Source organism: Ornithodoros turicata, chromosome 1, assembly GCF_037126465.1.
Source record: "Ornithodoros turicata isolate Travis chromosome 1, ASM3712646v1, whole genome shotgun sequence".
Classification (NCBI taxonomy): Eukaryota; Metazoa; Arthropoda; class Arachnida; order Ixodida; family Argasidae; genus Ornithodoros; species Ornithodoros turicata.
In genome coordinates, this window is record NC_088201.1 from 168,056,010 (window position 1) to 168,197,371 (window position 141,362).

The 141,362-nt window shown below is 50.7% G+C and overlaps 7 protein-coding genes, 2 long non-coding RNA genes, 4 other non-coding genes and 2 pseudogenes across 13 annotated transcripts; 8 read left to right on the top strand and 7 right to left on the bottom strand.

The window, feature by feature from the left end:
- The first annotated feature begins 24,674 nt into the window (after positions 1–24,674).
- LOC135372772 (uncharacterized) lies at positions 24,675–25,445 on the top strand. The gene is made up of 2 exons (XR_010416111.1): positions 24,675–24,792; positions 25,265–25,445. It is a non-coding gene; the product is annotated as an uncharacterized LOC135372772 (long non-coding RNA).
- Positions 25,446–39,669: 14,224 nt separating this feature from the next.
- LOC135378763 (uncharacterized) lies at positions 39,670–67,931 on the top strand (annotated as a pseudogene).
- LOC135378760 (histone H2A-like) lies at positions 41,969–42,356 on the bottom strand. The gene has a single exon (XM_064611854.1). The coding sequence runs from the start codon at positions 42,341–42,343 to the stop codon at positions 41,969–41,971; it is 375 nt and encodes a 124-aa protein (XP_064467924.1). The 5' UTR covers positions 42,344–42,356.
- LOC135378764 (histone H2B-like) lies at positions 54,036–55,650 on the top strand. The gene is made up of 2 exons (XM_064611857.1): positions 54,036–54,209; positions 55,414–55,650. Exons 1-2 carry the CDS (start codon positions 54,072–54,074, stop codon positions 55,648–55,650), a joined length of 375 nt encoding a protein of 124 aa, XP_064467927.1. The 5' UTR covers positions 54,036–54,071.
- LOC135379213 (5S ribosomal RNA) lies at positions 56,204–56,322 on the bottom strand. Its single transcript, XR_010418717.1, has one exon. It is a non-coding gene; the product is annotated as a 5S ribosomal RNA (ribosomal RNA).
- On the bottom strand, positions 66,407–66,525 carry LOC135379888 (5S ribosomal RNA). The gene has a single exon (XR_010419339.1). It is a non-coding gene; the product is annotated as a 5S ribosomal RNA (ribosomal RNA).
- Positions 67,932–69,470: 1,539 nt separating the features above from the next.
- On the bottom strand, positions 69,471–75,466 carry LOC135389235 (uncharacterized). Its single transcript, XM_064619303.1, has 7 exons — positions 75,325–75,466; positions 74,810–75,081; positions 74,387–74,767; positions 73,674–74,344; positions 70,234–73,591; positions 70,062–70,173; positions 69,471–69,760 (listed from the first exon to the last, which is right to left on the bottom strand). The coding sequence occupies exons 1-7, from the start codon at positions 75,464–75,466 to the stop codon at positions 69,471–69,473; spliced, it is 5,226 nt and encodes a 1,741-aa protein (XP_064475373.1).
- A 1-nt stretch (position 75,467) lies between these two features.
- LOC135378761 (histone H2B-like) lies at positions 75,468–75,923 on the top strand. The gene has a single exon (XM_064611855.1). It carries the CDS (start codon positions 75,468–75,470, stop codon positions 75,840–75,842), a length of 375 nt encoding a protein of 124 aa, XP_064467925.1. The 3' UTR covers positions 75,843–75,923.
- Positions 75,924–76,382: 459 nt separating this feature from the next.
- On the bottom strand, positions 76,383–76,501 carry LOC135379742 (5S ribosomal RNA). The gene has a single exon (XR_010419200.1). It is a non-coding gene; the product is annotated as a 5S ribosomal RNA (ribosomal RNA).
- Positions 76,502–82,959: 6,458 nt separating this feature from the next.
- LOC135378765 (histone H4-like) lies at positions 82,960–83,791 on the top strand. Its single transcript, XM_064611858.1, has 2 exons — positions 82,960–82,991; positions 83,342–83,791. Exons 1-2 carry the CDS (start codon positions 82,960–82,962, stop codon positions 83,619–83,621), a joined length of 312 nt encoding a protein of 103 aa, XP_064467928.1. The 3' UTR covers positions 83,622–83,791.
- A 347-nt stretch (positions 83,792–84,138) lies between these two features.
- On the top strand, positions 84,139–84,777 carry LOC135378758 (histone H3-like). Its single transcript, XM_064611853.1, has one exon. The coding sequence runs from the start codon at positions 84,358–84,360 to the stop codon at positions 84,766–84,768; it is 411 nt and encodes a 136-aa protein (XP_064467923.1). The 5' UTR covers positions 84,139–84,357; the 3' UTR covers positions 84,769–84,777.
- Positions 84,778–85,590: 813 nt separating this feature from the next.
- LOC135378759 (histone H2A-like) lies at positions 85,591–85,964 on the bottom strand (annotated as a pseudogene).
- Positions 85,965–88,133: 2,169 nt separating this feature from the next.
- LOC135378762 (histone H2B-like) lies at positions 88,134–95,540 on the top strand. Its single transcript, XM_064611856.1, has 2 exons — positions 88,134–88,196; positions 95,136–95,540. The coding sequence occupies exons 1-2, from the start codon at positions 88,134–88,136 to the stop codon at positions 95,457–95,459; spliced, it is 387 nt and encodes a 128-aa protein (XP_064467926.1). The 3' UTR covers positions 95,460–95,540.
- A 488-nt stretch (positions 95,541–96,028) lies between these two features.
- LOC135379859 (5S ribosomal RNA) lies at positions 96,029–96,147 on the bottom strand. The gene has a single exon (XR_010419311.1). It is a non-coding gene; the product is annotated as a 5S ribosomal RNA (ribosomal RNA).
- Positions 96,148–134,064: 37,917 nt separating this feature from the next.
- On the top strand, positions 134,065–136,182 carry LOC135378757 (uncharacterized). The gene is made up of 3 exons (XR_010418567.1): positions 134,065–134,628; positions 134,741–134,959; positions 135,456–136,182. It is a non-coding gene; the product is annotated as an uncharacterized LOC135378757 (long non-coding RNA).
- Positions 136,183–141,362: the final 5,180 nt, after the last annotated feature.

Sequence of the window (141,362 nt, forward strand, 5' to 3'; positions counted from 1 at the left end):
CCAGGCAATGTGACTGGTTCAGTGTTTTGTATATACTGATATTTGTTTTCATCGTCTTTGTGTTGCTGACATGCTTGCATCGTCCTATTCCCCCATGTAGCGCTCTTATGAGCCTTTGGGGTACTTTAAATAAATAAATAAATAAGTGGAAACCATGATTAACACCCGTTGACATGGTTTTCATTTCTTATTTATTTATTTATAGGTCGGCGCAATCGTGATCGCAATGCCTTATCAAAGCATGATGATCGCCATCATGAGTGCGATCACGAAGCACTGGCAAGGCTGCCGCGATCATGATCGAGGAATGGAACCTATGGAATTCTCATGGAGCCCGGCAGTATCCCATTACAGCCGACAACCTCGCGTTTTTAGCGAAAACTATAGGTGACACCCGTAGACATGGGAATAGTCCCCCAATATTGTAATACAGGTAGAGCGTCACACAGTATCCCGTTTCAGTGCAAAGCCCTCATTTTTAATGAAAAGCATAGGTAATAGACAAAAACATGGGAATAGTTCCACAATATCATAATCCAGATAGAGTGTCACAGTACCTCATCAGACTGAAAACCCCAAATTTTTAATGAAAAGCATTGGTAGTACCTGTAGACATGGGAATAGTCTCGCAGTAACATAATCCAGATAGACAGTCCCATCGCTTCCCATTACAGCTTCCCTTTACAGTTTTCATGAAAACAATGGGCAATACCTGTAGACATGGGAATACTACCACAATATCGGAATTCAGAAAGACGCGTCACACTTCACCCATACAGACCAAAACCTCCCATTTCAATTAAAATCATGGGTAATGCCCGTGGACGACGGAATACTCCCACAATATAGTCATCCATATAGACAATCCCACAGTATCCCATCACAATGCAAAAACCCGCATTTTTAGCGAAGCCACGTGTTATATTTCCCATATATATGGGAATTATACCTACGATATCAGAATCCAGAAAGACACTTCCACAGTAGGGTGCTAACCCACTCCCATTAGAGTGCAAAAACCAGCATTTTAATGAAAACCATGCATAATACCCGTAGGCGTGTGAATGGTCCCATAATATGGCAATCCAGATAGTCTCCCTGTATCCCATTACTGATTTTAATCCCGCATTCTAGCACGAAAATCCCCCATTAAAAATATGGTAACGCCCGCAGACACGGGAATAGTACCACAACATCGTAAACAACATAGGCAGTCCCACAGCATCCTATTAGTGTGAACACCCGCATTTTGAATGAAAGCTATGGGTAGTACCCGTAAAAATGGGAAGAGACCCGCAATATTGTAATACATGTAGAGTGTCCCACAGTCTAAAAGCCCGAGTTTTAATGTGTACTACCATAGATATGAGAATGGTCCGAGAATATCGTAATCCATATAGACAGCCCCACGATATCATATTACAGTGCAAGAGCTGCATTTTTAATGAAAACGATGGGTAATACCCGTAGGCCACGGGATACCCCCACAATATTAAATTCCTGATAGACAGTCCCACAGTGTCTCATTACAGTCGCAACGGAAACCATGGGTAAAACTCGTGTACGTGGGAATAGTCCCGAAATACTCAAAAAGTCAGGTGACCCATATACGGTCATGGTCAAGTGATTTTCATATCGAAGAGGATTAAATTGCGTGACAAATGATTAAATGATGTGAAATGAGGATTATACATAACTAGAGGAGGCTTAATTCTGATGGCAAAAGCAAGAAGTGTCATGGTATAAGACCTAAATGTTTGGCATTATTTATTATTAATAGGAATTATTTGTCGTGGTACAGTGGCGAAAGGTTATGGCACCGGGACTTATAACGGCGGCAAAACATGTAGATAAAACTATACTAAAGGAACCACAGGAGAGGAAAGATGGAACATAACAGCATGGAACTGAATAAAACGAGGACAGCCTAACCCAATCTAACCTAACTTAACCTAACATCAGGGCTAGGAGACCAGACCGTCCGTTATAGACTTACATGACAGGAGTCACAAAATGGACACAGGACCGTAACCTATCCCAACCCAACCCAACCCAACCTAGCCAGAGGGCTAGAAGATCCTGTTGGTTATAAACTTGCATAATAGATATACCGAAATGAACCACCTAACCTAACCTAACCTAACCCAATCCAGCCTAACGTATCGTAACTTAAGGTCTAGAAGTACATGCCGACTATGCACTTGCCTGATAGCCAAATGAGAAAGGAAACACGGGGATGGAACCTAACCCCACCCACACTAACCTAGCCAAGAGGCTGAAAGAATGTTACAGACTTCCATGACTGATATACCGAAACAAAACACCTAACTTAACCTAACGTAACCCAAGCAAAGCCAACCTAAGCTGACGTCACCTAAGAGCTAGAAGAGCATGCTGGAGTTATCGACTTGCTTGATAGACTAATCCGAAAGAAAACAAGGAAACACAATCTAACATCACCTAAGGTCTCCAATTTTCCGTGTCCGTGCTATTTATCATCGTTTCATAATGTTTAAACGTGATGCCGGCACATTTAACCCTCGTTCTGTAACGTTAAACCCTGGCGCTGCCAATTTTAATACTAATTGAGTCAAATTTAATTCTGAATTTCTGGGTTCTCTCTCCGTGTCCTCTTTCCACTACAATGGCATAATGTTAGACTAACTGTATGATTTATGGTGTTTTATGAACTAGTGCTTTGTTTACAGCTGGAAAAGTTTTCTTTATTGCTAGGACTCCTGTGTGCATCACAATACGAGAGAGTGAAATACTAACTGCGTGATTCCTGACCTGTTATAATTAGCGCAAGGAGATGTTGAGCATGTTGGTTAGTATATGTACATCATTATATAGAACAGGACAGGAACCGTCTCTTCTGTTCGTGGCAGGAAATGTTCTCTCTGTCTCTGTGTCTCCTGTCCTGTGAGCACTTGTAAGTACTTCGTTTTACCGCAAAAATGCTACCTACACTGTTATTCGGAAAGGTGTTCTAATGGAGCGAAAAAGTGAGATTTCCCATTGCTACTCTTTTCACGTCAGATTTACACCTCACAAAAAGAGAAAACATGGTCATTTACCCTTTCGTTTGACAGGAAGGCGTATAAGAGGTGTTAGAATCTCGCAGAGAAGCGGTAACGCGTGCATCTTACTCCTTCTCACCAGTGACGGGCAGTGGTTTAACTACAAATTAAACTACTTTCTATGTAGTTACAAGTTAATTGCAACTACTCAGCGGGGAGTAATTATTAGAAGCCTGTAGTTAAACTACATTTTTCGTAGTTAACTACCGTTGTTTAACTACGAAACTGCCGTCTGCGATTTGGACACGGCCGAGACCGAAGACGAGGGCCAAGCCGCGATCCGAGCCACGGTGATCCAAGCCAAACTAGGCTAAACCATCTTGTGTCTTGCACGCTCATTGCCGTGTCTCTTCGCGCCTTGTTTCATTGTTAACGTTGTCGAGATGGACTCTTTCGTTACTGAAAACTGAAAGGATGTCAATGTGAGAGCAGGAAGCAAAAACTTCACTGCAACCTGCAGGTTCTGCACTCATTGCATCATATCTGGGAACGTCAAAGGCGGAAGGATCCTAGTCAAATAACTTTATGGTTATGCCAAGAAGGCATCAGTTTATCTAGTCTACAGTAACTCTTAGATCGACCCAGCATAGGTTTCTAGTCAAAATACACTAATGCCATAATGTCGCTTTCAAGCGACAGACGAACTTGAGTAACCTACTAGTATCGTCAAAGATTCACCATCAAGTTGTGCTTCATGTGGCAAAACACGATGCCAGACCTGTAAATTTATTGTTTCGTGTACACAGATTGATATCTACAAAACAACATCACTTGTAAAATAAAACACTCTCTTAAGTGTAATTCATATAATGTGTGCTACATAATCTTCTGCACCAAATGTCACGTTCAGTATGTCGGAGAAACGTCTAATTCCATGCGGGAACGGTTTTACGTACACAAGGGAGACATTGTTCATCAGCGACCAACCCCTTGCATTTTAACCTTCCTAGCACGACTTTAACACCCACTTAAAGATCGTCATCTTAGAATCGGGCTTTCATGACAACAACAAACACAAAAAACCGAGAGTCATTCTTAATTGCTAAATTCCAGTCCCTGACTCCCCATGGTCTCAATGTTTTTTCTGGCCCACTTTATCATCTTGTTTCCCCGATTTTCCCGAAGGTTCGAAAACATTGCCCGTCTGCTAAACATAAACACTCTTGACCTGTTTTTCACCTACTGCAGGAGACCACGTGTGTATCGGTCATTTGACCCCTGAAGCAATCCCCTTTGGTATTGTATAATGCATCCTCCCTTTTTTTTACCAACTCCTGGGCCCTCTGTCTTTAAACTGTGGTACATATACCTTGTGAACAGACATGTTACAATTTCTCCAGATTTTATTTTTCTTTGCTTATTACTTTCTTTTTCTTTTACCCATTTGAAGAATGTACCACTTTTGCAAAACTCCCTATAACCGATATCCTTTTCTCAGCTTCTCTACGTTAGAATGCGGGCTAAACACGAGTGCTGCTATTGTTTATCTTTTCTCAAACCCCAGCAGTGTAATATTTCTTCCAGCGGTCTTCTTTACGATGTTCGCTCACCTGAGATTTCTCAACGGTTTTTGTCTCCGGTAACGCTCCTATTGTACATCGCTTTCTTTTGTATTTTCTTTTTCGCGCCCTCAGTCCTCTCTAACACGAATTTGTATTTCCTTCTCACCACCTTCTTTGTCCCCTTTCTCTGAGGTACATTAGTATAAATATCTCTACCAAGTGTCCAATGTATTGCACTTTATGAAGGACGGACTCCGTCCGAAAGCTTGTTTTTCAGTAAACTTTAAATGTTTCAATCTCTTTAAATACTTATTTTAATCTCTCACAGTAGAATACTTGGCTTCCAGGTCATCGTCCGGTATGAGGCTCTCGATTTGGGCGTTGAGTTGCTTGAGTTCATCGTTGCTTGCGATGAGACGATCAAGTCTGTTGAGGGTAGTCACGGTGACGTCAGGCTCTTGAAACAGGGAAGAGGGAACACACCTCGTCGATAAGGTTTAGTGTTCTTTATCCGTCGAACGGATCGTTTCGTCTTCGGTCGATCCATGGCGTAGGAACTTCACGAGCGTAATCCCGGGTTTCAGCACCAGAAAATTAGCCAGTGACAACTTCACGGTGTCATCTATATATTGTGTAACGAGTGGGATATCGCAAGATATCCTTCCACAGATACATAAGGTGACTTAAAACGGCAGATTGCGCCGGTTGGTACATGCTACTCCGGTGGTTTTTAGTTCCCTACCTATGCTGTCCTCACTTGTTCCATTAACGAATAGGAAACTCCAAGAAAAATGCGACAAGAAACACGAAACGAATTATGTTCATGTGAGTTTTCTATTGTATATTAAATTCCGTTGTCACGTAAAAAGGTTTGTGAGTTAGACCGGACGGTGTGTTAATGAAAAACAGAGAACACCAGAACAACGTAATGAGCAATGTAGAAAGCACCTTGTGGGCCCATGTAAAACAGTGTGGGTGCACTCCGGTTTTTAGTAAGACTGAGGTAAAAGGTCTCTTTAAGATAATATCAGAAAGAGAATAGTTTGAGGCCTTCTTGATAAAGGCAGCAACAGATATTCCTTGTGTGATATATCGCACCTTGTGGCCCCGGAAGCTCCCTTCTTGCCCAGTTTACCTTCTTACCCAGAATCCCAGGAGGGCTCGACACGCACTAGACACAATATCAGCAGCACGTCCAGACTAAACCCATCGCGTGCTTGTCTTAGCTCTCCCGCAGATTATCATTTACTGCTATAGGATTTCAACTATTTATCAAGATGTGCCCCAGGATCTTTTTTTTTTCACCGTGTGCTTAATTGATTATCTAATCATGCTATATTCCATGTATATGTTAATGTGCCTGTCGTCGTAGTTCTAAGTTGCATGCTATTGACGTATTAACTTTTAAATATTGCTAGCTAGACAACGATTACTCTTGTTTAACTGCAGTCTGTGTTGTACATTGATATAACAGAACTCCAGCGTCCAGTGCGGCTTTAGTGATTACGTAAGACTGGGGTAAACGAAGGGGAGTGGGAGACGAGAGAGGGTAGGAGATGAGGGCTGCGAGGGATGGGAGGAGGAGGCAAAAATACATGCCAGAGAGAGTGCTGCCGCGTGGCGTGTACCGAGCCATCCTATGACGTCGTGCTTCATGTTATGTTACGTCATGCCTGTCTTCTAACGTAGTGTCTAAACTGAGGCCTCGAATTTGCTACTTTCGAGGCTTCTATAAAAGACACAATAGAAGAGTGTACTGGTGAGTTCGTAGTACGTACACTCTTAGAAATAGGTCTTCTATCGTGCCGTCCAGAGCTGCCGTGTCTTCTAGATTCACGCTCAAGGCCGAAGTTTTAGACGACCGCTGCCCACATGACCCGGGAGAAAAGAAAATACCATAAAAATTGTCTTGCTTTTTTTTGGCGCGTACGCCGTGTAGAAGATACGTTTATCACGTGACCAGGAATCGGACATCGTGACGTCTATTTCGTGTGCTCTAAATTTTTGTTGTATCGCGGCCGTGGTCTCTATGCGCTCGGAGCAGGGTTGTACACGTTACTCGAAAAAGTAATTGATTACAGTTACTTTTACTTCTGCGAGAAAGTAATTCTTTACCGTTACAAATTACTGCATGACAAATGTAATACGTTACTGATTAAAAATGTAACGCGTTTCTTTTCCCCTTACTTTTAAATTGTGGGCCATACCAAAGCGTACAAGCCTGCAGTGAATGCAACCATGCAGCTCCTATTGCAAATTCTAATATGAGACACCAATATACATGACAAGTGAAATTCACAAATACATTTGAAAGCAACATACAAAACACATACACGCGTTTATTGCAGATTTATATACAGATTTACATATATATGTACACAATACCTTTATCGAACGACTTAGGTTCATACATATGTACGTATACGCGTGCCTAATACGTGGACCAATACGTTCTGGCTAGTCTATGACTCACATCACATATTTACACAATTACATGCTGTAAGCAGTAGGTCGCGGTTGTAAGAGATTATCATGTTACTGTGGCGTGTATGGAACACGTGTGGACTAGAGACGGCTGTCACAGTGACCTCTGCGTAATTGCTTCAGTCGAGCTCGTGGTGGAACAGAAGAACAGATTGGCTTGCTGAAAAGGGTTGCCATTGTTGACAGAAGTTAAAAAAGTAATCGATTACTCAGTAATCGATTACAGAAAATTGTAATCAGATTACTTCGAAAATTACTTGCTCACGAAATTAATTGATTACGTTAAAAAATTACTGAAAAAAGTAATTGATTACTAGTACTAGTAACGCGTTACGTACAACTCTGGCTCGGAGTGATCACCTGACCGGCGTCGAGGAGTCACGTCAACTATGCGACGGGGCCAGACATGCAGGTGGCGGGGCACTGGTCACACCTCTTCTTCGATGCCTTGCCGCCAGCGTTTCCTCGCTTTGCTGATTCTGGGATTCTTTGACAGGTAAGACACCTCCGTTTATCAAATTTTATTGAGATAACTATGCTAGCAGCAGTACTATTGTAGTGACTACCTGTTACTTCCCCACGCTTCTAACGAGCATTTGGAAGGTGCAAGTGCGAATCCAAGTGTTATGGCGGTCGTGACAGAACGTCAACGAAAGTTATGTGGTGATGCTTGAGAAGTTGAGGAGTGAAGGTATTCGAGAGACGCTAATGGTTTATCTTGTGTATCCGGTTTGTAGCTCTGTTAGAATTGCCTCTAAACATGGACTTCACGAGCGCTAACGTTTGTGTATGGTGCAGGATGTTTTTGTCATTCGGGGGCTCGTTTCGACCGTGGTTTGAGTAACCATTCTCTGTCTCAGCTAGCCGCAGTGGGTATGGACGTCACTAACGAAGACTTCACTGGTGTTCACTGACTTCACTGCCTGCGCCGGGAGAGAGGGGAAGCAGGAGCACGCGGGAAAGGGGAAACGACCGGGAAAGGAGGAAACTGTGAAGCATAAAACAGACGCCATTTTTGTGGCCTCTACGAGGGAAACCACGTGACGCGACATCATTACCCGGCTTTGGCGTGGTCTCTACGTAGCAGATGGGTCAAAGTCGCCATGTTGCCATGTATTTCGGCCCATTTCCCCCGTAAAACAACGGGGATCGCCATCTTGTGGGATCGTCGTTGCCAACATCGCAAAATCTGCCCCCTAGATTTGTACCGAAATAGAAATTATCTGCAAACAATGTGCACCGAGCATGCTATTTCTCATAATAGCCACTTCAATCCGTATCTAATCCAGCGTGAGTTATGCCTGCCGTCGCTCCTCAATGGGTGTGTGGATGTGTTCACGGTATTTCCAATCATTGCGGACGTACGATCCTGCGCGTTCTGTCCAGTTGTGTCTGTGGACTGTGATGTTCGCTAAATATTGTGATGCTCGCCATCCAGCTGAGGCTGCTTTGGATGATGTAGAAGAAGGTGCCCAGCGTAATTCTACGACGACATTGTGCCAGGAAGTGACTGACATTTGTACATTTATACCTTTCGTCCTGCGTATGTTGGGTAAAACACTTCTTCGTTAGTGCGCAGATTGTGCATTTGTGATTGCCAATGAACGGCAGTGCTTGAAGTAGGCAGCTTCGTTTTCGCTTTCCCAAGGGAAGAATGTTTTCTGTCACAAGTGCTTCGCGAAACAATTTTCTCCTGCAACGACCCTGAAAGCTATGTTGCAAAGGTTTGCCAGTGAAAATTGTTTCAAACGCTATTCGTAACTACAAATATTTTTGCGAAATGAGTTGTGGAATAATAACACACAGTGTATGATAGTGGTAGACAGGATTTATTCGCAAATATATATTTAGTAATCCCTTATATTTGATAAGGCAAGTTGCATAATCACTTCGAATCCCTCGCAAGTACTCCATGAATCAATTTCAACCTCCATGTAACTTTTCTCTTAAAAGTCCGGTTTGGAAGTGGAACGGCTTTCATGCACCTCTTTTTGTAACCGTTGAGACGTTTTGTAATCGTCTCGTTCACGTCATCCCCTTCCACACTCAAAGAAAGCGGCTTAAGGGCGGTGTGTGTTCAGCTGTACCTTTCTCACCGTCCAGTCTGCTGACATTCATACTTACATGTAGCATATACCTTTCAGTTCTCTACATATGCAAGCATATTGACGTAACATGAAAAAGGATTGGTTGGTGATTCATATGAATTAACAGAAAGCCTGATTGACTAGATATAACATGAAAAAAGTAGTAGTGTATCAGCTCAACTGGCCCACAACTCACACAGTGGCCTGGACGCCATTAATGAGCAATTAGAGCTAATTGGGACCCCCCACAGTAATTAGGACCCACCAGGGAGTCATTACACTAATTGGGGCGCATCTAGGACGTGTCCAGACCACTGTGTGAGTTGTGGGCTGGTTGAGCTGATAAAAAATAAAAAAATAGGTAGAAAATAAAATGAAAAGATAGAGATAGAGTGGAGAGAAACAATTTATTCGAAAATCAACGATGCCGCGGCGAAGAAGCCGCTCCGCAACACCCGAGTGACCAGCGCCCGCCATGTTGGTAGTTTGCACCCAGCAGTTGCAGAGATCGACGACAGGTGGCCACGTAGTTGCAAGGCATCACACCAGATGCGGCCACCATCATAGCTCTAGACGAGAAAGACAGAACAAGATACTAGTGGCAGGTAAAAATGACAGCACTGCTAAGCAAGTCTAGGCATGCGAGAGAAAAGGTCTAACCGCTACTGCTAAACAGAAAACAGTACACATCGGGGAAAAAGGCTTACGGGGACGATCGCTTAGGCCTAACCACAACACTACGCAGCTAACACAAGGCGGGAACCACACATCGCTAAACATGCGAGAAAAGGCTTAACACGAGCGCGGTCACCGCTAAACACGGCAAACATACGAGGAAAGTGGCTTACGGGGGCGATCGCTTAGGCCTAACCTCAACACTACGCAGCTAACACAAGGCGGGAACCACACATCGCTAAACATGCGTCAACAGGCTTGGACACCGCAAAACAAGTCTAAACATGCGAGAAAAGGCTTAGCACGAGCGCGGTCACCGCTAAACACGGCAAACATACGAGAAAAGGAGCGCGTCAAATCACTCACCTTTTCCCCCGCGGCAACTTCCAGGCAGAAACTGAGCGAGCGCGGAGAACACACACGTCTGCTCTCTACGAGAGGCAGCCAGAAAATGAGCGAGCGCGCGGAGCGCACGTCCGTCTTCCGCGACGGTCCGAGAGAAACTGAGTGAGGCGACGCGCGCGCGCCCTCTGCTCCACCCGTCCGCGCATGCGCGCGCGCGCGCTCCTAGCGCCCCCTGCGCCGGCCGCGGGTGTTTTCGGTTTCGGCTCTCTGCTGCGCGCGCTCCTAGCGGCGACGGGTGGCTTTTCAGTTTCGCTTTCATTCTCCGTTCTTTGCGCGCGTGCGTTTATCTCTATAAAGGCAGCGCGCACCGCGCTCGCGTCATCATTCTGACCGATACGTGGAAAACGCCATGTGTGGTTTATTCTCCTGCGTTTCTCGTCGTCGCAAGGAAAAGACAAAAAACGAAGAACTTCGCGAATTTATACGCGGCATCGTGGAGGAAGCCTTTCAAGTCCACCGTCTGGAATGGTTGCAAGCACGTCAAGAAATGTGTCAGGACAAGATGAAGACGCTCGACCGCATCTTAGCGGCGGACAGACTGGCGAAAAAGAAGTCCAACTTTAGCCTGGACAATCTGTATTGGGAACGCAGTTCCGATGTAGAGGACGACGACGAGGATGTGTAAATAAAAGCGATGCATTTCTCTTCGAGTCTCAGTCTCTTCTTTTTCTTCGTGCAACGTGTACGCACGCAACATGTCTTCCCCCGAACCTTTTCGTTTCCGTCATCCCTTTCGCTGTATCTTAAGCGGCCCCTCCATGTGCGGCAAATCTACTTTCGTTGCTAACGTGTTGAGAAACCTGAACGACGTGGTAGACAAGCCTCCAGCATAAATATTCTACGTGCAGAAATATGCTTCGCCGAGCATGCAGGACGAATTCGAGGACTCCGTAAAATTTACCAAGGAGCTACCGCGAGAGTGGGACACGTCGCGCGCTACGCTGATCGTCGTCGACGATCACATGACCGACGCCGGTTCCTTGAAGGAGGTGACCGATCTTTTCATTCGGGGTTCTCACCACGCCAACGCCTCGATCTTCTTACTCGTTCAAAACATCTTTTTCGACAGTAGCCATTTTAGAACAATATCCTACAACGCCAGTTACGTCGTCCTGTGGCGCACCGTGCGCAGCGTGCACCAGATGGAACGTTTCGGTCAACAGCTATTTGGCAGAAAAAGATTGGAGTATTTTCTGGACGCATATAAACAAGCGATGTCGTCGCCCCACGCATATTTACTCGTGGATCTTCACAACTACACGCACGAGGATCACAGGTTGCGTAGCAATATCTTTCCGGGAGAACGTCAATATATCTACGCTCCGAAATGAATCTCCGCCCTCACCTCACTTTACTCAAAGTACTCTCCACTCTACCCCCTCCACGCCGTCGCGACGTCTTGAGACGTTCGTCCTCGTCCGACATGAAACACCTGTCCGAAATTTGCCTCAATGTATTGAACGGAAAGGTGGCTCTAGCTCCAGATACGTTCGCGCGTTTGAAGAAGCACAAACGCTTTTTACGACGGCTCGCCTACAAAAAGATTCACAAGAATCCGCAACGTTTGAAGCGCTATCTGTCTCAGCAGCGAGGACAGGGCGTTCTTTCGTCGGTGGTTCCTCTCCTGCTTTCCGCCGTGTTGAACCTTTTCGCCAATGGCCAAGAGAATTGAAGTGACCCCCTCCATCGGAAACATTCTTTCCTCGAAGGAGAGTGACGACGTCAAAGTGAAACTCATACTGCAAGCACTGTATCGCATACTCAAGCAGTACGGATTTGACCCCTACGACAATAAAAACAAGGCGTCCGACGCTACAAATGACTTTGACTATTCGCTCCTCTCTCCAGAGGTGGACGAAGAGGAAGCGGAAAGGGTCGTCTCGGAATTAAAGAAGGTTCTTTCCTGGGATCGCGAGGGTTGTGTCTCCGTGTCGGGCAAGCCCATCAGACACTCCTCCGTTTACGAACTCGTCAATTATTTGTTGCAACGTAAGACGGGAAAGAAACCTTCCTGGTTCCTCAAAGTCTCGAAACTATTGCGTCTGATTTCTCTACCCAAATCTCGCGAGCCTCAACAGCAGCAGCAGCAGCAGGCCTCCATTGCGTGGACGACTTATGGAGGGATATGAGAAACCAGAGGGTGGTTTGGGGGGTGTGGAATGCTATAGAAAAGCGCATCACTTGAGCAAAAAGAAGGCTCTCGCCATTCTCAGAAAGCTGGATACCTACACGCTCCACCATCCGGTCAGAAGAAAGTTTAATAGGAGACACATCATCGCGCTCAAGATCAACGACGTGTGGCAAATGGACCTCGCCGATTTTTCAAAATACAAGAGATTCAACGGTGGCTACCGCTACATTCTCGTGGCAATCGATTCCCTCTCCCGCTTTCTGCGCACCCTCCCGCTAAAGACGAAGCGCCCCGCCGAAATGAAAAGGGCCATGATAAGACTTTTTCGGGGAGGTAACGTACCTACACGCATCTTTTGCGACAGAGGCGGGGAATTCTACAACAAGACCGTCAAGGAGTATCTCTCACGAAAGAAGGTTCACATGTATTCTACCTTCTCTCCAGTAATCAAAGCATCGCAGGCAGAGCGCGTCATACACACTTTACGCGACAGAATATTCCGTTATTTTAGAGTAACGGGAAAATACCACTTCCTTTCCGCGCTTCCCAAGATCGTGCGCGACTACAACACCACCAAACACAGGACTTTGGGCATCAGTCCGTCCGAAGTCACGCCCGAAAACGAATTGGAGCTGTTCAATAAGATAAATGGGAAGCCCGTCGTACCCTCCGTGAAAAAGAAGCTCAAACTGGGGGATAAAGTGAGGGTCCTACTTCACAGAAAAGGTTTTCATAAGAGCTCGGAAGGGAGTTGGTCGCCTCAGATTTTCACCGTCTCCCGCCTGAGACACCTCTCCTCCCGTCGTACACCTGGAAGATTACCGGGGTAAGGAAGTGGACGGATCTTTCTACCCGGAGGAGGTACTTGTCGTAACCCGAGACGCCAATCAGCCTTGGCCAGTAACGAAAGTGCTGAGAAAGAAGCAACTGAACGGTCAGAGCTTCTCCTTGGTTCGCTGGTTCGGTTACGACAAAGAACACGACAGTTGGGTTCCGAGCAGCGACGTGGTCAAGATTGGGAAATGATGTCAGACATCTACGTCCATCTGCTCTCGAACGCCAGCATGGATAAGTTTCCCTCGAATAAACTCAACGCCTTCACGGTAGCTTTCGATAGTCCGCTTCAGCTCTCGAATCGGTATAAAGTCGGTCTGATGGATCTCAGCATAAGTAACGATTTTTTAAATATCGGGTACGAAAGGCAAGATGCGAAAATCGAGGTTTCTTTCGAGGATACGGTGGAAGCCGGCAGAACTTTTCGTGTCACCTCGGATCTCGAGAGGGATTTGGGAAAAGCCCTTTCGGAATTCGACGTTTCTTTCGCGTACAATAAATCGCGATACGACTTCGTCTTACCCGTGGACGTGAAAGCCGTGGAATTGGACCCTCGGCTCGCGCAAGCGCTCGACGCCTCGCTAGCGTCCCGCGAAGCAGGTCGTGCGGTGAAACCCCCCAAATTGAGCGAACGCGAAGCCACCTCCATCTTATTGGAGCACGCCGCACCCGTCGCTTTCGGCGACGTCACTCTGAATTCGGAAACGACGTCCCTACGGAACACACTCAACAAGTATTTCCAGACGCACAAGCTGGACGCCTCGCTAGAATTCGCGGATAACGTGTACTCTCTGAAAACACCGAAAGGGTTGCACGTACCGGAACCCTTTGTCAAGCTGCTACATCTCACAGCCGTCGAGGGACACGAAGAAACGCTACGCGTCTCTCTCCCCATAGCGCGTCAATTTTCTTTGACGATCAAGACGAAAATTCCTCGATCTTTGCAAGTACATCTGCCTCCCGGCTATTATGCGACGCCGCAAGCACTTCTAAATGCGATTAATCAGCGCGTAGGCGAACGCGCGCGCTTCAGCTTCGACGGAACCGAACAGAAATGTAAAATTCGGCTTTCCGAGGGCACCTCCACCCTAAGACTTTCCAAGTACCTGGCCGTGCTTTTGGGCTTCGAATCGCGTACCGTGTTCACGGGGGATGAGGATGCTACGAGCTCCGTCGAGGTACTCCTGGAACCCCCGTTTCACAACATAATCGTGTACACGGATATCGTGGAACCCACGTACGTGGGGAGCGGGAAAAAACCTATATTAAAAATACTACCCTTTTATTACGAGAAAGACAAGCACGTCGTCACCTACACGTTAGATAACATCCAGTATTTTAACCTGTCTCAATTCGAAATTCCTTCAGTGACGATCGTTCTCGCGGACGAAACGGGAAGACGTTTGCCGTTGCGGTCCAAAGGCAGAACCAATCTAACGTTGCATTTCAAATATGTACCGTAATTCCCCCAAAATAATTCCCGTGTACACGGGACCCCTTTTCCAACGAGGGGGCGGTGTGTTGAGCAACATATCCAAGTTTATCGTTCCCATCTGGCAGCAAATAAAACCGATCGCCAAGAGAACGTTGAAGCGCTTGGCGCGGAATTTGGCCGATGGCGAAGGAATATCGCGCGCAGTAAAAAAGACGGCCATAGCAACAGGGAGAGACGTGCTGGATTCCATGGAGGGCTCTGGAAACAACAATGGGAAGAAACGCCGCAAACGACAACAAAAGGCGCCGACACACGACGCACCTGCAGATATCTTTGGTGCGCCGTGAAGGTCACACATCCGCTGCGCGCGCTCCGTCATGACGTCAACGAAAGGAAAAATACAGACGCCGATCTGTCTAACGAGTGATGTGATGATATTCGAACCCCCTTCCATTCAATACGGCGTGGAAGATACTTCGTACCAACTTTTTTATCCGGTCAACGGAGTAAATAATTCCGTGATCGAGTTTTGTATTCAAAATTTGCAAAGGGCACACTTGGATCTCTACGGCAGTTTCGTGTCTTTGACCGTGCGCATTGTTCGCGACGACGGGGAAGAAATGGACGAGAAAGATGTCGTTTTCCCAATAAACCACCTGTTGAGCGGCATGTTTAAGACGGTCACCGTTTATGCGAACAACAAACTCGTCAGTTCCAACGAGTTGTACGCCTACAGGAGTATTTTGGACGTCGTGCTTCATTCCACGCCCATGGCTCAAGAAACAGTGCACGCGGCTGGACTTTATGTCGAGGACGACGAACATTTAAAGGACGATTACGACGTCTCGTCTCGCGGTCCGAAACAACGTTACGAAGCGACGAAGGGTGGCAAATACTTTAACCTGGTTGGTCAGATCAATACCGACCTGTTTCAACAGCCGCGCCTGATGGTACCTGCCGTCGAAATTCGCGTCGTTTTCCTATTAAACAACGACGAATTTAAACTCGTATCGGTCCCCAAAGACAAGAAAACGTACAATTACGAGGTGGACATTAAAGAAATGACGTTACACTTGAAAAAGGTGACGCTGGCACCTTCCCTGTTTTTTGAATACGAGCGGCGGCTTCAGACCACGCCGGCCATCTACGTGTTACGCGGATTGGAAACCAAGGTGCGGAGCTTGAGTGCCGGGAGCTTGGACGCTCACTTTGAAAACGTTTACCCCGAAAGGGTGCCTTCCAAATTATGCGTCGCCCTGCTCGCCACGTCCGACTTTCTCGGCGACATCCAATCGAACCCCTACAAATTCCGTCATTACGACCTGTCTCATTCGATGCTCTCCGTGGACGGTCAGCAAGTGCGAGCCGAGTACGACTTTCAGAACGACCTCGTCAAAATTCCCTACTTTAACTTCTTGCAAGAACTGGGAGAGAAACATTTCAAGTATAGCTACGAGCGATTTAAAACGAACGGGTTCCTTCTCTACTTTAACTTGGACGTGGACAAGTGTTCTTCTCCTTCGCATTTGAACGAGTGGCGAAAAGGAAACGTTCGCCTGCAATTACGCTTCGCTAAAGCCCTTCCACACGCGGTCACCGTCCTCTTGATTTCCGAGTGTCCCAAGCTCATGTACGTCGACAAGGACCGTACGGTCACCTTCCCATAAGAAAAGATGTACGAGAGCGACATCTTGGAACTCGTGTCCCTGAACCCCCTCGCTTCCTCCATGCTGAGAGGCATTTGCGCTTCCGACGAAGCCTTCGTTTTACGCAAGGCCGGTTATTTAATCATCAATACGGAAGAGCGAAGAAGGCGCGGGCAGCACTGGGTGCTCTACCTGAAAAACTACGACGGGTCTGCCGTGTTTTTCGACAGCTACGGACTTCCCCCCATCGAAGCAAACCTTCGAAGGACTTTACCTGTAGTGGACGAGTATAACGACAAGTGTATTCAATCGCCTTTTTCGCCTTACTGCGGGCTTTTTTGTATCTACGTAGCCACGCGCATGTCGAAACGCTACAGCTTGAAAAGTTGTGTATCCATGTTTTCCTGTAACCTCGAAGAGAATGACGAAACAATAAAACGTCTCCTCGTGAGCGAACTCGTTTCGTAAAAAATAGACTTTATTTTTTCACGACATACACAAGACCCTTGCGAGACGATCTTCCAACGTGCTGACCCGACGCTCACCGTCGTCGCCGGTCTGCACCGTGACGTCGAGGGATGTGTGGAGAAGCCAGTAGCGACGGACGATAGGTCGGTTGAAACCCGCGTTGATGAGACACGGGTCGACTGTCTCTCCTCGTCTATACTTCTCCAGCAGCTCGAGCTTGTAATCTACGAAACGCTTCATTTTCTTTGCAATCTTCCCACTGACGGTGAACAGACGTAAGGGTATCGTCTTGAGAATCGAGCGAAAGTCTCCCTCGCAGCTATCGCCGTGAATATAATCGCGTAATCGCAGCAAGTCCCGATACATTCGCGTTTGCACAAAGGTGGCAAACCTCTGCTCGGGCGTCATCATGACTGAGACGGAATGAGAGTAGACAACCTTTTTTTTTATTTCTCGTTACACACGAATTAGGCTCCAGCTTTGGTTTCGTAGCCGGGAAGGCAGCCCAAATACGGACGAAGGCTCGAGTCTAACCAATGGCTGGGGTTTCTCGACCAGAGTCCACCGCAGCGACAGGTAGTCAGTTGATCGCCGATTCGCAAAAAGAAGGTCTTTGGAGGAGGCTTGAAGGTTAGGACCAGGGGTAGATCTCCCGTCAGTAGCCATTCGTAATCTGCAACGAAAGGAGTGTGAGAAACGCGTGTTTTTTTTTTTAACTCAAACACACACGTACAATCTTCTTCAGTCACAGAGTGACACTGATGGTCCATCTTCTCCATCTTCCTTCAATAGTCGAAGTCCTTCGCAACGTACGTCGAACGGTACCGTCCGACAGCCGAGAAACGGACGAATCAATCGGTCCGTCCAATGCTTTTGCTCTGAAAAAAATGTGAACGATTATAGAACGTATTAAAAAATAACGAGGAAGCGTACCTTTGGACCACAATCCACCGCAATTGGTGCAGAAGAAGCGGGCGCTGCCAATCTCCCGAAATATGTGAGGCGGGAAAAAACCGACTTCACGCGCAGCAAAAGTGTTGTACACTGGAAACGAAACTCTTCAAACATTTCGACGATGATGATGACGTCATGGGTATTACTTACGAGGATCTACCAAGCTGATCATAATGGAATGACGATCGACCATTCGCTTCGACATTTATAGTAAAGCTTTGCCTCTCACTCTCTATGACGTAATTGAACGTGTTTGGCCATGTTAAGACGTGTTTGAACATGTTTGAACATGTTCGGACACGGGCGGCGAACCGTCGAAGTCGCCCCTGGACACACTCGTTCCTCTCTCTTCCTCTTTATGACGTCACTGAACGTGTCTGAACATGTTTGGACGTGTTTGAACATGTTGTGACGTCACTGAACATGTCTGAACATGTTTGGACGTGTTTGAATATGTTGTGACGTGTGTAGACACGAACCCCGCAATACGAAAAACGTCACGCAGTACAAATTAGATTGGTGGTTAGTGTGCGCCCAGTGTAGAAGGATCCTGGGTTCGAATCCCACTCTGGGACGACTTGTACATGACGACAAGAAGACCCAGAGTGTTAGCTAGAAATTAGTGTAATGTTTTATTCAACGCCGATGACATCATTGTCATATGCGACATCGCAAAAAGGCGCGAAAGACGGAAGGCGGGGTGGTCAAAGTACAGACGACACCGTCGCAATGCGAGGAGGAGGAGAGCGGTGTAGCGACTATAAAAGGTGCGCTAGTTCTACGACGATTGATCGACAGCCCACGAGGGGCATTCATCCACGACGTGAGACGTTTCGTGGACCAAAATGTAAGTTGACCGTCTCTGCTGTGAGAGTGTATTCTATGCATGACATTGTTTTTCAGGAACCAATAGCCGCTGTCACCGCATGACACTGAACACAGGGTCTCATCCCATCCTCTCTCATCATCATAATCATCAATCTCAAGCGTTCCTCAACTGAAGGGAAAAGTGAGCATTGTTTCGTGAGAGGAAATCTCGTACTGATTTTGTTTGACCGCAGTGCCGCGCTGTCTCGTATGTCAGTACGACCCCATCGATGCCATGCTCGTGGCCGTAGAAAGAGAGCACGAAGCTAGAATAGAGAATCTCGGTAATAGTCCAGTCGTCCTTTCAGATGACGACGACGACGACGACAGAGTCAGTAGTCCGCCTTTCGTAATACCTGAAACGGACGACGACGAACCCCTAGATGGACATGACAATGCAGACGAATTGCTCATGTGGGAAGGGGATCAGTCGTATGCAGATTTCATTCCTCTGTCTGGTAGGGTTCGAGATGAATCACCAGATGCAAGCCCAGAATTTCGAAACGAAGCTGAGCCTGTCCAGGGTCGTAGAATCGTTGAATTGAGAGAACACGTCGTAGAGAATCATCCCTCCGTCACGGAGAGACGATTCCTTCCTTTCTTTGTCACAGATGAGGCATTTGACGGAACGGCTACTAGGTACACGCTTCTCTGTTCCCCGCACGACGACAACGTCGACGATTTGCGACTCTATCTACCGAGCATAGCTCCAGTAATCACGCGCGTCCTCGAAGCATATCCCATGCCTTTCAAATTTTGTCTGTGCTCGAAAGCGCTCATGGTTAAGGACGGAGCCGACGGGTTGACTTCTCATCTCCTTCACGTGAACCTTCACATGAGAGTGGTTCATAACCGTCAAGAAATCGAAGACGCGATAAATGCTGCTATCGCAGAATCCTCGCAACGCGTAGAAAACTATGCGAGAGAAGGGTCTGGTTTCACCTCGAACGACGTCCAATGTGTCGACTTAAAACTAACGCGTTTGAAACTGAAGCGGATTGGGTGCACGATCGAGCTTCCCGAAATGTTGAAGAAAAAAACAAAGACTCTCACAAACGTCAAACTTCCACCGAATCATGAAAACGAGTGTTTCAAGTATAGCGTGCTGGCACTCTTGCATCCGTTGAGGAACAACCCAAACGATTATGCCAGATACCGCAAATACATGAATCCTTCGAATCCGGAGACGCGTGTAACATACTGGCCACCCTGCTTCCCAGTCACTTACGAAGACATTGCCCTGTGGGAGAGAAAAAACAAAATCTCCGTGTGCATCTACGTGTTCGACGAGCAGACGAGTTCGATATCTACCGGACGGGTTCCCTGCACGCTCTATCAGGACAAAGTCCACCTGCTCGAGGTTAGGGAGCATTTCTATGGGATCCGAAAATTTAGCACTTTCATGGGGCGAGGTGACTATTTTTATTGCGAGACATGCACGAGCGGTTATAGGACGAGAGGGGCGTTGGAGCAGCACGAACATTTGTGTCGAGACGTAAACGAAGTAATTCTCGAAATGCCAAAAGTGGGGGAGAGCGTTTCCTTCACCAAGATACAGTACATGCATCCCTATCCCTATTTTGCGGTGTTGGACACGGAAAGCATACTGGAAAAGGACGCGCTCGTTAAGGACGCCTCGAGTGTGCACAGGATGAGCTCGTATAGCATTGTGCTAGTGAGAAGTTGTGATGGGAAAATAGTGGACGTAGATGGCTATTTGGGACCCAACGCGGCAGAAAAATGCTTGCTCTCGCTCAAGCGATTTAGCGAACAAATCGATAGGCTGAACCGTCTTCCCTCACCGTTGGTCATGAGTATGGAAGACCACTTTCGGCACGCGAGCGCTACGCACTGCGAATTTTGTGGAATCGAATTTAACCGACATACGCGGAAGGTGTCGCATCACGACCACACCCGTTTCGTAGACCCAGGTTCCTCGAATTTTGTCGCGACGCTGTGTGATACGTGTAACCTTACGTGTCGTAACACCAAAGAACTCGTCGTGTGCGTGCACAACCTGCATTACGATTTGAGCTCCCTTCTCCGCCACATGCACGTTCTAAATCTGGGCGAACCGTGGATCTTAGCTTCGAGCTCGGAAAAGATAAGAGGGTTCAATATTGGTGATCTCTATTTCCGCGATACCACGCAGTTTTTCAACCTCTCGTTGTCTAACCTGGTAGAAACGCTCCTCTCCAGCGGTGGCGAGAGTGCGTTTCATTGCACCCGTCAAATGTTTGGTGACCGTTTCCGACGGCTTCTCAAGAAGGGAATTTACCCGTACACCTTCGTCGACAGTTTCGAAGCGTACAATTTGCCCGCACTACCGCCAAAGGAAGCTTTCAAAAGTGACCTGAACGATGAAGAGATCACGGACGAGGACTATCAGTACGCCCTCGAGATTTTCGAATTGTTCAAATGCAAGGACCTAGGAGATTACACGCGTCTCTACGTCACGCTCGACACCTGTCAGCTGTGCGACATCATGCTGTATTTCAGAAAGATTGCGCTAGAGACGGATGGGATAGATATCTTACGCACCGTGTCCCTCGCCAGTTACGCGTGGAGTAGCGCTTTGAAGCTCACCAATGTCAAACTCGAGCTCATAAGCGACCAAGAGATGTACGAAACGATCGAGAAGGGAATCAGGGGAGGCATTTGTAACAGCTTCCACAGATACTGTCGGGCTAATCACGAGGGGTGCGACGATTACGATCCCCAGCAAGAAAAGACTTTTATCCAGTACCTCGACGTGAACAGTTTGTACCCCTACGCGATGACTTTTCATCTCCCAACAGGGGGCTTTGAGTGGGTCGATCCTTCGAGGTGGAGCGAGATCGATTTTCTCAACATTCCTCACGATTCGGAAGTGGGTTACGTCTACGTAGTAGACTTGTCGTATCCAGAAGAACTGCACGCGCTCACCAGGGATTTTCCCCTGGCACCCGAACACAGGTGCGTGGACGAGAACGAACTCTCCCCCTACCAACGCCACCTGAAAGATGCGTTGTCGCTGAACGCCCCTCCCACCAAGAAACTCTTGCTGACGTGCTACGACAAAGAACGTTACGTCGTTCATTATGCATTGCTCGCTCTGTACGTGAGGTTGGGCATGAAAATAAAACTTGTTCACAGCATCCTCTCGTTCCGCCAAGACAACTTTTTGCGAACCTTCGTGCAGAGGAACGTCGCGTTGAGGAGTGCCGCGTCCACGAAATTCGAGCGACTTCTGTACAAAACCATGTCGAATAGTACGTTCGGTAAGACGATACAAAATGTGAGACGCATGAAAAGGTACGCTATAGCCTACGACAAAGAAAGCGCGCTCAGAAAAGCTAGCTCCGTCGACTGTCAGCATTTTCTCATTCTGAGTGACAAGTGCATCTTGTACGAGATGAAGCAGCGCCGCATCAAATGCACGCACCCCCTTTACGTGGGCTTCGCCATTCTAGAAATATCCAAAGTCCGAATGTACAGCTTCATCTACGAGTCGCTCTTTTCTCGCTTGTCATGTCCAGTGCAATTGATCTATAGCGACACGGACAGCATATTTTTTCTCTCACGTGTGAAAGCCTGGAAGAGCACCTGGTGAAGATTGAGAGTGAGTTAGATCTGTCTTCCTATCCGCCAGACCACCCGCTTTTCAACGACGAGCACGCGAACCAGATGGGGTTCTTCAAAGACGAGACGGGAGGTGGAGTTATTCAGGAAGTCGTAGCCAGAGTTCGAGGTAACTCGTTACAAGTAACTCGTTACTGTAACTAAGTTCCTTTTTTTGGTAACTTGTAACTTAACTCGGTACTTTTGCGCCGTGGTAACTTTCAGAGGAACTCGTTCCTTTTTCAGGTAACTTTGCCAAAGTAACTTAAGTTAAGTTCCAAGTTACTTTTAACACGCTTTTCACTCACGTCCACATATTTTCTTGCTGTCTCTCCGGTTCCCTCATGGCATTTTTTGCCATAAAACGTGACATTGAATCAATCAATGGCAGTATTTGTTCAGGAAGTAAGAACCGCTGCCATTGAAATGAAGCTGAACCATTGTGCGCCCACAGGGAGTAAGATGCAAAGCGTTCGAATAGACCTCTACCAGAGAAACGTCATTGGTAGGCACACTGAAACCGAAACAAATCCGAAGGAGAGGGCTGGTTTCCACGAACGGGCACTTGTTCGCTGCCTTCCATTGAAAGAAAAGCAGGACCGAGGGTCGCGTCCCTTTAAGGGACCATATCGTAATCCCCTCAAGACCGTGGCTTTCAGGGGCGACCTTGTTCACCTCTAGCGTCGAGCGTAGTTCAATTCTACCAAATTTGTGGCGCCGTCGAACACTATGACGTTATTTGTTTACAAACAGGGAGATGCCTATTGTTGGACATAAACGAAAACGATCTAAGCGTGTTGCACTCCTCCGCAGGCAACTCAAAGTCTAACACAAATGCTCACGCACGTTGCCCCTGCGTACTGTTATTTTGTGTCCGAAGTAACTTGGAAGTAACTCGTTCTTTTTGTTAAGTAACTCAGTAACTACGAGTTACATTTCAGGCTGAGGAACTTCGTTATTAACTTAGTTACATTTTGCACACGGTAACTTAACTTGTAACGAGTTCTTTTTGACGGGTAACTTCTCAATCTATGGTCGTAGCCATCCGAGCGAAAATGTACAGCATTCTCTTGGCTGGGTCACACAAACAGATCGCGAGAGCGAAAGGAGTTAAGAAGGACGTGGTGAGGAAACATTTATTGCACGAAGTGTACCGAGATTCTCTGTTCAATGAAAAGGCGGTCTCTCAGAAGCAGTGCACCATCCACAGTATAAAGCAAACGATGTACACCATTTCGAGACTCAAGAAGAGCTTGGTCCCCTACGACGACAAGCGCTATCTCGTGGATGCCGTACACTCCTTCCCTTATGGAAGCTGCGAATACGGTAAGCTTTCCCTATGTTTTGACGCGTATAGGATTACGATAGTGCTCTCTCTCTTTGTGCAGCAACGGAAAACCCGGAAGAGAGCCCGAGAGCGTCGTCGTCAGGCATCGAGTAACCGCGGAACAAAGAGCTGCACGCGCATGTAATCGAGAATAAAAGTTCTAGTCGAGACATGCTTCTCTCTCTCTCTCTCTCTCCCTCAGACAGGAGAAGCACGGGTCATCGTGGCAGTGTGGTAGCGGAATGGGTGTACGAAAAGAATGACCATTCCGTCATCGTGCTGGCGCAGTGACCCGCGCAATGACGGCGCTGCGATGAAGATTCCCCTTTTCTGGCACGTCTGATCATCTCGTTCTGTTCGTGAGATCAGACAAGGGAGGGAGGGTGCAGGCATCTATTGACCAAGTCCTTTGTATGTATTCAATAAAGATGTTTCAGTGAAAGAACACACAGAGTCTCGTCAAAGTTATTCGGACTGTTTAATGCGTTGCATGTCAATAACCAATCGGTATTTCAATAAATCAATGACAAAATTGGCGATGTAGACTGCTTGCAAATGTCGCTGCTTCCGCAGGGCGTGCTTAATATGAGCGATGGCACGAGCGAGAAGGTCCACGATGTCTGCAGCGATGTAGTTGAATTCTGCGTTGGCCAAGCTCACAAATTCGCACATTAGTCCCAGGGGTCCGTCTGGAACCGTTATGCAGACGTTCTTGTAACGGGCGTAGATCCGACGCACCATCTCCTGCAGTGGCCCCGGCGAGATCTCTCCTATATTGCCAAAGCCTACCATGTCTATCACGTAGCGAAAAGCAGTGATGACGAGCTCGTTGCGGGGACTTTCGCCGTTGAAACATGCCTTCTCCACTTCTTCCCAAGAAGCGTGGGTGCGGGAACAATTTTGTAAAGAGTGGTAGCTGAACATCTTCACGTAGTGATGACGCGAGCGCGGTGCGCGCTGCCTTTATAGAGATAAACGCGCGCGCGCAAAGAACGGAGAATGAAAGCGAAACTGAAAAGCCACCCGTCGCCGCTAGGAGCGCGCGCAGCAGAGAGCCGAAACCGAAAACACCCGCGGCCGGCGCAGGGGGCGCTAGGAGCGCGCGCGCGCGCATGCGCGGACGGGTGGAGCAGAGGGCGCGCGCGCGTCGCCTCACTCAGTTTCTCTCGGACCGTCGCGGAAGACGGACGTGCGCTCCGCGCGCTCGCTCATTTTCTGGCTGCCTCTCGTAGAGAGCAGACGTGTGTGTTCTCCGCGCTCGCTCAGTTTCTGCCTGGAAGTTGCCGCGGGGGAAAAGGTGAGTGATTTGACGCGCTCCTTTTCTCGTATGTTTGCCGTGTTTAGCGGTGACCGCGCTCGTGCTAAGCCTTTTCTCGCATGTTTAGACTTGTTTTGCGGTGTCCAAGCCTGTTGACGCATGTTTAGCGATGTGTGGTTCCCGCCTTGTGTTAGCTGCGTAGTGTTGAGGTTAGGCCTAAGCGATCGCCCCCGTACGCCTCTTTCCTCGTATGTTTGCCGTGTTTAGCGGTGACCGCGCTCGTGTTAAGCCTTTTCTCGCATGTTTAGCGATGTGTGGTTCCCGCCTTGTGTTAGCTGCGTAGTGTTGTGGTTAGGCCTAAGCGATCGTCCCCGTAAGCCTTTTTCCCCGATGTGTACTGTTTTCTGTTTAGCAGTAGCGGTTAGACCTTTTCTCTCGCATGCCTAGACTTGCTTAGCAGTGCTGTCATTTTTACCTGCCGCTAGTATCTTGTTCTGTCTTTCTCGTCTAGAGCTATGATGGTGGCGGCATCTGGTGTGATGCCTTGCAACTACGTGGCCACCTGTCGTCGATCTCTGCAACTGCTGGGTGCAAACTACCAACATGGCGGGCGCTGGTCACTCGGGTGTTGCGGAGCGGCTTCTTCGCCGCGGCATCGTTGATTTTCGAATAAATTGTTTCTCTCCACTCTATCTCTATCTTTTCATTTTATTTTCTACCTATTTTTTTTATCAGCTCAACTAGCCCACAACTCACACAGTGGTCTGGACACGTCCTAGATGCGCCCCAATTAGTGTAATGACTCCCTGGTGGGTCCTAATTACTGTGGGGGGTCCCAATTAGCTCTAATTGCTCATTAATGGCGTCCAGGCCACTGTGTGAGTTGTGGGCCAGTTGAGCTGATACACTACTACTGAAAAACAGTTAAAACTTGGCCTGGTTGGTGACCACGGGAAGAAATTTGCAGATTGCCATATTCGTATAGTTTACTCTGTACCACTAAAGTGTGATAAGGTATATATCGGGCAATCATCACGGTGCATAAACAGAGCGAGTGTTTTGGCTGCTTGATACAGCACTGGGAGTTTTTAATTGTTTTTAAATGAAAGGTTCATGAACACTCGTTTAAAGGGACATTCAACTAATACCTCTTATAGATAGGGTGCGTTGAGGGACCACTCATTGACATGAGTGAGGTGTCAGGCAGAATTCCAAAAAACAAAAAATTTGTTCAGGTGTAAAAAACAAGGTAGCCTTCTCTTTCGAGAGGCGCATGAGATAAAAAAAGCAGGTAGTGACTGCGTCAGTAACCCCTGTATTTATCTTTCCCAAAACATATCAGCATTCACGTCGACCACTTAATCATAACGGTTGTGTGTGCAAGAGATGGTGGTATAAACAGGAAGTCCTACACAAGAGGGAATAAAGGGGAGAGGAGGGTTCTTATGTATTGAAGGCCTCGTTTCACAAAATAAAAAATATTTTTTGGCAGTTCAGTGTGGTGTCATCTTTATTGTGTTCCGTTCTCGTCTTTTCCTGCACTGAGGGTTTTATCGTTTTTAACCATATTAGACGTAAAATGTGAAATAGTGATTACGTTCACAAAGCATATGCACAAATGAAGTTTGCTTTGCTGTAGATAACTGATTATAGATTTCTTAACGAAATTTTTTTGCTTCACTTTCACATGAGTCGAGGCATGCATACAATTAATGCATTTAAATACAATTAATACAATGCATACAATACATACATACAATATACAACATACAATACATACAAATGCATACAATTAATGCAATTAAATCTCTGCAGCGGTAAAGGATGAGTAAATGGTTTATATTACACGTTACTAATATCTGCAAAATTCATATTCACCCACCCATATGCTTGTTACTTCTTCCACACAAACGATTCATGCTTGATAGAAGTGAAATGTGGAACACCGTCATTGCGTACACAAAATGTGTGCACACCTAGTGCCATTACTTTTCTGGACGTAACTATTTATTGTTTTGAAGTAAAATGTGTTTATGTATGGACGTATACAACACATCTGGCCTGAACATTGTCATGTACCATGATCGTTACCTGTGTCTGAATGGCACGTCGTTCCGAGGAACTCTGAAATCACGTGCACTGTGCCTTCAGTCAAATATCTCACTTGTGCACTTCCAAAGCGTTGTTTCTATGCGAAGATCCAAAATGCACAGGTGACAAGTGGTTGCAAAGCAACATATGCGCTTTGCCTGTATGTATGCTCATCACAGTGAAGAAGATTTTCTCCAAGAAGGAGGGATAAGCTGTATTGAGACTGCTTTCCGTAAGCAGAAGTATGCTGTTCCCACAGTGGTCAACCATCATACCAATATACGCTTAATGTAGGCTACTCGTTTTGCTGCAGGAAGAGGGCAGGCTATACTCACCACTGTGCTGTGAGAAATCCTCACTGCTCTACCTTAGAAATGACTGCTTGAGCAATCACGATAGAGGAAAACAGGAAGCATCAAGCCATTGATCTATAACACTTTGGTATATGTTTTCTGTTTTTATTTTCTTGTTATGCCTTCCCTTCTGGTCCATGGTGGCTTTACATCAGGATTATGCCATCGAGGTGTGGTCCACATTTCGTGATTTTTTAGACGTCTGAATTTATCAATTAGGTTTTACCCTTCGCAGTATTGTAAGGCGGAGTCTTTAACGTTCCATCCTCCCGCTCCTTTGCAATATATCAAAAACATTTCAGAAAGAGTTTGGCTCAATATGTAGTTCCAGATGTGACTGCATATGATAGACATGTAGCACGCCAAAACCCGCAACCAGGAAACCGAAACTGTCACTCTAGCCTGTGCATGCATTACAATGCGAGCGTTACAACAATCGTTAAGAATGTCAAAGACAACATGTCCGTCCAACTCCAACAACATGGGTTAGTTATTACTAATTTTTACCCGTTTACTGCATCATTTTTCAATAAATTCGTTTGTTTAAGCAAATACGACAAAAACAAAACAGCGGCGTTTTGTGCCGCCGTAACGGGCGAACTTCGGGTTTCCGCGTCTGGCAAGTGCGCTCACAAGATGGCAGTCTCCGCTGTTTGACGCTGATTTAACGGCAGCTTGACCCACCTGCTACGTAGAAGCCCCCAAATTACCGAATTTCGGCTGTCTGTAGAAGACACGGTAGAAGATCCATTTCTAAGAGTGATAAAACAGCTATGTACAAGTATCCGGCGATAGAGATTCATAACAGAAAGAAGACGGTTGCGAGCGTCGAAATTTTAATGAGACGAGACTTACGTGCACTACTTCTGCACTCAGTTCTGCACAAAAGTCTTCTCATTAAAATTTAGATGCTCTCAGTCGTCTTCTTTCGGTTATACTGGTGAGTAACAGCTTCATATTATTCTATTTGAAACTAACATTACGATGACAATGCTGTAATCGCGATTCTGTAGAAGTGGTCCTTGTATTACATAAGTTAACCTCAAACTGGCCCACTACAATTACGAGCAGCTCATTATTTGATGCAATTGCAAACTTTTACGGAACATACCGATGCAGGATTCAAGCGCTCATGCGCGCAAATAAAGAGAAACCTCTGATGAAATACCATAATAAATTCTGTAGAAAAAAGATAAACGAATTGCAGGACTCCAGCAGGTGAGGAAACAACGCAATAAGCACTTGAAAGGTAGGCAAGTAAGCACCTTGGGATGGTGACAGAAAATTCAAACGCTCACAACACTTGAGTTTTGTAGAGTGTCGGTGAGAAGGATGTAGATTTTTAAAGGGGAACCAATTCAGGCGGAGGTCATACAGCTCTACTAAAAACAGGGACCCAATTTACACCATCCAGCTTATCAGATAACTCGAAGCCATTCAGGTCATCTGACTGCAGCAAGCGTTCACACTGTTCACAGGGGTTATGCAACTCCGCAAAGGATGGGGGTCACTCTACTTTTTTTTATATGTCTCAGGAAAAGAAGTTATCTGTGACCCCCTTTTTCATTTTGAGTAAATAACACTTAAACAGTAAATAACACAGCCTGATTACCGGCATGTTGGTAAATACTTGAGCGTAAAATGATTTTATTCTCAAGTGTGTGAAAGGCCTGCATTCTGAAAGCAGAGCTTCACCGCATAGCACGCTCCTATAGCCAACCATAATCCCGAATGGCAACGTTCTCTTCCTTGATTTCATGAAAACGGGGGCGTCCGCCATTTTTGGGGCAATGCCAAAACTGGCGCACGCCCTCCGTTTTCATGAAATCAAGGAAGAGAACGATGTCACTCGGGAGGAGAGTTGGCTTGGGGTGGGCTATGCGGTGAAGCTTGTAGAGCACGATGGTCTTCCTCTGACTGATGGTATGCCACGGAGAGGCACAGTCCCGACTGATGGTATGCCACGGAGAGGCACAGTCCCGACTGATGGTATGCCACGGAGAGGCACAGTCCCGACTGATGGTATGCCACGGAGAGGCGATGACGATGGCCTATCTCCATAGCCGCGCAGGTGGAACTGAAGCGGGTGCTCCAAGCGCGTGTCTATCCTCGTCGTTGTCCACCGGCCGCCACATCACTCCCTCCCCCCTCAGACGCGGAGCGGCGATAAAGCAGAACCACGACTTCACTAGAGGAGGGCAACGAGGGCGACCGTGATGACGTGCACGGTTGAGTGGGTGCATGGTACGGCACACGTTGGCGACATGTCACATCCTCGTTGTGCAGGATAGGAGCGGAAGAAGACTGTTGGCACGTGGCGTGATATAAGAGATCTGCAGCGAAGTTGTGGAGGGCGCTGTGGAATTCGATGCCTGGGGTGCCGAAGCTCTGAGGGTCCCAGGCTAGGTGAGTGAGGAGAGGTTGTGAGAGCCGTGGTGAGACGCCGGCTGAAATGTGCCGAGGCGTGGGCTGCCGCGCCCGGCAGGTGAGTGTGTCGCGGCCGGCAGCAGGGCGAAATGTTGCAGGGCAGATCTGGTACGTGAATGTGACGCTCGGAATGCAGTGCACTCGCCTGTGTGTCGATGGCTGTCCGTAGCAATATGGCCATTAACCTGCCAAGTGCAGGCTAGCCCTAGCACCATCGTCTGCTATCTTGAGCAGGTGTGCGGATGTTACTGCCCGATGATAGTGGCCGTTGTGAAATTTGGGATGGTAGAACGCGTGTTGACTGATGGTAACGCGTGATGTGTCTAAGTGTTACATAATCTGGGCCACATTCTTTCCCATTAATTGCACTACTAACTCTGGACTACACCTACAGTGTAAGAAAAGTGCTTGACCCATGATGAAGTCGAGCTCACGACGCATTGCCCTAACGGCCCTCTTCAGCCAAGCTGTATTACCTCGGGCGTGGGGTAGAGTATCGGCTGTTGTGATGAAACAGCCTTCCAGGTCAACCAGTCCACACAGACGATTTGCAAGGGGGCGTCACTAGACTGAGCTCTAGGTCATGCCGCCTTGCAAGTAATAAGGACGCCTTATTCATAAGTGCGCGCCATCTATGTGCGGAGACGGAGACTGCATTTACGCGCCATATTTGAGTATAGCTGCCGGCGGTTTCGGTTTACGCCACATCGCCTATCGCCAAAAACGCGGCATCCGGGGAGGTTGACCGGCAACTCCCCATTAGTGCTCGTGCCACTGTGCACCCAAAAGGGCGAAACTGGCCCGAATACCGATAAGGTAAATCCTGAGTTCGCTATTGTTGCCTCGAAGATAATTAAAAGGCACGTGAGACGTTCACGGTCAGAACATCCTTAGATTGAGGTTGTTTGGCGCGTCACAGGACGGCAGCTTCTTTCAGAAGTAGGTCTATACTAAACGGGAGCTGCAGAGGAGTTCATTCAAGTGCAGGAGTGTTGAATTTCCAGTGGAAGCATGCTGCCAGACCAGCATTTAGAAGATTATTTGGAAAATGAGCTTTGTGCACTAGCTGTCTCTCTTAGTGGTGCATCTCTGTTTGGGACATTGTTACTGTAATTGCTTTTAAAAAGGAGCTGACCAAGCGTATAACCAAGTACGACACAGCAGAATTCAGAGCAAAACCAATGTGCTCCTTCTGGTGTGCCGTTGCCTTTTCATCATAAAGAAAAGGTATCACATGCGAGGCAATCGTCAAATCATCACAGAAAGTCTGGTTTTCTGTGTCTCCAAGGAAGGGGCTCTTCCTCTTTCTTTGTGTGAACAGTCAGCCCCACATAACTTTCGTCTCAAAAAGTATGTATCCGTTCACCTTTTGTTGGGGGGGGGATATATTTATTAGACGAAAATGAAAGAAAGAAAAAGAAAAAAAGGGAGGAAAGGTCAGCCAAACGGGACGTCGGCTTGCTGTTCCAGAAATAAATAAATAAATAAAAAGAAAAGGAATTAGAAGATAAAGGATACACTAACAAATGATGGAAGAAGGATGAGGTAGATTAAAGACAAAGATAAAAGATCACTAACAAACGGTGAAAGAATGATGAGATGGATCACAGAAGATGACTTTAAAAGGAAAGCGTTGAGGGTGAGAGTGGGGCACAGGAGAATGAGATTGCACGACTGAGTTCACAGGCTGCCTTTTGTTGGGTTTCTGGTACCAAACAGCTGCATGTGCGAGTATGAAAGTACATCCGATATTTTACTGAAAGTACACGAAATTGTGTCTAGTCACAGGTGCTCAAATGCTTTCTTATTCAATTACTGAACAGGACCAGCAACTAAGCAGAGAGTTCTGTAGTAAGATCATGCATCGCCACTCCATGCTGCACAAACACCCATATAGGGACCTGCTACGTAACTGCGTAACACGCCGCATGAAAACACTGCTGTAACTTCGGGCGAGTAGTTCAGTACTCACATGTACAAAAGCTACAGAGCGCAAATGTGCGCAATTCGACGTGAGACTCAGTCACGAAGTTGCAGCTACGCCGAGCGTGCTTATCCGATGCTGTTTACCCGCTGTAGAGGACGATAACGAAGTTGTCCGAAAGAAACGTTAGTATAACGTTAGGTTCGTGAGCTCGGCTGTGCATGCTTCCAGCTCGCTTGCCAACCTAAAAAGCTTGAATCGCAACTCTCCCGACTCTCCAGCTGGTCCCGTTACAGGAAATCGCATATAGCACGACCGCCCGAATACTCAAACATGGCGGTGCCGCCAGCTGCCGCCTCGAGATGGCAGCACTTATGAATAAGGCGTATTGTGCCAGCGCGGTGTAATGACTCGTTCAATTGACCAGCGATCCAGAAGTTATCCAGCAAGTTATTAGAAAGCCGCCGCTATCTCTTTTTTTCGAGTTGAGTTTGATTATAGAAAACAAAATTGGACGTAACTATTTTGACATACAGACACATAACTTATGATATATTTATTTCACTTTGCCGCTAACGCAGGAAATGTGTTCGTGCACGTCATTGTGCGCAACAATTTCGTCAGTATCACCAGCTGATACCACAGACGTCGCCATCTTTGAAATAGGAGTCAGGCACATCGCAGACGCGTCTTGAAAGTTCTCTTATCTCTCTGTATTTTCGACACTGGTCGCGGAAACACATCTGAAAAAAAAAAGAAAAAAAAAGAAACAGGAATCATATCAGGAAGAATGTATTGGGGGCGTTGTTCACTATGCAAGGAAATTGGGATGTGATCACTTCTGAATTAGAAATGTATGAATCTTATGGAAATGACCTTTCTTTTTTTTTTCTTTTTTGGTACCGCGTTAGCACCGCGGAGTAACTGTGGATATCAGCGGCGTACAGACGTGGACAGATGGAGAGAGGACAGCAGGAAGAAGTGGGGGACAGGGGGGTTAGTATGCGTCCTGGGCCGACTTCAGGGGAAACTGTGCTGACATTCGTCGACAATATCGGATTTCAAGAATTTTCGGCAAGTAGTTCGGCAACATACGAACATAATCTGCTCAGTGACGCGACATGTCTTTCTTCCTACTGGTAGGGAGACTGCTATGTAAACGTCACAAAGCTGTTGCTGTAAGGCCTATTCACACTACAGGAGGAGGTGGTTTTCGCGATAGTGATGCAGCCACCGTTCCATTAACGTACAGGATGAACAGGTCGCTATTAGCTGGCGTGCCCCCGTAAATGTATATAGAACATCCATCATATGTGCATAGCCACAGTGATGCACCTTACTTATCATGTGTATCACCTTACTTGAGGGTATAGTATCATGTGTATTTTCTCATCGCGATAAGTAGTCCTCACAATGAATTGTAAAACAGTGTTGACAGACGTTCAATAAATTTCCTCAGAGAAGGAACCTTTGTCGCCCCACTGGAAATAGTGTTCAACAGCCTCCTTAAGCTATCACCCAGAAATCACACAGTCCACGGAGGTGCTTCTTCAAATAAGTAACAGAAATAAGTCAGAAACTGGGCAGAAGCAGATCTCACGCCGAAACGGAAATAAGACACTGGGGCATTGTCCGGAGAATATGCTGAGTGGTTGGCCGACTTCGAACCTGCATTCCCGTTCAGCGACTTGTGCAGCATGGGTCGTGTACGCTGGGGCATTGTCATGAAGCAGCAAACTTTGTTGTTGTACAATTTTCCCTGGTGCTTTTCGTTAATCCTCATGCTACCCGCCGAAGCAGCTCTCTCGTCTCGGACACGGACGCGTATTGCGGTGCTGAGAGGCGATCGGTGGTCCGTACTTCGAAGCCTTGTGACTCTTCTGGCTACCCGCCAACGGACCGTCGACATACAACCCCCCGCCATGCTGAACAGAGTTGACCCAGCGCTCGCTTTCCGCATTCCAGCACACATCTCTCGTCAAGACGCCGCATTTGTTCATCGAATGCGCCTCGACGTGGCCTTCACAGCACAGTGGCGCTACCGCTTGAGACATGTTACCTCTCCCCACTGCAGTCACTGCGGTGCTTATGAAGATCTCGAGCACATTCTTCTCCATTGCCCACACTACCACCCTTCCCGCTCCGTACTCTCCGCCTCCCTCAACGAGCTCGACTCCCGCCCCCTCTCTCTCACAAAATTGCTTGGCCCCTGGCCGCATCCAGCTCACGAACGCTCTGTCCTCGAGGCTCTCTTCTCCCTTTTTGGACGCCACAGGACTTCGACCCTCATTGTAATGAGACCCATTCCTTCATTCCCCGCTTCAACTCCAGCAATGGGGTAGAGTATCGCCCCCGGCGATGAAACTCCCCAGTCATCATCCTGAAGTAAAGTTGTTGTTGTTTGTTGTTCCTCATGCTACCGAAACAGCAAACAAGAACTCAATACGTCCCTTTTATCGTATGGGTGGTAGGTTATCAATAAGCGAAACACCATTGTCGTCAAAAATACCCCCCAAAATAATGTGAAAGTCGCCATGATCTTTCCCGAAGACGCTCTCTTCAGTTTTACGGACGGAGGAAGAACTATTGTGTTTCTAGGCCACACCCTCTTGCTTGCTCTGGGGGTGACACTGGTTAGATCCGGGTTACATTCCCAGCCGGTAACGCTCGTAAAAAGCAACCCTTATCAGCGTTCATCATGGTTCATATTTTATGACAACATTCCACTCGATCTCAGGTGTAAGCAACGTGGGCAGCTTGGACAAACGCAAATTTTCCCACCAAGACCTTTTGTGCGAGCCCAGTACTGAGCCCAGTTCCGTGGCAACCTGAAGAACCGTCAAACACCTATTGGTCTTAATAGTGTCTTCTGCTTTGCGGCACATTTAGTCAGCGGTGATGTAAACTGGGCGACTCGACCGGCCCCTGGATCGCCTTCAAGAGACTCCCTTAGAGGGGTGGGGACACTTCGATAGACGTGATTCATTGCATTGACGGTAAAAGTACTAAAAAGACGAACACAGACCAGCGGGAACTCCCGTTCCCTCTTCGATATTATAATACTCTCTGTACTAACTTGGTAACGGTGACGACACATGTGTTAGTAGAGATAGTATTATACTATCGGAGAGGGGAGGGAATTCCAGCTGCAGTGGTAAAGATATGTTTGATAGTCCATGATATTGTTGAAAATGAGTGTTCTATGTTGTGTCGCCTGTGTTCGTCTTTTCAGCGGTTTTATCGCCAAGGACCAACAAGCCCAAATAGATGTTTTAGTGGTTCATTACGTCCTGCACGCATTGTACTACACTTTAGACTACTGAGAAAAACTAATTATTCCTTTGCGCACCGTACTTGGTAGGATACAATCACGCGGACACATGCTTGAGTAAAGCTCAGACTTCGGAGCTGCGTCCGCTCCTATTGGTTTCCGTCAGCACGTGGCCTCTTTCGCGCTGCCTCACTGTCAGCAACGCGTGCTGTGACGTTAGAGACGAGTGAGTTTCGGTATTGGCGGTGCCAATTTTCTACCCTTATATTATCCTCCTCGCAGTTGAACCAGCCGCCGGCTCTAAAGCGAAACGCACCGCCTCCAAAATATTGTCGCCACCTACGCGCGTACGCGGAAGATCTCTGATTGGCTGCGCAATATATGTATAAATAGTTGGATGCTCATTGGTCTAAAAAACTGGCGTCAGTTTCCTTCGCGCTGATTCGGCGAGAGTCATTTGACAGAGGAGCGAGCATCCGAACGCGCGAACCGCTCAACCCTGCAATGGTGAAGACCAAGCCAAACCAAATGGTGAAGACCAAAGAGCCACCTCCACCCCCAATACCCGAGCGGACTGGAAAAGCCTTCCCACCCTTACCAGCGGCCAAGGACACTACAAGAAGGCCCAACTCGAGAAACCAAAGAAGGCGGCACACGTCACCGCCGAACACTGCGCAAGCGTCTGGGATGGAAGGGCACACAAACCGGCGCCTCCACCTCGTCCTGCACCAACCCAGGTGCCACCACCAGTCGTCCCTGAGGGAATACAGCTTGTCCTGACGATCATCCCTCTGTTGCTCACCACGCTACGAGACCGCATTGCGGCTATCCGCAATGCAAAGGATATCCCAGAAGTGAAACAAGTTATGGCCCTCGAGCCACAACTCGCGAGTCTGATGAGTGGACAGTATGGACACTATGCTATGGACACTAGACACCAAAAGTACAAGAACACCACAGTGTTCAAGTGGAATTGCAGATGGATACACAGCAAAATCCCGGACTTTTCGGAATTTATTGGCCGCCACAACTTCCCAGTGATGTGCATCTCTGAAGGACGTTTTCCTACATCATTCTCCTTGCCTGATTACATGATCTATGAATCGAACAGACCAAGTGGCCCAAGCCGGGCAGCCCTGCTGATTAACTGTGAAGTGCCTCATATTGTTCTATCCATAAACAGCACTGCAGCTAGTGAACTATGTGCGGCGCGCGTGGATTATGGAAGAAGACATCACCGTCATTAGCATCTATATCGAGCCGACAACAAGCATTGACATCCAAGACCTAAGCAGAGCAGTTCAAAAGCTACCAGCACCATACATCATCTGTGGAAACTACAATGCCCACAACATCATCTGGGGATCCGCATCTACGAACAAACGAGGCGAGGACATTGAATGGTTGTTAGATGAACTTGACCTCTTTGTAGCAAATGATGGAAAAGCAACGTTCAACAGAGGAGACTCAGTGATCGACCTGGCAATCGTGTCTCGCTCACTCGTGACAGTGGTGAAGTGCATGACAGACGATGACACTCTTGGCAGTGACCACTACCCTGTGCTTACTTCTCTGCAACAAAAGACCGCTACCCTCCGAAAGCATACCGTGCGGAAGACCAACCGGGGTAGATTCACCAAGGCCGCCGAAGAAATTGACTGGACTACCAACGACATCTCCAAGCTAACCCAAGACATCATGGACAAACTCACACAAGCCACAGAGACGTTCAAAGTGCCATTCAAAGTACCCTACGTAAATGGAGAGTACGAGCGCCTGCGAGCAATTAGAAGGAGAGCAGAAAAGAGAGCGAAAAGAACGAAATCACCAACGGACATTCGTGAAGCAAGAAAAGTTCAATCAAGAATCAGGCGTCTGTTTCAGAAACTACAGATGAAAGAATGGCGACAACTATCATAGTTGTCGCCATTCTTTCATGTGTGTTTCAACTATGTGAAAGTTTCCAGACACAATCATCTCTAGGAAAACTGTACGACCACATCTGACGGCAGACGACACCTCCCAGCCAAAACGACCCGTTCACAGCCCTATCAGTTGCACTAGGCCGACCCTTAAAGCAACTAGCAGATGAATATTGTGGCAAACTGACAGAAGACAAGTGCCCCACGACGATGGAAATCTCCCAACATGCGGAGCATTCTATCAGCACAACAGCCCTCTCGAAGACGACTTCACAATGGACGAGTTGACTGCAGCCCTTCACACCTGCCCAGCACATTCTGCACCAGGATCAGATGGGGTCACCTACCAAGTCCTCAGGAACCTCGGGAAAAAGTCACTCAACCATCTCCTGAATTTATACAACCAGATATGGCAATCTGGTATAGTACCAAAGAATTGGAAGCTATCCAAAGAAAAGCCCCTACTGAAACCAGGAAAACAACCAACTTCACTGGAATCCTTCCGTCCTATAGCTCTCAGCAGCTGCCTTGGAAAGCTCCTGGAAAAAATTGTCACACGACGTCTTGAATGGTATCTCGAGAGCCATGACCTTCTCGCAGAATGCATGGCGGGCTTTCGCAGACACAGGAGTACCATGGATTCCATCGTCGACCTCACAAGCACAGTTGAACAAGACAAGCTACTAGGAATGATAACAGCTGCAATCTTCCTGGACATTCAAAAAGCATTTGACAACGTCTCTCACGAAGCCATCCTCAGTGCCCTCATTGAAATCGGAATCCGTGGACGCCTCCTACGCTTCATCAAGAGCTACTTAAAGAACAGAGACATCTATATGGACACACCCGATGGACCCAGTGCCACACATCGAGTGACAAAGGGCGTCCCTCAAGGAGGGATTCTGAGCCCCATCCTCTTCAGTATAGTGATGCTTGGATTGCCAGAACTCCTTCCTCGGGAAGTCGGCATCTCTATGTTTGCGGACGATATCTGCATATGGAGTGCACACATAAACAGACCCTTAATAACCCGACGTCTGCAAGCCGCCCTCGACACGACTGTGAACTACCTGCAAAACAAGGGGATGAACGTGTCTGCTGAAAAAACTGTGTTCCTGCCCTTCACAAAGAGACCATTCACGGACTACCCAATCGTCGTCGACAACAAAGCAGTACCCACAGTAACCAACCACAAGTTCCTTGGGGTTATACTGGACAATCAACTTACCTGGTGCCAACAAATCGACGCTGTGAAACGTAAAGCAAGCGCCCTACTCAACGCCATGCGCTCAGCTGCTGGTCTTACATGGGGACCGCAGAAACAGGTTCTCCACACATTGTATAATACCTTGGTCCTACCACAAACAACGTACAGCCTCCCCCTCTTCCACGACGTCAGCAGAACCAATTGGCACAAGCTTGAGTGCATTCACGCATTGGGACTCAAGCTTGTACTTGGAGTACCACGTAGCACACCACAGACAGGAACCTTGGAAGAAGCCAGCCAACCAACCCTCAAAGCCATACAACTCAAGGAAACCGCAAAGTTGCACCTCCGCCACCTGACCAGACACAAGAGCCACCCGCTTGCACAAATAGACGTGAAGCGGCCCTGGTCCTCGTTTGGAGAAGCCATCGGAGCCCTCAAAGAAAACATGCCAACTGGATACACAAAACCAGTACGCCACAGCACGCCACCATGGAGGAAAAACCGGCCACTTACCAATACCACCATCCCAGGATTAACCAAGAAGAGCGACACAGCCCAGCAGGTGACAAAGCAGGCTGCACTGGAAGTAATAGACAGACTGAAGAAGGTATACTCACCCATCTATACTGACGGTTCAGTGACCTGCGAGGGATCCACATCAGCAGTGTATGACCCCGAAACACAGTCCGCCTGCTCATACAAGCTCAGTCACAGGACATCATCAACCGCAGCCGAGCTACATGGAATACTCGCAGCCATGAACTACATAGAGAATCAATCTCCAAAAGCATGGGTGATTCTCAGCGATTCAAAACCGGCCATCCAAACGATCGAGAAAACAAAGGAATCCCCTATGGCAGACCTTAAATCGGACATACTCACAGCCTACAACAGACTGGTGCAAAAAGGACACAAATTGCTAATACAGTGGATCCCGAGCCATTGTGGAATCACAGGAAATGAAAGAGCGGACGAAACAGCCAAGCAAGCCCACGCCAAGACAACCTCAACTGGAATCCCCCTCAGCAAACCTGACATCAAGGCAACAGCCAAGAAACTGGAACAAGAAGAAATGGAGAAACAGCTATCCTGTCCAAGCTGGAGGAACCCACGATTGAAGCGCCTGGACGGAGACCTCAAGTACGCAGGTACCCAATACATGAAAAGAGCGGACGCCGCCCAAGTACACCGTCTCCGGCTGGGCACAGCATTCACCAGAGCGTACAAGCATAAAATACAAATGACAAATGATCCCCGCTGCAAGACCTGCAACACACCAGAGGACGACGTTCATGTGCTACTCCAGTGCCCGAACTACGACAAACCCAGACAGAAGCTGCAGCAACAACTGCAAAAACTAGACAACCGACCGCTGACACTCGAAAAGGTCCTGGGGGCATGGCCTTCCCACAGCCAAAGTCGACGTGCCGCGAAACACCTAGTGGACTTCCTGAAAGAATCAGGACTCACCAACCTATGACAACACCAACCTGTGACCACTCCCGAACTTAACAAGGAGCCTGCTCTCCCTTACCTTGTCAAATGGCAATTCTCTGACACTCCTCATGGCGACGAATTGTCCCAACTGTGTTTAAAAGTGTTTGTGTGTGTGCGCGCGTACATGAAATTGAGTGAATGTGAAGTGAACAGTATACCATGTTTTTTTTTCTTCTCTCCTTTCTTTTTTTTTCCTCTCTTTTTTTTCTCCTTTATTTTTATTTTTTACAAAGAGTAGCAAGCCATACCGTCTGGCTGACCACTCTAAACCCATAATAAGGAAGGAAGGAGCCAAGCGTCATCGCAAGGTTCTTCGGGACAACATCCAGGGCATCACCAAGCCTGCTATCCGCCGTCTGGCTCGCCGCGGTGGCGTGAAGCGCATCTCTGGACTCATCTACGAGGAGACCCGTGGAGTGCTCAAGGTATTCCTGGAGAACGTCATCCGCGACGCTGTGACTTACACCGAGCACGCCAAGCGCAAGACGGTGACTGCGATGGACGTCGTGTACGCCCTCAAGCGCCAGGGCCGCACCCTCTACGGCTTCGGTGGCTAAGCGACTCGCTCCGCGGATATCCAGACCAGCGTCCACGAAAACAGCAGACACAAAAAACGGCCCTCTTCAGGGCCACCCAAAAGCCTGAGCGTGAGGCTCGCCTATGCGTTAGCATGGAAAACACCCAACGAGAGAGGTTTTGCAGTGTTAGTGTTGCGTTCGCTCGCTACCTTTTGCTTCCCGGTGCCGACGCGCACAGTGCAAAATAAAGCGCCTGGCCGACTGCAGCAAAGGTACGAGCACCATTAGGGGGCCGTTTTGGGCAGCGGACGCCACGAGCAGTATCGACGTGTCAGAAATGCATGCTTTCGTTCGTTCGCTGGCTCATTCATTTACGTTCGTTAGCGTCGGCACTGTTGTGGCCGTTGCCACAAGGGACCAGAGTGCTGCACTTGAAAGAAAAGGAATAAAAATAAATAAAAAAATCCGCCTGAAAGCGTGGCAGAAAGAAGGGCTGTGCATCAGTAGATAAATGAAGGAAGGACAGGCAGACGCACACGGTGACAGATTACGCAAATTGAAACAATGACAGAGAATTAATTTAAAAAGGGCAGCGATCGTCGCGGGAGCAGCATATCGCGCGCCGCGGCCGCCGGCATTCTGGCGACCTGCAGCTGCTCCCCGATTGGTCGGCGCGGCGAGCAATCGTGCCGTGGACGTGGGAGCCCCTCAGTTGAAGTCGTCCCAGCGTCGCGGCACACCGTTTTCGTTGAGTCCCGGCTACAGCACAGGCTAGAATGGCACATACCAAGCAGACTGCTCGTAAGAGTACCGGTGGCAAGGCACCCAGGAAGCAGCTGGCCACCAAGGCTGCAAGGAAGAGCGCGCCGGCCACCGGAGGCGTCAAGAAACCTCACAGGTACAGGCCCGGCACGGTCGCCCTGCGTGAAATCCGCCGTTACCAGAAGTCCACGGAGCTGCTCATCCGCAAGCTACCCTTCCAGCGCCTGGTCCGCGAAATCGCCCAGGATTTCAAGACCGACCTGCGCTTCCAGAGCTCCGCCGTGATTGCACTGCAGGAGGCCAGCGAAGCCTACCTTGTCGGCCTGTTCGAGGACACCAACCTGTGCGCCATCCACGCCAAGCGCGTCACCATCATGCCAAACGACATCCAGCTGGCTCGTTGCATCCGCGGCGAACGTGCTTAGACGGCCCGCTTCGACACAGCAGCAACAACAACAAACAAACGGCCCTCTTCAGGGCCACCCAATTGCTTACTGCAAAGGCTTTGCACTGCGTTGAAACCCAAACGCGAGCTGTTGGATGCGCATAAGAGCAAGTAAGTTTTGCTGGGGGCACATTTCTTGGGCTTGCGTGAGCACGGGGCCTTTATTGTCGTGCGTGGCGCGCGCTCTTCGTAGTGCTCTCGTTGTCCCAAACGCCCAAGGAGTTTGCCGCCAGCGAAACGGGTTTCCCATGATGCTCATAAGCGACAGCGCTAATAAACAGAAGGAAAGGTGCCTTTTTTTTTTTACACGCGCCAAAGCGGTGTGTTTTGTTCCATCAGGTTTTTAAAAATTTAAAGCGGATCCCTTAGCTGCATAGGTGATTGAATAATTGACTAAATAAATGAATGAATAAATAAATAAATAAAACGAGTGAACGGGAAGCGCGGCATTCGACCGACCGCTCCGGAATTCCGAGAGCCGCCAGCCATGGCGCGGTTCTGTCTGTATGTTGACGCGCTTTTGCACAAAAGGGGACGGCGAGAAGACCATGTTACCGTTAACAAGACAGACGACGACTAATATTAACGATAAATAAATAAATAAAGGGGGGGAGGTAACGTTGTCACCATTCGAGCGACAGGAAAAGGCGCAAACGCGCCGTCATGCATGCAAGAAACAGGACACAAAGCAGATTCAGGGTTTTTTCTACTCGCAGTGCGCTAGCCCACCGTGACAAACATGTGGTGGTCCTGAAAAGGACCGTTTTGTGTTCTTCCTCTCGGTGTCCGGTAGGCTTAGGCCTTCTTCTCCGTCTTCTTGGGCAGGAGGACGGCCTGGATGTTGGGCAACACGCCACCCTGCGCGATGGTGACGCCCGACAGCAGCTTGTTCAACTCCTCGTCGTTGCGGATGGCCAGCTGGAGGTGACGGGGGATGATCCTCGTCTTCTTGTTGTCGCGAGCGGCGTTGCCCGTCAACTCGAGCACTTCAGCAGCGAGGTATTCGAGCACGGCGGCCAGGTAAACGGGGGCGCCTGCTCCCACACGCTCGGCGTAGTTGCCCTTGCGCAGGAGACGATGAATACGACCGACGGGAAACTGGAGCCCTGCCCTGCTGGACCGGGTCTTGCTCTTTCCCTTGGCTTTTCCACCTTTTCCACGACCTGACATGATGTTGACGCTAGAGAGGTTAACGACAGACTGGCCGAAGCCACTAAGCAATAGCGTAGCGTAGCGTAAGGAAAAGGGTGAGGTCTGCCTAGCGGGCTGCTGGCAAGTTTCATCCATTGGAAGGGGGAGGGAGGGGGGATTGGGAGAGTGAAGGTGATAGGTGGAAATTAGGGAGGGGAGGAAAAAAAGAATTTGGTCAGGACGGGAAAGGGCAAGGGTTTGGAGGAGTCAGCACGGGACTAAGTCCGCAGGTAGGGTCCTTGCTTGATATATAGTTTTAGAGGAACCAGCTGGGCGAGGCACACTCTGTGGGTAAGTGAGCAGGATGCTTTAGGTAGGGAGATGGAGACAAAGCGGTGAGGCTACAGTCTCAGGTTGAGTTGGGTTTCTTTCAGGAACTGAAGTAGATGGTGCTGAATTAGTCGTCGAGTTCGGTAAGAACCCATGGGGTAGATGAGGTTTGTAATGGTAGTGTCTGTGATGGCCTCGGCTTTTAGTCGCTGGAGAAGTGTTTCTCTAGCTGGAGCTGTTGCGCTGCACCGTTGGAGTAGATGGGAGATACTTTCTGGTACCCCACAGGTGGTGCAGAAGGGGTCGCTGGAACGGTTTTGCATGTAGAGACGCTTCCTTGTGAGGTCTGTGGAAGTTCTGAGGCGGAGAAGAAGGGAGGCGTCCTGACGGCTTAGTCCAGCTGTGGAACAGGGTGGTGGAGCTGTCCCGTCCGCCGTGGGCCTGTCAGGGTGATGCTTCCATACATGATCGCAGATGCTGCGACGTATTTGGGCGAAGGTCTGAGGAGCTTTGTAGATAGGCGTTTTATTAGTTGCCTGTTTGCAGAGATGGTCAGCGGCTTCGTTTCCGGGGATACCTTTGTGACTTGGCAGCCACTGAAGCGCGACAGTAACGCCCTTTTTATGCAGCGCTTGTATTTTCTTGCGTGCATTGCATGAGAGGGCACAGCGCTCGTAGTGAGTGGCGATGCGTTGCAAGGCCCCCATAGAATCACTAAGGATGACAGCTTTTGTGGTGGGTGCTTGGTGGATGGCATCAAGGGCTTTGCTGATGGCCAGTAGCTCTGCGTCTGTGGACGGTAGGAGCCCGGCGATTGATTCCGCCCAGTTTGTGCCTGTTGCGGGAATGTGGTAAGCTATGGCGCTCCTGCGTTGACAGGTGTCTATGGAGGCGTCTGTATACACTTCCATGTAGTCCTTGTAGTTGCTGTGGAGGCAGTCGGCTGCGAGTACCTTAGCTACGATGTCCGGTATTTTGTTCCTCTTTTTGATGCCGGTAAGTCTTGTTTGAATGTTAACTTCGTTGTATGTCCAGGGTGGTTGGGTCTTGGCAGGGGCAGGGGTGTTGTTGACCAGGTTGCTGAAAGTTAGCAGAGTTGCCGAGAAACGTGTGTCACTGCGGGTTTCGAGCCTTTGTAGAAGCGCTTTCCCGGCTGCGCTTTTGTGGAGTCGGGCAATCTGCTGGAGGAGGTGCTGGGTGGAAAGCAGCTGCAATGGTAGGGACCTTGCTTCTGCAAGTGTTGCGTCGTTGCGGGTGTTGTAAGGAAGACCGAGTGCGTGCCGAAGGCCACGGCGGTGTAGCTTTTCCAGGAGGGCCAGGTTGGTCTGACTGGGCATGGCGTAGGGTAGTCCAAACATTATTTTCGCTACGGTAGTGGCGTTATGTATTGTGACGGCTGTTCTCTGTGGGCATCCAGAAGAGCTGCTGCCTAGGCGTTTGACGAGATTGAGGGTCACAGTGCATTTCTTTTTTGTGTCCTCGATAAAAGGCACCCAGGACAAGCGGCTGTCGACGGTGATTCCAAGGAATTTGTGTCGTTTGACTTGCTCGAGCGAAGCTCCTTCCAGTGTTACGGGTGGTAGGTTGGACTATTTTCTGCCGGGTCCAAGGAGCATTAGCTTTGTTTTTTCGGCCGATAAGCTAAGTCCCTTGCTTCGGACGAAGGCGTTAGTAACGTTAACAGCCTCCTGGATTGCAATTTCGCAGTTGCGATCTTTCTGCTCCTTTCCGGCTGGCCCATATGCAGATGTCATCCGCGTAGAGAGAGCAATGGATGCTGGGGCAGTGTTCTTCAAGCGCCTTGGGGAGCGCCACTCCCCTGTGGCAGTCCGACGCTCTGTTTTCTCGGCGTACTTAGCGTGGAGCCGAGGCGCACTTTGAGGGTCCTGTCAGAGAGGAGGGCGTGGATGAAGACTGCCGCCCTACCACTTATGCCGACTGTTTCAAGGTCTTTCATGATGATGTCCACGGGCACTGTGTCAAAAGCGGCCTTGATATCGAAGAAAACAGCCGCTGTCTGTTGCTTGTTCTTGGCTGCATGGTCAACGTCTTCGATTAGTTCTAGTAAGGAGTCCTGGCAGCTAAGATGTCTTCGGAAGCCGGTCATGCAGTTTGGAAGGGGGGACTGTGTTTCTAGCAGCCAGGAGATCCGACGGTGGAGCATCCTCTCTACCAACTTTGCAATGCAGGAGGTTAGAGAGATAGGGCGGTATGATGAAAGCTGGCTGGGGGGTTTGCCACTCTTTGGGATGGGGACAATGATGCTCTCGCGCCAGGTGTGAGGCAAACATCCTTGTTCCCAGAGGTTGTTTATGTACTCTAGAAGCCTTGAGGCTGCAGTTTCAGGAAGGTTTCGAAGGCACTGATTACTAATCCCGTCTACGCCCGGGGCTGACTTTGCCTTGAGAGTGTGGATGGCGCAGGAAAGTTCCGATTTGGTGAAAGGCGGGTCGATGGCGTAGGGGGCTGTTGGTGGAATGTTTGTGACGGGTGTGTCCCTTCCTTCGCCAAAAGTATCCGCGAAAGTTTCTGCAAGTGCTTCGATGGACATATTTTTGGCAAGGGCTAGCGATGGGAAAGGGTTGGAGCCTTTGGCGAGCCCCATTAGTGACTTTGCGACACTCCAACTCTTCCTAGCTGGAGTGTTGCCTGTTAGGGAGGCAGAGAACGCTCTCCACTGCGACCGCTGGAGGGTATTTGCGTGTCGTCGCAGAGTCGCAGATATCCGCCGATAGGTGGTTAGATTTTCTGGAGAGGGATGTTTGCGTAGCGTTCTCTGGGCACGACGGCGCACTGCACACAGGTTGAGAAACTTTAGATCAGGTTTAGGTCCACCGGGGGCAGCTGTCGCGATTTTGGTGGCAGATGATAGTGCTGTGGTGATGTCACTGATGATGTTTCCGAAACCGGATGAAGACGTGAGGCAGGAGCGGAATAGGGTCCAGTTTGTCACAGGGGTCTTACGTTTAGCGGCACTGTTCTTGTAGGCTAGGGTGATGGTAATAGGGAAATGATCACTTCCCCATGTGTCCATGCCTATTTCCCAATGAGCTGGGACGTCGTGTGAGTGGAGTGTCACATCAATGGCGCTGGAGTGTGGTGCGCGACAGAAGGTGTGTTCGCCAGTGTTTGCCACCATCAGGTCACTCTCTTCTAGTGCCTTCACTATGTCCTGTCCTCGAGTATCTGTCCTGTTTGAGCCCCAAAGGCTATGATGTGCATTTAGGTCGCCGTAGTGAAGGAGCGGTCCAGGCAGGGCGGCCCTGACTTGTTGCAGGTAATCAGGCGGGAGTTGTACGCTGGTGTCGCTGGTGCATGGGCGGATGTACAGTGAGGCGACGGTCAGGACGTGGTTGCCAAGTTGAATCTTAACTGCGACCAGTTCGAGCAGCTCAGAGCATAGCTGTTTGGTCGGGAGCTGTTGTTGCGGCAGGCGCTTGGCGACGAAGATGGCTGCGCTGCCATTGGCGGCGTAAGGGGTGGTTGGCGTGACGTACGCACTGTAGCCGTTAAGCGTCATGTTGACTGGGAGATTGGCTTCCTGCAGGCACAGCACACTGTAGCTTTTCTTCGCTAGGTGCTGTTTAAGTTCGTTTAGTTTAGAGCGTAGACTGGAGCAGTTCCACTGCAGGAAAAGGTGGAGAGGGGCACTGGTGGGGCTATCGGCCATGATGGGTTGGGGGGAGCAGGTTGTTGAGGTGTGAGTGGCCTCAATGGTATGCTGGTTTACGTTGTTTGAGTGTGCTGCCATGTTTGGTTGGTTAGTATTGTGGTACAGGGTAGCGTGCCTGGCCAGGGAGTGACATAAAGGCTATTAGCGGGTGAAGAATCTTGTGATGGTGTCTTCCAGTGGGATGACAAAGGCAAGAAGGGAGCGGAGGGTAGGAGGAAGCCCTGGGCATTCCACGAGAGCGTTTATCACCTTGAAAGCAATGCTGATGAATGACACAATTATTGATTGGGTACCGTGGCCATCAACTGGCGCGTCTGGTCGAGCTTCTTTTGGTCGTGTGTTTGGTGTGCTGTTTATGAGGGGCATTGCTTTGGTTGTTGAGGAAGTGTTAGTCTCGTCTTCCTGCCTTTTAGTTGCCTTCGTCTGTTTGGATTCTTTGGACGGGAGCGTTTTGCTTTCCACAGCGTTACTGTAGGAGTATCCTTTGGGCCTGTCCTTGTTTACTTTTGGCTGAGAGCAGGAGGCTTCTTGTTCAGCTGTGGGCAAAGTTGCTACACTATTTGCGGGTGGCTGGCGGGATTGTTTGACGGTAGGTGCAGCATCTATTCGTTTAGAACCATGCTCCTTTTTCTCGAGGATTTTGCGAGCTTTGCTAGTGGAGATGTTCTTTTTCAGGCCATACCTGAATGCAGCAGTTTCCATTTGTTTGATGCGGCAGTCCTTGTTTACTGCAGAATGTTCGAGTCCACAGTTAAGGCACTTTTCTGGGCTGTCTTCTGGGCAGTCGTTTTTGGCGTGGTCGCCTGCGCACTTTAAGCACTTTTCGACACTGGAGCAGGTGGCACTCACGTGGCCAAAACGGCCGCACTTTACACACTGTGTGGGTCGCGGCCTGTAGTCACTCACTGGGCACTTCACAGTACCGACGTGCACCACTTTTGGGCGAGAAGATGCTGCAAAAACCACTTTCACAGATTCGCTGAGTTTGCCGAGTCTTCTGACACTGCTTACGGTAACAGGTGATCGCAGCAGCTGCAGAAGATCTGTGTCGCTGAGCGATAAGTCGGTCACACGGATGACACCAGCGGTAGCAGACTTAGAAGAGGGCAACGAGGCTTTCACTTGAAGCGTACACAGTCGTGTTAGGCTGAGGAGTTTGTTTATTCCGCCTGCAGTTTTTACGTCAACTGCGACAATGTTGTACGATCGGTTCAAACGGATTTCTTGTAGCTCGTTTGGAGCTTCAGAGCTAATGTATTCTTCTAATTTTCTGAAGTTGAGTGAAGTTATCGTTTCTTTTGCGCCGATGGGCCTGAAGAGGACGGTAAGGTTTCCACCTTGTTGACAAGAAGAGGCACTTTTCACAGTATCCTCACTGGATTCACTGTTGTGTCGTTCCTGTTGACGCTTGCGTTTGAGCTGACGTCGCGGGAGTTGGAATTCACCGGCGTCCGTTTCCGTTGCTTCGGACATGGCGTCGTCACTCACATGTGAGTCTAAATCACTGCCATTTGCAGTGTGTGGAGAGAGATCCTGTCCCCACTCTGGGTGGGGGTCAGTGGTCATGTTGGATGAGGCTGGGAGGTCGTTCATCGAGTAGGCAGAACGTAGAGCAGTGGCAGTCTTCATAAGCACTTCCAGGCGGAAACTTCTTGCTTTGGATACACTGCCAGGTTTTGGATGAAGTTCGTCGTGGTTTTGCATTTAATGCGCAATGCAAAAGCTCTAAAAAGAGCTGTTTTAGGGCTGGGACAGCCACCCGCCAAGCAGACGTACAAGCGGGAGCGTCCAGACGGGCCGGCGCCAGCGGGGGTAACGACCGACAAGAGTGACCTTGAGCGGAGCAAAGCGAACGGGCGTCCGTTCGCTTCAAGAGACAAGGAGGGAATGACTAAGCAATGCTGGCGAGCATTTTGCGGCGTGGAGTGGAGTGGAGTGACGTAGTGAAGCGAGCGAGGTCTGCCTATCCAGGGGATGGCAGGTTTCGCTCGTTGTGAAGAGGGGTGGGATTGTTGAGGGAGTGAAAGTGAAAGAGGTTTTTAGCATGTAGGATAGTGGAAATGGTGGGAGAGGTCAGCTGGCAGGGCTAGTGCGTGGGTGCTGATGCAGCAGGGCGGGGGCTGTGGAGGCAGTGGCTTTGGGGAAGTGGTAGCCCGAGTCAGACGGGGAAGAAGGCCAGAAGTTGTGATATTTCTTATAGTCGTTGGTGGAGGCTAGTTGCTTTTAGGAAAGCGAGGAGGAGGTGCTGGATTTTTCTGCGGCGCCGGAGGGAGCCTGTTGGGTAGACCAAGTGTTCAGTGGAGGTGTCGTTGACGCCTGCATTGCTCAATGCTTGTGTTAGTTGCAGTCTTGCTGAGGAGGTGGGACTGCAGTGCTCCAGGAGATGAGGTATGGATTCAGGGACTGAGCAGTGTCGGCAGAGTGGGCTGTCAGTGCGGTTGAGAGCATGTAGTAAAATGTTCGTGTGGGCAGATGATGTGCGCAAACGAAATAGTAGGGCTGCGTCTTGACGGGATAGACCCGCTGTGGCACATAGGGGAGGAGCTGTCCCATTGGCCGTGGGCTTATCCGGGTGCAGCTGCCAGAGGTGTTTGTGAATTCGTTTCCTGATGGTGGCATTGGTAGAGAGGGCTGCGGCAGTCGGAGGCGTGCGTGTACCTCTGTTGCATAGTTCATCGGCGGTCTCGTTTCCGGGTATACCTTTGTGAGAGGGCACCCATTGGAGTTTTATAGTTACGTCTCTGTTGATGAGGGTTTGTATGTTGTTCCGGGCTTGGCTGGCGATGGGGCAGGAGTCGTATTGAGCTTGTATTCTGTAGAGGGCACCCTTGGAGTCGGTAAGGATTACTGCATTTGTGATATCTAGTTGGCTGATGACTTTGGTAGCTTTGCAGATAGCCAGGAGTTCGGCATCAGTAGAAGAGGTGGGACCAGTGAAACAGTCAGCGAGTTTGAGTTGCCGCGAAGGGATGTAGACGGCGATGGCACTGGTGTTAAGGTTCCCATTGATGGATGCGTCGGTGTACACCTCCGTGTGGCCTGGGTAGCTTGATTGTATGCAGTCTGCAGCGAGTGTTTGCGCGACTATATCGGGAACGTTTTGTTTGCAGGAAATTCCTTTGATGTGTGGCTGGATGCTCAGTAGGCTGAGTTCCCAGGGTGGGCTCTTGTTTGGGATTGAGGGGGTGGATGGAATAAGCTCAGAGAAGGTGAGCAGTGTGGCCGAGAAGCGACGGTGGTTGCGGTCCCTGAGGCGGCTAATGAGCGATGTGCCAGCGCTAGATCTGTGGAGTCTGGAGAGCTGAAGGAGAAGTAGTTGAGTGCGGCGTAGAAGGAGTGGTAGTGTGGCAGTCTCGGCGTGGACGGCTTCGTTTCGTGCGGCGGAGGGTACTCCGATGGCGTGGCGCAGTCCACTTCTGTAAAGCTTTTCCATGGACTCGAAAGCTGAAGGGCTGGGGCAGGCGTATGGTAGTCCGTAGAGTATCTTCGCCGCTGTAGTTGCATTGAATATGTTAAGGGCTGTCCTCTGGGGGCACCCGGATTGGGAGCTGCCAAGGCGTCTGATGAGGTTGCTGGAGGGAATGCACTTTGCTCTTAGTCGTTTCGTGTGAGCCGCCCATGAAAGTCGTCTGTCTATGGTGATACCCAGGAAGTCGTGCTCTTTAACCCTTTCAATGGTGTTTCCATCGACGGTTACCGGGGGTAGGTGTGACCAGCTTGGGCCGGGTCCTAATAGCATTATCTTGGTTTTGTCCCCAGATATGGTGAGGCCTTTGCTGCGTAGAAAGTCCGCTGTGGCACTCACAGCTTCCTGTATGGCGTTTCTGTGAACCCCCGGTGTCTTGCCGCGGATCCAGAGGCATAAATCATCCGCGTACAAAGACAGCTTAATGTCTTTGTTGGTGTTGAGCAGGTGAGCTGGAAGAGTGGCCATGACCAGATTGAAGAGTAGAGGGCTTAATACACTGCCCTGGGGGAGGCCAATGTTCTGGTCTCTGGGAGTGCTGAGAGTAGTTCCAAGACGTACTTTGAATGAACGGTTGCAGAGCAGGCCATGGATGAAATTGGCTGTCTTGCCACCAATGTCGGCAGCTTGGAGAGCTTCCATGACCACAGGGACTGCGACATTGTCGAAGGCGGATTTTATGTCTATAAAGACAGCAGCTGTTCTTTGGCCGCTCTTTAGTGTATCCTCGACATCAGAGATGAAGTCGAGGATGGAATCTTGGGCGCTTAGGTTACGTCTGAAGCCAGTCATACAGGCGGGCAGGTAGGACTTTTCGTCTAGGGTCCAAGTGATGCGAGCGTGGATCATCCTCTCTACGACTTTGGCCAGGCAGGAGGTGAGCGATATGGGCCGGTAAGAGCTCAAATCGGCTGTAGGTTTGCCGCGTTTGAGGATGGGGATGAGGGCACTTTCACGCCAAGAGGGTGGGGGGATGGCAACGTTCCAGTGTTCGTTGATGTGGTGGAGCAGTCTGTAGAAAGCTTCGGTTGGGAGGTTTCGAAGAGCCTGATTAGAGATCCCATCCAGCCCTGGAGCTGACTTAGTCTTCAGGCGGCGGATTGCTTGATGTAGTTCGTGTGGGGAGAATGGCTGGTCAAGAGAGCAGTTGGAACAGAGGGAGGTAGAATTCGCCGGGGAGCCTGTTGTGTTGTGAAAATTGTCGGCGAAATTTTCTGCTAGCTCTGAGAGGGAGGAGCCCCGGGCAAGTGCTAGTGAGGCGAAAGGATTGGGGTTCTTGAGCATTCCCATAAGGGAGTTGACTGAGTTCCAGACCTTCTTGGCAGGGGTATGGCTGGTGAGGGAGCTAGAGAATTTTCTCCAGTGGGAGCGGAGTAGGGACTTCGAGTGGCGTCGGAGACAGGCAGAGATGCGTCTGTAGTTGGTGAGGTTGTCAGCGTTCGGGTGCTTGCGTAGCAATCTTTGTGCTTTGCGACGTGCGGCACATAGATTGAGGAACTTAAGGTCAGGCTTGGGAGAAGTGTGTGGAACTTGCACTGAACGTGTTGCAGAACTTAGGGCGGAAGTGATAGCACTGGTGATGTTAATGTCTTCAGGGAGGGAAGAGAGGGAAACACGAAAAGAAGACCAGTTTGTAACTGTGCAGGTGCGTTTTGGAGCAAACTGCTTGTAGGCAAGGGTGATGAAAATGGGACAGTGGTCACTGCCCCAGGTGTCGTGGCAGATCTCCCAGTGTGCAGGTATGGCAGGCGAGTGGAAGGTAATGTCTATTGCACTGGAGTGAGGGGGACGAACAAAGGTGGGTTCACCGGTGTTGGCTACGACAAGGTTACAGACTTCCAGGGCAGCGACGAGCGAACGGCCACGTTTGTCAGCTTGAGGGGAGCCCCATCAGGGGTGGTGGGCGTTTAGGTCGCCACAGAGGAGTAGAGGTCCAGGGAGAGCTTCTTGTGCCTTGTGTAGGAAGTCCTCAGGTAAACTGCTCTGGGGTCTTGCGTAGGCAGAGGCGATGGTTAGTGTGTTTTTGCCGAGTTTCACCTTGACTGCAACGAGCTCTGCATTGGGAGAGCACAATTTGTGGGTAGGGACCTGGAGATGAGGAATATGGCGGGCAACAAAAAGGGCAGCAGAGCCATGCTTGAAGTGTGGTATTGCAGGAGAGGTATACTTGGTGAATCCTGTGATTGAGAAGTTGTCGGGAAGGTTGCATTCCTGAATGGCCAAGATGCTGAAGTGCGTCTTGCGCAGCTGTAGCTTTAGCTCCGCAATTTTGGGTCGAAGCCCAGCGGAGTTTCATTGGAGAACTTTGTGAAAGCTGTCCATGATGGTGCCGGATGAGAAGTGGTAGTGGTTGAGCACTACGAGGGAGGCCGATGACTGGCTTATGCAGATAAGAAGCCTGTGAGCGAATGTTCGAGTGGCAGGTGTAGGCCGAGGATGGTGCGTAGGGCTTCTGGAATCCATGAGCACTCCAGTAGGGTTTTTGCAGCTTTGAAGGCGAGATTTACAAGGGTTTTTGCGAGGGAGAGGCCCGTTGGAGTGGACATGGGGGAGCTTGAAGACTCGTGGGTGCGGTCTATGGTTGGTTGATGAGCTTTGTCATTTTGGGTGGCAGCTGGAGCTCTGGGAGGTATCTTAAGTGGGGCGGGCGTCTCTGTCAATGTGGGTTGGCTCTGCGGTGGAGGGAGGGCAGGGAGCTTCTTTACGGCGGCATCTCTGTAGGAGCGCGTCGCCTTTGACTGGCTGGGAGCTGGCGTGGAAGCTTGGTCTTGCGTGGCGTCACCAGCTCGGGTTTTCTCTTTGGGGTGTCCTTTTTCGTTGTTGCGGGAGTCCCTTTTTCTGAGAATCTTGCGAGCCTTGCTTGTTGGTATGTGAGCTTTTAGGCCATAGCGGTGTGCAGCCGTTTCTCTTTGCCTGACTGAGCAGGAGTTGTCACGGGCGACATGGTTGTTCCCGCAGTTGCAACACTTTGGGCTGGCTTCGATTGAGCACTCAGCTGTAGTGCGTTTGCCGGCGCATTTAAGACAGGTGACCTCGCGGGTGCACGAAGAGGCAATGTGGCCGAAGCGACCGCATTTGAGACATTGCAATGGTTTGGCTTTGAAGGGCTTCACGAAGAATTTGAATGTTCCGATGTGCACCATTTTAGGCAGGGGGCCACGGGAGAAACAGATTTTGACACTGGCAGCTGTATCCCCAAGCCGTTTCACATGGGTCACTGGCACAGATGAGCGCAGGCGGTTCTTAATTGTTTCGTCCGTGAGGGAGGTGTCGGCAACGTGGATTGTACCGATGGTGACACTAGGAGAGGACGGAAGAAAGGCTCTTACCGGGATGGAACAGAGTTGAGACAGGCTGAGGAGTTTGTTGATACCTCCCACTGTTTTGACGTCCACTGCAACAATGTTCTTAGCACTGTTGAGGCGAATGTCCTTGACTTCGTTAGGAGCCTCGGATTCTATGTGTTGTTCCAGTTTTGACAACTGGAAGCTGGCGACACTGTTGTTTGGGCCACTTGGGCGAAAGAGAACAGTAAGCACAGACACTGCTGGGGGAGAAGACACTGCACTGCACACTGTGTTGTCACTAGAGTCACTGTTACGCCGAGCAAGTTGACGTTTACGCTTCAGTTGCCGACGTGGGATTTGGAAGCCATCAGCCTCGGCTTCGTTTGCGTCGGTCATGACGTCATCGGTGATACTCGTTTGTAGGTCGCTGTCAGTCGCCTCAGTGTTGGCGACGTCCATACCCCACGTAGAATTGGTTTCCGCGTTGTTGGGTACTGTGGTATCCATTGAGCTGGGTTGTAACACAGACGCAGCCTTCTTTAGGATGCGTAGGCGGTGGTGAACAGTCTCAGAGACGTCGGGGTCCGTTTCCGAGCACTTCACAAAGGAAGACATGAAGCGGGAGCTGTAAAAAGAGCTGTTTGTAGTCGGGGAACGCCGCCCGCCAAGCGGTCGAGCGAACGCAAGCGTCCAGACAGGCCGGCGCCGACGAGGTGAACGACCGTCGGGAGTGACCTTGACAGGGAGAAGCGAACGAGCGTGCGTTCGCTTCGAAGAACAAGGAGGGAATCGTTTTGCGGCGCCGGCCGGCATTCGGGAGACGCGCGGTCACGTGGCGGAGAAAGCGCACCAATGGCGGGCCGCTCACGGCGCGACTGAGCCCGGCGGGAAGCAGCGAATGGCGTTCCCGCGTACGGTTCCCCGAAAAGCAAGGCTTGCAGCGAACGACGGGCGGTTCGAGAACGGAAACGGGCATTCCTCTCCGAGTACGTTGCTGGAAGCACTGCCATCATGCCACCCCAACCTTCGGGCAAAGCGGTCAAGAAGGCCGGCAAGGCGCAGAAGAACGTCAGTGCCACGGACAAGAAGAAGAAGAAGCGCAGGAGGAAGGAGAGCTTCAGCATCTACATCTACAAAGTCCTGAAGCAGGTATATCCCGACACGGGCGTTTCCAGCAAGGCCATGTCCATCATGAACAGCTTCGTGAACGACATCTTCGAGCGCATCGCTGCCGAGTCCTTCGGGCAACGGCTTCTTATCCTTTATTTCGGACATAATCATTCACAGCCATCTGTCATGTTTTCACATATCATTGTCACACCATTATGCCTCATAACCTCTATATTTTTAATTATCTCATCTTTACTCACTTTTAACCCATCACCGTCACAAGTCTCTAATCACCTCTCATGAAATCATTACTCATCACACCATAATCACAACCCACTGCTGAAATTACGCAGTGGGTAGCCAAAAAGAAATGACTTGAAACAAGGAAAAGTAAACAAAAACAGGTCAATACAACAGGAAAACTGGTGAACTATGTCGTAAACCACTCCAGTATGAATGGCGCGCGGATGCATGTATGAAAGAGTGGCCCCTACCGCGGCATAACGCACGCAAGCCAGCAAATGAGCAAGGTGGCTGAAAAGCCACCATGAATGCGTACCAGGCAATGGTTCTTTAAGCCCCTGTAGAAGCATGAAAGAGTGGCCCCTGTCGAGGAGTAATTCACGTAAGCCAGCAAATGTGTGCTTCTTTTATTCCTTTATAATTTTTCTGGCGTGAAAGAGTGGCCGCTGCGGAGGCGTAACGCTTCGCAAGCCAGTGAATGAGGGGCGACTGTCGCGGCGTAAAGCACACAGCCAGCCTGCGAATGAGAATTTTTTTCTTTTTGATTCATTCTATTTTTCTTTCCAGGGGCGATAACAAAACCAAATAGCCATGAATGAATGTGTGAATGAGTGAAGTATGCATGAAAAATGTGGCTTTGCCCATTGCGTAAATGCGTGTTTGAATGACATGTTTTTCTGGAGTACACGACGGTCACTAAAGCTCCTTCCTCGAGTTCTATTTTGCAGGAATGAAAACAGAGATCTGTGGCCCAACGTCACCCGCCCCCCCACCCATTAATGATGAGTGTAGGCATATGAGCACTATTGCTCTAAAGCCTGATAAACACCTGAAATGGGCCTGAAATGGCCCTTTCCTTTCTTTTTCTTAATAAACATATTCCCCCCCCCCCTGAAATGGCGGCAAGGCGCAGAAGAACGTCCGTGCCACGGACAAGAAGAAGAAGAAGCGCAGGAGGAAGGAGAGCTTCAGCATCTACATCTACAAAGTCCTGAAGCAGGTACATCCCGACACGGGCGTTTCCAGCAAGGCCATGTCCATCATGAACAGCTTCGTGAACGACATCTTCGAGCGCATCGCTGCCGACTCCTCGCGCCTGGCGCACTACAACAAGCGGTCGACCATCACCAGTAGGGAGATACAGACCGCCGTGCGCCTGCTGCTGCCCGGCGAGCTGGCCAAGCACGCCGTGTCCGAAGGTACCAAGGCCGTTACCAAGTACACGAGCTCCAAGTAAGCTGCGGTTCGACCACCAATCAGAACAACCAAAGGCCCTTTTCAGGGCCACCCCAAATGCTTTCCGCAGGGGCGGAGCGTTCTTGCGTGACATGTAGAAAAAACCCAAAATGCTCTTGTGTCTGTGTGTCTCTGTCTGTGCGCGCCTGACTCTTTGCTTTTTTCTTCATTTGTTTGCGTACGTACGTATGTATGTATTTATTTATTTACTGGTGTGCTCTATTTTCTTTCGTGTGGTGCGACGCCACGGCAGAATAATAATAATAATAATAGTAATAAAGAGGGAGCGACACAAATAAATTAGCAGACAAGCGGGAGTGATACAAAAAAAAACAGAATACAAACAAGCAAGCAAGCAACCAACACATAAATAAATAAATACATAAACACAATGCGCACGAAACTGCAAACCGTTGCGCTCGCGCCAATGGCGCGCGGAGTGCGAAAACAATAGTGGAAATTAAAGGAAGAGAGAGAAATAATAACAGGAGGCACTGTTGCAGGCAGCGAAAATCATGTGGACACAGTGAATGACTAGGAAAAAAAGAAAAGGATGCCATCAGCACTCGGTGTTCCCAGGTGGTCTCCCTCCCAAGTACTGACCGAGCCCAATGCTGCTTAGCTTCGGTGATCGGACGAGAACCGGCGTATTCAGCATGGTATGGCCGATGGCGAGAGGGCATGCGTAACTGCACGAATTGTATCGTGCGCTGGCGGACGAAGCGCAGTTGAACGCGCTTTTCTTGAACAGAGAAGGATGCCAGTGAAAAGGTTAGCCAGCCACGGTACTCGAACCAACGCCTCGCGCATTTGGTTGTCCCTGCGCGCGATTACGTTGGTATTTCGGCGGAGAAATAAACGGAGCAGCTCGCGCCTCGTTTGTGGGGCTACTGCATGGTTACGTGCAATGATAACAGCTGTCATGTTAGTGACGAGAATACTAGCAACGACGATAGCAAGAAAGAGAGAAGCGGCGCGTAGCGGAAATCGCATGTAGAGGCGGCGTGGAGTCCAATTTTTGGAGAACGCGGCTGTACGACGTTGCGGTTTTCGGACGTAGTCGGACGGAGGGAAAATAAACAAACAAACTATTGGAGCAGGTAGCGAGGAGCGTGGGAAAGACGGCGAGAGCGCGACGGCTTAGCGCAGAGGCGAAAGCGCGGAAGATGTCAAATTGCCGCTAACCAAAGGAATAATAATAATCACAAGAAAGGGGATGAGTCGGTAAGGGACTCAGCAAGGGTTTAAAGGGGCACACATGCATACATCTAGCTAGATAAGCGGCCTCGTTTTTAATAAATAGATAAATTAAACAGAGAGAACAGTAAAAGCGAGTACATGGAGGAGGAGGAGGAGGTGGCGTAGAGAGAAAACGGGGAGGTCTGCCTGTCCAAACCGACGGCAAGTTTCACCCGCTGGGAAAGGGGTGGGAGAGGGGGAGAGAGAGAAAGAGACAGAAGAGAAGGAATCAGTCAGGGGCGGTCGGGGTGGCAAAGTCCAAGGTTGCTGGGGGGTCTTGGAGGGGAGTCAGGCGGGCTCCCGGGTTCCGGGCAGGTCCGTGGGGGTCGTGCGACGCCGTGGGTGACGTAGGGCGGTGCAGGGTGGCGGCGGTAGGTGGCGAAGTAGTCAGGGGTGGCTCATGGGGTCCGGGCAGGTCCTTGGGGGTCGTGCGATGCTGTTGGTGACGTAAGGCGGTGTAGGGTGGCGGCAGCAGGTGGAAAAGTAGTCCAGGGGTCAGGTGAGGGTGGCTGATGGTGTCTGGTAGGTCCAAGGGGGTCGAAGACGCCGTGTGTGACGTAGGGAGGTGCAGGAGTAGTCCAGGGGTCAGGTCAGGGGTGGGTTTGGTGAACAGGCAGGTCCAATGGGTCGTGTGACGCCGTGGGTGACGTAAGGCAGGTCAGGAAGGCGGCGGCAGCTGGAGAAGTCCTGGGGTCAGGTCAGGTCAGGGGAGGCTTTGATGTCCTGGCAGGTCCTGGGGTCCTACGCTGTCCTAGGCAGCGTCAGGCGGTGGAGGTCATGGGGGAGGCAGCTACAGGCGGGTGTCCAGGCCGGTACAGCTCAGGAACTGCAGCAGCTCCCTCTGGATGCGTCGGCGATGGTGTCGAGGGCCCATGGGTAGACCAGGTTAACCAGGCTGTGGTCGGAGATGCCGGCGCTGGACAGGTTCTGAAAAAGAAGGTCTCTCTGAGAAGCAGTATCTCTGCAGCGGGTGATAAGGTGAGCAACACTCTCCTGGACACCGCAGGTTCCGCAAAGTGGGTCGTCGACCTGGCCGATCATGAAGCCGTACGCCCTGGTGAAGGCGCACGACGCACGGAGCCTGAGCAGCAGCGATGCCTCGTCCCTGGTTAGGCCGGCCGTGATGCAGGGTGGGGGTGCTGTCCCATCCGCGGTGTGCTTGTCCGGGTGGAAGCTGCGCACGTGGAGGGCGATGCTCTTCTTGGCCTGGCTGGTGGTAGATGGTGCCTGGCGGACCAGGGTCTGGGTGGTGGCCTGCTTGCTCAGGGAGTCCGCCATCTCGTTGCCGGGGATGCCTTTGTGGGATGGGATCCACTGCAGCGCGATGCGATGACCGGATGCCAGGAGGAGTTGCAGCTTCTGGTGGGCAGCGTCATACAGATGTTGCACAGAGCACACCGTGCTTGTGGTACTTCCGTTGCTCTCGGTTCGCGGCCGTTTCACAGGAGTAGACGGCACAGTACCTGGGAGGTCTCCGTTGACGCTCGGAGTTTTCGGTCGCGGCGGATTGATGATTCCCTCCGTAGAGAGTAGTCCAGATGGTAGTGGATTCATCCAGACTTGCTGTAATCCGCGGTGGTCACGCGGTGGTCACGCGGCACTACACACACGTACACCACACTTAGCTCTGAAAAGAGCTGTTTTGCTTGAAAAGCGTAAGGTTGAAGTTGATCGACTGAAACACTGGATGCGGTTGGCTGTCAGCCCCGGGAGGAGAACGGTGCTGATAAATCAGTCCCTCTTTCCCTTGGCTTTTCCGCCTTTTCCACGACCTGACATGATGTTGACGCTAGAGAGGTTTACGACAGAAGGAGGAGGAGGAGGAGGAGGTGGCGTAGAGAGAAAACGGGGAGGTCTGCCTGTCCAAACCGACGGCAGGCCGAAGCCACTAAGCAATGCTGGCGAGCATTTTGCATTCGGGATCATTCGGGGCATTGCTGGCATTCGGGAGACGCGCGGTCACGTGGCGGAGAAAGCGCACCAATGGCGGGCCGCTCACGGCGCGACTGAGCCCGGCGGGAAGCAGCGAATGGCGTTCCCGCGTACGGTTCCCCGAAAAGCAAGGCTTGCAGCGAACGACGGGCGGTGGGGGGAGGAGGAGGAGTGTCGTTGGGAGGAACCCGAGAGGTCTGCCTGCCTGATTAGGCGGCATGTTTCTCGGGAAGGGAAAGGTGGTGGAGAGGAAAGGGTGAAGTGGAAGACCGAGCGGAATCCGCTCGGGGGGAGGATAGCTGCGTCCATGGGCCGACTTCAGGGGAACTGTGCCGCTGTGCTATTACACATCTGAGGGAAACCCAGGAAAAACCCCAGACGGCACAGCCGGCCCGCGGATTCGAACCGCGGACCTCCCAGTCTCCAAGCGCACGCGTTACCGCTGCGCCACCGGAGCTGGTAACGACGGGCGGTTCGAGAAGGGAAACGGGCATTCCTCTCCGAGTACGTTGCTGGAGCAGTGCCATCATGCCACCTCTCCTGCCTCGGATTGTTGTGGGGTAACCTGCAATAAGCAAAGAGCAGCGTAAGGTTCAAGCGCAGCTTATCTGTTGGTTTCCTTCTTCAACTTTCCGAGCGCACACCAGCGATGTGAATTTTATCTCCTTTTTGATAATTGTTGGCGGCTGTTCGTGCTAAGCGCGACAGCCGCCCACTCGTGCTTTTCCGAGAAAGGACTCGGTTTGGTGTTGTGTTGTGTGTGAAGAAAGTGCCATTAACGGATTAACCTTCGCCTCAGCGAAAGAATAACTGGTAAGCGTTTTTTCTCCCTTTTCTAATAAGTATTCTGCACTGAACTATGAACCAAATCAGAGCGGTGCGGCCGTTAGTGCTAACAATTAACCTACCACGAGGCGTAGCCTTCGAAGACCTCGCTACAGCGCTGGTTCAGAAAAGGAACCCTGACGACCTAACTCGGGTCACGCACTTTGGCTACGGCCGATACGAGATAAAAGCGAGGTCCGAAAAAATTGCACAAGAACTTGCAAATGACCCCGCGTTAACGATTAAGGGAGTTGACTATAAACTAAATTACCTTGGTTACCGAACAACAAAGATATCAGTTTTCTACTATCCTGTTGATGAACATACTAACTACTTAGAAAGAACTTTTGAAAAGTACGGAAAAATAGTAAAAATGGAAGAGACTAAGTTTAAGAAGCACCACGAGTGGGGTAGCGGAGTGTTTCAAGTTTTTCTAGAGATGGAAAAACCCGTTCCCAACTACCTGAGAGTAAATGCAGGTAGTAGGTCATTCGTAGTTCAGTGTGAATATCAGGGAGTTGTTCGGGTGTGCCGCAGGTGCGGACGAGAGGGCCATCTTAATAGTAATTGTAGTACATTGAGATGCGAACGTTGTGGCACCTTTGGTCATGCCTTGTGCACTGACCCATGTCCGCGCTGCGGGGGAGACCACCAAGTATCGGAATGTCGGAGGAGGACGTTTGCTGCGGCTCTGGGCTTCTCCCGAGGGCTAGTGCCCGCACTGGACGTCATCCCCGACACATCCGATCTGGCATTGTAAGAACCACCTGAAGATGGCGCACAGGGGGTGGCGAATGACGAGAATCGGGTCGCCCTTGGCACAACCGAAATAGTGGAACAACGCGGTGGCGACAATAAAACCAATACGTCAGAAACAAGCGGAATGGTCGAGTCACAGTTAAGAAGCGGGGAAACTAGCAATGCGAGTTCGCGCGAAGATAACACCCTGATAAGTACTACCAGGGCAAGATCGATAAAAATCCCGCACGAAGTTAAGACGGGTAGAAATGCCCCGTGCGACCCGAGAAAAGAAAAAACTTCGGAGAAAGAAGCGGTAGAGCTTCAGAAAGCGGGTTTTACTTTCGAACCAAAAATAAACGATCCCGAAAATGAACCCGACATGAGCGCAGCGGCAGCCTGGCTGACCGGATTATTAGAAAGAAAAGTAGAACCAATAAAAGGGATAGCAGGTGATGATAGTGAACCGGTGGTGTCCGACAAGATTAGGTCGATCCCTGAACATGAACCAAAAAGGAAAAGAAAAACACGTAAACACAGAAAACCACGTAAGCCACCTGCGGAAACCACAAATCTTTCAGTTGGAGATACAATCGCCTTTTTCGAAAGCAACCGTAAAGAACCAAATCTCTCTTCCGATAGTAGCAGCGATTCAGGAGATAGTAGCAGGTCGCCGTCTGAAAAACAGCTCGTGAAAAGGAAAAACATATCTAGACCAATAACCCAGGAAATCGTAGATAAGAGCGAAGAACAAGCAACCTTAAAAGATATTGTGGGAGCTCAGACTTCCGCACTTGGCACTGATGATTACAGCGATAGCGTTGATAGCCTCTCGTGGGACACGTCAGCCGACACAATAATACCAGAGGATGATAGCAACGACTTCCAATGCGAATCACCCAGAGAGCACATTTAGATAACTTCCCTTTTAAAATGCAAAGAACGACAAGCACAAAAATGCTGCCAAAGCTCTCATTATTTATTACCCTCATGCTCTCTAGTAGCTTATTTCTAGGCACGTGGAACGTGAGGGGCTTCAGAAGTAGACAAAAGCAAAACGAGGTGATAGAAATCGCTAAAGAAAAGAGACTCGATATCTTAGTCATTCAAGAAACCTATATCAATGATAGAAAATATATAAAAGACTTTGATTCTATTTTCAATGTTAAAAGCTACTGGAGTTTTTCAAGTGACAGATGCGGCGGAGCAGCAATAATAGTCTTTGGAAACGTTAAGCAATTGTGCCTAGGTATGGAAAGAGACTACGAGGGTAGATTGGTGGGAATAAATTTAAAAACAGGCTTGAAAATAGTTAACGTGTATGCACCAGTAAGAAGTAATGATCAGGTGCCCTTCTTCGATAACCTAGATGATTACGTTAATAATACGAGAAAGTTGGTCATAATGGGCGATTTTAATTGTGTGGAGAATGAAATAGCTGACAGACTCCCAGCAAGAGATAGAGATAATACCTACGGTGCCAAAACATTAATAAACTTTAAAAAAGGTTGTAATTTAGTAGATTGTTGGACCTCCCTCAATCCAGGAAAACCCAAAATGACGTGGAGAAATAGAAATTACCAGGCAAGGCTGGATAGAATTTATGTTACAGAAAATATTGAAAATCAGACTAAGAACATGCGTGTAGATTTTTAACCTCTGTCAGATCACGCACTAGTCTCCTGTATACTTGAAAATGGAAAAATAAAAAGAGGGAAGGGGACATGGAAGTTAAATCCACTGCTCCTAAAAGATGAAAGAATAGATGAGAAAATAAAAAGTCTGCTAGCTGAAAACTTAGAAAACTCAATTTCACCCGAAGAATGGGACAACATTAAATATAAGGCAGCAAACATATATAAAGAGTGGGGAAGAAAGATAGCTAGGGATAGGCGAACAGAAATACGCACTGTAGCCGATGCTATCTACCTTCTGGGCGAATGCCGAGAAGAAATACTATCGTTAAGAGATGATAAGACGGATGCGGAAATTGATAACCAAAGGGACATCAGCGCTTACGTAGCGGATTTCTACGAGGCTCTATATAAAAAGGATGAAGTGGTTATAACTGAAGGAGATGTTAAGTTGGCGGGTAATACGCGGAACACCAATGGCGACCCCTTTACACCTGATGAACTAAAGGATGCCCTTGATCAGCTTAATGGGAAAAAGACACCAGGGGAAGATGGCCTTATACCCCAGTTCTACAGACGATACTGGAGTCAAATTTCACAACGGTTTACAGATATGATAAATCAAGCGTTCCAAAGCGGGGAGTTGCCCCTTTCCTTTAAAAAAAGCAGGATCACATTGATTTGTAAAGATAAAAATAGGAAACACGATATTAAAGCTTGGAGACCAATTTCACTGTTGAATATCGACTATAAGATAATTACAAAAGCACTAGCAAATCGTATACAAGACTCTCTAATCGACATCGTTAGCGATACCCAGGCCGCAAATATTCAGGATAGATCGGCACAATTAAACATTATCGCTATCCTGGATATAATGCATTGGATCAACATAACAAATAACACAGGCGCGTTAATAACAATTGACTCTGAAAAAGCATTCGATAGAGTAGACCATAACTATCTTTTTTACTGCTTAAAGAAAGCCCAGTTAAACGAGGATTTAATAAAAATGATCGCTACGTTATACAAAGACTGTGTTGGTAAAGTAACAGCGAACGGTGTAAACACCAGGCACTTCCGCATTGAAAGAGGCGTTAGACAAGGTTGTCCTTTGTCGGCAGCCTTATTCATTATAAGCATGGAACCTTTTATACAATTAATAAGGAAGGAAACACCTCAAACGCACTTACCAGCAGCAGGAAATGCAGTTCCTGTGTTCGCCTTTGCGGACGATGTCACGGTCTTCGTAGATAAGGCAGAACACGTATCAAGAGTCCTTGAAGCCTGTAGAAAGTACGAGAAGATAAGCGGAGCAAAAATAAACAAAGAAAAAAGTGATATTCTAATGCTCGGCCCAACACGCGTAAATGTCGACACCCTTTATGGGATGCCCGTAAGAGATAATATAAAAATATTGGGCGTAGTTTTCAATAATCAAGGACCGGCTAAAGTTAACTGGATCAAAAAAATAAAAGCCATTAGCGATAGCATAGAAGGCTATCGAAAGATAAAGTGCTCCCTTTTCGCCAGGATTCAGATAACAAAGACTCACTTACTGCCAAAGATAAGCTACCTCACAGACGTGCTAGACGTTGATAAAAGTTTCTTAAAGGAAATAGATAAACAAATCTTTCCCTTTATTTGGGGGAGCAGAGTGGAAGCAATATCTAGAGAATGGATGAAGGAAAGGAAAGAAAATGGGGGTTACAACCTTGGTGATATAGAAGCAATTGCACGAGCTAAACACATCCGGTGGGCTATCCATGCAATTAACAGTGATAGCCAGTTGATCAGTAGTTTTTCACGCTACTCCTTCGGTGCCGGCTTGATGGCGATAGAGGGACGGCTTGATAACACTAAACCGAGAGCAACTCGTATACGGCCCTTCTATCGTTGTGTCATCAACGACTATAAACAATTAACAAAAAGCAAACCTGAAGAAGATGTAATAGGCATAGCAACGAATGAGATGGCACAGATACTCGGCGGTAAGCGTGACTTTGAAGTCCGCGAACCGATTGTGGGCAGAAGACCAGAACGGTCCAACATAAACAGCGAATACCTAGATGGATACAGGAAAACCTTGGCATGGCGACTTGCCCATGGTATCTTACCAAGATTGAACTACCACCGTAACGCTAGACATACTGTAAACAAGTGCAACCTATGCGGCGGAAGGGAGTCCCTGCAACACTTCTTTTCCGCGTGTCGCTTCCTCGTCCCTGTAAAGGAAAAGATCAAGCACCTCTTTAGCATCCAGAAGCTTACCTATGGAACGATACGGTACCTCGACGAAATACCAGGCAACGCCTCCACAAAAGACAATTTATTCTTACCGTAGTTGAGCTCTCCTACCAAAACTGGCTCATGAGATGCGAAGTAGCTCATGGTAAGCCACCCCTGGATGCACAAAGCTTTGCCGCAAAATGCGCAAACGGTATTAAGTGGGTCCTGAAAAGAGAAAGAAAGAGAATGTCAACAGCTGAATTTACAAAGAAATGGGAACCTAATATCGTCTACGCTTTGGAAAACGAAGATATTAAGGTGAATCTCACCTAGCGCCTTGTCGTTTTTATTCCTTTATACTTAAGTCATTTACCCTGTTTCTCTACTTTTTTAACTTTTACCCAGTCCTATTGATCTCTTTTAACACCCCCCCCATTTATTTTTACTTGTCTCACCTTTATACATTTTACTCATGGCTTATGCCATCACAATCATCTCCCATCTTTCATTCTGCATCAATCACAACCCATTACATCATAGTCACCTACCACTCACTGCTGAAATTATGCAGTGAGTGGAACCATAGCCTTAAAAAGAAACAAAAAATAAACAGGTCAGAACCAAAGACAGCTGGTGCATTAGACGTCAAAAGACCACTGGTAAGAATGAAGCTATGCAAATGACAAGTGTCCGCACCGTCAAAGCCCGCAAGTGAATGAATGGGTACGGTGGCTGAAAAGCCGCCGTTGAATGCACCATTAGGCAATGCTTCTGGAAGTCCCTGTAGTGTCTGAAAGAGTGGCCCCTATCGTGGTGCAAAAGCCCACAAGCCAGCGAATGTGTATCTTCTCTCTTTCCTTTTTACTTTCTTTGGTATGGAAGAGTGGCCGCTGCCGAGGGGTAAAGCCCTGTAAGCCAATGAAAGAAGGGCGACTGTCGTGGCATACAGCCCACAAACAGCCAACGAATGCGATTTTTATTCTTTTAGCTCACTTACCTTTATTTTATCCAGGGACAATAGCAGAACATAATTGCCATGTATGAATGTGTGAGTGAATGGTGTATGTAAAAAAATGCGGCTTTGCTCTCCTTGTGACGGTTGCAAAAGGAATACTGCATAAAAAGTGTGTATGACGTTTTTTCACTAATGCTCGTCTTTGAGTCTTTTTACTTACAGGAACAAAAACAAAGACCTGTGGCCCAACGTCATCTGGGCCCCCCCATTAATGATGAGTGTAGGCAAATGAGCTCTAATGCTCTAAAGCCTGAAATGGCGGCAAGGCGCAGAAGAACGTCCGTGCCACGGACAAGAAGAAGAAGAAGCGCAGGAGGAAGGAGAGCTTCAGCATCTACATCTACAAAGTCCTGAAGCAGGTACATCCCGACACGGGCGTTTCCAGCAAGGCCATGTCCATCATGAACAGCTTCGTGAACGACATCTTCGAGCGCATCGCTGCCGAGTCCTCGCGCCTGGCGCACTACAACAAGCGGTCGACCATCACCAGTAGGGAGATACAGACCACCGTGCGCCTGCTGCTGCCCGGCGAGCTGGCCAAGCACGCCGTGTCCGAAGGTACCAAGGCCGTTACCAAGTACACGAGCTCCAAGTAAGCTGCGGTTCGACCACCACCCAAAACAACCAAAGGCCCTTTTCAGGGCCACCCCAAATGCTTTCCGCAGGGGCGGAGCGTTCTTGCGTGACATGTAGAAAAAACCCAAAATGCTCTTGTGTCTGTGTGTCTCTGTCTGTGCGCGCCTGACTCTTTGCTTTTTTCTTCATTTGTTTGCGTACGTACGTATGTATGTATTTATTTATTTACTGGTGTGCTCTATTTTCTTTCGTGTGGTGCGACGCCACGGCAGAATAATAATAATAACAATAGTAATAAAGAGGGAGCGACACAAATAAATTAGCAGACAAGCGGGAGTGATAAAAAAACAGAATACAAACAAGCAAGCAAGCAAGCAACCAACACATAAATAAATACACAAACACAATGCGCACGAAACTGCAAACCGTTGAGCTCGCGCCAATGGCGCGCGGAGTGCGAAAACAATAGTGGAAATTAAAGGAAGAGAGAGAAAGAATAACAGGAGGCACTGTTGCAGGCAGCGAAAATCATGTGGACACACTGAATGACTAGGAAAAAAAGAAAAGGATGCCATCAGCACTCGGTGTTCCCAGGTGGTCTCCCTCCCAAGTACTGACCGAGCCCAATGCTGCTTAGCTTCGGTGATCGGACGACAACCGGCGTATTCAGCATGGTATGGCCGATGGCGAGAGGGCACGCTTAACTGCACGAATTGTATCGTGCGCTGGCGGACGAAGCGCAGTTGAACGCGCTTTTCTTGAACAGAGAAGGATGCCAGTGAAAAGGTTAGCCAGCCACGGTACTCGAACCAACGCCTCGCGCATTTGGTTGTCCCTGCGCGCGATTACGTTGGTATTTCGGCGGAGAAATAAACGGAGCAGCTCGCGCCTCGTTTGTGGGGCTACTGCATGGTTACGTGCAATGATAACAGCTGTCATGTTAGTGACGAGAATACTAGCAACGACGATAGCAAGAAAGAGAGAAGCGGCGCGTAGCGGAAATCGCATGTAGAGGCGGCGTGGAGTCCAATTTTTGGAGAACGCGGCTGTACGACGTTGCGGTTTTCGGACGTAGTCGGACGGAGGGAAAAATAAACAAACAAACTATTGGAGCAGGTAGCGAGGAGCGTGGGAAAGACGGCGAGAGCGCGACGGCTTAGCGCAGAGGCGAAAGCGCGGAAGATGTCAAATTGCCGCTAACCAAAGGAATAATAATAATCACAAGAAAGGGGATGAGTCGGTAAGGGACTCAGCAAGGGTTTAAAGGGGCACACATGCATACATCTAGCTAGATAAGCGGCCTCGTTTTTAATAAATAAATAAATTAAACAGAGAGAACAGTAAAAGCGAGTACATGCAGCAGACGACACGGGCATTCCGCCGACGGCCGCTGGCGCAGCATTTTGCGGGACGCGCGAACTGCCTCCCCATTGGCCAGAGAGGCGCCTCCGTCGTGGCCGGCGTGCGAGCGCCGTATGCAAGCATCAGTCGCTCGCTCGCATCGCATTCCAGCAGAGGTAGCAGCTATGTCAGGCTGAGGAAAAGGTGGCAAGGGTCTCGGCAAAGGAGGAGCCAAGCGTCATCGCAAGGTTCTTCGGGACAACATCCAGGGCATCACCAAGCCTGCTATCCGCCGTCTGGCTCGCCGCGGTGGCGTGAAGCGCATCTCTGGAGTCATCTACGAGGAGACCCGTGGAATGCTCAAGGTATTCCTGGAGAGCGTCATCCGCGACGCTGTGACTTACACCGAGCACGCCAAGCGCAAGACGGTGACTGCGATGGACGTCGTGTACGCCCTCAAGCGCCAGGGCCGCACCCTCTACGGCTTCGGTGGCTAAGCGACTCGCTCCGCGGATATCCAGACCAGCGTCCACGAAAACAGCAGACACAAAAAACGGCCCTCTTCAGGGCCACCCAAAAGCCTGAGCGTGAGGCTCGCCTATGCGTTAGCATGGAAAACACCCAACGAGAGAGGTTTTGCAGTGTTAGTGTTGCGTTCGCTCGCTACCTTTTGCTTCCCGGTGCCGACGCGCACAGTGCAAAATAAAGCGCCTGGCCGGCTGCAGCAAAGGTACGAGCACCATTAGGGGGCCGTTTTGGGCAGCGGACGCCACGAGCAGTATCGACGTGTCAGAAATGCATGCTTTCGTTCGTTCGCTGGCTCATTCATTTACGTTCGTTAGCGTCGGCACTGTTGTGGCCGTTGCCACAAGGGACCAGAGTGCTGCACTTGAAAGAAAAGGAATAAAAATAAATAAAAAAATCCGCCTGAAAGCGTGGCAGAAAGAAGGGCTGTGCATCAGTAGATAAATGAAGGAAGGACAGGCAGACGCACACGGTGACAGATTACGCAAATTGAAACAATGACAGAGAATTAATTTAAAAAGGGCAGCGATCGTCGCGGGAGCAGCATATCGCGCGCCGCGGCCGCCGGCATTCTGGCGACCTGCAGCTGCTCCCCGATTGGTCGGCGCGGCGAGCAATCGTGCCGTGGACGTGGGAGCCCCTCAGTTGAAGTCGTCCCAGCGTCGCGGCACACCGTTTTCGTTGAGTCCCGGCTACAGCACAGGCTAGAATGGCACGTACCAAGCAGACTGCTCGTAAGAGCACCGGTGGCAAGGCACCCAGGAAGCAGCTGGCCACCAAGGCTGGGCCACCAAGGGCACATTTCTTGGGCTGGCGTGAGCACGGGGCCTTTATTGTCGTGCGTGGCGCGCGCTCTTCGTAGTGCTCTCGTTGTCCCAAACGCCCAAGGAGTTTGCCGCCAGCGAAACGGCAAGCGAACGTTTCCCATGATGCTCATAAGCGACAGCGCTAATAAACAGAAGGAAAGGTGCCTTTTTTTTTTACACGCGCCAAAGCGGTGTGTTTTGTTCCATCAGGTTTTTAAAAATTTAAAGCGGATCCCTTAGCTGCATAGGTGATTGAATAACTGACTAAATGAATGAATAAATAAATAAATAAAACGAGTGAACGGGAAGCGCGGCATTCGACCGATCGCTCCGGAATTCCGAGAGCCGCCAGCCATGGCGCGGTTCTGTCTGTATGTTGACGCGCTTTTGCACAAAAGGGGACGGCGAGAAGACCATGTTACCGTTAACAAGACAGACGACGACTAATATTAACGATAAATAAATAAATAAAGGGGGGAGGTAACGTTGTCACCATTCGAGCGACAGGAAAAGGCGCAAACGCGCCGTCATGCATGCAAGAAACAGGACACAAAGCAGATTCAGGGTTTTTTCTACTCGCAGTGCGCTAGCCCACCGTGACAAACATGTGGTGGTCCTGAAAAGGACCGTTTTGTGTTCTTCCTCGCGGTGTCCGCTCCCACACGCTCGGCGTAGTTGCCCTTGCGCAGGAGACGATGAATACGACCGACGGGAAACTGGAGCCCTGCCCTGCTGGACCGGGTCTTGCTCTTTCCCTTGGCTTTTCCACCTTTTCCACGACCTGACATGATGTTGACGCTAGAGAGGTTAACGACAGACTGGCCGAAGCCACGCAGGAGGAGGAGGACGTGGCGTAGAGAGAAAAACGGGGAGGTCTGCCTGTCCAAACCGACGGCAAGTTTCACCCGCTGGGAAAGGGGTGGGAGAGGGGGAGAGAGAGAAAGAGACAGAAGAGAAGGAATCAGTCAGGGGCGGTCGGGGTGGCAAAGTCCAAGGTTGCTGGGGGGTCTTGGAGGGGAGTCAGGCGGGCTCTCGGGTTCCGGGCAGGTCCGTGGGGGTCGTGCGACGCCGTGGGTGACGTAGGGCGGTGCAGGGTGGCGGCGGTAGGTGGCGAAGTAGTCAGGGGTGGCTCATGGGGTCCGGGCAGGTCCTTGGGGGTCGTGCGATGCCGTTGGTGACGTAAGGCGGTGTAGCGTGGCGGCAGCAGGTGGAGAAGTAGTCCAGGGGTCAGGTGAGGGTGGCTGATGGTGTCTGGTAGGTCAAAGGGGGTCAACACGCCGTGTGTGACATAGGGAGGTGCAGGAGTAGTCTAGGGGTCAGGTCAGGGGTGGGTTTGGTGAACAGGCAGGTCCAATGGGTCGTGTGACGCCGTGGGTGACGTAAGGCAGGTCAGGAAGGCGGCGGCAGCTGGAGAAGTCCTGGGGTCAGGTCAGGTCAGGTCAGGGGAGGCTTTGGTGTCCTGACAGGTCCTGGGGTCCTACGCTGTCCTAGGCAGCGTCAGGCGGTGGAGGTCCAGGGGGAGGCAGCTACAGGCGGGTGTCCAGGCCGGTACAGCTCAGGAACTGCAGCAGCTCCCTCTGGATGCGTCGGCGATGGTGTCGAGGGCCCATGGGGTAGACCAGGTTAACCAGGCTGTGGTCGGAGATGCCGGCGCTGGACAGGTTCTGAAAAAGAAGGTCTCTCTGAGAAGCAGTATCTCTTCAGCGGGTGATAAGGTGAGCAACACTCTCCTGGACACCGCAGGTTCCGCAGCGTGGGTCGTCGACCTGGCCGATCATGAAGCCGTACGCCCGGGTGAAGGCGCACGACGCACGGAGCCTGAGCAGCAGCGATGCCTCGTCCCTGGTTAGGCCGGCCGTGATGCAGGGTGGGGGTGCTGTCCCATCCGCGGTGTGCTTGTCCGGGTGGAAGCTGCGCACGTGGAGGGCGATGCTCTTCTTGGCCTGGCTGGTGGTAGATGGTGCCTGGTGGACCAGGGTCTGGGTGGTGGCCTGCTTGCTCAGGGAGTCCGCCATCTCGTTGCCGGGGATGCCTTTGTGGGATGGGATCCACTGCAGCGCGATGCGATGACCGGATGCCAGGAGGAGTTGCAGCTTCTGGTGTGCTCTGAAAGAGAGAGGGCAGTGTTCATAACGGTTGTTTAGCCTCGACAGAGCCCCGCGGGAGTCCGTGAGGATAACCGCTTTGGTGGCGCTCGTCTTGGCGATGATGTCCAGGGCTTCCGTGATCGCGAGGAGTTCTGCATCCGTGGAGGAGAGGAGTCCGGACAATCCTTCGGCCCAGGAGTACTGTGTTGCTGGGATGTGGCAGGCCAGGGCGCAGGCGCGTCGTCCAGGGTCGACTGAGGCGTCCGTGTACACGTGCAGGTAGTCCTGGTAGCTCTCATGAAGGCGCTCGGCGGCCAGGAACTGTGCCACCGCATCCGGAACGTCCTTTTTCTGTGGCAGGCCTGGCAGTGTTGTCTGGATGGCGGTCCGGAGGAGCCTCCATGGGGCGTCTGGACTGGGGACTGGTGGGATGGGCTGGAACAGCTGGTCCTGCGTGAAAAGTGTACATGAAAAACGGCTCCGTTGTCGGTCCCTTAGACGCTGCAGTAGCGCCCTTCCGGTTCTTGTCCTGTTCAGTCTGGTGAGCTGGTTCAGCAGGTGTTGGGTGGCTCGTAGTTGAAGAGGGAGAGCGGCAGCCTCGGCGTAGACGGCGACGTTCCGCGCCCCAGGTGGGAGTCCGAGAGCCAGCTTCAGTCCGCGACGGTGGAGCAGTTCCAGGGATTCCAGCGCTGATCTGCTGGGCTTGGCGTAGGGGAGTCCGAAGAGCATCCGTGCGGCTGTGGTGGCGTTGTGGATGGTCAGGAGGGTCCTCTGGGGGCAGCCGGAGTGCCGTCCGCTGAGTCGCTTGGTCACGTTCAGGGTTGTCTTGCATCTGGTCTGGAGGTCCTTGACGAGTGGAGCCCAGGAGGAGCTGGAATCCAAGGTTACTCCGAGAAAACGGTGGACACGTACCTGTTCAAGTGGCGTGTTTTCCATCAGGATTGGTTCGGGCAGCGTACGCCAGTTTGCCGTGGAACCAAGCAGCATGACCCTGGTCTTTTCGGCTGACGGGGTGAGTCCGAGGCCACGGATGTACTCGGTCGTAGCGTCCACGCCCTTCTGGATGGTCTTCATCACTTTCCAGGGGTCCTTGCCGTTGGTCCACAGGCAGATGTCGTCCGCGTAGATGGAGAGTTGCAGGGGAGGTGTTGTTGCTGGTAGGGCCTTTGGGAGTCCAGCCATGACGAGCAGGGGGCTCAGGATACTGCCTTGGGGTAGACCGAGGTTCTGAGGACGTGGGGAGCTCAGCGTCGATCCCAGTCGGACCCCGAAAGAGCGGTTGGAAAGTAGAGCGTGAATGAAAGCAGCTGCCTTGCCTCCGATTCCAGGGCCGACGAGGGAGTCGTTGGTTGGAGGGAGGGTGTTGATGGGGACGCTGTCGAAGGCGGCCTTGATGTCGAAGAACACCACTGCCGTTCTGCACTTGCGTTGGGCGGCGTCATCCACGTCCGAGACCAGGTCCAGCACAGAGTCCTGGCAGCAAAGGTTGCGTCGAAAACCTGTCATGCAGAGGGGAAAAAAGGACTTGGAATTAAGTATCCATGTAATGCGGCGGTGTAGCAACCGCTCTGTCAACTTAGCCAGGCATGATGTGAGCGATATCGGCCGATAGGAGCTCAGTTCGCCCGGGGGCTTCCCTTGCTTCAATATCGGCACGATGACGCTCTCTTTCCAGGATGGTGGTGGCAATGCCTGGTCCCAGCACTGGTTGATGGAATCCAGGAGCCGTGAAGTTGTCTTGTCCGGTAGGTTCCGCAGGCACTGGTAGGTGAGTCCGTCCATCCCAGGGGCTGACTTGGCTTTCAGGTGGTCCAGGGCGAAGCGCAGTTCTCCGGCCGTGAAGGGGAGGTCCATGTCCTTGGGGGATGCCGGAGGCGCCGCCGTGGAAGGGACGTCCCTCCCTGCGCCGAACAGGTCGGCGAAGTCCTCTGCCAGCTCCTCAAGGGAGACCCCTTTGGCTAGAGCCATGGAGCTGAAGGGGTTCGCCTTCCTCCTCCCCTCCAGGGCGTTGACGACAGACCAGAGTTTCCGGGCCGATGTGCTGCTGGTCAGGGAGGCTGAGAACCGCTTCCATTGGGAGCGCTGCAGCGTGACCGCATATCTGCGCAGGGCGGCGGAAACTCGTCGGTATGCCGTCAGACGCCCTGGGGAGTGGTTCCGACGCAGGGCCCTCTGTGCGCGGCGCCTCGCAGCACACAAACGGAAGTACTTCAGGTCAGGTTTCGGTCCGGTTGCTGGCGCTGTGCCGGACTTGGTTGCGGCGGCCAGGGCTGTCCTGATGTCCTCGGAGATGTCCTGGGAGGCAGGGGTTCCATCCAGGCAGGCTCGGAAGGAGTCCCACACGACGATGGTGGTCCGTCGTTTCGGGGCCCGATGCTTGTAGGCCAGGGTCACGTCGATCGGGAAGTGGTCGCTGCCCCAGCTGTCCATTCCGACTTCCCAATGCGCAGGGACGTCCGGGGTGTGCAGGGTGACGTCGATAGCGCTGGATACTGGTGGCCTGTAAAAGGTTACCTCACCTGTGTTGGCGACGAGCAGGCTGCAGTCCTCCAGGGACTGCACTAGGCGTCGGCCGCGGCGGTCAGCGTCACAGGAACCCCAGAGCGGATGGTGCGCGTTGAGGTCCCCACAGAGAAGCGGAGGGCCTGGCAGGGAGGACTGCACTTGCTGCAGGAAGTCGTCAGGTATCTGGTCCACCGTAACCGTTGAGCTGGGACGGATGTAAACAGAGGCGACAGTGAGTGAGTCCTTTCCAAAACTTACCTTTACAGCTGTAACTTCAACCGCGGCTGACGACAGCTGGTCGGTGGGCAGCTGGGTTTGTGCCAGGTGCCTTGCGACGAAGACTGCCGTGCAGCCGTGGCCGAAGTGTGGTATGCTGGGAGAGGTGTACATGGTGAAGCCTGGTAGCCCCATCGTGTCCGGGATGTTGCATTCCTGGAGGCAGATGGCGCTGTAGGTGGTCTTGGTGAGGCGTTGCTTGAGCTCGGCCAGCCTGGGTCGTAGTCCGGCGCAGTTCCATTGCAGGACGCGTGGGAAGGCAGGTGCGGTGGGTTGTTGACTTCGGTGGGGCTTACTGTCCATAACTGAAAGTAGAAAGCAGACTGGCAAGCATTGGTTCCATTACCTTGAAGGCCTGGACTTCTGGGATGTTGCTGGCAGCTGGGATGGCAGCCAGCATGGCACGGAAGGCTGTGATGAGCAGGGGGACCAGCATCATCACCAGCTGGGTGCCCTGGGGAGGTGCAGGTTCCGGCTTGGCAGCAGCTTCCTGTGCAGCAGGCTTGGGAGGGGCCGGCGTCGTCCTCTGGGGTCTGTTGGCGGCAGGCGGCGGCGGTCTCTGGGTCGGGGCAGGGTCCCTGGGCAGATCCCAAACACTGGGGGTAGCATTAGTGTCAGGGTTCTTACCTGAGGCCGGTTTGGCTGGTGCAGGCTTCTTGACAGGGGCCGCTGGCTTCGGCAGTGCTGGGAAGGCGTCGGCGCTGCGGACGGGTGCTGGGCGTGTTGGCTTCACGACGGCAGGGTTGATGCGGCCGCTCCGGGACGGGCGGACCTCGCAGGCTTCCGTCTTCACTGCAGCGATGGCGGCCTTCCTCCTGGGGCATCCTCCGAAGCTGGCTGGATGGGGACCTCCGCAGTTGGCGCACCGTTGCTCCTTCCGCGTCGTGCAGTCCTTGAAGGCGTGGCTCCCGGCGCAGGCACGGCAGCGCTCCGACCGACGGCAGTACTTGGCGACGTGTCCGAAGCCCTGGCAACGATAACACTGGGTGGGTGAGAAATACTCACTTACCTTGAACTTGTTGAAGCCCAGCGGCACTTCCTCGGGCATCGCGACGTCGCCCTTGAAGGTGACCACGACGCTGCTCGTTGCCTGAGTCCTGGTTGTGCCGCCCGGGCTCGGGCGGTAGCGTACCTGGCGGCGGGCGTCGATGGCTCCGAAGGGGCGCAGGTATTCCAGCAGCTGGGCGTCCGTGTAGCTGGAGTTGACGCCGACGATCTTCCCCACGTTCCTGGCGTAGGACTCCGGGATCCGGGTGGTGACGGCGGTGGTTCCGAGGCACGTGACGCCGAGCAGGGCCTTGGCAGCTTGCAGCGATGCGACGGTCACGGTCAGGCTTCCGTTCCGCGAGAAACGGTGATTCCTCACTCGTTCCTGCGTGGATTTGAGTACCTGCGCAGCAATCAAATTCGGGTCAGTGTTGAGGAGACTTACCTCGGGGTCGACGGGTGTGAAGACCACTGGGATGCCGGCCTTTCTTGACTTCTTGTAGACGACTGTGACGAAGCCGTCGTCGTCGTTGCCGTCTTCTTGCACGTGGCTGGCAGCGCTCGTGCTACGGGACCTGGAAGGAAGTGAGACATCATCAGAGAATTCTTGCCTTGGGCGTTTCACTGGCGTGGACGGGAGGCTCCTCGCTGCCACGTGGTCCCGCGACGGGGTCGCCGGCGGTAGCAGCATGGCGGGGTCCTGCTCGAGGCTCATTCCTGGAAAAGAAAAAATAGAAAAAGGGTGAACGAACGAGGCACTAGCCCTGAAAAGGGCTGTTAAGGCTGGGAGGCGCTAACACGAAGTTAGGAGGATCCCAAAAGCACGTCCTCACTCGACAAGAGCCGAGAGCGAAGCAAGCTGTGCTAAGCAATGCTGGCGAGCATTTTGCGGCGCCGGCCGGCATTCGGGAGACGCGCGGTCACGTGGCGGAGAAAGCGCACCAATGGCGGGCCGCTCACGGCGCGACTGAGCCCGGCGGGAAGCAGCGAATGGCGTTCCCGCGTACGGTTCCCCGAAAAGCAAGGCTTGCAGCGAACGACGGGCGGTTCGAGAAGGGAAACGGGCATTCCTCTCCGAGTACGTTGCTGGAAGCACTGCCATCATGCCACCCCAACCTTCGGGCAAAGCGGTCAAGAAGGCCGGCAAGGTGCAGAAGAACGTCCGTGCCACGGACAAGAAGAAGAAGAAGCGCAGGAGGAAGGAGAGCTTCAGCATCTACATCTACAAAGTCCTGAAGCAGGTACATCCCGACACGGGCGTTTCCAGCAAGGCCATGTCCATCATGAACAGCTTCGTGAACGACATCTTCGAGCGCATGGCTGCCGAGTCCTCGCGCCTGGCGCACTACAACAAGCGGTCGACCACCACTAGTAGGGAGATACAGACCGCCGTGCGCCTGCTGCTGCCCGGCGAGCTGGCCAAGCACGCCGTGTCCGAAGGTACCAAGACCGTTACCAAGTACACGAGCTCCAAGTAAGCTGCGGTTCGACCACCACCCAGAACAACCAAAGGCCCTTTTCAGGGCCACCCCAAATGCTTTCCGCAGGGGCGGAGCGTTCTTGCGTGACATGTAGAAAAAACCCAAAATGCTCTGTGTCTCTGTCTGTGCGCGCCTGACTCTGCTTTTTTCTTCATTTGTTGGCGTACGTACGTATGTATGTATTTATTTATTTACTGGTGTGCTCTATTTTCTTTCGTGTGGTGCGACGCCGCGGCAGAATAATAATAATAGTAATAAAGAGGGAGCGACACAAATAAATTAGCAGACAAGCGGGAGTGATACAAAAAAAAACAGAATACAAACAAGCAAGCAACCAACCAACACATAAATAAATAAATAAATACACAAACACAATGCGCACGAAACTGCAAACCGTTGCGGTCGCGCCAATGGCGCGCGGAGTGCGAAAACAATAGTGGAAATTAAAGGAAGAGAGAGAAAGAATAACAGGAGGCACTGTTGCAGGCAGCGAAAATCATGTGGACACAGTGAATGACTAGGAAAAAAAGAAAAGGATGCCATCAGCACTCGGTGTTCCCAGGTGGTCTCCCTCCCAAGTACTGACCGAGCCCAATGCTGCTTAGCTTCGGTGATCGGACGAGAACCGGCGTATTCAGCATGGTATGGCCGATGGCGAGAGGGCATGCTTAACTGCACGAATTGTATCGTGCGCTGGCGGACGAAGCGCAGTTGAACGCGCTTTTCTTGAACAGAGAAGGATGCCAGTGAAAAGGTTAGCCAGCCACGGTACTCGAACCAACGCCTCGCGCATTTGGTTGTCCCTGCGCGCGATTACGTTGGTATTTCGGCGGAGAAATAAACGGAGCAGCTCGCGCCTCGTTTGTGGGGCTACTGCATGGTTACGTGCAATGATAACAGCTGTCATGTTAGTGACGAGAATACTAGCAACGACGATAGCAAGAAAGAGAGAAGCGGCGCGTAGCGGAAATCGCATGTAGAGGCGGCGTGGAGTCCAATTTTTGGAGAACGCGGCTGTACGACGTTGCGGTTTTCGGACGTAGTCGGACGGAGGGAAAAATAAACAAACAAACTATTGGAGCAGGTAGCGAGGAGCGTGGGAAAGACGGCGAGAGCGCGACGGCTTAGCGCAGAGGCGAAAGCGCGGAAGATGTCAAATTGCCGCTAACCAAAGGAATAATAATAATCACAAGAAAGGGGATGAGTCGGTAAGGGACTCAGCAAGTGTTTAAAGGGGCACACATGCATACATCTAGCTAGATAAGCGGCCTCGTTTTTAATAAATAAATAAATTAAACAGAGAGAACAGTAAAAGCGAGTACATGCAGCAGACGACACGGGCATTCCGCCGACGGCCGCTGGCGCAGCATTTTGCGGGACGCGCGAACTGCCTCCCCATTGGCCAGAGAGGCGCCTCCGTCGTGGCCGGCGTGCGAGCGCCGTATGCAAGCATCAGTCGCTCGCTCGCATCGCATTCCAGCAGAGGTAGCAGCTTGTCGGCTGCTGCTGCTGCTGCTATCGTGTGGGAGGCAGACACCCCCTTTGAGCGTTATCTCCAAGATCCGTTGCTTCCTCAAGGGCGGCTGTCTGCGCTATCGCAGCAGCCGCCGCTGTGTTTTCCTTCTTGTGTGTTGTGGTGAATTGTGTGTTCGTCGCACATTTAAGGATTATAACAACGTTTTTCAACTAATAGGGTGAGTTCCTTTCAGCTTTATACTTATCCAGTTATTGCTCTAATCATAGCTAGCTAATCGATAACGAGATGAATAGAGTTAGGGCCGTCCGGCCAAGAGTTTTTGCTGTAACGCTACCAAAAGGTGTTAAGTTTGACGACCTTGCGGAGGCACTTGTTGTAAAGAGGTCGCACGGTGACTATGAAAGGGTTACACATTTCGGCTTCGGCCGGTATGAGATTAAGATGTCGTCGGAATTGAGCACAAAGCAACTTGCACAGGACCCAGTGATTAACATAAAGGGCCTAGATTATAGGTTGAACTATCTCGGGGAAACAACCACGAGAGTGTCGGTTTTCTTTTACCCGGTGGACGAGGATGTTGGTCATCTTCGTCAGGCCTTAGAAGGCTTTGGTAATGTTAAAAACATTGTAGAAAGCAAGTACAAAAAGTACAGTAACTGGGGAAGTGGAGTCTGGCAGGCGTTTGTTGAAATGCGACGCCCCATCCCAAATTACATCAGAGTTGGGAACGGGGATAGAAGTTGGATTGTTCAATGCGAGTATAATGGAGTAACCCGGGTGTGTAGGAAATGTGGGCGAGAAGGCCATTTAAACTCTAATTGTAACACTCCGAGATGTGATAGATGTGGCGTATTCGGGCACGTGACCTGCCAGAATCCATGTCCCAGATGCTTTGGAGACCACGCGTTCTCAGAATGCCGGTAAAAGACGTTTGCGGCGGCACTGGGATACTCGCGCGGACTTGTTCCTGCACTGGATCCCTGACATGTCTGACTTAGAAGACCTCGAACAGGATCAAAGATGCAGTGACCAAGTAAAAGAAAATGAGATGAACAACACAGAAACAGAACTCGCAATTGAACAAACATCGATGAATATCGATAGCAACTCAGATGTTAATACAGAATCACAGGTGTTAGAAAGTAACGAAAGTGGTAGGAACGAAGAAGGCAATTCAGATAAAAACGGTAGTGGGCTCGAAAATGTAAAGACAAATATAGAGGGTCAGGATGAACAGATTAATAGGAAGCCAGATGAGGTTGCTTCGAAGCAGCGGGCGAAATCATTAAGAACACAACCAACTATCATACTTGATAACGCGGACGCGCCAGGGGAAAAACCGAAAGACCAGGAAGTTGATAACGCCGCAAGCGGGGATCGATTTGATAACGCTGCGATACGATAAAGAGGATCAGGACATGATAACGAGACAGGAAGAATGCTTGCCTGCGGCTGAAATGAATGATTCGCAAAGTAATAACGTTGAAGTAACAAGGGAATATTCGGTTGGTGAAAGGAAGCGCAAAAGGAATAGGAAAAAGACAGAGGGAAAGTACCGTGGCACCCCACAAGCAGAAGCGGCAATAAAAGTTATTAAACGTTACAGTTCAGAACTACAGTTATCTAGTGGAAGCACGAGTGATAGTGGTCCGACAGATGAATCTTTTGAAGATCTAGGCCGTGAAAAACGAAGGCTGTTCGATGCTCAATCGAGTGAGGAAAAACGAGATAAAGATACTGATAGTAGTAGAGATGAGTACGACAGCTGTTCATATGGTGAAGAGGTTGATGATACACTTGTCATGAGTAACCAGGAGAGTGACACAGCTGTACAATCAGAGAGTGACCATGATGCTTAAAGGACTAGGTTTTTTCATCCTCCCACTCCTTGGCCTGGCTGTCTTAAGTTTGGGTACTTGGAATGTGAGAGGAATGCGAGCAAAAGAAAAACAAAATGAAATAATAACATTTTGTAAAGAAAATAAAGTTGACATATTAGCTATTCAAGAAACACATGTGAATGATGTAAAATATATCAGGAAGTTTGATGAAATTTTCGGTGTAAAAAGTTTTTGGAGCTTTTCTATGGGGCGTAGTGATGGTGTGGCCTTTGTCTTCTTTGGCCGGTCAAGAGAGCTGGTTACACACCACGACCGCGATTGGAATGGTAGAATCCTCTCTGTAGATTTAACAATGGGATGTAGGTTGTTATGTGTGTACGCGCCGACAAGGTCACAGGGTCAAACAAGCTTTTTTCAAACACTCGACAACTACGTAATAAATACACACAAGCTCATCGTCATGGGTGATTTTAACTGCGTTGAGAATGAGATCGCGGATAGACTGCCTCCTCGTGATAGAACCAGTAATTTTGGAGCGAAGTCTTTTATTGAATTTAGAAAGCGGTGCAATCTGGTAGACGCCTGGCTAGTCACTCACTCGGGTTTCCCAGTGATGACTTGGAAGGGCTCAAAGACAGAGGCCAGACTGGACAGAGTTTATATCACTGAAAATATCAGACAAGATGTTAGAGGGGCATCGGTTAAGGCTTCTATAGTTTCTGATCATAAATTAGTGTTAACGGAGATGGAGATGACATACGAGAAAAGGGGTAGAGGGCTGTGGAAGTTAAACCCAGCCTTGTTAGAGGATGAGAGAGTAAATAACGATATAAAGAACTTGCTGACTGCGAGGCTGAGAGGGGAAGTATCAGTGGAGCAGTGGGACGAATTAAAGGGGGAGGTAAAAAATAGACTAATTAATTGGGGTAGGCATATTCCTCGAGAAAAACGAATTGAAATAAGGAGAGTTGAGGATGCATTGGCTCTTTTACATAAGAAGGGGACCGAGGGACCAGGCTTAGGAGAGGCAATAGAAAGGCTAAAGAAGAAACACGCTACGCTGTTAAGGAAACGGTGGGACACCGTCAGACTAAAGCTGAGAGCTGAGGGATGGGAATGTGAGCATTGGGCCGCAGGATATTTAGTTAATAAACAGTTAGGCACAAGTCGGCAAGAAATTGAAACGCTTACTGATAGTGACAAGGGAAAAACTTTAAACGGTAGTGAAGAAGTGCGAAATTACATAGCCAAATTCTACGAGAGGTTATATGAAGCTGAACCAGTTAACCCGGCGGTAAGTGAACTGATTTTTCCTGGTAAGGCTAGTGGTGTAAGTGGGGACGACTTTACAAAAGAAGAAATGGATAAGGCACTCAGAGGGATAGATGATAAGAAAGCACCTGGTGAAGACGGCCTGAGGCCAATATTCTACAAGAAGTATTGGGACTTACTTGCAACGCCATTCTTAAATATGGTGAATGCGGCTTTTAATGAAAAAAAGCTCCCGACGTCCTTCTACCAGGGTAGGATTGTCCTGATATGCAAAGATAGGAGTAAGAAGGAATCAATCAAAGCATGGAGGCCAGTGACATTATTAAATATCGATTACAAAATAATCGCAAAGCTCTTAGCAAACCGCATCTACCCAATATTGTGTGATGTGGTGAGCGACACACAAGCTGCCAATATACAAGGAAGGGCAGCTCAGCTAAATGTGCTAGCAATAAGAGACATCATGTGTTATATATTAAAAACAGGTAATGCGGGAGCACTCTTCACTATTGATTCAGAAAAAGCATTCGACCGCGTTAGTCATAATTACATGATTGACTGCTTGACAAAAATTGAACTGCATAATCACGTAATAGAAAAAATAAAGCTAATATACAGTCAGGGCACGTCTCGAATTATGGTCAACGGACATCCCACACGGGAAATTGCAATTAAGCGAGGCGTTCGCCAAGGGTGTCCGCTTTCTGCGGCACTCTTTGTGCTTACAATGGAGCCACTTATTCAAATGATTAAGCGGCACACAAGGCCTGTGTTCTTACCAATAGTCGGAGAAGTCGTGCCTACGTTTGCTTTCGCGGATGATGTGTCCGTGATCATCAATAGTGCTGAATCGGTAAAACAGGTGTTGCGTGCCTGTGAAAGATACGAAGGTATAAGTGGAGCAAAGATTAACAAAGATAAAAGCGAACTACTTTTCTTTGGTAACCAAGACGTCTCCACAAGCGAAGTTTATGGGGTCCCAGTCAAAAACGAGATAAAGGTATTAGGCATGCTGTTTAACAGGGAAGGTTTGGCACATAGCAACTGGAAAACAAGAATAAATAAGATAAAAGAGAAGGTAAAGGATCTGAGTCAAGTAAAATTCAACACTTTCGCACGCATACAAATAACAAAAACACATTTACTTAGTTTATTAGTTTACGTGATGCATGCCATGCAACCAGACCGTAAAGTAATTAAGATAACTGATAGAATTATCTTCCCTTATATCTGGGGCGGGGGTATCGAGTTCGTAAAACGTGCATGGATGAAAGAACCAAAGATAAGGGGCGGGTTTGGCATTCTAGACATAGAATTAATGTCAAGAGCTGAACATATAAAGTGGGTGCTTAAAGCAATATATTGTGACATGCCACTAGTGAGCGCGATAGTTAGGTACTCGTTGGGCACAGGTATTAGACACATAGAGGGTAAACTTGATAATACAAATCCGAGAGCGGCGAACCCCACAAAGTATTATCAAGATGTTGTGAGCGATTATAAGGATATTGTGGGAAAAAAGAAAGACATCAACGTATTTAATATGACAACAACAGAGATGGCAGAATCACTAAGGAAAGTGAAAGTGTATCAGGTACGTTTGGAGATACCTGGAGCCCAGCCAGATTGGCAAAACATTAACTCCCATTTCCTGGATGGGACACGGTATGCCTTTGTATGGCGTTTAGCGCATGGCATACTGCCAAGACTCGATTATCACCTGAATGCTAAGCACCTAGCTGGGGTGTGTTGCCTTTGTGGAGGTAAAGAAAACCTTCAGCATTACTACTATGATTGTCGATATATAATGCCGTTCCTCAATGAAGTGAGACGCCTCTTTCCGGACTAACCTGTCACTTACTCAGCAATACGCTTTTTGAATTGCTCGACAAAAAACAAATGCATAAAGAGGCAGTTCGTGCTTCTTGTGGCCGAACTCACCTACCGACTTTGGCGCATGTGGTACGATGTCGCCCATGGGAAAACGCCACCCCATACGTCAACCATCTTTGGTTTGTGGAAAAACGAAATTAGGTGGTCTCTTAGAAGAGAGCTTCAGAGACAAAAGAAAGCGGACTTCATCCGACTGTGGATGTCACCTGCTGTCATCTTTCAGATGACGGAAGAACAAATTGAGGTGAGCCTGAGGGTCTTTTAGCCTTCTAATGCTTCTTACCCCCTTTTTACTCTTTGCCTTTACCTCTTGACCTTTTACCTCCTTTACCCCTTTTACCCCTTTTACCACCCCTCATGTTACTGCTCCTTCCATCGTCACACTACATTTACATCTTTTGTCATAGATCACCAAAACACAATTCCTCTTCATCATCACCATTACGGCTTAGGAGGCGAGAAATTACTGAAAAAAAAAACTCCCTAAAAACTACTAGGTAGAGATGCGTGAATGGGTGCACGAGTGTGACACTTCAGAGTGGCCACTGGCGTAGCAGGAATGCTCGTAAGCCAGGTCAAAAAGATCAGAGGGCTAGGTGGAGCTGTTCGTACAAGAACGATCCAGGTACGCATGAAGGGCCAACGGCGCGGCATTCAGCCCCTGAGCCAGTGAATGTACGACTTTTTTTTTTCAGTGTGACATGCCTCTGGAGGGCGAATGCCCGCAAGCAATACTAGAAAGACGCCTCTGTCGCGGCAGAAATGCCCATAAGCTCATATCATGCGCATCCATCTGTGTGATATTTTATTTCTTTTAAACTTTCTTTGGATCGCTGGTTACGCAACCCACTGATGCCAACATCTGATAAGACCTAACTCTGATGATTGCGTGTATGAATGTGACACTCTACCTTTATTCAACTACAGGGAGAAGAGCCTCCGGGCCCCGCCAATGATGAACGTGAGCGAGCGATGTCGTTTTTGACTCGCTTTGCTCTTTTACTCTGATATGGCGGCAAAGGAGGAGCCAAGCGTCATCGCAAGGTTCTTCGGGACAACATCCAGGGCATCACCAAGCCTGCTATCCGCCGTCTGGCTCGCCGCGGTGGCGTGAAGCGCATCTCTGGACTCATCTACGAGGAGACCCGTGGAGTGCTCAAGGTATTCCTGGAGAACGTCATCCGCGACGCTGTGACTTACACCGAGCACGCCAAGCGCAAGACGGTGACTGCGATGGACGTCGTGCACGCCCTCAAGCTCCAGGGCCGCACCCTCTACGGCTTCGGTGGCTAAGCGACTCGCTCCGCGGATATCCAGACCAGCGTCCACGAAAACAGCAGACACAAAAAACGGCCCTCTTCAGGGCCACCCAAAAGCCTGAGCGTGAGGCTCGCCTATGCGTTAGCATGGAAAACACCCAACGAGAGAGGTTTTGCAGTGTTAGTGTTGCGTTCGCTCGCTACCTTTTGCTTCCCGGTGCCGACGCGCACAGTGCAAAATAAAGCGCCTGGCCGGCTGCAGCAAAGGTACGAGCACCATTAGGGGGCCGTTTTGGGCAGCGGACACCACGAGCAGTATCGACGTGTCAGAAATGCATGCTTTCGTTCGTTCGCTGGCTCATTCATTTACGTTCGTTAGCGTCGGCACTGTTGTGGCCGTTGCCACAAGGGACCAGAGTGCTGCACTTGAAAGAAAAGGAATAAAAATAAATAAAAAATCCGCCTGAAAGCGTGGCAGAAAGAAGGGCTGTGCATCAGTAGATAAATGAAGGAAGGACAGGCAGACGCACATGGTGACAGATTACGCAAATTGAAACAATGACAGAGAATTAATTTAAAAAGGGCAGCGATCGTCGCGGGAGCAGCATATCGCGCGCCGCGGCCGCCGGCATTCTGGCGACCTGCAGCTGCTCCCCGATTGGTCGGCGCGGCGAGCAATCGTGCCGTGGACGTGGGAGCCCCTCAGTTGAAGTCGTCCCAGCGTCGCGGCACACCGTTTTCGTTGAGTCCCGGCTACAGCACAGGCTAGAATGGCACGTACCAAGCAGACTGCTCGTAAGAGTACCGGTGGCAAGGCACCCAGGAAGCAGCTGGCCACCAAGGCTGCAAGGAAGAGCGCGCCGGCCACCGGAGGCGTCAAGAAACCTCACAGGTACAGGCCCGGCACGGTCGCCCTGCGTGAAATCCGCCGTTACCAGAAGTCCACGGAGCTGCTCATCCGCAAGCTGACCTTCCAGCGCCTGGTCCGCGAAATCGCCCAGGATTTCAAGACCGACCTGTGCTTCCAGAGCTCCGCCGTGATGGCACTGCAGGAGGCCAGCGAAGCCTACCTTGTCGGCCTGTTCGAGGACACCAACCTGTGCGCCATCCACGCCAAGCGCGTCACCATCATGCCAAAGGACATCCAGCTGGCTCGTCGCATCCGTGGCGAACGTGCTTAGACGGCCCGCTTCGACACAGCAGCAACAACAACAAACAAACGGCCCTCTTCAGGGCCACCCAATTGCTTACTGCAAAGGCTTTGCACTGCGTTGAAACCCAAACGCGAGCTGTTGGATGCGCATAACAGCAAGTAAGTTTTGCTGGGGGCACATTTCTTGGGCTGGCGTGAGCACGGGGCCTTTATTGTCGTGCGTGGCGAGCGCTCTTCGTAGTGCTCTCGTTGTCCCAAACGCCCAAGGAGTTTGCCGCCAGCGAAACGGGAAGCGAACGTTTCCCATGATGCTCATAAGCGACAGCGCTAATAAACAGAAGGAAAGGTGCCTTTTTTTTTACACGCGCCAAAGCGGTGTGTTTTGTTCCATCAGGTTTTTAAAAATTTAAAGCGGATCCCTTAGCTGCATAGGTGATTGAATAACTGACTAAATAATTGAATGAATAAATAAATAAATAAAACGAGTGAACGGGAAGCGCGGCATTCGACCGACCGCTCCGGAATTCCGAGAGCCGCCAGCCATGGCGCGGTTCTGTCTGTATGTTGACGCGCTTTTGCACAAATGGGGACGGCGAGAAGACCATGTTACCGTTAACAAGACAGACGACGACTAATATTAACGATAAATAAATAAATAAAGGGGGGGAGGTAACGTTGTCACCATTCGAGCGACAGGAAAAGGCGCAAACGCGCCGTCATGCATGCAAGAAACAGGACACAAAGCAGATTCAGGGTTTTTTCTACTCGCAGTGCGCTAGCCCACCGTGACAAACATGTGGTGGTCCTGAAAAGGACCGTTTTGTGTTGTTCCTCGCGGTGTCCGGTAGGCTTAGGCCTTCTTCTCCGTCTTCTTGGGCAGGAGGACGGCCTGGATGTTGGGCAACACGCCACCTGCGCGATGGTGACGCCCGACAGCAGCTTGTTCAACTCCTCGTCGTTGCGGATGGCCAGCTGGAGGTGACGGGGGATGATCCTCGTCTTCTTGTTGTCGCGAGAGGCGTTGTCCGCCAACTCGAGCACTTCAGCAGCGAGGTATTCGAGCACGGCGGCCAGGTAAACGGGGGCGCCTGCTCCCACACGCTCGGCGTAGTTGCCCTTGCGCAGGAGACGATGAATACGACCGACGGGAAACTGGAGCCCTGCCCTGCTGGACCGGGTCTTGCTCTTTCCCTTGGCTTTTCCACCTTTTCCACGACCTGACATGATGTTGACGCTAGAGAGGTTAACGACAGACTGGCCGAAGCCACGAGTGGAGTGGAGTGGCGTTGAGGAAGACGAGTGAGGTCTGTCTGCCGGCTCCGCGACAAGGTTCACTCGATTGGGAAAGGGGAGGGGTGAGGGGGAAGTCAAAGAGAAAGGGAGAGAGATGTGGATATGGTGGGAAGAGGCCAGGGTGGAAGCGAGGGCTTAGTAGCGGCGGTTGGCGGCGAAGTGGGCTTGGAGCTGCAGGCAGGCCTTTTGCAGTTGGACCTGGAGGCTGGGCAGGTCGATGGGGGCTTGAGTTTCGTTGGCAGGGGCCTCAATGCGGCGCCGGGCGGCCTCGATGAGGCGCTGGCTGGGCTGCACATGGGCTGGCGCTGGCTGGGCGGGCAGTGATGGCGCCGGGGCTTTCTTGGGCACCTCCGGCGCTGGGTTGGAACGGGTGATCGCACTGGCTTGGGGCCTGGCTTGCGTGGGGTCTGGGCGTGGTTCTACCGGTGCGGGCGCTTCTGACGTACGGGGTGCGGTCGGGTGATGGCTGCTGTCCGCGATCCGGTTGGTGGCCTTGGTGAAGGCAGCCTTCCGCGTTGGGCACCCGCCGTAGGTCGCGGCGTGGGGCCCTTCGCAGTTAGCGCACTTGCGTTGCTGCTGGTTCGGACACTCCTTGTGTCCATGGTTGTTGGTGCAGAACTTGCAACGTCTTGCGTTGCGGCAGTTCCTGGCGAGGTGCCCGAAACGCTGGCAGTTGTAGCACTGCGTCGGGCACGAGAATGGAGTCACTTTAAAGGAGTCAAAACCAAGTTTGAGCTCCTTTGGCATGGGCTTGTCAGGGCGGAAAGTCAATATGGCGTTCCCGGTCCTGATGGTCGTTCTGGCTCCGTCTCTTCCTTGCCGGTTGCGGAGTTCGCGGCGGACATCTACGACGCCTTCCGGGCGTAGAGGGTCCAACAGCTGGGCGTCGGTGTATGGGGCTTTCAGGCCGCAGATTCTGCCGACGTGTTGGCTGGAAGAGACTGGCATGCAGGTGTGCACCGGAATGCCAGCGATCCTGGTCAAGGCCAAGATGGCCGTGGCGACGGTGACGGTCAGGCTGCCGTCGTCCCGGAGGATGTGGCGCTTGACGGTTTCATGGATGGCCGCGTGCACGTCGGCCGCGATGCGGTTCGGGTGCACTCGGAGAAGCGAATCCGACGGATTCACGGCGCGGATGGTGAGCGGGAAACCCGGCTTACGTTTGTGCTTGCGTGTGACGGTGGTGAAGCCGTCGTTGTCAGTGACGCTGTTGGTGCCGTCGTCCTGGGGTGGGAGAAACGGACTCCATGACGGTGTCCGTATCCTGGGTGGAGCTCTGAGAAGAGCTGTTGAGCCATGGTGTGCAGCGTGCAGCGCCGACTCGGGCGTCCACGGAGGGGCAGGCGGGCTGCTGCACGACGCGGGCGTGAGGCTTCGGAGCGGCGGTCTTGCTGCTGACGTCGGCGGAGCTCTGAAAAGAGCTGTTTGGGCTGGGTGGGGATGGCTTGCCACGGCAGGACTTGCCTTTGCGAGCCATGGTTAGGCACGTGTGCTCGCTTCGGCTGCGAGAGGCGAACTGGCCGAAGCCACGGAGGAGGAGGGAGGAGGAGTGTCGTTGGGAGGAACCCGAGAGGTCTGCCTGCCTGATTAGGCGGCATGTTTCTCGGGAAGGGAAAGGTGGTGGAGAGGAGGAGAGAAAGGGGTGAAGTGGAAGACCGAGCGGAATCCGCTCGGGGGGAGGATAGCTGCGTCCATGGGCCGACTTCAGGGGAACTGTGCCGGCATACGCCTATTACACATCTGAGGGAAACCCAGGAAAAACCCCAGACGGCACAGCCGGCCCGCGGATTCGAACCGCGGACCTCCCAGTCTCCAAGCGCACGCGTTACCGCTGCGCCACCGGAGCTGGTGGCCGAAGCCACTAAGCAATGCTGGCGAGCATTTTGCGGCGCCGGCCGGCATTCGGGAGACGCGCGGTCACGTGGCGGAGAAAGCGCACCAATGGCGGGCCGCTCACGGCGCGACTGAGCCCGGCGGGAAGCAGCGAATGGCGTTCCCGCGTACGGTTCCCCGAAAAGCAAGGCTTGCAGCGAACGACGGGCGGTTCGAGAAGGGAAACGGCCATTCCTCTCCGAGTACGTTGCTGGAAGCACTGCCATCATGCCACCCCAACCTTCGGGCAAAGCGGTCAAGAAGGCCGGCAAGGCGCAAAAGCCAGCTCCGGTGGCGCAGCGGTAACGCGTGCGCTTGGAGACTGGGAGGTCCGCGGTTCGAATCCGCGGGCCGGCTGTGCCGTCTGGGGTTTTTCCTGGGTTTCCCTCAGATGTGTAATAGGCGTATGCCGGCACAGTTCCCCTGAAGTCGGCCCATGGACGCAGCTATCAGCTATCTTCCACTTCACCCTTTCCTCCTCTCCACCATCTTTCCCTTCCCGAGAAACATGCCGCCTAATCAGGCAGGCAGACCTCTCGGGTTCCTCCCAACGACACTCCTCCTCATCCTCCATGTACTCGTTTTTAAAGGCGCAGAAGAGGCGGCGTCACGGCGGGTCACGTTGTTCTGAGCTCCGTGTTCCAGCGAAGTTTGTGGCGTTTCTTCTGTGTGTGGAGCTCTTTCCTTTGTGCGTAGACATCTATGAATACTTCAGGCATGTAAGGTAAGCAAAATTTCCGTTCGCACTGCTACAATAATGTCAGAACTTGAGTTTTTGTTAATCGTGTTAGGCCTACTAAGGTAGTAAACAGAGGCAGCTCGGCCGCCGCCGAAAGACGGTCCCGTCCCGCCGTGGGTTCGATCCCCGGCAGGGAAGGTTCCTTTTTTTTCTCTTTTTTTTTCTTTCCTTTTCTTTTTGCTTTTGACTAAAGTTTTCTAGAATAAAATAACAGGAAAATTGAAAAAAAAGTTCTTTGTAGACTAAAATGAACCAGATTAGGGCGGTCAGGCCGCTGGTTTTTACTATCGCTTTACCACGTGGAGTAGCGCTCGACGACCTAGCAGAAGCTTTGGTAGCAAAGAGGAGATATGAAGATTTTGAAAGGGTGTCACACTACGGTTTCGGTCGGTATGAAATTAAAACGAAGACTGAAAAGATTGCAGAGGACTTAGCAAAAGAGTCGACCATTGTAGTCAAAGGGACAGAGTATAAACTTAACTACTTGGGATACCGAACTACCAGAATATCGGTGTTTTATTATCCTGTAGATGAACACAGTAGCTTTTTGGAAAGTGCGTTGGCCCAGTATGGAAAAATTGTGAAAGTACAAGAGGCCATGTATAAAAAGCATAAACAATGGGGGAGTGGCGTCTTTCAAGTATACATGGAAATGGAGAAAAGCGTCCCGAATTACCTCAAGGTAAATGCTGGGAATCGTAGCTTTATTGTCCAGTGCGAGTACCAGGGAGTCGCTCGAGTGTGCCGGAAGTGCGGACGGCAGGGTCATCTAAACAGTAATTGCAATACGCCAAAATGCACACGTTGTGGGATATTCGGCCACGCGTCATGCAATGACCCCTGCCCGAGATGTCGAGGCGATCACCCAGTAACCGAGTGTAGGCAAAGGACCTTCGCAGCGGCCTTGGGCTACTCGAAGGGACTGGTGCCTGCACTCGACGTCATTCCGGACACTACAGATCTCGAGGATGAAGTCGCGGCATCGCCTGAAGTCGGAAAGAAAAGCGTAAATGAAATCGACAATAACGAACAACACAGGGATGTGCCAATCAATGGCGGGAGCGACGAACAGACAAACGAAAAACCCACTAGCGAGGAACCACATCTCGACAAAAATTCATGGCCCCTACTTAGATCACGAGATGATGATGAGGTGTCGGCGAATTGTTCAACAAAGATGAATAGGAAAAAGAGAGAAATACCTGTTATACCACTTGATATACAAGAGGGACAGCTACCAGTGAAAGAACCCCGAAGTGGGTCAGTAAGCACTGAAGAACCGCTTGACTTACCTACAGTGCAGTTTACTTTTGAGAAAGCATCTCTGGGTACTGCAGGCGATGCAGCACATGCGAGCAATGCCCTAACTACAAGGGTAGAGCGTGAGGTTGAGCCAATTAGAGGTATAACAAATGAAGAGAGCGAAACTGCCCCGGGGGAACAAGCTAATAATCAGGAGGCACCAAAACCCAAGAGGAAAAGAGTACGCAGAAAGAAACAAAAGGGAACAAAACAAAAGTCATCAATAGAAGCAACAATTGCTTTCATTGAAAGTCATCAAAACATGCCCCAGCTATCAAGCGAAACAGAATCAGAAAGTGATGATAAGTCACCGGCAGCTAAACAGTTTAAGAAAAAAGCAGAAAAGGCAGGAGGAAGTTCAGACCAATCTACTGATAACGAGGAGATTACACAAACAGCGCGGGAACAGATGGAAGCAAACACGAGCGATTCAAACGATGATAGCTACCAAAGCCTGGCGTGGGACACGTCAGCTGATACGCTGGTTGGAGACAATGAAGGTGATTACTTACAAGATACCTTATAAGGAAAAAAAAGGACAAAACTTCTTTACTTTAACATGTCAGTCACGCCTATGATTAGTATTCTTTTACTCTTTTTCATGGTGCTGAACGACAGCTCTTTGAAAATAGCTACGTGGAACGTTAGGGGTTTTCGCCAAAAGGAAAAACAAAACGAGGTGATAGAAATAGCGAAAGAAAACAAAATTGATATCTTGGCGCTTCAGGAAACGTATGTAAATAGCGTAGAATATATAAAAAACTTCGATGAGACTTTTAACGTTAAGAGCGCATGGAGTTTCTCGAACGGCAAACAAGGTGGGACAGCCATATTACTGTTCGGAAGTACTAAGCAGTTGATGATAGGAATGGAAAGAGACTACAGTGGAAGAATCCTATCAGTAAAACTTAAAACGGGCATTAAGATTATGAATGTATACGCCCCAGTGAGAAGCCACGAGCAAACAGATTTCTTTGAAAACCTAGATGACTACGTCAATGACACCCGGAAGTTAATAGTATTAGGCGATTTTAATTGTGTGGAGAACGAAATCGCAGACAGAAATCCACCTAGAGATAGACAGATCACTTACGGGGCAAGGAGGTTCATAGAATTTAAAAACAGATGTAATCTCATTGATGGCTGGCATAAGACTCACCCAGGCAGACCCAAAATGACCTGGAGAAGCTCAAGCTACCAGGCACGATTAGACAAAATATACGTTAGCGAGAACGTTCTTGAAAACCTTAAATCTATGAAAGTGGAATTTACACCCCTATCAGACCATGCTATAGTCTCGTGCTGCTTAAAAGATGGCAGACAGATACGCGGGAAAGGCACATGGAAGCTGAACCCCACATTGCTACAAGAGGAAAGAGTAAGTGGTGAGATTAAGATCCTCTTGTCAGAAAGATTAAGGGAGGACTTGTCGCCACGAAGCTGGGACGACTTAAAACAAGAGGTGGCAAAAATCTGTAAAAAATGGGGCAAGGCATTAGCAAAGGAGAGAAGGCTGGAAATTAGAAGGGTTGCCGACGCAATAGCGCTATTAAGTATGTCACAGAACACTGGTCCGGGATTTGAAGAAGCAATACAACGGTTAAAATTAAAACATAGAGGCCTGATAAAAAAGAGATGGGACAGTGTAAGACTACGGCTGAAAGCAGAAAAGTGGGAATTCGAGAACTGGGCAAGTAAATGGCTGGTAAATAAAAGCCTAGGGGAATGTAAGGAAGAAATACTTAGCCTTACTGACCACCGTAATGGAGACGAATATAAAACCCAGGAGAGAATAGAAGACTACGTGGAGAAATTCTATGCATCACTTTACGGAAAGGAAAGTACACGATTAATCGACGAACATATTACCTTCGCGGGGAAGGCAAAGAGCACAGATGGGGGTCGTTTTTCAGAAGAGGAATTAAAAAATGCACTAATGCAGTTAAACGAAAAAAAGACACCCGGTGAAGACGGATTGACCCCGATCTTCTATAAACGATTTTGGAACTTAATTTCGAAACCATTCACAAAAATGATAAATGAAGCGTTTGACAAAAAACACTTACCGGACTCTTTCAAAAGAAGCCGTATCACGCTAATATGTAAGAACACTGAAAAGAAAACAGATATCAGAGCTTGGAGACCAGTGTCCCTACTGAACACAGACTATAAAATAATAACAAAAGCCTTAGCAAATAGGATACAGGACTCTTTGGTAGACGTAGTTAGCGACACGCAGGGTGCCAATATACAATTTCGCTCTGCGCAGTTAAACCTAATAATATTAACAGATATTATGCACTGGGTAAACAAGTCAAACAATCCGGGTGCATTAGTCACCATTGATAGCGAGAAGGCGTTCGACAGAGTTGATCACTCTTACTTGTTCCATTGTCTAAAGGAAGCGAACTTCGATGATCACCTGGTTGAAAAGGTGCGCACCTTGTATGAAGGCTGTGAAGGCGTAGTAACAGTTAACGGGTTTAACACGAAACCGTTTGGAATAAAAAGAGGAGTGAGGCAGGGTTGCCCTTTATCAGCAGCATTATTTATCATCTCTATGGAACCCTTTATACAACTAATAAAAAGATTAACACCTGGGATACACTTACTTTCAGTAGGTATGATAACACCAGTGCTGGCGTTTGCCGATGATGTAACGGTGCTTGTTGACAATGTTGAGCACGTCGCAAAAATCTTGCACGCCTGCGAAATATACCAACAGATAAGTGGTGCACGAATAAATAAAGATAAGAGCGAAATTCTTCTGTTTGGTTCGAAGCGCGTCAACCAAAATAGTATATACGGTTTGCCGGTAAAAAAGGAGGTCAAAGTGTTGGGAATAACTTTCAATGGCGAAGGCCCTTCCAAACAAAACTGGAGCACGAAAATAAATAAGATGAAAACAACGATTGACCGGCTAGAGAAGATAAAGTGTTCAATGTTTGCAAGAATACAGATGGCTCGAGTGCATCTCTTATCAAAACTGCAGTACGTTGCCGATGTGCTGAAACCAGATAAAGATGATATCAAAAGAATCGACAAACTGATCTTCCCATACATTTGGGGAAGCCGCGTCGAACCAGTAGCCAGAGACTGGATGAAAAAAAGTAAAGAGAACGGAGGTTACAACATAGGTGAACTTGAACTCCTAACGCAAACCAAACATGTTAAATGGGCCCTCAATGCCATCGAATGTGACAGCCCTATGATAAGAAATTTTTCGCGATATTCCTTTGGCGCCGGATTAATAACAATAGAAGGAAAAGTAGATAACACGAAGCCACGAGCAGCGAGTGTAAGGCAATTTTACAGTGATGTGGTAAAGGTATGTAAGCAGCTGAAGAAAAGTAAATCCGGAGAAGACGTTAGAAATCTGACATCAAAGGAGATATTAAAGGTTCTCGAAGCTAAAAAGGACTTCCAGGTTAGAGAACCGATATTTGGAAGAAGTCCTAACTGGCTTAACATAAACGCGGAATTCCTGGACGGAAATAGGAAAACGTTTGCATGGCGTTTCGCCCACGGTATCTTGCCACGTTTAAACTACCATCGTAACGTGAAACATACCGTAAACAGATGTAACCTCTGTGGAGGAAAGGAGTCTCTCCAGCATTTCTTCTCAACGTGCTCCTTCATGAGACCTATAAAAGAAAAAGTTAAAAACACATTAAGTATCGGAAACTTGAATTACGGAATGATACGTTACCTCGATGATGTACCAGGCAGCGCCTGTAAAAAGAGGCAAATTATATTGCTCTTGGTGGAAATATCATACCAGACATGATTGATGAGATGTAGTGTTGCGCACGGAGGCAGCCCACCAGATACAGCCGGCTTTCTTACCATGATCAGCAGCTCAATTAAATGGGTGCTGAAAAGAGAAAAAAGAAAAATGCAAAGTTCAGAATTTACAAATAAATGGATGAACCCAGCACTTCTATTGGACCTGCGCAATGACGAAATTTTTATCAAGTTTTAATTTAATTTTTTGTTATTTAACCTTTTAACTACCACCAAATCATGTTCTTTTACAAAAGTTTACGTACCCTGCCACATTATTTTTAGTCCTTTTGGCAACAAAGGGTCCGCCACACGCTACGCCCGCCGTTTTCTTTATGGTTATTTTGGCACCTTTTGGGCGGCGTGTTCTCCTCTTTTCTTCTCTTTTTCTTTTCTATTTTTCCGTTATGCCGGCCATTTCTTTTTTGGTTATTTTGGCTTCCCTCGGGCAACGGCTTCTTATCCTTTATTTCGGACATAATCATTCACAGCCATCTGTCATGTTTTCACATATCATTGTCACACCATTATGCCTCATAACCTCTATATTTTTAATTATCTCATCTTTACTCCCTTTTAACCCATCACCGTCACAAGTCACTAATCACCTCTCATGAAATCATTACTCATCACACCATAATCACAACCCACTGCTGAAATTACGCAGTGGGTAGCCAAAAAGAAATGAATTTAAACAAGGAAAAGTAAACAAAAACAGGTCAATACAACAGGAAAACTGGTGAACTATGTCGTAAATCACTCCAGTATGAATGGCGCGCGGACGCATGTATGAAAGAGTGGCCCCTACCGCGGCATAACGCACGCAAGCCAGCAAATGAGCAAGGTGGCTGAAAAGCCACCATGAATGCGTACCAGGCAATGGTTTTTAAGCCCCTGTAGAAGCATGAAAGAGTGGCCCCTGTCGCGGAGTGATTCACGTAAGCCAGCAAATGTGTGCTTCTTTTATTCCTTTATAATTTTTTCTGGCGTGAAAGAGTGGCCGCTGCGGAGGCGTAACGCTTCGCAAGCCAGTGAATGAGGGGCGACTGTCGCGGCGTAAAGCACACAGCCAGCCTGCGAATGAGAATTTTTTTCTTTTTGATTCATTCTATTTTTCTTTCCAGGGGCGATAACAAAACCAAATAGCCATGAATCAATGTGTGAATGAGTGAAGTATGCATGAAAAATGTGGCTTTGCCCATTGCGTAAATGCGTGTTTGAATGACATGTTTTTCTGGAGTACACGACGGTCACTAAAGCTCCTTCCTCGAGTTCTATTTTGCAGGAATGAAAACAGAGACCTGTGGCCCAACGTCACCCGGGCCCCCCCATTAATGATGAGTGTAGGCATATGAGCACTATTGCTCTAAAGCCTGATAAACACCTGAAATGGCGGCAAGGCGCAGAAGAACGTCCGTGCCACGGACAAGAAGAAGAAGAAGCGCAGGAGGAAGGAGAGCTTCAGCATCTACATCTACAAAGTCCTGAAGCAGGTACATCCCGACACGGGCGTTTCCAGCAAGGCCATGTCCATCATGAACAGCTTCGTGAACGACATCTTCGAGCGCATCGCTGCCGAGTCCTCGCGCCTGGCGCACTACAACAAGCGGTCGACCACCACTAGTAGGGAGATACAGACCGCCGTGCGCCTGCTGCTGCCCGGCGAGCTGGCCAAGCACGCCGTGTCCGAAGGTACCAAGACCGTTACCAAGTACACGAGCTCCAAGTAAGCTGCGGTTCGACCACCACCCAGAACAACCAAAGGCCCTTTTCAGGGCCACCCCAAATGCTTTCCGCAGGGGCGGAGCGTTCTTGCGTGACATGTAGAAAAAACCCAAAATGCTCTTGTGTCTGTGTGTCTCTGTCTGTGCGCGCCTGACTCTTTGCTTTTTTCTTAATTTGTTTGCGTACGTACGTATGTATGTATTTATTTATTTACTGGTGTGCTCTATTTTCTTTCGTGTGGTGCGACGCCACGGCAGAATAATAATAATAATAATAATAGTAATAAAGAGGGAGCGACACAAATAAATTAGCAGACAAGCGGGAGTGATAAAAAAAAACAAAAAAAACACAGAATACAAACAACCAAGCAAGCAACCAACACATAAATAAATAAATAAATACACAAACACAATGCGCACGAAACTGCAAACCGTTGCGCTCGCGCCAATGGCGCGCGCAGTGCGAAAACAATAGTGGAAATTAAAGGAAGAGAGAGAAAGGATAACAGGAGGCACTGTTGCAGGCAGCGAAAATCATGTGGACACAGTGAATGACTAGGAAAAAAAGAAAAGGATGCCATCAGCACTCGGTGTTCCCAGGTGGTCTCCCTCCCAAGTACTGACCGAGCCCAATGCTGCTTAGCTTCGGTGATCGGACGAGAACCGGCGTATTCAGCATGGTATGGCCGATGGCGAGAGGGCATGCTTAACTGCACGAATTGTATCGTGCGCTGGCGGACGAAGCGCAGTTGAACGCGCTTTTCTTGAACAGAGAAGGATGCCAGTGAAAAGGTTAGCCAGCCACGGTACTCGAACCAACGCCTCGCGCATTTGGTTGTCCCTGCGCGCGATTACGTTGGTATTTCGGCGGAGAAATAAACGGAGCAGCTCGCGCCTCGTTTGTGGGGCTACTGCATGGTTACGTGCAATGATAACAGCTGTCATGTTAGTGACGAGAATACTAGCAACGACGATAGCAAGAAAGAGAGAAGCGGCGCGTAGCGGAAATCGCATGTAGAGGCGGCGTGGAGTCCAATTTTTGGAGAACGCGGCTGTACGACGTTGCGGTTTTCGGACGTAGTCGGACGGAGGGAAAAATAAACAAACAAAACTATTGGAGCAGGTAGCGAGGAGCGTGGGAAAGACGGCGAGAGCGCGACGGCTTAGCGCAGAGGCGAAAGCGCGGAAGATGTCAAATTGCCGCTAACCAAAGGAATAATAATAATCACAAGAAAAGGGATGAGTCGGTAAGGGACTCAGCAAGGGTTTAAAGGGGCACACATGCATACATCTAGCTAGATAAGCGGCCTCGTTTTTAATAAATAAATAAATTAAACAGAGAGAACAGTAAAAGCGAGTACATGCAGCAGACGACACGGGCATTCCGCCGACGGCCGCTGGCGCAGCATTTTGCGGGACGCGCGAACTGCCTCCCCATTGGCCAGAGAGGCGCCTCCGTCGTGGCCGGCGTGCGAGCGCCGTATGCAAGCATCAGTCGCTCGCTCGCATCGCATTCCAGCAGAGGTAGCAGCTATGTCAGGCAGAGGAAAAGGCTTAGCTTAGTACCGCGCCTGGTTTCGACGAGTGTTGTGTAGCGCTTCGGCGCCTCCTGTGTCCCCCCTGTGTTTGTGTGTGTTTGTGCATCAGCGTAGTGTGTCATCTCGCATCGGATAATATTCTGTAAGGTAAGCGAGTACCTCTTCGGAGGATACTGGCCCTGAACTAGCTGCGCGCGCGGGCGGGTTTTTTCCGCTCGGGCGAAGGACAGCATGGCGGCGCCAAGGACGCCGGCGCCTTTCACGAACCGCGAACGTGTGTTCGCGGCGTACCTTCCGCGCGGTTTGGAGACGGACGATTTAGGTTTGGCGCTCTCCACGCGGTTTGTAACGGGGGGAATCAGCGGGGTGCAAGACCTCGGTCGCGGCCGTCATGAAGTGGAAGTCACCTCCGCTGAAATGGTGACCAAAATCCTCGAGTCCCCCCTACTGTCAATAAAGGGGAAGGAGGTCAAGCTCCATTTCATGGGGTCTCGGATGAAGGAAGTCCTCCTAATGTACTTCCCACTTGATGCGCCTCGAGGACATGTGCGCAACTCCCTCGCGGGATTTGGCACTGTTCACGAGGTGACCGAGGTAATGCACAAGAAGTTCAAATGGCGCACGGGCCATCTCCGTGTTGTCATGGATATGGCCAAGCCTGTGCCGAACTTCTTGCGCATCGCGCAATGGACCGTGCAGGCCGAGTACACGGGCGTGCGACGCTTTTGCAGGCGCTGCTCGTTGGAGGGTCATATTGCGGTCCAGTGTACAACTGTGAAATGTGTTCGTTGTGGAGTGTTTGGGCACGGGGAGTGTTCCGCCGCCTGCCCGCGCTGCGGGGCAGACCACGCAGTCAGTCAGTGCCGTCGGCGCACGTTTGCGTCGGTAGCCGGCTACACGCGTGCGGCTGTTCCCGATCTGCCCGTGGAGGAGGAGGAGCAATCCCCTAACCCTGTGTCCCCCCCTGAGTCGGATGTCTTGTCCGCCACCATGGATCTCACCCGTGCGGAGACGCCAGCGGAGACCCCAAGCGCCGAGGAGCCCGCCGCCCTGCCAGCCGGTACCAGCGCCGAGGACTTCCCCGTGCTTCCCTCCCCCGATGCGTCAGCCGCCGTGTCCGCCGAGGAGAATGCGGTGGAGCCACCTGCTCCCGCCCCCGTGATCGCCGAGACAGCTACGGTGGAGCCTCTCTCTCTCTCTCTAGAATCGTTTATTATTTCAAAAGGAAATGTACAGCCATGTGGTTTGCCTGCCTAAGTGGCGGCATGGTACACCAACTGTGGGAAGGGGTTGGGGAGAAAAGGGTGGGGGGAGGAAAAAATAAGAGTAAAAAATGAGATATATACAATATGTACAATGAAAGTGGCACGTGTTGGTGAAGGCAGAGTCAGTTGGGTCAGAAAAGCCTTTGACATTGTAGCACAGTAAGTCACAATCGGTCTGCTAGGCCTGTGGCCTTTAAAAAGGCTAGTAGTTCGTACTGGATGAGCCGCCGAACTCGCGTTGTGCCGGTCGGGTAGATAAGATTCACTACACTAACGTCACTGATGCCTGCAGAGTGTAAGCGGGCGTGAAGCAAGGATCGAGCACTGTCGGTGTCCGGGCATGCAGTTAGTAGGTGTGTGACAGTTTCAACAACCCTACAAGTGGGGCACAGGGGACTTGGGGCCCTGCCAAGAAGGTGCTCTCGTTGATTGGTGCGGGCGCAGTCGAAGCGGAGTCTCAGGAGGAGCGTTGCCTCGTGTCTCCGGAGCCCGCTTGTTATGCACAGCGGGGGAGCGGTGCCGTGTGCTGTAGGAATGTCCGGGTGGAATGTCTGCAAGTGAGCGCCGATCCTTTTACGTAGTTGTCGTTGTGAGACGGGCGCACAGTGTTCTGGCGTCTCGGTGGTGGCCTGCTTGCAGAGCTGGTCGGCTAATTCGTTCCCTTTGATCCCTTTGTGTGAGGGAATCCATTGCAGTTTGATAGTCGTGCCGGTGGAAATTAGTCGTTGTAGCCTTAGTCTCGCCTTGTACGCAAGTATGCATTTTTCATAGGCGTATTCGATGCGTTGGAGGGCTGAACGTGAGTCAGTGAAAATGACTGCGGCCTTGATCTTCGATTTTCCTATCTGGTCGAGGGCCTTGCAAATTGCGAGAAGTTCGCCTTCGGTAGAGGAAGTGGGGCCGATGATAGGTGAAGCCCACGCGAGATCGAGAGCTGGGATACAGTACGAAATGGCACAAGTGAGGATCACAGGTGTGAGGGACGCATCTGTGTAGATGGGAGTGAGTCCTGGGTACTGGTCAGTTAGGCAGTCTTCTGCCGCAATTTGTGCGACGATATCAGGTGTGTCGTGTTTGATGCGGACACCCGGTAGAGTTGTGGCTATGGCGACGTCGTGGTAAGACCAAGGCGCTTGGAGTGTAGGTACCTTGGGCTTGTCTAGGGATAGAAAGGTGTATGTATCCCAGGTGCAATGAAACCGGCTAAGGCTGCGGTCTTGAATTTTACACAGCAAGTCCTGGCCGGCAGGAGTGCAGTGGAGCCGGGCTATCTGTTGGAGCAGGACTTGTGTGACGCGGAGTTGCAGCGGGAGGGTGGCGGTCTCCGCGTAGAGGGCCACTGTCCGAGCCGAGGAGGGTAAGCCTAGGGAATGCTTTAGCCCTTTTCTATGCAGTTGCTCAAGCGACTTCAATCTTGTGGCGCTGGGGGAGGCGTATGGAAGAGCATATAGTATGCGTGCTACCGTTGTGGCATTGTGGATGCTAAGAAGAGTGCGTTGAGGGCAGCCAGAAGAGGTTGCTCCCAATCGGCTGACGAGTTGGATTGTCGGTTGACATTGTTTCCTGACGTCTATAGTGTATGGCACCCAAGAGAGTTTGTCATCCAAGGTGATTCCGAGGAACTTGGCGGAGTGAGCTAGCTGGATTGGTGAGCCATTGAGAAGTACAGGTGTGTCATGCTTCCAGCGCAGCCCACGGCCGAACATCATGAGCTTTGTTTTTCCCACTGATAGGGAGAGTCCTTGACTTGCTGTGTAGTTGGCTACAGCGTCGACACCTTGTTGTATGGCCTTTCTGAGGGTAGGTTTCCGTTTCCCGCTGACCCAGAGGCAGATGTCGTCTGCGAAGATTGAGCAGTTTAGCTGGTAAGTGGTCCTAGGTATGAGGGCGGGGAGAGAAGCCATGATGAGATTGAATAAGAGTGGGCTGATAGCGCTCCCTTGGGGAAGGCCAGTGGACAGCTGTCGCGGGGAGCTGAGGACAGTGCCGAGGCGTACTTGGAGCGTTCGGTCGACGAGTAAGTTGTAAATGTACATAGTGACGTGGCCCTGTATTCCCAGTCGCGCCAAGGATGAGATAACGGCGTGAATAGGCACAGAGTCGAATGCCGCTTGAATGTCAAAAAGGACAACTGCTGTCTTGTGCTTGGATTTTTTAGCTTGCTCCAAGGATGAGACCAGATCCAAGATAGCGTCTTGACAACAGAGTTGGCGTCTGAAACCTTTCATGGCGTGAGGAAGCAGGGAGTTTGTTTCCAAAAACCAGGTGATGCGACGGTTAATCATGCGCTCGATGAGTTTCGAAACACACGAGGTAAGGGCGATGGGGCGGTAGGAGGAGGGGTTCCCCGGTGGCTTCCCTTTTTTCAAGATGGGAACAATGACGCTTTGTTTCCATTCGGGGGGAGGGATGCCAAGGGTCCAGTGGTGGTTGATGTGAGTGAGTAGATCGAAGAGGGCACTGTCTGGGAGGTTCTTCAGCGATTGGTTGCTGATGCCGTCAAGTCCTGGGGCTGATTTGGACTTTAGCTTCTTGAGGGCAAACTTTAGCTCTGCCATGATGAAGGGCGAATCTAGCTCTCCCTGGGTGGGGGTTGGGGGGCTAGGAAGTTGATCACTGCTGCATGGAGCAAAATGATCAGCGAACTCTTCGGCTAGGGTGTGCACATTGGACCCTTTCCTTAAGGCCAGTGAGGCGTATTCTGTAGGCTTCTTAGAGAACCCCAACAGGCTGTTGGCGATGTTCCACAGTCGCTTGCTTGGAGTGTGGCTGTCTAGGGAGGCTGAGAAGGATTTCCAATGGTTCCTGAGGAGGGCGTTGGAGTATCGCCGGAGGACGGCTGAGATGCGTCGGTAACGTGTGAGGTTTGAGGCGGTTCCCTTCCTGCGGAGTATCCGCTGAGCTCTGCGTCGAGCCGCGCTGAGTTGAAGGTATTTCAAGTCTGGTGTAGGAGCTCCAGCTGGCAGGGAAACACGCCTGGTGGCGGCCTTGAGTGCCAGTTTGATTTGGTCACAGAGGTCGTGACCGTCTGGCCTGCACTGTAGTAGCCTGCGGTACTCGTCCCAGTGGACCACAGTGTAACTCCTTTTAGGCGCGACGTTTTTGTAGGCGAGCGTGATGTGTATGGGGAAGTGGTCACTTCCCCATGTGTCGTGTTCCAATTCCCAGTGTGCTGGAATGTCAGGTGAGTGTAGTGTGACATCTACAGCACTAGCGTTGGGGGAGGAGAAGAACGTGGCTTCGCCCGTGTTAGCTACTAGCAAGTCAGTTCTATCGAGGTCTGCGACGATGACGTTGCCCCGTTTATCACTGTAGGTGGAGCCCCAGACGCCATGATGCGCATTAAGGTCACCACATATCACCAATGGACCCAGAAGGGTGTCTCTTAGGCGCTGGAAAAAGTTGTTTGATAGGACTAGGCCAGCTAGTCTGCGAGGACGAATGTAGATGGACGCCACAGTAAAGGGGTGGTGATTGCAGAGGACCTTTGCTGCAACCACTTCTAAGTCGGGAGTGCAGAGGTGCTGCGTTGGTATCTGTGCGTGTGGCAGGTGAGCGGCGATGAATAGGGCTGCACAGCCGTGCTTGTAGTGCGGTATTGTAGGGACAGTGTACTTTCTGTACCCAGTTACTGTACAGGTGTCTGGGAGGTTGACCTCCTGCAGAGCGAGAACACTGAAGGCGGTCTTACGCAATTGCAGTTTGAATTCAGATAACCTAGGCCTGAGACCAGCACAGTTCCACTGCAAGATCTTGTGGAAGTCAGCTTGCAGTGAAGAAGAAACACGTTGAGGGGTAGAAGAAGTAGCATTGTTGTCGTGTGCGGCCATGGTGGTTCGAATGTACAGACAGCCTTTCGGCGAAGAGCTTGTCGTCTGCAGGAGCGCTAGGATGCACTCAGGCGGAGAAGCAACGGGTGATACCGTCCTGGAGGGGGATAAGTAACGTGAGAACCGTCTTGAGGACTGCTGGGAGCCCTGGGCAGTCGACGAGAACCTTGATTATGGTAAACGCTAGTCCAATGAATGTCACTAGTGTCGACTGAGTCGAAGGTGAAGTGGAGCGCTCTGTAGTGCCTTCTTGTTGGTTTGTACTTGGCCGAGGTTCCTTAGTGTACTCGGTGAGTGCGGGCTGGGCAACCGGCTTCTCCAATGGAGTTGTAGTTGTTGTTTTGGGCTGCTGGGTGCCCTTTAGGACGCTACAGTAGGTAGGGGGAAGTTCCTGTTGAGCGATGGGTGGTAGGGCCGGAGCTCCGCCTTGTTGGCTGTCACCTGGCGGGTTGGAAGCAGCAGGTTTTTTTGTTCGAGGTTGCGACTTCTTAGCCATGGATGGGGGGGAAGCAGCGGTTGACTTCTTTTGTTGACGTAATTTCTTTCGCGCCTCGTTTGTTGAGATATCGTCTTTCCGACTAAGGCGGTGCGCGGCCGTTTCCAGCTGCTTCACTGGGCACTGTTTGTCAAGCGCCGAGTGCGGTTTTCCGCAATTGCTGCACTTGTACTCTGGGTTGTCGGAGCACTCACTCACGTCATGCGCGCCCGCACATCTGAGGCACTGTTGTGGGCGAACACAAGTCGCCCCAACGTGGCCGAAGCGACCACACTTGTAGCACTGTAAGGGCCTGGCCCTGTAGGGATGCACTGGTAGCTTTGTTGAGCCGATGTGCACGAACTTAGGCGCTGGGCCTGCAACAAACGCCAATTTCACGCACTCGGTATCACCAAGACGCTTAACACTGGTTACGGACACACCAGAGCGTAGGTGTTGAGCTAGGATTGCATCAGTGAGTGACTTATCCGGCACATTCACGACACCAACTGCGGCCTGCTTAGAGGACGGGAGAAATGCGCACACTGGGGTGGAGAGGAGACGAGTAAGACCCATGAGCTTATTCACACCACCTGCACTTTTCACATCCACAGCGATGAGGTTTTTGGCCTTGTTTATGCGTATTTCCGAGAGCTCATTGGGAGCTTCGGAAGCGATGAACTCCTCAACCTGTAGGAGCTGAAGCCTTGACACGTTGTGTTCTTTCCCGACGGGACGGAAAAGCACCGTGAGCCCGGGGGCCCGTCGGTGAGAAGCTGCCGAAACAACGGTGTCGCCGCTGGACACACTTTGGCGGCGAGCCGCCCGTTTGCGTCGCTTTCTTTCCTCGGAAGAGAGCTGAAATCCATCGTCGTCTTCGTCCCAAGACGATGTCTCGAAGAAGTCGGAGTTACGGTCGTGTTCCGATCCTGTGGAGGAAGACTCGGAGAGGTGGTCCATGTCCGGGTTGTCCCTATCGTCGAGCGAGTCGGCCTGTTCTTGCGAGCCGTCCGTGTTGGCGACCGTGAGTTCCGCTGCTTGCCGAAGAAGTGCCATCTTGCCAGGAAGAACAGCTTCAAGGCGAGCCACTACAGCAATAGGATCAGCCGCAAGCATCCGTCGAAGCGAAGGCTGAAGCCCTGACAAGGGCTGGCGTGAGAGGCGCTGGCGCGCCGCAGAGCCGGAGCGATGCGAACAAGCGTCCGCCTCGGAGGAGAGCTGGCGAGCAAATGACGGGCGTCCGGTGAGGAGAAGAGCGGAGACGCGTCCTCACTCTCCGAGAGCCAGCGAAGGAATCCACGGTGGAGCCGCCCGCTCCCGCAGCTGAGGAACCCGTCGTCGCCAAGGAGACAGAGGACGTTGAACCCGCCGTGGTCGAGCCCCCCGCTCCCGCCCAGGAAGCAGCGCAGTCACCCACCACAAAGTCGTCGCGCAAGCGCAGGCGCGTCAGGACCAAGCGCCGTCGCTCCCCTCCCTCTCTCTCTCTCTCTCTAGAATCGTTTATTATTTCAAAAGGAAATGTACAGCCATGTGGTTTGCCTGCCTAAGTGGCGGCATGGTACACCAACTGTGGGAAGGGGTTGGGGAGAAAAAGGTGGGGGGAGGAAAAAATTAGAGTAAAAAATGAGATATATACAATATGTACAATAAAAGTGGCACGTGTTGGTGAAGGCAGGGTCAGTTGGGTCAGAAAGGCCCTTGACATTGTAGCACAGTAAGTCACAATCGGTCTGCTAGGCCTGTGGCCTTTAAAAAGGCTAGTAGTTCGTACTGGATGAGCCGCCGAACTCGCGTTGTGCCGGTCGGGTATATAAGATTCACTACACTAACGTCACTGATGCCTGCAGAGTGTAAGCGGGCGTGAAGCAAGGATCGAGCACTGTCGGTGTCCGGGCATGCAGTTAGTAGGTGTGTGACAGTTTCAACAACCCTACAAGTGGGGCACAGGGGACTTGGGACCCTGCCAAGAAGGTGCTCTCGTTGATAGGTGCGGGCGCAGTCGAAGCGGAGTCTCAGGAGGAGCGTTGCCTCGTGTCTCCGGAGCCCGCTTGTTATGCACAGCGGGGGAGCGGTGCCGCGTGCAGTAGGAATGTCCGGGTGGAATGTCTGCAAGTGAGCGCCGATCCTTTTACGTAGTTGTCGTTGTGAGACGGGCGCACAGTGCTCTGGCGTCTCGGTGGTGGCCTGCTTGCAGAGCTGGTCGGCTAATTCGTTCCCTTTGATCCCTTTGTGTGAGGGAATCCATTGCAGTTTGATAGTCGTGCCGGTGGAAATTAGTTGTTGTAGCCTTAGCCTCGCCTTGTACGCAAGTATGCATTTTTCATAGGCGTATTCGATGCGTTGGAGGGCTGAACGTGAGTCAGTGAAAATGACTGCGGCCTTGATCTTCGATTTTCCTATCTGGTCGAGGGCCTTGCAAATTGCGAGAAGTTCGCCTTCGGTAGAGGAAGTGGGGCCGATGATAGGTGAAGCCCACGCGAGATCGAGAGCTGGGATACAGTACGAAATGGCACAAGTGAGGATCACAGGTGTGAGGGACGCATCTGTGTAGATGGGAGTGAGTCCTGGGTACTGGTCAGTTAGGCAGTCTTCTGCCGCAATTTGTGCGACGATATCAGGTGTGTCGTGTTTGATGCGGACACCCGGTAGAGTTGTGGCTATGGCGACGTCGTGGTAAGACCAAGGCGCTTGGAGTGTAGGGACCTTGGGCTTGTCTAGGGATAGAAAGGTGTATGTATCCCAGGTGCAATGAAACCGGCTAAGGCTGCGGTCCTGAATTTTACACAGCAAGTCCTGGCCGGCAGGAGTGCAGTGGAGCCGGGCTATCTGTTGGAGCAGGACTTGTGTGACGCGGAGTCGCAGCGGGAGGGTGGCGGTCTCCGCGTAGAGGGCCACTGTCCGAGCCGAGGAGGGTAAGCCTAGGGAATGCTTTAGCCCTTTTCTATGCAGTTGCTCAAGCGACTTCAATCTTGTGGCGCTGGGGGAGGCGTATGGAAGAGCATATAGTATGCGTGCTACCGTTGTGGCATTGTGGATGCTAAGAAGAGTGCGTTGAGGGCAGCCAGAAGAGGTTGCTCCCAATCGGCTGACGAGTTGGATTGTCGGTTGACATTGTTTCCTGACGTCTATAGTGTATGGCACCCAAGAGAGTTTGTCATCCAAGGTGATTCCGAGGAACTTGGCGGTGTGAGCTACCTGGATTGGTGAGCCATTGAGTAGTACAGGTGTGTCATGCTTCCAGCGCAGCCCACGGCCGAACATCATGAGCTTTGTTTTTTCCACTGATAGGGAGAGTCCTTGACTTGCTGTGTAGTTGGCTACAGCGTCGACACCTTGTTGTATGGCCTTTCTGAGGGTAGGTTTCCGTTTCCCGCTGACCCAGAGGCAGATGTCGTCTGCGAAGATTGAGCAGTTTAGCTGGTAAGTGGTCCTAGGTATGAGGGCGGGGAGAGAAGCCATGATGAGATTGAATAAGAGTGGGCTGATAGCGCTCCCTTGGGGAAGGCCAGTGGACAGCTGTCGCGGGGAGCTGAGGACAGTGCCGAGGCGTACTTGGAGCGTTCGGTCGACGAGTAAGTTGTAAATGTACATAGTGACTTGGCCCTGTATTCCCAGTCGCGCCAAGGATGAGATAACGGCGTGAATAGGCACAGAGTCGAATGCCGCTTGAATGTCAAAAAGGACAACTGCTGTCTTGTGCTTGGATTTTTTAGCTTGCTCCAAGGATGAGACCAGATCCAAGATAGCGTCTTGACAACAGAGTTGGCGTCTGAAACCTTTCATGGCGTGAGGAAGCAGGGAGTTTGTTTCCAAAAACCAGGTGATGCGACGGTTAATCATGCGCTCGATGAGTTTCGAAACACACGAGGTAAGGGCGATGGGGCGGTAGGAGGAGGGGTTCCCCGGTGGCTTCCCTTTTTTCAAGATGGGAACAATGACGCTTTGTTTCCATTCGGGGGGAGGGATGCCAAGGGTCCAGTGGTGGTTGATGTGAGTGAGTAGATCGAAGAGGGCACTGTCTGGGAGGTTCTTCAGCGATTGGTTGCTGATGCCGTCAAGTCCTGGGGCTGATTTGGACTTTAGCTTCTTGAGGGCAAACTTTAGCTCTGCCATGATGAAGGGCGAATCTAGCTCTCCCTGGGTGGGGGTTGGGGGGCTAGGAAGTTGATCACTGCTGCATGGAGCAAAATGTTCAGCGAACTCTTCGGCTAGGGTGTGCACATTGGACCCTTTCCTTAAGGCCAGTGAGGCGTATTCTGTAGGCTTCTTAGAGAACCCCAACAGGCTGTTGGCGATGTTCCACAGTCGCTTGCTTGGAGTGTGGCTGTCTAGGGAGGCTGAGAAGGATTTCCAATGGTTCCTGAGGAGGGCGTTGGAGTATCGCCGGAGGACGGCTGAGATGCGTCGGTAACGTGTGAGGTTTGAGGCGGTTCCCTTCCTGCGGAGTATCCGCTGAGCTCTGCGTCGGGCCGCGCTGAGCTGAAGGTATTTCAAGTCTGGTGTAGGAGCTCCAGCTGGCAGGGAAACACGCCTGGTGGCGGCCTTGAGTGCCAGTTTGATTTGGTCACAGAGGTCGTGACCGTCTGGCCTGCACTGTAGTAGCCTGCGGTACTCGTCCCAGTGGACCACAGTGTAACTCCTTTTAGGCGCGACGTTTTTGTAGGCGAGCGTGATGTGTATGGGGAAGTGGTCACTTCCCCATGTGTCGTGTTCCAATTCCCAGTGTGCTGGAATGTCAGGTGAGTGTAGTGTGACATCTACAGCACTAGCGTTGGGGTAGGAGAAGAACGTGGCTTCGCCCGTGTTAGCTACTAGCAAGTCAGTTCTATCGAGGTCTGCGACGATGACGTTGCCCCGTTTATCACTGTAGGTGGAGCCCCAGACGCCATGATGCGCATTAAGGTCACCACATATCACCAAAGGACCCAGAAGGGTGTCTCTTAGGCGCTGAAAAAAGTTGTTTGATAGGACTAGGCCAGCTAGTCTGCGAGGACGAATGTAGATGGACGCCACAGTAAAGGGGTGGTGATTGCAGAGGACCTTTGCTGCAACCACTTCTAAGTCGGGAGTGCAGAGGTGCTGCGTTGGTATCTGTGCGTGTGGCAGGTGAGCGGCGATGAATAGGGCTTCACAGCCGTGCTTGTAGTGCGGTATTGTAGGGACAGTGTACTTTCTGTACCCAGTTACTGTACAGGTGTCTGGGAGGTTGACCTCCTGCAGAGCGAGAACACTGAAGGCGGTCTTACGCAATTGCAGTTTGAATTCAGATAACCTAGGCCTGAGACCAGCACAGTTCCACTGCAAGATCTTGTGGAAGTCAGCTTGCAGTGAAGAAGAAACACGTTGAGGGGTAGAAGAAGTAGCATTGTTGTCGTGTGCGGCCATGGTGGTTCGAATGTACAGACAGCCTTTCGGCGAAGAGCTTGTCGTCCGCAGGAGCGCTAGGATGCACTCAGGCGGAGAAGCAACGGGTGATACCGTCCTGGAGGGGGATAAGTAACGTGAGAACCGTCTTGAGGACTGCTGGGAGCCCTGGGCAGTCGACGAGAACCTTGATTATGGTAAACGCTAGTCCAATGAATGTCACTAGTGTCGACTGAGTCGAAGGTGAAGTGGAGCGCTCTGTAGTGCCTTCTTGTTGGTTTGTACTCGGCCGAGGTTCCTTAGTGTACGCGGTAAGTGCGGGCTGGGCAACCGGCTTCTCCAGTGGAGTTGTAGTTGTTGTTTTGGGCTGCTGGGTGCCCTGTAGGACGCTACAGTAGGTAGGGGGAAGTTCCTGTTGAGCGATGGGTGGTAGGGCCGGAGCTCCGCCTTGTTGGCTGTCACCTGGCGGGTTGGAAGCAGCAGGTTTTTTTGTTCGAGGTTGCGACTTCTTAGCCATGGATGGGGGGGAAGCAGCGGCTGGCTTCTTTTGTTGACGTAGTTTCTTTCGCGCCTCGTTTGTTGAGATATCGTCTTTCCGACTAAGGCGGTGCGCGGCCGTTTCAAGCTGCTTCACTGGGCACTGTTTGTCAAGCGCCGAGTGCGGTTTTCCGCAATTGCTGCACTTGTACTCTGGGTTGTCGGAGCACTCACTCACGTCATGCGCGCCCGCACATCTGAGGCACTGTTGTGGGCGAACACAAGTCGCCCCAACGTGGCCGAAGCGACCACACTTGTAGCACTGTAAGGGCCTGGCCCTGTAGGGATGCACTGGTAGCTTTGTTCAGCCGATGTGCACGAACTTAGGCGCTGGGCCTGCAACAAACGCCAATTTCACGCACTCGGTATCACCAAGACGCTTAACACTGGTTACGGACACACCAGAGCGTAGGTGTTGAGCTAGGATTGCATCAGTGAGCGACTTATCCGGCACATTCACGACACCAACTGCGGCCTGCTTAGAGGTCGGGAGAAATGCGCACACTGGGATGGAGAGGAGACGAGTAAGACCCATGAGCTTATTCACACCACCTGCACTTTTCACATCCACAGCGATGAGGTTTTTGGCCTTGTTGATGCGTATTTCCGAGAGCTCATTGGGAGCTTCGGAAGCGATGAACTCCTCAACCTGTAGGAGTTGAAGCCTTGACACGTTGTATTCTTTCCCGACGGGACGGAAAAGCACCGTGAGCCCGGGGGCCCGTCGGTGAGAAGCTGCCGAAACAACGGTGTCGCCGCTGGACACACTTTGGCGGCGAGCCGCCCGTTTGCGTCGCTTTCTTTCCTCGGAAGAGAGCTGAAATCCATCGTCGTCTTCGTCCCAAGACGATGTCTCGAAGAAGTCGGAGTTACGGTCGTGTTCCGATCCTGTGGAGGAAGACTCGGAGAGGTGGTCCATGTCCGGGTTGTCCCTATCGTCGAGCGCGTCGGCCAGTTCTTGCGAGCCGTCCGTGTTGGCGACCGTGAGTTTCGCTGCTTGCCGAAGAAGTGCCATCTTGCCAGGAAGAACAGCTTCAAAGCGAGCCACTACAGCAATAGGATCAGCCGCAAGCATCCGTCGAAGCGAAGGCTGAAGCCCTGAGAAGGGCTGGCGTGAGAGGCGCTGGCGCGCCGCAGAGCCGGAGCGATGCGAACAAGCGTCCGCCTCGGAGGAGAGCTGGCGAGCAAATGACGGGCGTCCGGTGAGGAGAAGAGCGGAGACGCGTCCTCACTCTCCGAGAGCCTCGCCAGCTGAGTCGTCTGCTACAGACAGCGCGGGGCTTCCCCAGAAATTGCGCGCGGTGCGGACCGCCGCGGGCGATCCCTGTGATGTTTGCGAAGGCGTCTGTACATGCGCTAGCACGTACGAAGAGACGGAAAGCAGCTCAGAATCGGGTTCCGATACTGAAACCTGCTCTTCGCGCGAATAAAATCTAGCCCCTGCTGTACTCCCAACATGATTTTTACTGTCCCGCTGTTATTTTTTCTTTTTATGGCCGGTAGTTTAAATATTGTAACCTTTAACGTAAGGGGTCTCACCCGTCCGGCCAAACAGCTCGAAATTTTAAATGAGGCGCGCGCCTTACACACTCACATCATTTGTGTTCAGGAAACCTTTTTTAGCTCACCACGCCAAATGCGGCTATTCGATAAACGCCACGGTACAAAATCATATTGGAGTCTCGGCTTTGCCGGGAGGCAGGGGGTGGGTATTATTCTCATGCCCCACTGTGGGGTTAAAGTAATTCGGCACGCTCGCGATTCCGACGGGCGTGTCGTCTGGATCGACACTTCAAGCGGCCTGCGGATTGTTTGTATATACGCCCCGAACCGCGGACCGCAACAACGCGAATTTTTTGCCAGCTTGGATAACTATTTTGTTGGGGCCTCACGTCTCATTTTGGCGGGAGACTTCAACTGTGTTACCGAGCGCGGCCTAGACATTTCTCATTCTCGTCAACGCTTCTGGCGTGCTGGCAGCCGCCCTCTCACTACCCTGATAGAGAGCCTGGATCTGGTGGACGTGTGGCGGACGCTGCACCCCGCTTCGCCAGGTTTTACGTGGAGTGGCAGGGGTGCGGCTACGCGCATCGACCGCTTTTACATCTCACGCAACATCCCAGTGAATCAGGCACGCATTAACGCCCAACAGTCAGCACACAGTGACCACGCCATGCTGATACTATATATGGGTGGTGCACTTCGCAGACCACGGGGCATGGGATGTTGGAGGCTCAATCCGAAGCTGTTGGACGAGAAATACGTACGCGCAAAAATTGAACAAGCCATGTGGCCCTTTTTACAGGAGCCGCTCACCCCATCAGCATGGGACGCACTAAAACGTGCAGTAAAATCAGCTGTTACCACTGCGGGACGAGAACTAGCGCGGCGCGCAAGGAAGGACATAATTGCCGTCGGTGACGCGATTGTGCTCCTCTCCAAGCCTAGGTCTGGTGGCCCGGGCGTGCCCGAAGCCATCCAGAGGCTCCGCACCAAGCTACGTACTCTCCTACGCCAGCAATGGGACCGCTTTGAAGCATCACAACGCACGGAGCAGTGGGAGCGCGAAGCCTTTTGCTCGCGCACGTTGCTCCGCAGACGCCTCGGCCAAGAGGCTACCCCTCTCACCAGTGTCATTGACCGCGCCGGCCACATCGCCGACGAGCCGTCAGCTGTGGTCGACGCATGCGCAGACTTTTATCGACGCCTCTACACCGCCGACGCAGCCAGCCAGGGGGGATTCCCCCTTCTCCCTCCGCGCGGGGAGCCGAATGTTGCCGATGGTGACGTCACGCTCGGGGAGATGCGGGCAGCGCTCGCTTCCTTTCCGCGCGGCCGTGCGCCTGGCTCGGACGGCCTCCCGCCGGAATTTTACCTTCGTTTCTGGAGCGTCATCGGAACTGCTTTCACCACACTCGTGAACGCCTGCCTACGGGCGGGAGCCCTCCCGCCGTCGATGTCTGAGGGACTTATCACCCTTCTCTGCAAGGACCAGTCAAAGCGCATGGATTTGCGGGCGTGGAGGCCTATTACTCTGCTCAACGCGGATTATAAGGCCATCGCCAAATGCTTTGCGTCGCGCCTTCAACCGGAACTACCCGTCATCCTTGGCAACAGCCAAGCTGCCTGCATGGAAGGACGTTCGACGCAGCTTCACGCGCTCACTTTGCATGACTTGATCCAGTGGGTGATCGATCGCAACCTCCCCAGTCTTGTGTTAACACTAGACCAGGAGAAAGCCTTCGATCGCCTTAGTCGTCTGTACCTATTTGATGTCATGAGTACCGCGCGCCTTTCGCACGCGTTTGTAATGAAAATTAAAACCCTGTATAGGGCACCCGAATCACGGGTGATCGTTAACGGGTTTGTGAGTGACTCTTTTCCCATCGAGCGCGGCGTAAGGCAGGGATGCCCGCTTTCGCCCGCTTTGTATGTACTATGCATCGAGCCTTTGCTTCAACGTGTTTGTTGTGACTCTCGCATCGCCCGCACGCCGCTCCCTGGTGCCCCAGTGTGTGTTCCCACGTTCGCGTACGCGGACGACGTAACTGTCGTCGTTCCGAACGAATCGTCCGTGAACCGTGTGATCGCCATCTGTGGGGAGTATTGTGCCGCAAGTGGAGCGCAGCTCAACATCGACAAGTGTGCCGTTTTACCCATCGTGGGAAACTATGATGGTGCAGTGTGTGGTGTTGGTGCAGTGAACCAAGTGAAAGTGCTCGGTTTTCTGTTCGGGCGCCATGGTCTTCTGTCCAGCACGTGGATCCGTGTTACCGACACTCTGAGTGAACGGGTGAGCCTGTACAAACAATTACAGACTTCCCTCGCCGCTCGTGCCAACATTGTGCGCAGCCTACTCTTCTCAGTAGTGACTTACATCGCAAGCCTACTGATGGTGCCGCGTCGCACGCGTGTTCGAGTGCACACGGAAATCTACCGCTTTTTCTGGGGCTTTGCTGTTGACCAGCTCCCCCGCGTTATCGTGCAACTACCTCGCGACGCAGGCGGGTGGGGCATACCCGATCTTACCGTGGTAGCCCGCGCCCTTCACCTGCGATGGACGCTGCGCGCACGCGACAGTGACAACCCCCTGACCACTACCTTAACCCGTTTTTTCCTAAGTTATAAGCTTAGGTTCTTTGACGTCCCCCTGTCGCACACCGTGCCTCGGGCTGCCGTTCCCCTGGATTTGTATGCAGACGCGGCAGACGCGATGTCCGTGATACGGACTCGCTCCCCTGGCTGTGATGTGCGCGCGCTCCGGCTCGGCGACATCGTCGCCCTGCTGGGCCCGGAACCTTTCCCCCCCCCCCCCGTGTCAATGACCTTCTCCCGGCGGTGCCGGCTTGGCGTCTATTAACGGCCCCGTTCTTGGATTCCAGCCGCGCATCGTTCATGTGGAGACTGGCGCATGGCATTGTGCGTTTCCGAGGGCAATCGCTCCTCCGAACCCCTGTGACTCCCTGTTGCCCGGTATGCGGAAGCGTAGAGACATTACAGCATGCCTACGCAGACTGTTTACTTCCGGCTGCTCTCCTTCGACGCGCCGCTGACGTGTTCCGGGTACGGGGAATCCCCTTCTCTGCTGTGCGCTTCCTCTCGCCTGTGCCTCCTCCCCGCCATGCGGAAGCGCAGTTTGTGCTTCTCATCGCGGAGATCGCCTACCAGACAAGCCGTGCGCGCGCTGCTGCCGCACGTGATGGACTCCAGCCTTGTCTTCATCGCTACATGGGGATCATCCGTCGAGAGCTGCGATTCAGCCTGCTTCGGGAACTCCGCCGACTGGGACAGCGAGACTTCTCCCGCACGTGGTGTCACAGCCCTGTGATCTTTTCTTTCTCCCCCCCTGAAATAACCATCCTGTACTAACCATGTGATCCTTTTCTGTTTTTTCAGGTAACTCCTGTGTTCCTGCAGCGCACCCGCGCTGCACCTATCACCTTCCGCACCTTAACCACTGATACACTCCTGTGACCCGGCTCTAGACTCTAAAGTGCCACCCGATCGACCCTTCGTGAAGGGGCTGCCTCCCTGAGCCGGTTGTGATGATGAGTGTCCGACTTTGTCGTCGTTGTGCCTGACCCGTCAGGGTCAGCCACGCTGACACGAATCTGAAATGGCGAGGAAAAGGTGGCAAGGGTCTCGGCAATAATCGCTCGCTCGCATCCCAGCGAGGTAGCAGCTATGGCAGGCAAGCGTCTCGGCTAAACCTGTTTCGCTCCACCGTCGTTGATCGCCTGCTCCTGCCGGAATCGACGGCCTGTGACTCATCGTTGTCTACGAAAAAACAGCCCTTTTTAGGGCTTCCTCGTGTGTGGTGGTACAGTGCTTGTGCACGGTGAAATTTGTGACATCACTGGATTACCGATACGGATTACCGGACTAATGGAAAACCGCTACGAAGCCCTCTCATCATCGAACGCCGTAGCCATGGATGACCGTCCGACAACACCCAGCAACAACGGAACACTACCAGGTACTCCATTACGCACCCCACGGAAACGGTATCGTACTGGCAGCCTTAGTAAAACACCAAGCTCACTCAGCTCACGTAGTCAGAGCAATGACAGGCAAACCGTAGTGAATAACGGGGAAGGGGATGACGGGGAAAACCCCTTTCAAACGGTCATTTACAAAAAGTCACGAAAAGCGGGGATCCCCGTCATCTTCACCCCCGTAAACCCTAATGAGACGTTCCTGCGAGCAAACCCCAACGTAGTTGCCCAGGAAATACTTCACGCGACTCAGGAGCGCATACGTGATCATCGTTTCGGCCAGCAGGGCACCCTCACTGTGATTGTCAACAATCTGACTGCAGCTAAGTCCCTGCTGGCCTTAACTTGCATCGCAAACATAGCGGTCACTTGCCGCATTCCTGACGCTTACGCTAGGAATGTCGGCAAAATCACGGGTGTTCGAGCCCCTTACTCCGACGTGCAAATGCTGGAATTTTTTCGCTCATTCGGAGCAATTGAGGTGCGCCGACAACAGGCTTATAACAAAGATAAATCTGGCAACGTAACATCACGCCCTACAAACAGCGTCATAATCACCTTCACCTCAGAAAAACCCATGCCGGACACAGTCACCCTTGGCTTTAACGAGTACCGTGTGCACGAATACTTTTCGCCAACACAGTGTTACCAGTGCCAGAAATTTGGTCATTTAGCCAGAAACTGCCGGGGTTCAGTCAAATGCAAGGCTTGCGCCGGACCACATAGCTTCAAAGATTGCACGACACGAAACGAGCGCAAACTGCGGCGGGCCGCACTACGCAAATTACGGGAGGTGCCCCCGCAGGATTGTGGCAGCAGAAATAGCGAAGAAAGGCGCTTGTGACGTGGCTCACGGAAAGGTTACAAACATAAACAAGCAACTCGTTGTGACACCTCCACCAGCTCCACAAAAACCAGCGCCGAAAGGTCCCCCTTTGCCGAAACCACAAAGGACACCAAAGCCTAGGAGGAAAGCACCTGAAGCACAACATCAGCCCCCCACAAACGTATGGTTCGCAAAGAACCCCCAGCTCGAGAACCGCTGAAGCGGCCAACGGCGCCTCCCCCCCCTCCACCGCAAATGCTCGGGGAACAGAACGCCATTCAACTTGTCATGCAAACCATACCCTTCCTTTTCACCGCCATAAGAGCACTCATTGCTGCAATTCCCAACGCGCAAAACGTTCCTGAGGTACAACACGTTATCGCCATGGAGCAACGATTTGTGGAAATACTAAACACTCAAAATCATGGCTAGTACCTCACACACAAATATACAATCACTTTATAAGGGAACAACCATCTTTCATTGGAATTGCCGTTGGATTGCCGGAAAGGCAGGTGACTTCAAACAGTTCGTATCAAAGTATCAGTTTCCTATCATCTCATTATCTGAAGCTCGCCTGCCTACATCCTTTCGATTACACAATTACATATCATATGAATCAGATAGACAAAGTATGCCAAGCAGAGCCGCTCTTTTTATACGCTCTGACATACCCCAAGTTCCACTGACCATACGGGGCGACAAATCATCGGAACTATGTGCATCTCGTGTTCGTCTTGGTACACAGGACATTACTGTCATAAGCGTTTATTTAGAACCTTGCTGTAACATTGATTTTAACGAATTTTATCAGACGATACAGTCACTCCCACCACCTTACGTCATATGTGGCGATTTTAACGCACACCACACTTCGTGGGGCTCACGCAAAACAGATAACCGCGGGAGTGACATTGTTGATTTCATTGAGACATGTCATCTTAAAATCATGAACGACGGGAAACCTACATTCCCCAGAAGCGACTCAGTCCTTGACCTCGCCATTGTAACCCATTCACTTACGCCTAACATGACGTGTGTCACTGACATAGAAACACATGGAAGCGACCATGTACCGCTACTGATAACTCTCAGCGACAACAAAAAGCGTACTGCAAAAGACAAAATAAAGAAAGTAAACTGGGGAAGATTTCGCTCCGAGATGGAAAAGAGCTTAATCTCTGACGTTGGCTACAAGGCCATAACTGAGCACATAAAAGAAAACTTATCGTCGAACACAAGCAGCTTCTCCGTACCAACACGAGTCAACAAAATAAATGGGGAATACGAGCGCCTTCGAGCGATAAGAAGGCGTGCGGAAAGAAAAGCCCGGAGAACCAGAGATCCAAATGATATACGTACAGCCAAAAAGCTCGCAAACAAAACAAGACGCCAGCTTAATCAGCTTACTCAGAACACGTGGCGAAATTTTTGCGATGGTGCCAGGAAGAGCACAGCACTCACAGATATCTTCAAACTAATCAAGCACGAAACACAGACACCAGAACAAAAACATCCTTTTGAAGCGCTGTCTGTTGCACAAAATAGGCCGGTGAAAGATATCGCCGATGAGTACTGCAAAATGATAATAATACCCCCACCAGCTGGCAACTCAGGTTTCATCCCCCCTTTCACGACTGTAGACACTAATGACCCTTTGGAAAAGGACTTTACACTACACGAAATAAAACAAGCACTAAACTCATGTCCCACAAACTCTACACCAGGACCTGATAAGATAAATTACCAGGCCATAAGGAACCTGGGAGAAAAAGCACTTCTCCGGCTGCTTGAAGCTTACAACGACATATGGAGAAGTGGTGACATTCCAAAGGAGTGGAAAGTGTCTGAAATAAAACCACTACTAAAACCAGGGAAACCACCCACCTGTTTACAATCATTTCGCCCAATTGCGCTTGCCAGCTGCTTGGGGAAGCTGCTGGACAAGATGGTTCATGCACGACTTGAGTGGCACCTGGAACACAACCAAAAGTACCCAGAAAGCATGACGGGTTTTAGAAAAAATAGAAGCACGTTGGACTCAGTGATGGACCTTGTCACAACAGTGCAACATGAAAGATCACTGGGTAACATCACAGCGGCAATCTTCCTTGATATAAAAAACGCTTTTAACATGGTCACTCACAGCGCTATCCTCTCAGCGGCCACTGCTACTGGTGTCCGGGGGCGGATGTACAATTACATCAAAAGCTACATTGAAAACAGAAGCATATACATCAACACCCCCGATGGCGCCAGCAGCCTGCACGACGTTCACAGGGGTGTGCCGCAAGGGGGCATCCTAAGCCCAACATTATTCAACATGACACTAATAACACTCCCATCACAACTTGACAAGCGTATCCGGCTCTCCGCATTTGCTGACGATGTATGCGTATGGACTGCACATACCTGCGTGTCCGTAATTTCGCGCCGACTCCAGTCGGCTATGTGTACGACAGAGCATCATCTAAAGCAGCGGGGCCTGGAAATATCGCAAGAAAAAACTGTCTTGTTACCATTTACAAGGAAACTCTTTACAAAAGACCGTGTCTTCATAGACAAGAAACCCATACAGATAGTCCCATCTCACACATTCCTGGGTGTGAAAATAGACCGTTTCCTCACATGGGGACCGGAAATTGAGAATATAAAGCGAAAAACAGCACCATATAGCAATGTCCTTCGCACACTGGCCGGACCCAAATGGGGCCCATCCGCACGGATACTGAAACAGATACACGAGGCACTGGTCGTATCCAACATACGCTACAGCCTTCCCCTACTTAAAGGGGCATCACAAAAAAATTTAACAAAGTTGGATCGTATCTATGCAGCAGGGTTACGTACCATCCTCGGAGTGCCACAGGCTACATCACTCCATGGCACAATTGAAGAACACGGAGGCCCCACTCTCTCAGCATTACAAACAGCTGAGATAATGAAACTGCACTTGCGACATAAGGCCAGACACGTTGACCACCCACTTAGCCGAATCCACACTGACCGCCCTGGCTCTCACCTGGGAAGGGCCATACAGGAGCTTCAAAAACACATTCCCAAAAACTACAAACAAGCCGCGGCTAACAACATCCCGCCATGGCTGCTCGTTAGACCACACACACAAACAACCATACCTGGTATAAAGAAAAAAGCGGATACGTCCAATCTAGTCATCAGACAGTTTGCCCTGGAACACCTGGAGGAGGTCAGCAGCCACGCTCGGGTCATTTACAGCGACGGGTCCACGGCGAAGGCGTCTTCTACGGCAGCAGTCTACATCCCTGAAAATGAGCACGAAATTAAACACCGGCTCAGTCACAAAACGTCATCCACGGCAACTGAGTTGCGTGCCATTTTCACGGCACTCGAATACATACAAACTACAGAACCAAGAAACTGGGCTGTTTTCACCGACTCTAAGCCTGCCATAATGGCCATCGCAAACCCCAAAGAAAACAACACACTGGTCAGCGACATCCTGACCACTCACACACAGTTACGCAATACAGGCCACGCCATATCCATCCATTGGATACCAGGGCACTGCGACATCCCAGGAAACGAACGAGCAGACAAAGCGGCTAAAGCAGCTCACACGCTAACAGAGATAACACCAATTCCACTGACAAAACATGACGCTGCAGTAATAGCGAGAACAGCAGCGAACGAAGTAATGCTAAAGGAAATGAGAAATACAAGCACAAGAGACAAAAGGCTCCAAACACTGGACAAACATGGGACGCACACAGGACACAAAAACATGCATAGAAAAGATGCGACTCTCCTACACAGGCTCCGCCTTGGAGTCGCATACACAAAGGCGCAAAACTTCAAACTTGGGAGAACAACCAGCCCATTGTGCACAACGTGCGGGGAACCGGAAGACGTGTCACACATTTTTTTAAACTGCCTAAAATACGACTCACAAAGACAAGACTTGCAGCAATCGCTGTCCAAACTTGATGATCACCCTCTAACACTACGCAAAATACTAGGCTCTTGGCCCACACATAAGCAAAACGTTACAGCGGCCAAGGCAGCGCTAAAGTACCTGGCCGACTGCCAACTGCACGACCTCTAATCACATTCGATATCGGACAACTGCGAATAGCAAGCAGCCACATCAAAAGCACAATCACCGACACCAAATAAAGAAACTGACATACTAATAAAGTGGAAACCAGACTCACATGGGCATACTGCAAGCATCCCTGGGCCAACTTCAATAAAGCGCTCTGCGACCACGTTTACGCGCCTCCCACCATCGTTTTTTTTTTAATTTTTTCTTTTTTGTTTGTTTTTTTTATAGAGTAGCAAGCCAGCTCAGGCTAGGCTGACATCTCTCACCTCATACAAAAAAAAAAGGAGGAGCCTAACTAGCAAGCCTTTCCAAGTGCATTCGCCTTAGGTAAGAGCCCTTTTCAGGGCTAATCAGTGCTCTTTCGCAAACAGCTCTTTTCAGAGCTAAAACTTTGTTGTGACAGCTCGTTTCTGAGCTCATACTTTTGTGTATTGAATTTTACTATTGTGCTGTGCGTGTAGCACTTTGTGTGTTATAACGTTTACTGCATTGTGCTGTGTAGTGCTTCTTTGTTCTGTGCAGTGTGTTAAAGTGCGGGAACATAGTGTCCTAGTGAAGTGAAGTGTGTGTCACTGTGTGAACTGACGCTGAGACTTGACTGAACTCCATCATCTAAACAAAGACTCTGAACTCTGACCTTGAAAGCGTTCAACATGTCTCAAGGCTCGGACTCTCTTCCTAACGATCGTCCAGTGACTCCTTTGACAACTCATGAAAACTCGGGGATAATCCCACCTACCCCTAAGAAGCGCAAGATCACCCTTGTCGACGACGATAACTCTTCTGACGTCTCGTCACGGACCTCAAGCCCCGAAAGGGAAGTCGAGATGAAAGATGATGACCCCAACCCTTTCATCACTGTTGTATACAAGAAGACCCGACAGGCCGGAATCCCTGTCGTTCTAACCCCTGTAGACCCCAATGATACATTGGTGAATGTCAACCCCAATGTCATTGCTACTGAAGTTCTGAAGGCCACCCAGGAAAGGATAAGGGGCCACCGTTTCTTCCAAGTTGGCAGCCTCGCTGTAACTGTCTCAACACTACCTGCTGCCAAGTCGCTGCTCGGCCTCACCTGCATTGGCAACACCGCCATCACCACAAGAATTCCGGATTCATATGCCAGGAATATTGGAAAAATCACGGGAGTCCGGACGCCCTACACCGACGGCAGCTAGTGGAGTACTTACGTCCATACGGCGTGATCGAGGCGCGAAGACAAACTCGTTACCGCAAGACTACTACAGAGGAGACGTTGTCAAAACCAACAGATAGCGTCATCCTCACGTTCAGAAGCGATGCTCCAATGCCTGAAGAAGTTTCACTCGGCTTCAACAGATTCAGAGTAATGGAGCACTTCACACCTACCCAATGCTTCAAGTGCCAACGCTTCGGACACCTTGCGAAGCACTGCCGTGGGCATGAGAGATGCCGAGCGTGTGCAGGACCGCACCTGTTCAAGGACTGCACCACGAGGAAAGAACTGAAGTGTGTAAACTGTAATGGCCCTCATCCTGCAAATTTTGGAGGTTGTCCCAAGAGACGAGCCGCGATCGCTGCAGTCAAGAAAGGCGCATGCGAAGACAGACCCACACGCAGTGGGCCTATCAACCCTGAGATGGTCAAGACCAAGCCTCAACGAGCCGTGTCTCAACCTGTGCCCGATCGAAGTGGAAAAACCTTCCCGCCGCTTCCAAACACAAAGCCAAAGAAAGCACAACCTGAGAAGCCTAAGACCACCTCCACTACTGCGAGCTGTGCCAGTGTCTGGGACGGTCGAATAAAGACGGCTGCACCCAAACATTCGCTCACCGACAAAAGTGCCAACACTCGTGAACAACCTGTAAAAATGCCACCAGCCAAGCCCTCCGTCACAGAAACAGCAAAACCAACTTCATTGATTCCTGAAGGAATGCAGCTGGTCATCACCATCGTGCCACTACTCCTGACGACAATCAGGGCCCTCATCGCAGCCATTCCCAACGCCCGCGATATACCCAAAGTTCAACATGTTATGGCCCTGGAGCCGCGACTTGCAAGCCTCCTCACCAGTTACAATAATGGACAGTAAGCTCCAACGATACAAGACCACAACGGTATTTCAGTGGAATTGCCGTTGGATACACAGCAAGATTCCAGACTACTCCGAATTTGTGACTCGACATCGTTTTCCTATAATGTGCATATCTGAGGGACGTTTTCCCACCTCATTCTCACTACCTGGATATATGACATACCAGTCGGCCCGAAGCAACGGACCTAGCAGAGCTGCTCTTCAAATCCAATGTTCTGTGCCCCACTGCGTTCTTCAGTTGGATAACCACGACGTTGTTGAAATGTGTGCTTCGCGTGTTCGTGTTTCTGAACTGGACTTTACCATTGTGAGTGTCTACATTGAGCCAAAGACAATTTTCAACATCACAGACATAGCTACTGCAATCAAAAAACTACCAGAGCCCTATATCATCTGTGGTGATTACAATGCTCACAATGTCATCTGGGGCTCCACATCTACGGACAAGCGAGGTGAGGACATCGAATGGCTTCTTGATGAACTGGACCTTTTTGTGGCTAACGATGGACGACCAACATTCGAAAGAGGCGACACAGTCATCGACCTCACACTCGCCTCTCGCTCCTTGGTGACACTATTGAACTGCATCACAGATATCGAGACGCACGGCAGTGACCATTTTCCAGTGCTGACATCAATACAACAAAGAACCAACACCCCAAAGAAGCACGTGGTGAGGAAGACAAACTGGGGAAGATTCTCTAAGGAAGTTGAGAACATCGACTGGACTACCCGTGACATCAGGAACTTCACCACAGAGATAAAGAACAAGCTAAATACAACTACCCAATCCTTCAAGGTGCCATCCTATGTTCCCTATGTGAACGGCGAATATGAGCGATTGAGAGCCATTCGAAGACGAGCTGAGAGAAAACCAAGAAAGACCAAGCTGCAAGCCGACGTCCGCGAAGCAAGGAAAATTCAGGCAAAAATCAAGAGGCTCTTCCAAAAACTACAGATGAACGAATGGCGAAAGCTCTGCGACAACCTCGAGAGTCGAGCATCACTTGGCAAGTTGTATGAACATATCAAGCAACAGACGACAGCCCCCAGCCAAGACCATCCCTTTACTGCATTGTCAGTGGCACAAGACAAGCCCGTACGAAACCTGGCCGATGAATACTGCAAAAGCCTAACAGAAAACAACAGCAGCGTCACGACGAACCATTTCCCAGCCCATGGTGCGCACTACCAGCACGGAAGCCTCCTGGAGGACAACTTTACCATGGAGGAACTGACTGCTGCTCTGCACTCGTGTCCAGCACACTCAGCCCCCGGACCTGATGGAATTACTTACCAAGTTCTGAAAAACCTGGGACAAAAGGCACTCACCCAACTTCTCACTTTCTACAACCAAGTTTGGAAATCTGGCGAAATACCAGAAGAATGGAAGATATCAACAATCAAGCCTCTCCTGAAACATGGAAAACAGCCCGCAACCATGGAATCATTCCGCCCCATTGCCCTTAGCAGCTGCATCGGAAAACTACTAGACAAAATGGTGACCAAGCGACTAGAGTGGTACTTGGAGAACCACAACCTCCTCCCCGAATGTATGACGGGTTTCCGCAAGCACAGGAGCACCATGGACGCCATCATTGACATGACCAGCACTGTGCAACAGGACACCCTTATAGGACTTATAGCAGCCGCAGTCTTCCTGGACATCAAAACGGCTTTTGATAATGTGTCACACGAAGCCATCTTGACAGCCATCATCGACATCGGAGTTCGCGGCCGCCTCCTGAGTTACATCACCAGCTACCTTCGGAAGAGATACATCTACATGGACACTCCTAGTGGGCCCAGCGCAAAGTATCAAGTTACAAAAGGTGTTCCCCAGGGAGGGATATTGAGCCCCCTCCTATTCAACATTGTGATGCTTGGCCTACCTGAACTTCTTCCGCGAGAGATAGGGATCTCCATGTTTGCTGATGACATATGCCTGTGGAGTTCCCACAAACGAAGACCACACCTGACTCGACGCCTGCAAGTGGGCCTGAACACAGTCGTGGACTACCTCCGCAGCCGGGGTATGGACATTTCTACTTCGAAAACTGTGTTCATGCCTTTCACCAAAAGACCATTCAAGGACTACGCAGTAACAGTGGATGATCACCCGCTCGATATTGTCACCAGCCACAAGTTCCTTGGTGTGATAGTAGACAACCAACTGTCGTGGCGCCACCAAATTGACTCAATCAAAGTGAAAGCAAGCACTCTTCTCAATGCCATGCGTTCTGCTGCGGGACTAACCTGGGGGCCACAAAAGCAAATTCTCCAAGCTGTGTATGAATCCCTCATCTTGCCCCAGATCACCTACAGCCTCCCTCTTCTGCACGAAATCAGTGACAGGAACTCGTACAAGCTGCAGTGCATTCACTCAACCAGTCTGAAGCTTGTGCTCGGCGTACCGAGTAACACTCCAATGACAGCAACCCTGGAAGAAGCTGGACAGCCAACAATCCATGCCCTACAAATGAGAGAAACAGCCAAGCTGCACCTTCGCCACGTATCAAGACACAAGGACCATCCACTAGCACAGATCGACAAGAAACGTCCCTGGTCTTCATACGGAAAAGCCGTCGCCACCCTGAAAAAAGACACCCCCTGTGGATACAGTAAACCCGAGCGTCGCACAGCACCACCTTGGCGATACGCTAAGCCACCAATAACCACGTCTATCTCCGGCTTAACCAAGAAAGAAAACACCCCGACAGAAGTGGCAAGACAACTGGCACTCGAGACAGTACACGGACTGGAGAAACACAGCCTAGCACTCTACACTGACGGCTCAGTATGCGCCGAGGGAGCCTCATCAGCAATGTACGACCCGAAGACAGCCACCACCCTTTCCCACAAGCTCAGCCACAAGACGTCATCCACTGCAGCAGAATTGCATGGGATACTGACTGCCATGCAATGCATAGAAAACCAAGACCCCAAAGCATGGGTGATCTTCACCGACTCCAAACCAGCCCTTCAGACGATCCAGTCAACAAAAGAATCACAGGCTGAAGACCTCAAGACAGAAATTCTGACCTGCTACAGCAACCTACTACAGAAGGGCCACAAACTTAACTTACAGTGGATACCAAGCCATTGCGGTATCAATGGGAATGAAAAGGCCGACGAAGCTGCAAAACAAGCCCACTCCAAGACTTCCAGAACAAGCATTCCTCTCAGTAAACCAGACATCAAAACCTCAGCCAAGAACATCACCAAAAAGGAAATCAAGAAACAAATGGAAAACCCCGAATGGCGAAACCAGCGGCTACAGCAGCTTGATGGAAACCTAAGGCATACAGGGACACAGCACATGAAAAGAAAGAACGCAGCACTGCTTCATAGACTACGACTTGGAAGAGCATTTACCAAAGCCTATAAGTTCAGGATCAACCTGGAGAAAGACCCCCTCTGCAATACCTGCAAGATACCTGAAGACGACATCCATATTCTGCTTAACTGCCCTGCCTATGACAACCCAAGAAGACGGCTCGAACAACGACTTCGACAACTGGATGACAGACCACTGACCTTGGAAAAGATACTCGGAGCATGGCCCACTCACAACCAGTGCCGCCGTGCGGCTCAGTGCTTAGTGGACTTTGTTCAAGAAGCAAACCTCACCGACCTGTAACGAACCTGCAACCCCACTAAAACTGTAGCAGGAGGGTGACTTCCTACCTCTACCACCACCTACACCATCTTCAAGAAATCAAAGAAATCCATCGACGTATGAACAGACGTCCTAAACTAGTGAAATCATGAATATGTGAGAGTGACAGTGTGCGAGTGTGTGTGCGTGTGTTTGCATGTGTGTTTTCTTTCTATTTTTTTCTCATTAACTATAAAACGAGTAGCAAGCCTTAACTACGGCTGACCACTCGTGAACCCCCTATCAAGCAAGCAAAGGAGGAGCCAAGCGTCATCGCAAGGTTCTTCGGGACAACATCCAGGGCATCACCAAGCCTGCTATCCGCCGTCTGGCTCGCCGCGGTGGCGTGAAGCGCATCTCTGGACTCATCTACGAGGAGACCCGTGGAGTGCTCAAGGTATTCCTGGAGAACGTCATCCGCGACGCTGTGACTTACACCGAGCACACGACACACGACGACTAATATTAACGATAAATAAATAAATAAAGGGGGGGAGGTAACGTTGTCACCATTCGAGCGACAGGAAAAGGGGCAAACGCGCCGTCATGCATGCAAGAAACAGGACACAAAGCAGATTCAGGGTTTTTTCTACTCGCAGTGCGCTAGCCCATCCGGAACGTCCTTTTTCCGTGGCAGGCCTGGCAGTGTTGTCTGGATGGCGGTCCGGAGGAGCCTCCATGGAGCGTCTGGACTGGGGACTGGTGGGATGGGCTGGAACAGCTGGTCCTGCGTGAAAAGTTTACATGAAAAACGGCTCCGTTGTCGGTCCCTTAGACGCTGCAGTAGCGCCCTTCCAGTTCTTGTCATGTTCAGTCTGGTGAGCTGGTTCAGCAGGTGTTGGGTGGCTCGTAGTTGAAGAGGGAGAGCGGCAGCCTCGGCGTAGACGGCGACGTTCCGCGCCCCAGGTGGGAGTCCGAGAGCCAGCTTCAGTCCGCGACGGTGGAGCAGTTCCAGGGATTCCAGCGCTGATCTGCTGGGCTTGGCGTAGGGGAGTCCGAAGAGCATCCGTGCGGCTGTGGTGGCGTTGTGGATGGTCAGGAGGGTCCTCTGGGGGCAGCCGGAGTGCCGTCCGCTGAGTCGCTTGGTCACGTTCAGGGTTGTCTTGCATCTGGTCTGGAGGTCCTTGACGAGTGGAGCCCAGGAGGAGCTGGAATCCAAGGTTACTCCGAGAAAACGGTGGACACGTACCTGTTCAAGTGGCGTGTTTTCCATCAGGATTGGTTCGGGCAGCGTACGCCAGTTTGCCGTGGAGCCAAGCAGCATGACCCTGGTCTTTTCGGCTGACGGGGTGAGTCCGAGGCCACGGATGTACTCGGTCGTAGCGTCCACGCCCTTCTGGATGGTCTTCATCACTTTCCAGGGGTCCTTGCCGTTGGTCCACAGGCAGATGTCGTCCGCGTAGATGGAGAGTTGCAGGGGAGGTGTTGTTGCTGGTAGGGCCTTTGGGAGTCCAGCCATGACGAGGTTGAAGAGCAGGGGGCTCAGGATACTGCCTTGGGGTAGACCGAGGTTCTGAGGACGTGGGGAGCTCAGCGTCGATCCCAGTCGGACCCTGAAAGAGCGGTTGGAAAGTAGAGCGTGAATGAAAGCGGCTGCCTTGCCTTCGATTCCAGGGCCGACGAGGGAGTCCATGACGGTGTTGATGGGGACGCTGTCGAAGGCGGCCTTGATGTCGAAGAACACCACTGCCGTTCTGCACTTGCGTTGGGCGGCGTCATCCACGTCCGAGACCAGGTCCAGCACAGAGTCCTGGCAGCAAAGGTTGCGTCGAAAACCTGTCATGCAGAGGGGAAAAAAGGACTTGGAATTAAGTAGCCATGTGATGCGGCGGTGTAGCAACCGCTCTGTCAACTTAGCCAGGCATGATGTGAGCGATATCGGCCGATAGGAGCTCAGTTCGCCCGGGGGCTTCCCTTGCTTCAATATCGGCACGATGACGCTCTCTTTCCAGGATGGTGGTGGCAATGCCTGGTCCCAGCACTGGTTGATGGAATCCAGGAGCCGTGAAGTTGTCTTGTCCGGTATGTTCCGCAGGCACTGGTAGGTGAGTCCGTCCATCCCAGGGGCTGACTTGGCTTTCAGGTGGTCCAGGGCGAAGCGCAGTTCTCCGGCCGTGAAGGGGTGGTCCATGTCCGTGGGGGATGCCGGAGGCGCCGCCGTGGAAGGGACGTCCCTCCCTGCGCCGAACAGGTCGGCGAAGTCCTCTGCCAGCTCCTCAAGGGAGACCCCTTTGGCTAGAGCCATGGAGCTGAAGGGGTTCGCCTTCCTCCTCCCCTCCAGGGCGTTGACGACAGACCAGAGTTTCCGGGCCGATGTGCTGCTGGTCAGGGAGGCTGAGAACCGCTTCCATTGGGAGCGCTGCAGCGTGACCGCATATCTGCGCAGGGCGGCGGAAACTCGTCGGTATGCCGTCAGACGCCCTGGGGAGTGGTTCCGACGCAGGGCCCTCTGTGCGCGGCGCCTCGCAGCACACAGACGGAGGTACTTCAGGTCAGGTTTCGGTCCGGTTGCTGGCGCTGTCCCGGACTTGGTTGCGGCGGCCAGGGCTGTCTTGATGTCCTCGGAGATGTCCTGGGAGGCAGGGGTTCCATCCAGGCAGGCTCGGAAGGAGTCCCACACGACGATGGTGGTCCGTCGTTTCGGGGCCCGATGCTTGTAGGCCAGGGTCACGTCGATCGGGAAGTGGTCGCTGCCCCAGCTGTCCATTCCGACTTCTCAGTGCGCAGGGACGTCCGGGGTGTGCAGGGTGACGTCGATAGCGCTGGATACTGGTGGCCTGTAAAAGGTTACCTCACCTGTGTTGGCGACGAGCAGGCTGCAGTCCTCCAGGGACTGCACTAGGCGTCGGCCGCGGCGGTCAGCGTCGCAGGAACCCCAGAGCGGATGGTGCGCGTTGAGGTCCCCACAGAGAAGCAGAGGGCCTGGCAGGGAGGACTGCACTTGCTGCAGGAAGTCGTCAGGTATCTGGTCCACCGTAACCGTTGAGCTGGGACGGATGTAAACAGAGGCGACATTGAGTGAGTCCTTTCCAAAACTTACCTTTACAGCTGTAACTTCAACCGCGGCTGACGACAGCTGGTCGGTGGGCAGCTGGGTTTGTGCCAGGTGCCTTGCGACGAAGACTGCCGTGCAGCCGTGGCCGAAGTGTGGTATGCTGGGAGAGGTGTACATGGTGAAGCCTGGTAGCCCCATCGTGTCCGGGATGTTGCATTCCTGGAGGCAGATGGCGCTGTAGGTGGTCTTGGTGAGGCGTTGCTTGAGCTCGGCCAACCTGGGTCGTAGTCCGGCGCAGTTCCATTGCAGGACGCGTGGGAAGGCAGGTGCGGTGGGTTGTTGACTTCGGTGGGGCTTACTGTCCATAACTGAAAGTAGAAAGCAGACTGGCAAGCATTGGTTCCATTACCTTGAAGGCCTGGACTTCTGGGATGTTGCTGGCAGCTGGGATGGCAGCCAGCATGGCACGGAAGGCTGTGATGAGCAGGGGGACCAACATCATCACCAGCTGGGTGCCCTGGGGAGGTGCAGGTTCCGGCTTGGCAGCAGTTACCTGTGCAGCAGGCTTGGGAGGGGCCGGCGTCGTCCTCTGGGGTCTGTTGGCGGCAGGCGGCGGCAGTCTCTGGGTCGGGGCAGGGTCCCTGGGCAGATCCCAAACACGGGGGTAGCATTAGTGTCAGGGTTCTTACCTGAGGCCGGTTTGGCTGGTGCAGGCTTCTTGGCAGAGGCCGCTGGCTTCGGCAGTGCTGGGAAGGCGTCGGCGCTGCGGACGGGTGCTGGGCGTGTTGGCTTCAGGACGGCAGGGTTGATGCGGCCGCTCCGGGACGGGCGGACCTCGCAGGCTTCCGTCTTCACTGCAGCGATGGCGGCCTTGCTCCTGGGGCATCCTCCGAAGCTGGCTGGATGGGGACCTCCGCAGTTGGCGCACCGTTGCTCCTTCCGCGTCGTGCAGTCCTTGAAGGCGTGGTTCCCGGCGCAGGCACGGCAGCGCTCCGACCGACGGCAGTACTTGGCGACGTGTCCGAAGCCCTGGCAACGATAACACTGGGTGGGTGAGAAATACTCACTTACCTTGAACTTGTTGAAGCCCAGCGGCACTTCCTCGGGCATCGCGACGTCGCTCTTGAAGGTGACGACGACGCTGCTCGTTGCCTGGGTCCTGGTTGTGCCGTCCGGGCTCGGGCGGTAGCGTACCTGGCGGCGGGCGTCGATGGCTCCGAATGGGCGCAGGTATTCCAGCAGCTGGGCGTCCGTGTAGCTGGAGTTGACGCCGACGACTCCGGGATCCGGGTGGTGACGGCGGTGGTTCCGAGGCACGTGACGCCGAGCAGGGCCTTGGCAGCTTGCAGCGATGCGACGGTCACGGTTAGGCTTCCGTTCCGCGAGAAACGGTGATTCCTCACTCGTTCCTGCGTGGATTTGAGTACCTGCGCAGCAATCAAATTCGGGTCAGTGTTGAGAAGACTTACCTCGGGTTCGACGGGTGTGAAGACCACTGGGATGCCGGCCTTTCTTGACTTCTTGTAGACGACGGTGACGAAGCCGTCGTCGTCGTTGCCGTCTTCTTGCACGTGGCTGGCAGCGCTCGTGCTACGGGACCTGGAAGGAAGTGAGACATCATCAGAGAATTCTTGCCTTGGGCGTTTCACTGGCGTGGACAGGAGGCTCCTCGCTGCCACGTGGTCCCGCGACGGGGTCGCAGGCGGTAGCAGCATGGCGGGGTCCTGCTCGAGGCTCATTCCTGGAAAAGAAAAAATAGAAAAAAGGTTAACGAACGAGGCACTAGCCCTGAAAAGGGCTGTTAAGGCTGGGAGGCGCTAACACGAAGTTAGGAGGATCCCAAAAGCACGTCCTCACTCGACAAGAGCCGAGAGCGAACTACTAGAGAGCCGAAGCCACGAGGAGGAGGAGGAGTGTCGTTGGGAGGAACCCGAGAGGTCTGCCTGCCTGATTAGGCGGCATGTTTCTCGGGAAGGGAAAGATGGTGGAGAGGAGGAAAGGGTGAAGTGGAAGACCGAGCGGAATCCGCTCGGGCGGAGGATAGCTGCGTCCATGGGCCGACTTCAGGGGAACTGTGCCGGCATACGCCTATTACACATCTGAGGGAAACCCAGGAAAAACCCCAGACGGCACAGCCGGCCCGCGGATTCGAACCGCGGACCTCCCAGTCTCCAAGCGCACGCGTTACCGCTGCGCCACCAGAGCTGGTAGCCGAAGCCACTAAGCAATGCTGGCGAGCATTTTGCGGCGCCGGCCGGCATTCGGGAGACGCGCGGTCACGTGGCGGAGAAAGCGCACCAATGGCGGGCCGCTCACGGCGCGACTGAGCCCGGCGGGAAGCAGCGAATGGCGTTCCCGCGTACAGTTCCCCGAAAAGCAAGGCTTGCAGCGAACGACGGGCGGTTCGAGAAGGGAAACGGGCATTCCTCTCCGAGTACGTTGCTGGAAGCACTGCCATCATGCCACCCCAACCTTCGGGCAAAGCGGTCAAGAAGCAATAAATTTTTGTTGTGCTCCCGTGTGGAAGTCGCGCTACCCTTGTGGTGTGCGCGAAGCGAGTGGTGATATCGCGTCATCCTCGTCGAGGGAACGCCGTTTTAGCGGTAGGAACGACAGTAGTTCCAAATAGCTAAGTAACCTTAAGGATCATAACCATTTTAAATAAATCCCAGGATAAAGAAATAGATTAAACCGTAAATACAGTAAGTCGCCTCTCACAGACACGCCGCTTTGGGTGCTTCCCAACGGCACGCCAGGCAGCGCGAGCGCTGATTGGTTAACACAAAGTAGTCTTGTAGCCGTTCTGTCTGCCTTATGGCAATGTAAATATATATATTTTTTTAATCTCCTTGTAGCGTGTGTTATTCCCCCCTTTGTAACCTTCGTTTCTATTAGTTAACCACCACTTGTATCGTTTCATTTGTTTATTAATGGCCACTCAGGCCAGCGAGGTGGACAGGCCGCTGTCCTTTCTGGTGGTAGCGCCACCCGGGCACTACCTTATGCATGTAGCGAAGGCGGCTAAGGAAGTTGTCGGCAAGGGATTACAGGCGGTGGAGGCCGCAAAACCTGGCGAATATATTGTCACGGCCAGATCTTTTGAGGACGCCAACAAGTTAAAGGATGTAGGTCACATCCGCTTGTCAGGGGAAGAATGTCCTCTCAAGAACCTGGGGAACGGTACTAAAATTGTGACGGTACATCGGTACCCAGCCGAGTTCGACGACAGCCAGTTAAGGGTCTTACTGGCCCAATATGGAAAGGTTCTAGACGTTAAGAGAGAGGTGATTCGGGGGATGTCAGACGTGGAAACGGGAGTGAGGAAGGTCATTCTAGAAATGACATCTCCTCTCCCAAATTTCATGTGGGTAAGCGGGGTACGAGTACAGATAAATTACCCCGGCATGACACGTCAGTGCATGCGTTGTGGCGCGAAGGACCACCTGGTGAGAGACTGCCGCACCGAGAGGTGCAGAGCGTGTGGGCGACTCGGTCACACGGCGAGTGATGAGGTGTGCCCACGAAAAGAAGGCAGGCAACAGGAGGACAGGCGTAGAGGCTGGGAAAAAAACACCAGTCTGAGGTGGGGGGGAGATGAGTGGCCCCCACTAGAAGGCACTATGGGAAATGTGCAGAGGGAGGCTGAGGAGGTAGCAAGTCGGGAAGTAAACCCGGCTGAGAAGGCAGAAGAACGGGAGGAGAACGAAGCGGTAGAAGAGGTCTCACGTGAGACAGTGGAAGGAGATAGCGTCGAAGTAGATGTGGCTTCCCAGGAGGCCGTTGAAGGCACAACAGGTGCAAAGGATGTGGTCTCGGAAGAGACAGAGGCAAGCAATGAGTGTGCAGTGGAGGAGGAAGGGTCGGCAGATATTGTTGTGAGGAACGAGGGTGAAACGGAAGTGGCTGTAGTAGCCGAAGAGAACGCAGAGGAGGAGACAGGGAGTGAGGAGTCGTCAGAAACAACGACGACTGATGCATGGACTGAGGAAAGCTCTAGTCCCTCTAGTGAGGCAACGGAGGGGGATGAGGCAAGCCCAATAAAGGGAATAGCTAGCGCGCCTTCCACCCCGAAGGCAAAGCGCAATAGGCCTGAAACAAGGTCGCGGTCAGTGAGAAGGAAGTAAACAGCAACAGCTGTAAACTTGAGTACAATTGAGTTAAAGTCAGTTTTTTCTCTGTCCTTCACATACCACAATGCTTAAAATTCTAACACTAAATATAAGGGGTTTTAGAAATCCAGCAACACAAGCTGAAGTGATCGCTATGGCAAGGGATCAGGGGGTGTCAGTACTTTTGTTGCAAGAGGCCCACCTGACCAAGCGATCAGAAGTCTTGAGGCTAGAAGAGGATTTTCAAATAAAATCGTACTGGAGCTTTGGCGCGTCAAACAGCCGCGGGGTAGGAATTCTCTTACTGCAAGTTAACTTAGGACGCGTAAGGGCTATTGATCGCGATACAGACGGCAGGCTGGTATTGATAGACTTGGAACTCCCAAATAGCCGCGTGATTAGAATTATTAGTGTCTATGGGCCCAATAAACCACAGGAAGCAGTACAATTCTATAAAGGCATGTCGATCTTCTTAACCAATGCTTACGCAATAGTAATGGGAGGGGACTTCAATTGTGTCCTGAACAAAGACAGGGACACAACAAGCAGGAAGCACAACAACATGAAGGGCGCGGCAGAACTGACTACAATAGTAAACTCATGTGGTATGGAGGATGTGTGGCAGGGGATCAGGCCTGGGGACCCGGGTTTCACATGGGTACAGCGGGGCTCTGGGAACAGGCTGGACCGCATCTACATGACGCGTGATTTGAATAGCATGGTGACGCAAGTCGAACTGGTGGACACGGTTGGTTTGACAGACCATTATGCTGTTCTGGCAAACCTCAAATTGCCAGAAAGCCAGAGACAAACTGCCCGACCATGGAAAATGAATGTGGCGCTGTTGGGTGATTCGGCCATAAATGCTGAGATGAGGGACATCCTACGCGCGGCGGTCGCAATCTGTGATGGCACGATTGAATGGTGGGAACGGTTGAAACGGAAAATAAGGGATACCATGCGGGCCAAAGGGCGTGAAAAGGCTATGGATCGGCGAAGGAGTGTGGCGACAATCCAAAGGAAAATCAGAAACTTCCAGCGGGGGCCGGACTCACAGGAGTCTCGGCAAGCGGTTGGGGCAGAAATGGAGAAACTTGCTGTTCTAAGGGAGGTGCAACTTGAAGCACTAAAAACAAAAGTAGCGGCAAAACGCTTTGAAAGGGAAGCGTGGTGTACGAACCAACTTGTACGAAAGTACATGGAAAGGAAAATGCCCGAAATAACAACCCTCCGCTGCGACGACGGTACCCTCCTGGAACAATCTGAGGAGGTGAAAGAGGCGTTTTACAGGTACTATGCTAACCTGTACAGCCAAGATACACATCATAGAGAAAACCACCCCGGTTTTGAAAGCCTGAACAGCCTGGAAGGCTTTCTGAACTTGAATTTTGCAGGGCTTGCTCTCAGAGCAATGCGAAAAGGCAAAGCGCCTGGCCCGGATGGCATCCCCTCGGAATTTTATTTGAAATACTGGGACTTACTGGGACCATCTTTGGTCAGGGTTTTAAACGGGGCATTGGGGGGTGGGTGGCTGCCGGGCTCCTTTCTTCGCGGCCATGTCGTTTTGCTATGCAAGGATGACGGGCGTCGGGAGGAGATGGGGGCGTGGCGGCCAATCACCCTACTCAATGTGGACTACAAAATACTGACTAAGGCAATTGCGATGCGCTTGGCGCCGGGGATGTCCTCACTCGTGTCGGCCGCACAGGCGGCTTCGGTACCGGGCCGGAACATCCAACAGCATCTGTGGGCAATAAGGGATGCCCTGGGGTGGTCCGCAGACAGAGGAGTCAAGGGAATAATGGCATCCTTTGACCAAAAAAAGGCTTTCGACCAGCTGTCCCACCAGTTCCTGTTTGGCGCAATGCGCGAAGCTGGGGTCGACACTGCTTTAGTCAAGGCGGTCCGAGTGCTGTACAGGGGAGCCACAAGCTCTGTTATCGTGAATGGTTCGCCCACAAGGCCGTTTAGGATCGACAGGGGGGTGAGACAGGGCTGTCCCCTGTCACCATACCTGTATGCCATTGCGTTTGACAAGTTGCTGAGGGCAATCCAGATAACATCTGTAGTAGAGCCTTTCCCTTTACCACGGGTCGGGGCAGAAAAAGCAGTTTTTGCGTACGCAGACGACCTAACGGTCATAGTACCAAATGAGGCATCGGTACAGGCAGTGTTAAAGGGACTCTGACCAGAAACTGTGGGAGCTCTTTCGTACTTGTAGTCGATAAAGCACCCAACAAGGACTCTCCATGCGAAAATTCACGCATTAAAACCCCACGGTTTCTCTAAACTCGAATTTTAAACATTCGACTTCATCCGAGTGCAGCACGCCTAGCGTCAAACCAAGAAAACATACGTTTATATAGAATATCCACCCCGGCCCACCATCAAGATGACGTCAACACGGGGGCCACTCGCAACACCCACAATTGGCTCAAACGCGTCACGTGGTCACGCAATATCTGTCAATTTCCTTCGTGAAATGGCATTTCTACGTTAATATGTTTTTGTTACAGAGCCTCAAGAAGAAAAATATACCCTGCATTTATCACCTGCAACAGTTTCTACGATTTTCTTTTCAATCTGTACACGGCGTTCGATATATGCTTCCGTATCCGGTCAGCTGTAATGGATGCCGTATGCCGAGCTTGCTAACTGCGAACTTGTGTGACTCCCGGTTCATCCTCTTTGTTCGGGTCATTGGGTTGGTGTTGGAGTTGGTCACCATATTCTGAACGTTTCACCTATCATTGCGGTGTACTGTTCTTGATCTGCTGCGAAGCGACGAACCGCAACGGCAGTCACTCGCCTCAGCGAACTTCTGTCTGCTGCATCTCAAAGGAGCATGGGGACCTGATGATACCTTCAACTAAAAAAACCAAATGTGCTCTCGTGTGGTCCTGACGGAAAAGTAGTATCAACAAGGTTAGCACATTTATTTTTCAGTTCCAAGTCTACGTACTGAAAACCATGCAGGTGCAGTCGATCATTCTCGTAGCTGTTGTGTAACGCGTATGCTTTCTTACATATCCCACAGAACCCTCCACTTTTTCGACGAAGTTATGGTTATGAGATCCTTCTGATGGCTTCTTACTAGGCTATGCCGCTCCGAAGCATTGAGATGACGAAGCGTCGTGGTAGCTGCACCTCTGCCTTCGAAAGATGAATCAGTCATTCCACACTGTGCTTACTGGCTTTGTATAGAGTCTGGCAAATCCGACAGACTTGGACTGCCTTTTTCAAGAAAGTTTGAAATGTAAGTATGTGTATATTGGTTTCACATATCCACCACATATTGAGCGTGTGTATGATTGTACTTTATATGCAACAGCGTATCAGCGTACATTATTATTCAACACGTAGTGTGGCAAACTCGACATCAGTCACACAAAGCCAACAATTGCCTTTTCTTCAATTGCTTATTTTTATCATATCATGTTTTTGTCTATATCTCAATTTACCAACCAACAAAGTATATTATTTTAGTATAATCATCTGATATTTAACAAGTCACAGTTTTACCGTGGTTTTGGCACACTATAGCCCGAGTTGCTTATGCGTCATTAAATTGAATCATCGTCATCTTCAACTGCCATTATTCAATTGAAGTGCCAGGTGGATATAATGATATGGCAAGATATTTTTTTTGCTGTCATCCTGGAATTGCTAATTTCAGAAGAGTAGTCACCGTGAAGTTTGTTTTCGTTTTCAGAAACATTAAGAGGACTTAAACCAAACACTTTTTCTTTCAGAGCATCCCTTATGCACCTGCATTTCAATTCCAATCTGTATTACAAGAATGACAGACCACTCAACAGAGATGAAAATCTGAAAGTGAAAGAGCTGGAATGAAGATACGTTAATCTGTGTCAAAGGTTATTAGTATGTGTGCGAGTCGAGGACATAGGTCACAAGCTTATTCCTGTCTCCAGAAGAGGTGACAACTATGCTCCTTCTATCTATTAACCAGCTCCACTTTTTAGGGTTCCCTGTAAACTAATGGAGCACATCATGTACTACCACGTTGTCAACCAAGTTGACTCTGTCAATTTCTTTTTTAAATTCCAGCATGGCTTTAGAAAAGGGTATTCAGGCAAAACTAACGTAGTGGAATTCGTTCACAGCATTTCAAACTGTCTTGATTTCTGGGTCCATGTAGATGTAGTATTCTTTTTATTTTGTAAGGGCTTTTGACACTGTGCTCTACGCTCGCGTGTTGGCCAAAGTAGCCTAATTAAAATTTGATCCTGCTACCTGGATATGCAGTTTCTCAACTGACCGTAACTGTGGCGACAACTCGTGAGGAGAACCTATCATATCGCCACCATGCAGCATTTGTTATATTACAATCGCTTCACATTTTAATCTAGTCAAAAGCAAGGCCTTTTGGTGATCGGTCTTGTATAATTACGTGCCCCTCCGTTATGTAACACCACACTGGGTTCTTCAACCTATGGGAGAGAAATAAATATATTGCCAAGTAAATTGTCTACAAGGCTCGTTATTCCATTTCGCCACACTACCACAAGCAATTGTTAGAGTAGTGGCCCAGGGTATGAAGCTCGCCACTAATCATCATTCAAACAAAGTTCATAACGTAAAATGCTTTACTCAGAACACTGGCTTAACACAACAATTAAGAATAAAGAGAGTAAACGTTTCATTGCCTATCCAGGTGGCATCATCCCTCCAACAGAGAACAATCAAAAACAACATCAAAGGAGTCAAATCGGTGGTCCGCATTCCTTTCATCCAATGTATTTCATACGCTATTTGGAGGGCACTGTGCCCATCAGGCATTTTGACTGTGCATATCAAGTTGAGTGCATAGAATCTGATACAACCTACATTGGCGAGATAGACAAAAGACGTGGGACAAGACTAAAAGAGCCAGGGCTACTAATGCTTAGCTTAACTAAACAGGACCGAATCAGTCTACCACTGCTGTCCTAAGGGACGTATATTTTGATGGTGCAGTAACCTTTGCTCATGACTAGCGATGGGACCCTAGAAAGTTCTTAGAATCCTGCTTTATCAGGCGTGATGCTTCAGCCTGTAATACATACCGTGGCCCCCTATCGGATGTGTAAGATTCCCTCTTAGATAGGCTGATGTGCTCATCTTTGGCCTCTGTTGTAGTGATGATGCCACCCGGATAGGCGACAAAACGTTTACGCTCTGTTTTTATTCATTGTGTTGAGCGGTGTTTGCAGTAAAGGACGCTACATTATGAGCTTCTGGAATATATTTTCAAATAAAGTTGTTGTTTTACAAAGCTCAATACATTGCAGAAATCATTCTTGTTGCCTATTGTTTTGGGGGTGCCATTCTTGCAGTCACATGAAGCACTGAAGGGCCAATTTAAAAAGTAAAGGCAGTCTGATTTATGTTCTTGCCGACATGGCACAGCGTATGTACGAGGTAGCTCCATTTCAGAAGCCTGAGGACACTCAAAGCAATTAGTGTGCTAGCATCAGATATGGTGCACGGCATTACATATTTGCTTTTGCTAGAGCAAATAGGAAGGGTGGATAGAAAGGCAGTTACAACCTGTTTCCACAAAAGACACTCAGATTCATTAGCAATTTCTCCCAAGAGAGCCAAGGCTTTTTCTAGATTACTAGAACATGGGTACCTGGTTATAAATAACAAGAATTCATCTACCAGAAATCAGTGTTTCACACACCCTGCTTTCCATCAACACTATTAAAAGGTGTGACCCCCAAACCTGCACAAAATTCCTGGAAAGTCTTTACTGGACACTGTTGCTGTCCCTCTCACCAGGTGCTCTCTATGAACCCGATTCACAGTTCTGGATGCACTGCCTGAGCTAACTTCAGCATGCTTTCCCAACACGAATGGTAACTGCTATGAGGAGTGTTGTACTTACTGAAAGCAACATGAAATGCTGTACCTTGACAGGTAACGTTGATATCCTTCTTAAGACCGTAGAGAGATGTTCCTTGCTCCCTTTCTTCCAAATCTTACTATCAGACGCAAGCCCACTTGCCACCAAGCCAATGAGATGTGCCTCACAGTCAGTGCAATCAAGGGAATCTATCACTGAGGCTCAGAAAAGCTGTTTTCCATCGGGATCTGATCCAGCACTGAGCCGTGAGCAGCCCGGTGAAAGTACCAGGGTTTCTTCGAATTTTACATGTGCCAGCATTTGTTTTCCTCCCCTCCTTCTTTTTATGTAGTAACTGATTACTTTAGCCTTGTACTGCTTTGGAGATTGAAGATGCGGAGATGATATAAGAGGTGGAACTAGGTTTATGCAAAATGAGGCAAAGTGTGACTATGTACAAATCTTCTGAGAATGTTTATGTATCATTCACACAAAGAGTGGATACGTGTTACATCTTTTTCCGGTTTTGATATTTATTTATTTATGAATATATCTCAAAGGCCATTGCAGGCATTACATGAGGGGGGACATCAACATGGGTCACTTAACAAATACGGAAGTTACAAGGAACATACATATTTGGAAGACAAGACTCTATTTTTTGTTCGTTCATCAGTCTTGCTCAAGAAATTGTTCACTGTAGCAATGGTACACAATGTCACGAAAGGAGTGCTCATCTATCATTCCGCAAGACTCATTAAAAAGGACTAGTGTTGTGTTTCAACACAACATGTTGAACTCATGAACCATGCATCATCCTGAGAGCTATAGATCATCCTAAATACAGATGCTGAATTATTTTAAATGTGATAGACGAGCTGTGCAAAGAGGTACCCCCAGTTAGGATCTTGGGTACTTGAAGCCTGTGGCATTTTCTGTGGGAAAGGCTTGCCAGACCCTCTTCACTGCACAGGCTGGGATGACCATGATCTTGTTTTTTCCAAGCTTGTGCCATACTCACCTTGCAAACTGGCGATACGCAGTGTATCTGCATCGTCTACACAGATTTACATAAAATATAGTTTAGGCAAATAGGTAACCGGTTACAGTACAGTGTGTGTGCATTGTCATTTCTACATGTATCTGAGAGTAACTGCAGTTTACCTGCCCACACCTTGTACATTACTACACATGCTGTGTTCTTTTAGAACCCAAAATTGTTTTACTTTTCACTGAATCGACAATCAAGAACACTCAATATCGCTAAAAACCTACGCTAAAACCTTATGCACAGGGCAATACATAAAAACGTGACTCAGGACACAGCACACTGACAATTACAAAATTGCCTATATTGGTTTTCTCCAGTTCAGAGTCGTGTACTGTATAGCCTTTTTATGTGCTGCGCCCTGTACTGGAGTTTTTAACGACTCTATTGCAGGACCAAACCAGTTTTGGGCGCCCAAATTTTAACATCGTTCGACAAGGACACATGTGACTTACTTGTGAATACAGTCGCTCATAGGTTCGCGTGCCCACGGAGTTCAATATGCGACCTTCAGCACAGTCATATTGAAGAATAGAAGTTGGAAATCTTTGTGGGTTGTAATGCACTCATACTGCAGTCATTCGGCAGTGTTTTCGAGCTCCTTGCAGCACAAGCATTCGATCTCCTTCGGCATTATGACACACCAGCCACACCGGCACCATGAACAGCAAGTGCGCATTAGATATCAGAACACGAAATTTCTGCGAATGTTTACATGTTCGATCACAGTGTGCGTTAAAACGCTCATCGCTTACCTGAAGACAGGCGACTCATGCTGTTTGCTTCATCTGTAACTGATGTTCGTAAAGCTCCAACTTCGTCTCGCATTCGCGGCATCGGCGACGTTTCGAAAGCCTACCGAGCTGTTCAGCACGCAGAATTTTCTTCTCGATGTCTCGATCGCAGAAAGGTCAGAAAGAAGTTCCGGGCTCGAAGTCTCCGCATTTCTGCCTTCGACGTCCATATTGAAGATCGCTTTCCGGACGGATGCCGGCGCTCTCACAAACTCACTAACAACAGAACTTCCGGTCCGGGCGCCCAATGAAACGTGGCCCTCGTGACTTCGTCACGCACACGGAAATTGGCGGATGTCCACTGCAAAGAGGCTAGATTTCGGCCCCGATTGCGCGAGTTGAGGGGGAAAAGCGAAGCCGGTTTTCAGCTCCCTGTTTGGCAAACTTTGCCTCCGCGCACAGCCAAAATATTTCGCGTGTGGCTTGGAGGCATATTAAACCTTCGTAATAGATGCAAACGAAATATTTGTCGAACTTCTGGTCAGAGTCCCTTTAAGAGAAATGGAAAAATATGGTGCCGAAAGCGGGGCACAGTTAAATAAAGACAAGAGTGCAATCATGTACCTGGGAGGCATGAATCCCAAAAAAGCCATGGGAATCCCTGTAGTAACAAAAATGAAAGTTCTGGGAGTAGAATTTGGACCGAAAGGGGTACTGAATGGAAACTGGCTTAAGGTGTTAGGAAAAGTTAAGGAAAAAATAGAAAGTTTAGAACAAAACTATATGCCGTTATCAGCAAGAGTACAAGCTGCAAAGACTTTGTTATACAGCCAGATCTGGTTTTTAGGAACAGTTAGCCCACCAAGCAAGCAACTAGCTCTGTCAATGGAAAAGACTATATTCTGTTATTTATGGGAAGGAAAGCATCCCTGGGTGGCTAGGAAAGACATGAAGATGCCACGAACGAAAGGGGGCTGGGACGTACCGGACATTGTTGACAAATGCACATCCCTTTTCACACACCGTTTGTTAGCCATAATAAACCAAGGGGGAATTGCGGCCAAGCTGGCCCTCTTCTGGATGGGGCACACCTCACGCTTCCTAGTGGCAGAGAGATGCTCGCTAACGGGACCACTGTCCGCAATTCTACCTATACCATATAGGTTGGTGAAGGATTTTTTACTTGTAATGAGAAACCGGAACCCCCCTATAGACCCGGTAGGACTGAGAGCAGCAGAACTCTATGAAGTAAAAAGAGGGATCATGCAGGGTGAAAGAGAGCAGCCCCAGAACGCATCACAATATGGACCAGAAGACTGGAAAAGGGTAACGCCGTTCTGGCTTGATGCCAGACGGAGGTCTTTTGTGTGGAGAGTAGCCAGAAGGGCCATTCCAGTTAAAGTTTTACTATATAGAATGGGAATAACTAGCGATAACAAATGTTCCGTATGTGGGGATTGGGAGTCAGTAGAGCACGCGCTAATAGATTGTAAATTGCCTAGATTCTTATGGGATAAATTTAAGGTTAGGTTTAGGATACCTGTGATTACTTTAAATATTGCGACAGGCTTAGCTGCACCACCAGTAGCGAAACGGGAGAAGTCCCTTTTCTCTCTGGTGGCAGCAGAAGTGCTGTATCAAATTTGGCATCACCGATGCCGCAGTGCTTTTGGGCAAAGTAACATTGGTTTCGAGTCTTACTCTAGAAAGGTGGCTTTCTGCGTCCGGCTTTGGCTACAGCGAGAGAAGAGGAGATTGCAAGGTGAGCGCTTTCGAGCACTATGGCCATCGCACCTCATCTACACCGGCAATGAGAAAGTATATTTTCACCTGTAGAATGGCTTGTAGGACTAGATACATTAAGTGTAGCATGTCAAGGCTGCTGAAGCAATTTGCAGTACACCATGAGATAGGTGCATTGCGTGCTGAGCAAGCCGAGAGCAAAGCACGACTTGCAAAAGAAGTGCTGTTGTTTTCTGTGAAAACATAAAAGGTCCCAAAGGAGGACCTGGTCTGGAAAGTTGGGTTA

Bases quoted from the DNA above. Each gene is read 5' to 3' on its own strand.
- LOC135378760 (XM_064611854.1), bottom strand. From the start codon at position 42,343: ATGTCAGGTCGTGGAAAAGGTGGAAAAGCCAAGGGAAAGAGCAAGACC.
- LOC135378764 (XM_064611857.1), top strand. From the start codon at position 54,072: ATGCCACCCCAACCTTCGGGCAAAGCGGTCAAGAAGGCCGGCAAGGCG. The intron at 54,210-55,413 runs GTATATCCCGAC...GTCCTGAAGCAG, and splicing joins TCTACAAAGTCCTGAAGCAG to GTACATCCCGACACGGGCGT.
- LOC135389235 (XM_064619303.1), bottom strand. From the start codon at position 75,466: ATGGCAGTGCTTCCAGCAACGTACTCGGAGAGGAATGCCCGTTTCCCT. The intron at 75,082-75,324 runs GTGAGCGGCCCG...TTTCTTTTCCAG, and splicing joins CCGCCGGGCTCAGTCGCGCC to GAATGAGCCTCGAGCAGGAC. The intron at 70,174-70,233 runs GTTGCTCACCTT...CTTCTTTTTCAG, and splicing joins CCTGCGGTGTCCAGGAGAGT to AACCTGTCCAGCGCCGGCAT.
- LOC135378758 (XM_064611853.1), top strand. From the start codon at position 84,358: ATGGCACGTACCAAGCAGACTGCTCGTAAGAGTACCGGTGGCAAGGCA.
- LOC135378762 (XM_064611856.1), top strand. From the start codon at position 88,134: ATGCCACCCCAACCTTCGGGCAAAGCGGTCAAGAAGGCCGGCAAGGCG. The intron at 88,197-95,135 runs GTGGCGCAGCGG...GGCAAGGCGCAG, and splicing joins AGGCGCAAAAGCCAGCTCCG to AAGAACGTCCGTGCCACGGA.
- LOC135378761 (XM_064611855.1), top strand. From the start codon at position 75,468: ATGCCACCCCAACCTTCGGGCAAAGCGGTCAAGAAGGCCGGCAAGGTG.
- LOC135378765 (XM_064611858.1), top strand. From the start codon at position 82,960: ATGAAGGGCCAACGGCGCGGCATTCAGCCCCT. The intron at 82,992-83,341 runs GAGCCAGTGAAT...ACTCTGATATGG, and splicing joins CGGCGCGGCATTCAGCCCCT to CGGCAAAGGAGGAGCCAAGC.